This window comes from Epinephelus fuscoguttatus, linkage group LG13 (assembly GCF_011397635.1).
Source record: "Epinephelus fuscoguttatus linkage group LG13, E.fuscoguttatus.final_Chr_v1".
Taxonomy (NCBI): domain Eukaryota; kingdom Metazoa; phylum Chordata; class Actinopteri; order Perciformes; family Serranidae; genus Epinephelus; species Epinephelus fuscoguttatus.
This window is the reverse complement of record NC_064764.1, coordinates 1,657,254-1,801,432: the sequence shown is the minus strand read 5'-3', so window position 1 is coordinate 1,801,432 and position 144,179 is coordinate 1,657,254. Positions and strand designations below refer to the sequence as shown.

At 40.8% G+C, this 144,179-nt stretch overlaps 2 protein-coding genes and 1 pseudogene across 4 annotated transcripts; 1 reads left to right on the top strand and 2 right to left on the bottom strand.

Moving 5' to 3' along the window:
* Positions 1-43,057: 43,057 nt before the first annotated feature.
* Positions 43,058-97,246, bottom strand: marco (macrophage receptor with collagenous structure). 2 transcript variants are annotated; one of them, XM_049594874.1, is made up of 11 exons: positions 97,024-97,239; positions 79,629-79,727; positions 79,255-79,421; positions 72,832-72,949; positions 71,575-71,637; positions 68,764-68,853; positions 67,012-67,098; positions 63,897-63,932; positions 59,273-59,332; positions 46,149-46,313; positions 43,058-44,014 (listed from the first exon to the last, which is right to left on the bottom strand). In XM_049594874.1, the coding sequence occupies exons 1-11, from the start codon at positions 97,118-97,120 to the stop codon at positions 43,884-43,886; spliced, it is 1,113 nt and encodes a 370-aa protein (XP_049450831.1). In that variant the 5' UTR covers positions 97,121-97,239; the 3' UTR covers positions 43,058-43,883. The 2 variants fall into 2 exon arrangements, with proteins under 2 accessions (XP_049450831.1, XP_049450832.1); XM_049594875.1 differs by lacking the exon at positions 79,629-79,727 and having other exon boundaries at positions 97,024-97,246.
* Positions 97,247-103,854: 6,608 nt separating this feature from the next.
* LOC125900267 (uncharacterized) lies at positions 103,855-111,513 on the bottom strand (annotated as a pseudogene).
* On the top strand, positions 110,989-119,805 carry LOC125900104 (homeobox protein engrailed-1-B-like). Of its 2 annotated transcripts, XM_049594889.1 has the most exons (3): positions 110,989-111,094; positions 114,386-114,993; positions 117,771-119,805. In XM_049594889.1, the coding sequence occupies exons 2-3, from the start codon at positions 114,444-114,446 to the stop codon at positions 118,088-118,090; spliced, it is 870 nt and encodes a 289-aa protein (XP_049450846.1). In that variant the 5' UTR covers positions 110,989-111,094; positions 114,386-114,443; the 3' UTR covers positions 118,091-119,805. The 2 variants fall into 2 exon arrangements, with proteins under 2 accessions (XP_049450846.1, XP_049450845.1); XM_049594888.1 differs by lacking the exon at positions 110,989-111,094 and having other exon boundaries at positions 114,143-114,993.
* The last annotated feature ends 24,374 nt before the right edge of the window (positions 119,806-144,179 follow it).

Here is a 144,179-nt window from a genome sequence, read left to right as displayed (position 1 = left end):
TGACACTAATCTTAATTCAGTCCAATTGGTGCAGACTGTTTGGGAGGCCTATAAGGCAACTTGCAGGGGCTGGATCATAGACCGCAGAACCGGGGGGGCCAGGGGGGCCATGGCCCGGGTAACTTTTGTATTCTGACATAGAGGGCTGCATTGGGATTGGGTCCCGCCGGGTCCCGCGGGTCCCCATTAAACAGTAGAAGAAGAAGAAAAAGAAGGAGAAGAAGAAGATGTAGCCTAGCGACAGGATGTCAACACAGGAACTTGGTGCACATGCATAAGCGTTTCCACTCCATATTTATTCATAAATGAACGAATATGCCATGAACCAGCTTTCATACCAATTTGCTGCTTGCTCCACCTGTCTGTCTGCTCCATCTGTCTTGAGACAAACATGAAAGAAGATGTGCAGTTTATTGTGTTTCACCGGCGACACGCTGTCATTATGCGCGACTACTACGCACGTCTGCGTGCTCTTTATAACTCACTGTGTGAACCTATGTTGCATAATAAAGATTTGCCCCCTTGTCATTTTTAACCGCCCCTTCAGTAACTTCATCCTGGCGCCGGGCTTGCCTTAACCTCAATCACTGCGTGATTATGTAAAGGTAGAAAAATAAATAAATACAGAGGAGGAGAATAGAATATGAAACAGCCTTTATTTCATTAAAAACTAAATGAAAACAATGAAATAGGAGCGCTATTCCTGACCAGTGTGTCAAAAGACATGCAGACCAGGGAAACGAAACAAACCCCATGAATCTATTTATTAATAGCCTATAAAATAACGTGTTTCCTGCGGGACGGGAGAAGACACAAAATCAATGCATCTCTATTATTGTGCGGGCATAAATTCTCGGAGTTTTGCGGGAGCGGGCGGTAATGGTCAGAAATTCAGCGTTCTGGTTACTTTTCAGTAACTGTGCAGCTGCGCTTGTTTTGTTGTTGGGTGTGTGTGTGTGTGTGTGTGTGTGTGTGTGTGTGTGTGCGTGTGCGCTGCTCTGCACATCACTCTGATATGAGTGCTAACTTGTGATGATAATGAATATGATGTTGATTTAGATTCAAGGCAGCAAGATGAGTTTTGGTTGTGGTTGTGGACTGGATGTACTTTGTTGTTTGCTATAGTTTCATCTGTGTGTTTATGTGTAAATAGGCTTGGCCTGTTGTGTGTGAATGTTAGAGTGGGATCAGAGGGGTTAATCTGAGCAAGCATGTGTTCGTGTTCATGCATGTACTGTAGATGTGACTCTGTGGCGTCGGAATAAAAAAAGTGCTATGCAACGTTATTTAATACATCAGTAATATTGTCTGTTTCAATGCATATGCCCCCCACCCCCTCCACGTGACTTGAAAATATGCCCCCGCCCCCACCCCCTCCTTGTTCAGATGCATTCTGCGGTCCATGGGCTGGATCATAAGATACTCAACAGCCAAGAAAAAAAGAAAAAATGGCAAGGAAACAAAGACTGACTACTGAACTTAAGAATCTTTAATCAAAGCATATGTTGGACCCTGATAATTTACAGCTAAAAAATTTGATGTTGATCACAAAAACAGAATTACAAACATTTTTACATGACGAAAATGCATTTGCACTTTTTCGACTACGCAGGAAATATTTTGAATCCGGTGACAAGGCCGGTAAAATGCTTAAGATTGAAGCAACAAGAAAACTGCCAATCAATTGCTTGCATTAATGATGAAAAGGGACATTTGATTAGTGATCAAACTCAAATTAATCAAGGATTTGCTAAATTTTATAGCACATTGTATAAATCACAATGCAATGGGAGTGAAGAGGAACTGGAAAACTTTCTTAGAAATATATCTCTGCCAACCCTTAGTGAAAATGATAGGGAATCTCTGGAGACACCTGTCCTGGAAAATGAAATTAAAGCAGCTATCAAATCTTTTTCAATTGGTAAAGCACCAGGTGACGATGGTTACACAGTTAAGTTTTATAAATGTTTCCAGGACATTCTTACTCCACTACTGATGTTGCTGTTCAATGATATAATAATCAATCAATCTATGCCAACAACCATGCGTCAAGCCACTATTTCCTTGATTCCAAAACCAGGTAAGGACCACTTACAAATGAGTAACTTTAGACCTTTGAGCATTTTAAATAATGATTATAAAATATCTGCAAAGATTCTTGCAAGAAGAACGGAAAATGTTATATCCTCTCTAATACATGTTGATCAAGTAGGCTTTATAAAAGGCCACTTAGCTTCAAACAATATGAGAAGGCTGCTGCAGGTTATGCTGAGGGCGGAGGCTTCTCAGCATCCGGCGATAGCAGTATCGCCGGATGCTGAGAAAGCGTTTGATAGAATTGAGTGGGAATATTTACTGTACGCACTTTACAAATTTGGATTTGGGCCAGCATTTAAGAACTGGTTAAAGACATCAAAAGGTGGACAGTGTTACCTTTGTCCTTGTGGGGTAAATCTGAAGTTATTAAGATGAATATACTACCAAGACTGGCTTACCTCATGTCATCCATACCACTTAAGTTTCCCCCTAGCTGGTTTAAGGAAGTAAATAAACTATTCTCTTGCTTCCTATGGAGAGACAAAAAACCTAGGATTAGCCATAAAAAACTAACAAACTTGTGAGATAAATGAGGAATAGGGCTTCCGGAAATCCACCAATACAATGTAGCTTACAATTCAAGATATCCCCTGCATTGGGCTTAGAATACAGTAATGTGAGAGAAGTTGGTAGTTGGGATTGGCTCGAAGAACAAATTTTAAAAGAATATAATGCAGATCTATCTTTACCAGTTTTATGGTACAATCCGAAAGCCATTCCCAAAATGAACAATCCACTGCTGCAATTTCCATGTGAAATAATAAAACTGCTACACAAATGCCTGACCTTTAGTGGAACATCTTTACCATTATGTCCATTATGAAGCAACTCTTTGTTTACCGCAGGGGGGGGAAACTCTTAAAAATAGTCTGTGGCAGCAGTGCAATATAAAAAGTGTGGGGCAAGTGTTTAGAAATGGAATTGTGGTTCCTTTTAATGAACTAAAATCACAGTTTGGTCTAAAAGACTAGGATTTTCTATCCTATTTGCAAATAAAATCTATCATGAAATCAATGTTTTCTAAGGGCATAGAAATAGGAAGTAAGAAAGACCTAGAAGACAAACTAATGGGAATTGCTGCCAAGAGAGGTGCAGTCTCAGCAATATATAAGATCATGTCTTCTGCTGTCCCTGACAGCAACTTCCAAACTAAATTACAATGGGAAGGTGATGTGGGTATACCTTTAACAAATGGGATGCTGCCCTTAAAAATAGCACTAAAATATCAAAATGCATCAGATATAAAATTTTGCAAGTAAAAATCATACATAGAGCATATATTACACCGTGCACATTACAGAAAATAGACCATAACTTATCTAAATTGTGCTGGCATGGTTGTGGAGCAGAGGGTACGCTGATGCACTTGTTATGGTACTGTCCTCTTGTTAAACAGTTCTGGTCAGATGTTACTAAAAACTTACCATGTCTTCTTAAAATAGATGTTAAACCTTGTCCCACGTCCTGTATTCTGGGTGTGAGAACTCCTACTGTGCAACCAAAAATTGCACATATCATTAAAACGCTGGCCTTTCTGTCAGCCAAACATATAATTTTGATGAACTGGAAACAACATAAACCAAACTGTTTCAGCATGGAGAACTGGTATAAGGACTTTACAGACTTGCTATCGATGGAACAAGCTGCTCTATTTCTCCAACATGATGTAATTCCTGATGAGCTTGATGGTCCCTGGGACTTTATTAGATCTTGTCTTGAGAAAGCTTAAACAGATTCTGAATTTTTAAATTTTTTGTTGTAATATTTTGTACCAACCCCCTACCCCTTTATTGTTTCTGGTTTTGTCTTGCCTTGTTTTTGCTCTTCTGTCTTTGTCTATGTTGTTTTGTTTTGTACTATTGTGGTCCATGTCTTTGTTGTTATAATCATAAAATGTTAATTAAAAAAAATAAATAAATAAAAATAATTAGGGCTCCAGTTGAAAGTGGCTTTGCTAAATACATTCTACAATAATAAATTAGATTAATTTTTGGTCTTTAATACTGTTGGCTATATTACGCATTTTAATTAAAAAAAACTTAAGAATAAAAGGAATAAACACTGAAATAATTAGTGGAAACTTTTTTTATTGATGCTCCTCCTCTCTGACACACACACACTCATACACACACACACACACATTGAACTCGCGATTGAATGAATGAATGAACACTGGAAGCAGTTCAGCCGCAGTCCCGCCGGCTGGCGAGGTCACTGTTGAGATTACATTCGTCTATTATTAATAACAAAATGGTTTTTAATTGACCGTATGAATGGTTTTGTTTTCAAATAAATATTTAGAAATGAAAATGTATGCTTTGGTGTGCTTTTACAAAGTTTTGCAATATGTATATAGCCTACCTGTATGTATCAAAATGTATAATTTTTGGCAGCGGTCAGAGGTATAAATGCTCAGAAGTCTAGTGTGTTTCATTTATGTAACTTAAAGGCTTCAGAAAACATACACGACGCATTTTTAGGAAAAGACATAGGAAGAGAAGCTTGTAGGTTTTATCTAAACATAGTTATTTGCATTATAAAAACCCAAACGGTCTGTCAGACAGTCGTGGCGGTTGATTGTTTCATCATTGCAACAATAACCGCAGCCATGTGTGCGCAATTACGCATACAAACCGTTTGCACCTCCCTTTGGCACATGTTAAATATAGACGCAGTTTCTATGAGCAAATTTGCTTTCAGGTTTGATAAATCACGTTGCGTGTGCTAAATTAATATATTTACATTTTCTCCTCCCAGCACACACACAATTGCATGTACACGCCCCATATTGCATATTCATTGCAGCAAACGTACTAACTGGATGCAGACACGCTATTTTGCACCTTTGAAAGACGCAACCCTTAGTGTACACTGTTAGTAAATCAGTTTGTACATTTTTTTGCGCGTGCAATGAGTTTGAACAGGTTTCTATACACGCAAACCTTTAGTAGATCTGGCCCTAGGTGTAGGTTTTTGCAAAAGTCGGGCACCCTTCAAGGATAGGGCAAATAGACACACAGGAATAAAAAGCATGACTTTCCCAGCTTACTCAGCGTAGAAGTCCATGTTGTGAGCTGGCAGTCAGTCTAAAAAGGCATCCGAGGCACTCTGATTATAGTTAAAAGTTCTTTATTCGCATGGATGGACCAACGTGTTTTAACTTTAGACAGTCCTCCCCAGGGTATATAATGCACTGGATGTCAAAGATGTGGTTTGAACCCAATTACAGCACCAAAGGCAGACAGAACAGTTCGTAATGAGCTTTAATAAACCACTTACAACAAACAGAATAAACAGGCAAGTGAAACAATGAGCAAGATCAACTCCTAGGCTTGAGCCTTCCTGGGGCACAGGTTTAGTCCAGAAGCTTCAGTGAGCCATGCCAAAGCAGAAAGCAGGACAGTCTCTAGTGTCCGCTGGAGGCATACAAACAGTTCAACAGTGTGCAGCGGTACCCTGAGGGAGCAGACAGGAGGCAGCGTCAGATGAACAAAGGATCCAATACCAGTTGTACACACAAGGAAAACCAGCAGATCTTTGAGGAGCTGACTGTAGGTTGGTTGCAACCAGCAAGCAGCTGAGGAACCAGCGGTGACGATGAGTGGATGCCAACATGTCATGTGACAAGAATCACATGAAATGTTGCTAGTGCCCACTCAAAAAAAAAAACAAAAAAAAACATGACAATGACAAGGGAGTCACATGAAGTAGCAGAAACGGGTTCAGTCAGAAATAATAAGATAAAGATGGGAAGATGAAAAATAACAGTGAAATGGAATAAGAATTGTTGTATACTGTGACATACCAAAAACAAAATGACATAAAATAAGGAAAATGTATAGAGATCAAAGGAAAGGAAGGACACTAAAAAAGACTTTTTCTTAAGTATTATGAAATACTGTATATTCTGTTCCCGCTTAGGTACACATGGTCATGTAACTGTATTTGTTATACCATTTATGCTGTAAAATTTTGCTCACAAAAGACGTGCAAAACAAGACAATTAACATGAAGAGCAATTAGAAAAAGTGTCCTGTCCATCATTCCTCTACACAGTAATACTGAGTCAAGACTGAGCCAGTCACCTAGAGAAAGAGAGAGAGAGAGAGAGAGAGAGAGAGAGAGAGAGAGAGCGTCTCTGTGGTGACCGGAGGACTCTGAGGACACAGTACCGTGCGCTAATGGCTGATGAATATCTTCCTAAATGTCTCGGCTGCTCAGAGAGTCTACAGCTGTACTGAGGTGGTTCACACAGGTGAGGAGGACAGCGAGGGCACTCTCAATACCGATTACCCATTCCGTCACCCACTTCTTCTCCTCTCGACCCCCTCCCTCACTCCTATCATTTATTTATCTGCGTCAGCCCTCAATTACAGGCAGTGGTCTGGGGGCCAAGGAGCCGTCTTGGGTGACCTGGGGTTGGTTTGGCTAATGAACAGTGGAGTGAGACCCCCCTCATGTTTATTTCCAGCTTTTACCCAGAGCAGGGCCCCGGGAGGAACGGAGGGACAGGGCTGCTGAATTATAATCAGCACTTTGTAGTTTTAGTACGCCTCACCTGCTCCCATTTTCCAGCCGTCCCTCTGCATAAGGATAGAAGGAGGAAGAAAGGGAGGTGCACCACTTGCAGGGAGACATGATGGCAGTGGGACTGCCATCCCCCGAAGGGAAAAGCAAGCAGATAGGCTATGAATCAAGTCCTTTCACGCCTGGCTGTGAAGTGAGCTTTCCAGTGGTGCTGTAATGATGCCTCACTTTCTCATGGTGGCCAATCCATTTGCAGCAGCCCTGTCCTGAAATTAAATGTCTCACTCCACATTTCAATTTGTACTTGCTCATCAGTCAGCTCAACTGCTGATGATTAAAACCACCTTTTCATTTTTTTTGTAAGGATTTCTTATTAATCTCAGATCTCATTTGCCTCCTTTGGAAATGAGATGGAAGTGCAACAACTTGGAAAGGAAGTACTGTATAAAAATGGTCACCTTTTTTCAGACGCTACTATGAAATGTGTAATAAAGAGGTAATGCATTAGCATGTAAATACAGTAAAAAGATTACTATACTTATTCATAGAGAGTTACTATTATCAAGGCTTTGACAGGAATTTGTTTCTTGATTTGGTTATGTGAAAACAGAAATTCCCTGACGAGACTGTAGAGATACAGTTTATGAATTTAACGCTGTTTTACCGACAGACATGATAACCAGAGGTTCTTATTTATCTGCTAATCCCTTGTTGGTTCATTACAATCCTTGAGGCTCTGGTACTCTGCTAGACTTTACCAGACTAACTCTCGTGAGTAGTTGATGCTCCACGAGTCTCGAACCACAACCGATCAAGGAGAAACTACCTTTGTTGTTGGTGCAGTGGTCTCATGGAATAATCTGCAATGTCACGTTAAAATAAAAACACCTCTCTGTAATGTTAATACCATTCTTTTGTTGTTGTTGTTGTTGTTTTAATTGTGTAATGCTGTGATAACAGAGCAAGTGAAAACAGGTGCAGAGACATATAGACATAAAGACAGTTAAGAAAGAAGATTACATGAAGTAGGAAAAGAGACATACAATAGAAATAAACAAAACACATCAGAACAATGTAAGAACAATCCATGGAAACCAAAATCATTAACTCATTTAGGACTGGATTCAGAATCATACCCAAAATCAAAGTGGAAAAATCAGATCACAGGCTGAAATTCCTCAGGACAACTCACAATGTGGCTCAGTAGTGTGTATGACCTCCACGTGCCTGTATACATTCCCTACAACGTCTGGGCATGCTCCTGATGAGATGATGGATGGTCCCCTGGGGATCTCCTCCCAGACCTGGATCAGGGCATCAGTCAGCTCCTGGACAGTCTGTGGTGCGATGTGGCGGCGGTGGATGCTACGATACATGATGTCCCAAAGGTGCTTGATTGGATTCAGGTCTGGGGAACGGGCGGGCCAGTCAATAGCATCAGTGTCTTTGTCATCCAGGAATTGCTGACACACTCCAGCCACATGAGACCGGGCATTGTCGTGCATCAGAAGGAACCCAGGGCCCACTGCACCAGCATATGGTCTGACAATGGGTCTGAGGATCTCATCCCGGAACCTAACAGCAGTCAGGGTACCTCTGGCCAGCACATGGAGGTCTGTGCGGCCCTCCAAGGATATGCCTCCCCAGGCCATCAGTGACCCACCACCAAACCGGTCATGCTGGAGGATGTTGCAGGCAGCAGAATGTTCACCATGGCGTCTCCAGACTCATGTCACATCTGTCATATGTGCTCAGTGTGAACCTGCTCTCATCTGTGAAGAGAACAGGCGCCAGTGGCGAATCTGCCAATTTTCTGTGTGTTCTCTTGCAAATGTCAATCGGGCTCCACGGTGCCAGGGTGTGTGCACAGGCCCCACTTGTGGACGTCGGGCCCTCATGCCACCCTCATGGAGTCTGCTTCTGACAGTTAGGGCAGAAACACGTGCACGAAAGGCCTGCTGGAGGTCATTTTGGAGGGCTCTGGCAGTGCTCCTCCTGTTCTACCTTGTACAAAGAAGCAGATAGTGATACTGCTGCCGGGTTGCTGCCCTCCTACGACCCCCTTCACCTCTCTTGGTGTACTAACCTGTCTCCTGGTATCTCCTCCATGCTCTTGGCACTGTGCTGGGAGACACAGCAAACCTTCTGGTCACTGCACGTATGGATCTGCCATCCTGGAGTAGCTGCACTACCTGAGCAACTTCTGTGGGCTGCAGATACCGCCTCATGATACCACTAGTGGTGAGGGCACTGGAAAAATGCAAAACTTGCCAAGAATCAACCAGAAAGGATGCAGAGAGGGAAATGGTCTGTAGCCACCACCTGCAAAACCATTCCTAAATAGGGGTTGTCTTGGTAATTGCCCCTCCTTTCCACCTGTTGTCTGTCCAATTTGCACAACAGCAGGTGAAATTGATTCACAATCAGTATTGCTTCCTAACTGGATAGGTTGATATCCCAGACGTTTGACTGACTTTGAGTTACACTGTGATGATTATGTTCATTCATCTTCTAACCGCTTCATCCTCTTGAGGGTCGCGGGGGGGCTGGAGCCTATCCCAGCTGACATCGGGCGAGAGGCAGGGTACACCCTGGACAGGTCGCCAGACTATCGCAGGGCTGACACATAGAGACAAACAACCATTCACGCTCACATTCACACCTATGGACAATTTAGAGTTACCAATTAACCTAGTCCCCAATCTGCATGTCTTTGGACTGTGGGAGGAAGCCGGAGTGCCCGGAGAGAACCCACGCTGACACGGGGAGAACATGCAAACTCCACACAGAAGGGCTCCCACGCCCGGGATCGAACTGGCAACCCTCTTGCTGTGAGGTAAGAGTGCTAACTACCACACCACCGTGCCGCCCGTGATGATTATGTGTTCCCTTTATTTTTTTGAGCAGTGTATATATCTTTCATCCATTACTTCTCCCTTGTAATGTGTGAAGGTGGACAATCCCATAGGAGGGAAATAAGATATACAAAGAGAGACAAAAGAAAAAAATTGTGAGTAAGTCATGTCATAGATCTGTGTGTGTGGGTGTGTGTGTGTGCTTGCGTGCGTGCGTGCATGCATGCATGTGCGTGTGCTTACGTGTAAGAGAGAGAGAGAGAGAGAGAGAGAGAGGGGAAGAGATTAGGTCAGGGGCTGGGGGTTAGGGATGGGGGTTGCATAGCTGGCAGGCCGACACGGGAGCTGGCCATTGGAGAGAGCAACCTGGGAATACACCATTCTGAACAATCTAGCTGTCAGTGATTGCTTTGGCTGTCAGTTTCACAGTTTCCCTCTGTTTCTGTTATTTTGTTTCTATCAACCATCAGCAGGGTGTTGCTGTAAAATTGCATTTATGATCAGACGATTTACTGTACAAAAAAATTAGATAAATTGATAAACTGAGTTAGCTGTGTTTTACGGAGAAAGAAAGGAAGGTGAGAAGAGGCTTAGTGACTTTCTCCATTTCAGTATTGCACATCTAACAAAGACATCTCCACTGCAAACCATCTGCTCACTACTCTCACTGTTCTATTATGGTAAATAATGTGCAGACGCTTCCTCTCTGTTAGCTCTGCAAATTTTGTTCAAAATATATGCCCTTATGTCTGTTTTGCAAGTGTTGGTGGTATTTTTTGTGTTTGGCTTTGGATGGTGGTGGTGTGTGGCTGCGAGTCACTCATCGGGATATAGAAATCAAGTCACAAGTCTGTAAACTCTCTTGCTTGCTAGCCAGGTAGAGGTTTTCAAATGTAACCATCAGTAAACATCAAAGAACGATGGAGAAGAAAGAACACCAGCTGAACTAACATGGTGCTGGCCATTGTACAGGCATTGAAAATAAACAACACAACTTCCATGTCACATCAGTTTCCAACAGGATATCAGCAACTGTAATATGCTTTGATTCACTGAAACTTGGCGAAATCTTGGACAGTGCCATTCAACCAGGAGGACTAGTGTGACAGTGGGAATGTGAGGTGTTGTCCTGTTCTGCTGTGGATCACTGATATACGCCATTCAGAGGCAACTGCAGAGTGGTGTCATGTTTGGCAGAGGCGACTATACAGCCATTTTGACGGGGTCAGGATGAGTGGACAGTTTAATCATTCTACAACCAAAAAACAGATTACCAGAACCATCTGGAAACATGGCCAATTATAAAGCAGCAGCCAACAGTTACAGTAAACAAGTCGAAAGAGATGATGGGATCACATTTCACTGTTGTACCTTGTGTAATTCCATGTGATAAATGATTGATTGATTAAATTAAACAACAGAAATACTACTTCTTGGTAGTCTATGTTCAGTAATAAGAGATGTGCATAGTCCACCTTACTCATATCAAATAAATGAATAAACACAGTTACTGTAGGGAATATAGTTAAAGCACAATGATACAGTACATCTGTCTAGTGTTGTTGTGGTGATATTAATATGTAAAATCTGTCACTGAACTATAGATAAAAACTTACATTGGAGGCAAGAGTGCCGTTAACCCTTGCATCAAGTACAAACCCACTTAAATCTTGTACATATTAACTTTTAGCAATAATTTCTTTTTGTATTGTGATTTCCTTCTTTGACATGATGTATAATGTTTTATTGGACACTTGAGGTCAGCATAATAAATGTTTACAAAACACTGACATATTCTCACCTACTGTATAAAGTTGTTTATAGGAGAGAGTTGCAAACTAAGTAGCAATCTCCAGAGAAAACTGCTGCTAGCCACTTGAGGCTGACCCCCATGTTAAAATGCCCAACTTTACAGCAGAAATAAGAATGTTTACAGCCTGGAACAAAAAAGACTGTTTTGGTCTTAGCTCATTTCAACAATTATGACAAGTGTACGGGGGTGAATTCACATTTACATTTTATTAAGGCTTAAAGTTAAGCATAATTAAAAGCAGGGCTGCTTAGAGTGACAGGCTGTCCGTGAAGTGCATAGATTTTAATAATGACTAGATACCAAATGGCAAGATGGTGCCTATTGCCAGGTGCATATGCAAAAAAAAGTTCAAGCTTCCGGGTTTACTTCCGTGGTATGCAGCCCACTGAATATGTGCAGTAGTGTCTCTCCCACTGGCCCCGCTGTGAGTTTCTGCTCAGGTCACACACTTCACATTGTAATGATGTTACAGATTTTTTGAATCTTTTTTTTCCCCCAAAACAAAAAAATAGAAAGAATCATAAATTACCTTGGTTGCAATTTGAGGCTTCAAAATGGGAGTCCACAATCCAATAGGTGACATTACAGTAGCTCTGTCCATTATTTCATACAGTCTTTGGGCATTCAATGTAAATATATTCTGTCTCAACACAGAGTTCATTGCCACACAAATAGTCCAGGGACCACACAATTTTGGTATTTTTGACTTCCTCTATGTCTCTAGTTTACATTTTGGTATGATAGACCTGCCTATCTAGTAGCTTAATAAAAAAATTTGGATGATCTTTGGGTCCTCCCCAAAACTGAAAATAGTCAAAACTGAGGCTTCTCCAAAAGGGACGGTGTCTGCCTTATCACATGAATCTTGGGAAATAATCATCAGAATGTCACCAAATTTGGACTGAATGTTCACAGACAGTTGCTGCACACAATGCAGCAAAGATTTCATCAGTACCTTGCTCCTTTTAAAAAATGTATACACCTAAACACACATGAATTATAGGTGGACATGGAATAAGGAATAAAAAATCCAAAAGGCATGTATATATGTATTTGCCATTATTAATGTAAATAAGCCAATCACCCCAAAATTGCATTCATATGTGCCAAAGAACATCATCTTATCATAAAAGTAGGTTATTAGATTATTCACCTCACCATCTGATGTCACCAGCCCCTGACAGGTAACTAGTGCAGCCAAAACTTCAAACAGACAAATAGAATGGGGCCCTATTAGTACAGAGGCTAAAGGGATCATTTTCACAACTTGGTACGCCCCTCTCACCCACGGGGACCAAACAATTTTGGCATTTTTATCTCTCTACAGGTCTCTAGTTTATATTTTAGTATGATAGCCCTGCTTATCTAGTAGCTTAATTATAGTTATCACTCTGTAAACAAATGTACACCTGTGTAGGCAAAACACTACAAATAGGGTGAAAAATTAACTAATAGATATACCCATGTAACCAGTTGATCACTCATATTAAGACAAGTATTTTTTGTATTACAAATTTTCTGAAATATTGTATTTAAATATGCACCAGTTTTGTTACTGAAGACAATCACAAGGAGGGAAAGCTGATTACCCAGTTACTGTGCTAACACTCAATGTTACTGTAGCCTGATGATGTATTCATCAGCGGGCCGCTCTCTCCTCTCGGCTGCGGAGTGGAAATCTTCAGCAGAATCCTTTCCCTCCACACCTGGCTCCTATCTGTCTGCAGGACATGCAATGTGGGCTTCATTGATCATTTTAATTTATTCTGGGGCCGACAGTCCTTTTTAAAAAGCAACGGTTTTCATCCCAATAGGGCAGCCAAATGTTAGCTGCCAATTTACAGCACGCTGTGCAAAGCTACCCACGTGACTGACTGATAGTGTTTACCCACACACCGTCTTGCTCTCTGGTGTCATCTCTGGGTACCTCCTCCTGCCACAGCTCCTCCTACAGGCCCCAGCTGTCACTGTCCCCTCCTGCTGCTGCTCTGTCACTGTCCCCACCTGCTGCTGCTCTCCCCATTCAGTCTATCATCTCAGTCAGACCCCTCCGTCCCTATAACAGGTTCAACTCTGTGAACAAATGTAACCTCTCAATAAAACACGTCAAACGGTCCAATCCCAACCTCCGCCAACTCCCCCATTCCTCACAGCCAATCACACAGCAGCATTTCCTCAAACTGGCACAGCTAAACACCCGTTCACTCAGCAACAAAGCACTCATCTCAAATGAATTCATTACTGACAACAACCTAGACTTCCTCTGCATCACGGAAACCTGGCACAAACATCCGGACTATTTTTCACTCAACCAAGCCACCCCCTTGGGATACACTTACATTGACCAGCCCCGTCTCACTGGAAGAGGCGGCGGCGTGGCCTCAGTCCATAAGAGAGACCTAAGAATCACCATCATATCCACTCCCTCCTTTCAGTCATTTGAACACATTGCTTTTAAACTCCCCGGCCCTGCTCCCCTGGTCACTGCTGTCATTTACCGCCCTCCCAAGCCCAATCCATCTTTTCTCTCTGACTTCTCTGATTTTGTTACACAGCTCTCAGACATCTCACCTTCTGTTCTTCTCCTGGGCGATTTCAACTACCACACTGACAACTTTAACTGCAAACATGCCTCTGAATTTCTTGATCTACTGGACTGCCTCAATCTCACTCAACATGTCAACTTCCCACTCACAATCATGGCCACACTTTGGACTTAGTCTGCTCCACCAGTCTCACCATCCAACAGCTCTCCAGCATCAATCTCCACATCTCCGACCACTTGGCTATCATCATGGACATCCATCTCCCCACCCCCCTCCCCAAGGACAAACGCATAATATCATTCAGAAACCTCAAATCCATTTCCCCTCAAGATTTCTCTTTCCAACACTCTGTCTACCTTCCCTCCCCCGCTGTCTGATGACCCCAATGAGCTTGTCAACTACTACAACAACACTCTCTCCTCCTGTCTTGATCAACTGGCCCCCATCAAAACCAAATCTGTCTCATTCACACACTCAGTCCCATGGTACACCCCCGAACTCCGCCAGATGAAATCCCACAAGCGTCAGCTCGAAAGACTACACAAAAAGACCAGTTTAACAGTTCATCGCCAAGCCTACACAGACCACCTCTGACAGTACAAAGCCGCCCTCAATACTGCCCGCCCTACCTACTACTCCAACATCATTCACACCGGCTCCAATAACCAAAAGGCTATTTTTTCCACCGTAAACAAACTCCTTAATCCCAGTGACAATATTTCAAACTCATTCACCGTTGAAAAATGCAATTCCCTCCTCTCATTTTTCCAATCCAAAATTGACACCATCTACAGTTCTCTAACCACTCCCCACACCCCCTCCTCACCCCCCTCCACCCATCTTATCACCCTGCCCCTCTCCAAATTCGCACCTGTCTCCCCAGCTGAGCTGTCTAAAATCATTTCAACCATGAAAACTTCCACCTGCATGCTAAATCCCATCTCATCCGCCATTGTTAAGCACTGCTTCCCCACCATCTCCCCGGTTGTCAACTCCTCCCTCAGCTCTGCCTCTGCCCCTCCTTCACTCAGACTGGCTGCAGTCACCCCCATCATTAAAAAAACCTGGTCTCAACCCTGACATCATGAGCAATTTCCGGCCCATTTCCAACCTCCCATTCCTCTCAAAAATCCTTGAACGTGTCATCGCCTCATAAATCAGTCAATCAATTTCAATTTTATTTATAAAGCCCAATATCACAAATCACAATTTGCCTCACAGGGCTTTACAGCATACGACATCCCTCTGTCCTTATGACCCTCGCAGCGGATAAGGAAAAACTCCCCCAAAAAAACCCTTTAACAGGGAAAAAAAAACCGGTAGAAACCTCAGGAAGAGCAACTGAGGAAGGATCCCTCTTCCAGGACGGACAGACGTGCAATAGATGTCGCACAGAACAGATCAGCATAATAAATTAACAGTAATCCGTATGACACAATGAGACAGAGAGAGAGAGAGAGAGAGAGAGAGAGAGAGAGATGCAGGTAATGACAGTAGCTTACAACAACATTATTGAAAGTAATAATAATAAAATTATAGTTATAGTTCTGGCTACTGTGGTACAATATGTTGAAAGTATGTATTAATATCTGGCAGTATACATGTGTGACAATAGTCATATGTGTATAATAACAGTAGAAGTATGACTAATGACTAATGATGGCAGCAGCAGCAGGAGGCATCTGGCAGGACCACGGCAGCAACACAACCACACACGTCACGCTGTCCAGGCACCGCTGCGATATGAGTTAATCTGAGAGACAGTGGAGCACAAAGGCTCCGGAGAAGAAGCCGAGTTAGTGACATCCAGAATGGCCGAGTTAGCAAGATGCAGTAATAGAATACGAGAGAGAGAGAGAGAGAGAGAGAGAGAGAGAGAGAGAAAGAGAAGGTGCCCGGTGTATTATAGGGGGTCCTCCGGCAGGCTAGGCCTAAGTCAGCCTAACTAGGGGCTGGTACAGGGCAAGCCTGAGCCAGCCCTAACTATAAGCTTTATCGAAGAGGAAAGTCTTAAGTCTAGTCTTAAATGTGGAGACGGTGTCTGCCTCCCGGACCGTAACAGGAAGATGATTCCACAGGAGAGGAGCCTGATAGCTGAAGGCTCTGGCTCCTGATCTACTTTTGGAGACTTTAGGGACCACGAGTAACCCTGCGTTCTCAGAGCGCAGTGTTCTGGTGGGATAATATGGCACTATGAGCTCTCTAAGATATGACGGAGCTTGACCATTTAGAGCTTTATAAGTTAACAGTAGGATTTTAAATTCAATTCTGGATTTTACAGGGAGCCAGTGCCTGCCTGTTTGTCTTTCTGTCACAGAAGAGGTTTTAATTTTTATGAGGTTGTTATGCACAACTCCTCTTTGTTTAATTTTAGATTTAAATAATTTAGGTGGTCGGGGGACAGACAACATTTGTATAAAACTATGAAAACTATGGCTGGGTAACTGAACTAGAAGCCCAGAGAGGTGTATAGTACTGCGACTCTGAGTCCTGATCTCAACTCTGGGTTGTCAGGGATTTAAATTACTAATAAAGTTTGCCAGGTTCCTAGAAATGAGAGCAGCTCCATCCAAAGTGGGATGAATGCCGTCTCTCCTAATAAGACCAGGTTTTCCCCAGAAAGTTTGCCAATTATTAACGAAACCCACATTGTTTGCTGGACACCACCTGGACAGCCAGCAATTAAATGATGACATGCGGCTAAAAATGTCATCACTGGTCAGATTTGGGAGGGGTCCAGAGAAAACTACAGAGTCCAACATCGTTTTTGTATATTCACACACCGAGGCAATATTAATTTTAGTGACCTCCGATTGGCGTAACCAGGTGTCATTGCCGCCGACGTGAATAACAATCTTACTGAATCTACGTTTAGCTTTAGCCAGCAGTTTTAAACTTGATTCAATGTCGCCCGCTCTGGCCCCAGGGATACATTTGACTATGGCCGCTGGTGTTGCTAACTTCACGTTTCTCAGAATAGAGCTGCCAATAACCAAATAATCAAATCCCACCTCAACAATAATGACCTCTTCGAACAATTTCAATCTGGATTCCGTACACAACACAGCACCGACACTGCCCTCCTTAAAGTCACAAACGACCTCCTCCTCTCCTCAGACTCCGGCCTACTCTCCATCCTCATCCTCCTTGATCTCACTGCCGCCTTTGACACCATCAACCACTCCATCCTACCCTCCTACCTGCAAACCCTCCTCAACATCACTGACAATGTCCTCACCTGGCTACATTCCTATCTCACTGACAGAAAACAATTTATCTTCATCAACAACTGCTCCTCCTCAACTGCCCCGGTGTCCCAAGGCGTCCCCCAAGGTTCGGTGCTTGGTCCTCTCCTCTTCATCCTCTACCTCCTCCCCCTTGGTCAAATCATCCGTCGTCATGGTCTCTGTTTTCACTGCTACGCTGATGATGTCCAGCTATACATCTCCACTAAATCCATCACCCATTTAACCCACTCCACCCTGTCAAACTGTTTCTCCAAAATTAAATCCTGGATGCAAGCAAACTTTCTTAAACTCAACTGTGACAAATCAGACATGATCTTAATTGGTCCAAATTCCCTCACCCAAACAGCCAATGACTTCCACCTCACCATCGACAACTCCACCCTGTCCCCCTCCCCTCACTGCCGCAACCTTGGTATCATCTTCAACAGCAAACTCTCCTTCGACCAACACATCAAACAAATCACTAAAACAGCCTTCTTTCACCTTAAAAACATTTCTCGCCTCCGCCCCCCACTCTCTTGCAATGCTGCCGAAGCCCTGATCCACACCTTCATTACATCCCGCCTTGACTATTGCAATAGCATCCTTTATGGCACAACCTCCAAACTCCTCAATAAACTCCAATATATCCAAAACTCTGCCGCCCGCCTCCTGACTCACACCCGCGACCACATCACCCCTGTCCTTCAGAACCTCCACTGGCTCCCTGTTCCACAACGTATCCACTTCAGACTCCTCCAACTCACCCATAAAGCCCTCCACAACTAGGCCCCCTCTTACCTCACAGACCTGCTCCACCCTTACATCCCTTCCTGCAGCCTCCGCTCTTCCAATGCCAAGCTTCTCACCGTCCCTAAGACCAAGCACAGAACCTGGGGGGACAGAGCCTTCTCCGTTGCTGCCCCCACCCTCTGGAACTCCCTCCCAAAACACATCCGTGACTGCACTGACCTCCCATCATTCAAATCACTACTCAAAACTCACCTGTTCCGTTCTGCTTTTAATGTTTAGCTACTTTCATTAATTTATTTGTTTTTTCACTCCCACTGCTATTCCCCTTTGTCTTCGATGTCTTTTGCTGAAAATTGTTTTTTGATGTGTTTTAACCGTTTCTATAAAGTGACTTGAAAAGCGCTTTATAAATAAAATGTATTATTATTATTATTATTATTATTATTATTATTATTGTTACAGTAGGCCTACTAGCACTCAGAGCTGCCCAGTTGCTATTTGACCCATAACTAGGAGGCAAAGGGAGTGCTACCACTTGACTAAGGCGGACTCCCAGGCTAGCAGAGGGAAGGAGGTGCCTTATTTCTTCATTGTAGGCCGTCTTAACATAGGGGGGCCCACCTGCTGCCCTCATCCTTGATCAGTACTTCCTAAGAAGTCAGCTGGATGAAGTCCAGAGGCTAGAAATAGGCATCATGGCAGGGTGTACAATTTCAGAGTACAAGGTCCACACGCACATCCAAACCACAAAAAAGGGCAGGTGCTGAGCCAAAAAAACATAGAATGTGAAGAAGAAACAGCTCGCACACCGCAGGGCTCCAATGTTCAGTCCATTTATTCGCACCGTGTGCAGTGAATAGAAGTAACGTTTTGAGCAAGATGCTCTTCGCCAGACTTGAAATACACAGGGTGACGCCATCTTAAGTACATGTGATGTGGGTCACGTGATCCAATGGGTTACAGGGAAAAGAACATAAAGCAAGCAAACAAAATATATATATATATATATAATAAATCAGTAGTCAAAAACATAATTTCTAAGCAGATAACATATGCACGTCCACAAGGGCACACACCCACACAAACACACTAACTGTGGTGTGTGTGTGTACCAGCAGCAGTATATAACAACCAAATGGTGAAATCTCATATCAAGGCAAGAATACCAAAGATTACGTGTAAGTACACAATACTGTTGACACCAACAACATCTGTATCAACACAATAAATAAATACAAAGGGGAGCGGCACTTAGTGGAACGTGCAGGCAGCCAACGGGCAAAAGTGCCATCATGAAGCCCTAAAAAAACACTAAGGCTGCACCCCAATAGATACAAAATGGGACACTAAAGTCCCAGAAAGTAAGAGGTACCAGTACATAGTGGAGACACGCAGATATCAAGGCAACAACTGACAGAGAATATAGAACAAGTTACAGGAAAGGACGGATGTCCATTTCTTCATTCATACCCTTGGGTGACATAGTCTCTAAAGTGTAAATCCTGTTCGAGGAGGAGGTGGTGCTTAATCCCTCCAGGAATCTGTTTCTTCAACATATCTCCACTTACAGAAGGTACATAGAGAACGTCTTCTTCATCTGGACCTTGACAGAAGATCAACTCAAAGACTTTTATAACTTCATCAACACACAGAACACACACTTAAAGTTCATTATGGCACATGACCTCCTGAAAATGAACTTTTTGGACATTCTTATTATCAAGAGTAGTGACGGCCTCAATGCCTCGTTGTACAGGAAGCCTACCGACAGGAACTCGCTGCTACATGGACAGTCTTATCACCCCACTCCTCTGAAAAGAAGCCTGCCTGTTGCTCAGCTGAACCGTGTATGTCACATATGCAGTTCAGACACTGATTTCAACACACAAAAGATAGACCTTGAACACAGATTTCTACAAAGAGGATACAAAAAAGAGTGGTTGACACGAGCCTCTGAATGCTTCCCTAACCTGACACAAACTGAGTGCCTGTACGCTACCAGAACCAAAACTGTTGATAACAGAATTACCTGTGCCTTCCAATACTCTCCTAAAAACATGTCATCTATTGTGCATAAACACTGGCACGTTGTTTCCACTGACCCTGATCTGAAAGGATGCCTGGAAGACCCTCTCGTGTTGTTTTTAAAAGTTCCCCCAACCTCAGAAATATGTGGGTGAGGGCGGGCAATCCCAGTCCCCCACCCACTTCTGTTTCTTTTCTGAGTCCTGTGGAACCAGGCAACTACAAATGTGGCAACTGTCAACAGTGTAACTTTACACATAAAACTAAAACTTTTCATCATCCACACATTGGTAAAGTCTTCTCTGTCAAAAGTGTGATTTCTTGTAAAACTAACAATGTTATATACATGCTGAAGTGCCCCTGTGGTCTCGCTTATATTGGTAAAACATCCAGACCTCTTAAGAACAGAATTTCTGAACATAGGTGTGCTATCAGAAATCATGACCAAAAGAGCCCCGTGGCCAATCACTTCAACCTCATGAAACACACTGTTGCCTGGGGGGGGGGGGGGGATGCAAATAACTTACTCCTCAAATGTGAACTGTTCTGGATTTACACTTTAGAGACTATGTCACCCAAGGGTATGAATGAAGAAATGGACATCCGTCCTTTCCTGTAACTTGTTCTATATTCTCTGTCAGTTGTTGCCTTGATATCTGCGTGTCTCCACTATGTACTGGTACCTCTTACTTTCTGGGACTTTAGTGTCCCATTTTGTATCTATTGGGGTACAGCCTTAGTGTTATTTTAGGGCTTCATGGCGGCACTTTTGCCCGATGGCTGCCTGCACGTTCCACTGAGTGCCGCTCCCCTTTGTATTTATTTATTGTGTTGATACAGATGTTGCTGGTGTCAACAGTATTGTGTACTCACTTAATCTTTGGTATTCTTGCCTTGATATGAGATTCCACCATTTGGTTGTTATATACTGCTGCTGGTATTGTGACTTTAATCATGTGTATGTGTTCCTGTGTACACACGCATCACAGTTAGTGTGTTTGTGTGGGTGTGTGCCCTTGTGCACGTGCATATGTTATCTGCTTAGAAATTCTGTTTTTGACTACTGTCGCAGTATGGGTGTTAGGGCACTTTATTCATTATTTATTTATTTAACACTTTAGAGTCTTGTATTGTGCTTTTTGTGGTTTATTATATACAGTGCCCTCCAAAAGTATTGGAACAGTGAGGCCAATTCCTTTATTTTTGTTGTAGACTGAAAATATTTGGGTTTGACATCAAAAGATGAATATGGGACAAGAGAACAACATTTCAGCTTTTATTTCCAGGTATTTACATCTGGATCTGATACACAACTTAGAAGATAGTACCTTTTGTTTGAACCCACCCATTTTTCATGAGAGCAAAAGTATTGGAACATGTCACTGACAGGTGTGTTTTGTTGCCCAGGTGTCTCCCAATTACATTGATTATTCAAACAATAAATAGCACTGAATGTCTGAGCTCAGTTTCAGATTGGGTACGATAGATTTTGCCTGTGCAGACTGCATTTAGAGGTGGAACCAACATGAAAACCAGAGAGCTGTCTATGGGTGAAAAAGAAGCAATTGTGAATCTGAGAGAAGATGGACAATCAATCAGAGCCATTGCACAAACATTGGCCATAGCCAGGTTGGAATTTGCCAAAAGGTTCAGAGATGAGCCTCAAAAATTCTGGGAAAAACTTTTATGGACTGATGAGACAAAGATTAACTTTTTCCAAAGTGACGGAAAGGCGAAAGTTTGGAGAAAGAAAGGATCTGCTCATGATCCCAAACATACAAGCTCATCTGTGAAACACAGTGGAGGTAATGTCATGGCTTGGGCTTGCATGGCTTCTTCTGGGACGGGCTCTTTCATCTTCATTGATGATGTAACACATGATGGCAGCAGCAAAATGAACTCAGAAGTCTACAGAAACATTTTGTCTGCTAATTTAAAGAAAGATGCAACCAAACTGATTGGGAGATCCTTCATCATGCAGCAAGATAACGACCCAAAACACACTGCCAAAACAACAAAGGAGTTCATCAGGGGCAAGAAGTGGAAGGTTTTAGACTGGCCAAGTCAGTCTCCAGACTTAAACCCAATAGAGCATGCATTTTACCTGCTGAAGAGGAGACTGAAGGGAGTAACCCCCCAAAACAAACAACAACTGAAAGAGGCTGCCGTGAAACCCTGGAAAAGCATCACAAAAGAAGAATGCAAAAGTTTGGTGATGACAATGGGTCACAGGCTTGATGCAGTTATTGAAAGCAAAGGATTTGCAACTAAATATTAAGTCTCATTCACTTTAATCTATTTTAAGTTTATATGTTCCAATACTTTTGCTCACCTAAAAATTTTGTGTTCCATTACAAATAATGCTATCTTCTAAGTTGTGTATCAGATGCAGATGTAAATACCTGGAAATAAAAGCTGAAATGTTGATCTCTTGTCCCATATTCACCTTTTAATGTCAAACCCAAATGTTTTCAGTCTACAACAAAAGTAAATGAATTGGACTCACTGTTCCAATACTTTTGGAGGGCACTGTATATATATATTTGCTTGCTTTATGTTCTTTTCCCTGTAACCCATTGGATCACGTGACCCACATCACATGTACTTAAGATGGCGTCACCCTGTGTATTTCAAGTCTGACGAAGAGCGTCTTGCTTGAAACGTTACTTCTATTCACTGCACACGGTGCGAATAAATGGACTGAACATTGGAGCCCTGCGGTGTGCGAGCTGTTTCTTCTTTACATTCTAGGGTACACAATTTCACCATTAGCATTTACTATGGAAATGGAAGTAATCATCGACGGGACGGCAGAATGGGTTGCATCTTCCACCAGTTAGAGCTTACATGGATGACATGACACTGGTGACCACAACAAAGAGGCTACTAGAGAAGGTAAATAAGAACCTCAAGTGGGCCAGCATGAAGATCAAGTCTAGTAAGTCTAGACGCATCTCGATACGTAGAGGGAAGTTAAGTGACGGGAAGTTTGTCATAGATGATGAGGAAATCCCAACAATTAGGGAAAAGTCAGTAAAGAGCTTAGGTAGGTGGTACAATGTGGAGTTCAATGATGAGGAACAGATGGTGAAATTTAGAAAAGATGTGGCGGAAGGATTGGATAGAATAGATAAATCAGAACTTCCAGGAAAGTTGAAGTTGTGGTGTCTGCAATTTGGGCTATATCCTAGGTTAATGTGGCCATTGTCAGTTTATGAACTTCCAATATCCCTTGTGGAGAGAATTGAAAGGTCGGTTAGCTCCTATATTAGAAGTGGTTGGGCGCTCCTAGGTGCCTAAGTAGTGTTGCATTGTATGGAAAAGGGATATTTCAGCTGCCAGTATCTAGTTCAACAGAGGAATTTAAATGTACCAAGGTCAGGACAGAGCTCTTGTTATCTGGGAGTAAGGACGTGGTAGTTAGGAGTGTGGTTCCAAATCCAACCAAGGGGAGGAAGTGGAACCCAAGATCGGCAGTTCAGGAGACAGAGGCAGCTCTTAGGCATGCAGAGATTGTAGGTAATGTTCAGTTTCAGCCGAACCGCATTAGCGAGGCGCCAACTTTTAAAAATGTTTTAACTTTGGGAGACCTACAACTCACCATCTGAAGCGGACTGCCCCCTTAAAATTGGGGAAGGTCCCCTTGGACATTTCGGCCCTACGACCAAGGGTAAATTTTAACTCACCTCCGTGTGTTTATACTGTGTCCCGGGGGACGGATCTCCAGCACAGGCCACAGGTATGTTGGCGGTGTGTGAGTCCTGCCTCCCAACCCTGTCAAAACTGAGGGAGAGCATTTCCACTAAAGTCAAGCCAGCCCTCACTTTGAAACATTTGGTCAAGCCAGCCCTCACGTTGTTTTACGGTGCGCGCATATACTACACATTACGGCAAGAGCGAGAAAGGGCTGATTTCAAAGTACATTGAGAATAATATTCTTAAAAAAAACTACCTGTTATTATTCAACCGTTCCACTTCAGACTGATAGTACACGACCTCAGGGTGTCACCCAGAAAATATCAGGTCAATCTGATGTAGCATTTCAGAATAAAAGCCCCGTGAACTGTCATATTTTACTGTACTCCTTGTACATTGAGAATAATATTTTAAAAAAAACTACCTGTTATTACTCAACCGTTCCACTTCAGACTGATAGTACACGACCTCAGGGTGTCACCCAGAAAATATCAGGTCAATCTGATGTAGCATTTCAGAATAAAAGCCCTCTGAATTGTCATATTTTACTGTACTCCTTGTACATTGAGAATAATATTTAAAAAAAAAAACCTACCTGTTATTACTCAACCGTTCCACTTCAGACAGATAGTACACAACCTCAGGGTGTCACCCAGAATATATCAGGTCAATCTGATGTAGCATTTCAGAATAAAAGCCCCGTGAACTGTCAAATTTTACTGTACTCCTTGTACATTGAGAATAATTTTTTTAAAAAAAAAAACTACCTGTTATTACGCAACCGTTCCACTTCAGACTGATAGTACACGACCTCAGGGTGTCACCCAGAAAATATCAGGTCAATCTGATGTAGCATTTCAGAATAAAAGCCCTCTAAACTGTCATATTTTACTGTACTCCTTGTACATTGAGAATAATATTCTTAAAAAAATTACCTGTTATTACTCAACCGTTCCACTTCAGACTGATAGTACACGACCTCAGGGTGTCACCCAGAAAATATCAGGTCAATCTGATGTAGCATTTCAGAATAAAAGCCCTCTGAATTGTCATATTATACTGTATTCCTTGTACATTGAGAATAATATTTTTTTAAAAAAACTACCTGTTATTACTCAACCGTTCCACTTCAGACTGATAGTACACGACCTCAGGGTGTCACCCAGAAAATATCAGGTCAATCTGATGTAGCATTTCAGAATAAAAGCCCTCTGAACTGTCATATTTTACTGTACTCCTTGTACATTGAGAATAATATTTTTTAAAAAAACTACCTGTTATTACTCAACCATTCCACTTCAGACTGATAGTACACGACCTCAGGGTGTCACCCAGAAAATGTCAGGTCAATCTGATGTAGCATTTCAGAATAAAAGCCCTCTGAATTGTAATATTTTACTGTACTCCTTGTACATTGAGAATAATATTTTAAAAAAAACTACCTGTTATTACTCAACCGTTCCACTTCACACTGATAGTACACGACCTCAGGGTGTCACCCAGAAAATATCAGGTCAATCTGATGTAGCATTTCAGAATAAAAGCCCCGTGAACTGTCATATTTTACTGTACTCCTTGTACATTGAGAATAATATTTTTTTTTTTAAAAAACTACCTGTTATTACTCAACCGTTCCACTTCAGACTGATCTTACACAACCTCAGGGTGTCACCCAGAAAATATCAGGTCAATCTGATGTAGCATTTCAGAATAAAAGCCCCGTGAACTGTCATATTTTACTGTACTCCTTGTACATTAAGATTAATATTTTTTTTTAAAAAAAACTACCTGTTATTATTCAACCGTTCCACTTCAGACTGATAGTACACGACCTCAGGGTGTCACCCAGAAAATATCAGGTCAATCTGATGTAGCATTTCAGAATAAAAGCCCTCTAAACTGTCATATTTTACTGTACTCCTTGTACATTGAGAATAATATTCTTAAACAAACTACCTGTTATTACTCAACAGTTCCACTTCAGACTGATAGTACACGACCTCAGGGTGTCACCCAGAAAATATCAGGTCAATCTGATGTAGCATTTCAGAATAAAAGCCCTCTGAATTGTCATATTTTACTGTACTCCTTGTACATTAAGATTAATATTTTTTTTTAAAAAACTACCTGTTATTACTCAATCGTTCCACTTCAGACTGATAGTACACGACCTCAGGGTGTCACCCAGAAAATATCAGGTCAATCTGATGTAGCATTTCAGAATAAAAGCCCCGTGAACTGTCATATTTTACTGTACTCCTTGTACATTGAGAATGATATTTTTTAAAAAAACTACCTGTTATTACTCAACCGTTCCACTTCACACTGATAGTACACGACCTCAGGGTGTCACCCAGAAAATATCAGGTCAATCTGATGTAGCATTTCAGAATAAAAGCCCTGTGAACTGTCATATTTTACTTTACTCCTTGTACATTGAGAATAATATATTTTTTTTTTTTTAAAAACTACCTGTTATTACTCAACCGTTCCACTTCAGACTGATAGTACACGACCTCAGGGTGTCACCCAGAAAATGTCATGTCAATCTGATGTAGTATTTCAGAATAAAAGCCCTGTGAACTGTCATATTTTACTGTACTCCTTGTACATTGAGAATAATGTTTTTTTTTAAAAAACTACCTGTTATTACTCAACCGTTCCACTTCAGACTGATAGTACACGACCTCAGGGTGTCACCCAGAAAATATCAGGTCAATCTGATGTAGCATTTCAGAATAAAAGCCCCGTGAACTGTCATATTTTACTGTACTCCTTGTACATTAAGATTAATATTTTTTTTTTAAAAACTACCTGTTATTACTCAACCGTTCACTTCAGACTGATAGTACACGACCTCAGGGTGTCACCCAGAAAATATCAGGTCAATCTGATGTAGCATTTCAGAATAAAAGCCCCGTGAACTGTCATATTTTACTGTACTCCTTGTACATTGAGAATAATTTTTTTTTTTTAAAAAAACTACCTGTTATTACTCAACCGTTCCACTTCAGACTGATAGTACACGACCTCAGGGTGTCACCCAGAAAATATCAGGTCAATCTGATGTAGCATTTCAGAATAAAAGCCCTCTGAATTGTCATATTTTACTGTACTCCTTGTACATTGAGAATTAATATTTAAAAACTACCTGTTATTACTCAATCGTTCCACTTCAGACTGATAGTACACGACCTCAGGGTTTCACCCAGAAAATATCAGGTCAATCTGATGGAGCATTTCAGAATAAAAGCCCGTGAACTGGTCATATTTTACTTAATTCCTGGATTGAGAATAATTTTTTTTTAAAAACTACCTGTTATGTAGGACTGCAGACGATTTCCAAATTTTGGGTGACAGGCTAGATACAGTAGTTGTCACAGAAAATATCAGGTCAATTGAAAAGCTGATGTAGCATTTCAGAATAAAAGCCCGTGAACTGTCATATTTTACTGTACTTGTACATTTGCATTAATATTTTTGTCCTGGCTCATGAGTTATTGTCCTTCAACTTCCTTTCCCTTTCCTGATAGTCCTGATATATCCTTAACTGACTGATTAGCTATCCGGTCAATCTGATGTAGCATTTCAGAATGAAAGCACTTGCTGAACTGTCATAATTTAGTTCAAGAGTTTACATTGACAGAATATTTAAAAAAATTGCATTTTTATTCCTCAACCGTCACTTCAAAATTGATAGTACGTCTCAACACAGTTGTCACCATATCAGGTCAATCTGATGTAGCATTTCAGAATAAAAGCCCTCTGAACTGTCACATTTTACTGTACTCCTTGTACATTGAGAATAATATTTTAAAAAAAAACTACCTGTTATTACTCAACCGTTCCACTTCAGACAGATAGTACACAACCTCAGGGTTTCACCCAGAATATATCAGGTCAATCTGATGGAGCATTTCCAAATCTAGTGTCTCATGCACTGGCAGTGAGGGCTTAATTCCCTGGATTGGTCATAAAAATGGCCTCAGGTGTTATCAGTGTTTGTAGGACTGCAGACAGAAAAGATTTCCAAATTTTGGGTGACAGGCTAGATACAGTAGTTGTCTCAAGAAACTTTAAATTGAAAAGCTAGATTAAACACAAAGTTAAAATCTAAGCTCTGCTGCTGATATCATGTTCACACAACTATTGAAGTCACACATTTGCATATTTCTTCTCCTGGCTCATGAGTTTGTGTCCTTCCTTCCTTTCCCTTTCCTGTAAAAACACTGAATATCCTTAACTGACTGATTCTTTTCTGACATTGTAGCGCAGGTCAACCAGCAAGCACTCTGCTGTACTAACAACATCAGTTCAAGAGTTTACAGCTGACAGAAAGAATTGCATTTTCAGTAGTTCCTCATCTGCTGCTCAAATTCAAAATTGAGGGTTAGCTGGGTCTCCACAGTTTCATCCGCATTATAACCCTGTGCATGCTCAGGGGTGAAAATCAGGTCTCCCCTGACCAAACTGGGAGCCCTGCGAAATTTTATTTGGAGGCTCCCATCCCAAATGTATCATAGGTACAAAATGACCGTACAACAACTTCACCTGCTGCAGCTCTGCAATAATAAATACCTAGATACATTGTTCAGATGTATGAGTCAAGTAAAATAAAAATTCAACCTGAAATAAATAAATAAATATTAAATAAAAATAACTTCCTGAAATAAATAAATAAATAAACAAATTTGAGTCACAAATAGCCATCAATTACTCATCAAATGAAAGTAACTTCCACCACCTCAATCCCACTCTTGATTAAACACTGGAAAATAAAAGAGGAGACAGGCCCTATTTAATCTTATTTTGTGTTCTCCTCTCCCCTCTCTGGAGGCGTCTGATCTCCCTCAGCACTCCGCCTCTAACTTTTAAACACTGAAAACAGAAATAAAATACAGAGACATTCTTTTCATAATTTTCATCTTATGTTTTCTCCCTCCCTTTCAGCCTCTCTCCAAATTTGTGTACAGCAGGCAGCAGGCTCGGGTCTCCCCTCTGCATTGTAGCCTGCCCGTTCCCGTTTTCACATACTCCTGAGGCTCATTCTCATCTTTGTGATTTTAACTTCCTTTATAGATCCAATGTGATTCCTGTGGAGATGGTTCCCGCCCTCCTGGGCATGACAACCAAAGACCTGGACGAGGCCATGTCGACAAATGAGAGCTGGGATTGCAATTGTGCCAGCGCACCCCTCTTAATTCTGTTTGTTACCTCAATCAGTGCAAATGTAATGTAATAACGGGTAGTTTTGTCTGTTTTTTTACTGTTTTAATGTTAATCTTATTGTACAAGGAGTACAGTAACATTGACAGTTCAAAGGGCTAAATGCTACATCAGATTGACCTGATATTTTCTGGGTGACACCCTGAGGTCGTGCAAAATCCATAATTGGTGACAAAAAATACATTATGTTTTCACCATACCCTTTCAGTGTTTTCAAATTTGTGTACAGCAGGCAGCAGTCTGAAACTAATGTCTTGCATTGTACGTTTAAGTTGTGGTTTTCAAAAAAAGCTGCAAGAGTATATTAAAAAGTATCTTTGTGATTTTAACTTCCTTTTATAGATCCAATGTGATTCCTGTGGAGATGGTTCCACGAGCAGTGCCTGGGCATGACAACCAAAGACCTGGAAAAGGCCAAAAATGAGAGCTGGGATTGCCAATTGTGCCACTAAACTGAACCAAAGATTAATTCTGTTTGTTACCTCAAAGTAGTGAAATGTAATGTAATAACGGGTAGTTTTGTTGTTTTTTTTTACTGTTTTAATGTTAATCTTATTGTACAAGGAGTACAGTAACATGTGACAGTTCCAAGGGCTTTTATTCGGAAATGCTACATCAGATTGACCTGATATTTTCTGGGTGACACCCTGAGGTCGTGTACTATCAGTCTGAAGTGGAACGGTTGAGTAATAACAGGTAGTTTTTCTAAAAAATATTATTCTCAATGTACAAGGAGTACAGTAAAATATGACAGTTCACGGGGCTTTTATTCTGAAATGCTACATCAAATTCACCTGATATTTTCTGGGTGACACCCTGAGGTCGTGTACTATCAGTCTGAAGTGGAACGGTTGAGTAATAACAGGTAGTTTTTTTTTAAAAAAATATTAATCTTAATGTACAAGGAGTACAGTAAAATATGACAGTTCAGAGGGCTTTTATTCTGAAATACTACATCAGATTGACCTGATATTTTCTGGGTGACACCCTGAGGTCGTGTACTATCAGTGTGAAGTGGAACGGTTGAGTAATAACTGGTAGTTTTTTAAAAAATATTATTCTCAATGTACAAGGAGTACAGTAAAATATGACAATTCAGAGGGCTTTTATTCTGAAATGCTACATCAGATTGACCTGACATTTTCTGCGTGACACCCTGAGGTCATGTACTATCAGTCTGAAGTGGAACGGTTGAGTAATAACAGGTAGGTTTTTTTTAAATATTATTCTCAATGTACAAGGAGTACAGTAAAATATGACAGTTCACGGGGCTTTTATTCTGAAATGCTACATCAGATTGACCTGATATTTTCTGGGTGACACCCTGAGGTCGTGTACTATCAGTCTGAAGTGGAACGGTTGAGTAATAACAGGTAGTTTTTTTAAAAATATTAATCTTAATGTACAAGGAGTACAGTAAAATATGACAATTCAGAGGGCTTTTATTCTGAAATACTACATCAGATTGACCTGATATTTTCTGGGTGACACCCTGAGGTCGTGTACTATCAGTCTGAAGTGGAACGGTTGAGTAATAACAGGTAGTTTTTTAAAAAAAAAAATATTAATCTTAATGTACAAGGAGTACAGTAAAATATGACAGTTCACGGGGCTTTTATTCTGAAATGCTACATCAGATTGACCTGATATTTTCTGGGTGACACCCTGAGGTCGTGTACTATCAGTCTGAAGTGGAACGGTTGAGTAATAACAGGTAGTTTTTTAAAAAAAAATATTATTCTCAATGTACAAGGAGTACAGTAAAATATTACAATTCAGAGGGCTTTTATTCTGAAATGCTACATCAGATTGACCTGATATTTTCTGGGTGACACCCTGAGGTCGTGTACTATCAGTCTGAAGTGGAACGGTTGAGTAATAACAGGTAGTTTTTTTTTAAATATTATTCTCAATGTACAAGGAGTACAGTAAAATATGACAATTCAGAGGGCTTTTATTCTGAAATGCTACATCAGATTGACCTGACATTTTCTGGGTGACACCCTGAGGTCATGTACTATCAGTCTGAAGTGGAATGGTTGAGTAATAACAGGTAGTTTTTTTAAAAATATTATTCTCAATGTACAAGGAGTACAGTAAAATATGACAGTTCACGGGGCTTTTATTCTGAAATGCTACATCAGATTGACCTGATATTTTCTGGGTGACACCCTGAGGTCGTGTACTATCAGTCTGAAGTGGAACGGTTGAGTAATAACAGGTAGTTTTTTTAAAAATATTAATCTTAATGTACAAGGAGTACAGTAAAATATGACAATTCAGAGGGCTTTTATTCTGAAATGCTACATCAGATTGACCTGATATTTTCTGGGTGACACCCTGAGGTCGTGTACTATCAGTCTGAAGTGGAACGGTTGAGTAATAACAGGTAGTTTTTTTAAAAATATTAATCTTAATGTACAAGGAGTACAGTAAAATATGACAATTCAGAGGGCTTTTATTCTGAAATGCTACATCAGATTGACCTGATATTTTCTGGGTGACACCCTGAGGTCGTGTACTATCAGTCTGAAGTGGAACGGTTGAGTAATAACGGGTAGTTTTTTACAAAAAATGTTAATCTTAATATACAAGGAGTACAGTAAAATATGACAGTTCAGAGGGCTTTTATTCTGAAATGCTACATCAGATTGACCTGATATTTTCTGGGTGACACCCTGAGGTCGTGTACTATCAGTCTGAAGTGGAACGGTTGAGTAATAACAGGTAGTTTTTTAATAAAAAATATTAATCTTAATGTACAAGGAGTACAGTAAAATATTACAATTCAGAGGGCTTTTATTCTGAAATGCTACATCAGATTGACCTGATATTTTCTGGGTGACACCCTGAGGTCGTGTACTATCAGTCTGAAGTGGAACGGTTGAGTAATAACAGGTAGTTTTTTTTTAAATATTATTCTTAATGTACAAGGAGTACAGTAAAATATGACAGTTCAGAGGGCTTTTATTCTGAAATGCTACATCAGATTGACCTGATATTTTCTGGGTGACACCCTGAGGTCGTGTACTATCAGTCTGAAGTGGAACGGTTGAGTAATAACAGGTAGTTTTTAAAAAAAAAATATTAATCTTAATGTACAAGGAGTACAGTAAAATATTACAATTCAGAGGGCTTTTATTCTGAAATGCTACATCAGATTGACCTGATATTTTCTGGGTGACACCCTGAGGTCGTGTACTATCAGTCTGAAGTGGAACGGTTGAGTAATAACAGGTAGTTTTTTTAAAAATATTATTCTCAATGTACAAGGAGTACAGTAAAATATGACAATTCAGAGGGCTTTTATTCTGAAATGCTACATCAGATTGACCTGATATTTTCTGGGTGACACCCTGAGGTCGTGTACTATCAGTCTGAAGTGGAACGGTTGAGTAATAACAGGTAGTTTTTCTAAAAAATATTATTCTCAATGTACAAGGAGTACAGTAAAATATGACAGTTCACGGGGCTTTTATTCTGAAATGCTACATCAGATTGACCTGATATTTTCTGGGTGACACCCTGAGGTCGTGTACTATCAGTCTGAAGTGGAACGGTTGAGTAATAACAGGTAGTTTTTAAAAATATTAATCTTAATGTACAAGGAGTACAGTAAAATATGACAGTTCAGAGGGCTTTTATTCTGAAATGCTACATCAGATTGACCTGATATTTTCTGGGTGACACCCTGAGGTCGTGTACTATCAGTCTGAAGTGGAACGGTTGAGTAATAACAGGTAGTTTTTTTAAAAATATTAATCTTAATGTACAAGGAGTACAGTAAAATATGACAGTTCACGGGGCTTTTATTCTGAAATGCTACATCAGATTGACCTGATATTTTCTGGGTGACACCCTGAGGTCGTGTACTATCAGTCTGAAGTGGAACGGTTGAGTAATAACAGGTAGTTTTTTTAAAAATATTAATCTTAATGTACAAGGAGTACAGTAAAATATGACAGTTCAGAGGGCTTTTATTCTGAAATGCTACATCAGATTGACCTGATATTTTCTGGGTGACACCCTGAGGTCGTGTACTATCAGTCTGAAGTGGAACGGTTGAGTAATAACAGGTAGTTTTTTTTTTAAATATTATTCTCAATGTACAAGGAGTACAGTAAAATATGACAGTTCAGAGGGCTTTTATTCTGAAATGCTACATCAGATTGACCTGATATTTTCTGGGTGACACCCTGAGGTCGTGCACTATCAGTCTGAAGTAGAACGGTTGAGTAATAACAGGTAGTTTTTTTTAAGAATATTATTCTCAATGTACTTTGAAATCAGCCCTTTCTCGCTCTTGCCGTAATGTGTAGTATATGCGCGCACCGCAAAACAACGTGAGGGCTGGCTTGACCAAATGTTTCAAAGTGAGGGCTGGCTTGACTTTAGTGCATCTCCGGACTGCAGGCCGGCCTCAAGGAGATGGACAAGATCCTCCTGGATTTTACCACCGTCGTCATGACCCAGGCAAAACATATTGTTCATCTGACGGCATCCGGCGCTGGTGACCGGAGCATGACGGCCACGAACAACACCACCCTGCCATGGACCGGCTCCATCACCACCGGAACTCCGACACCAGCACTAGCCGAGTCCCGCTGGCACCGCCAGGGAGCCAAGCCCAAAACATCAGCACCCTCCACCTCCTGCCTTCGCCCGGCAGCGCTTCATCGCGGAGGATGGAGCGGGAGCACCGGTGAGCTCAACTCCGCTCAAGCTGAGGGATCCCTGGTCGGGGGTGGCCAGGGGCTCTGGGGCTCATCCATCTCCTCCTCCTCCGCCTCCGGAGCTGCCGCTGGACAACAGGTATGACATCCTAAGCCTGCAGGACTTCCCTCCTGTGGATGCTTCGTCCAGCTCGCCTGTGGAACCTGTAGGCCTACATCCAGCTGGCCATGGCTCTCACCAGTCCAGAAATCGGCGTCTGCTCGTCCAGCCTGACCCCTCCCCTCTATCCCAGTCAGGAGGAACCGCGGCTCGGTGCCACAAACCTCGGGCTCCATCCCGTCACCGTTACCTCCAGGCAGTCGGAGGCACGCACTTGGGAGCAGTGCACCCCCTCTGTGTTGGTGATCAGGACCTCCATGGTCAGGCACGTGGAAGTGCACAACGGCCGCACCTTCTGCCACCCTGGTGCCCGTGTCAGTGAGGTTGCATCCTCCGCCCTCCAGCTGACTGCACGGCACAGCTCGGCCTCCACGCTGGTCCTGGAGACCGGTATCAACGACCTCAGGAACCAGCAGTCAGAGGTCCTCAAGCTTCATCTCCCTGGTGGACAGCCTGCTGCCTTCCGGCCCACTTTCCCCACCTCGTTATGGTGACGTCGTCAGCTGCACCTGTGGCTGAAGGGATACTGCTTGGCCAAAAGTATCCCTTTTGTGGAATATTTTATAGTTTTTTTTAAACGGACCCCACCTTTTTAAAGGGGACGGCCTCCACCCAAACCAGGAGGGATCACGGCTTTTATCAGTCAACACTGACCTGACCGTCCGATCCTGCACCACAGCCATGTCCTGACTCGCTGCTCACCCACCTCCACCCTCCTCCACTACACATTGCACCACACATACTTCTCCCTCAGTAGCATCTTCTCTGCAACCAGAAACACAGGACATTCACACCATAAAAATCATCATTACACTTAGAAAGTTGAAACCCAGGATTGTTTTTAGATCTAACCGTGTTTTTAACATCCCTTTGAAATGTAATGATGAGTGCCAGTTCAGCAAAAACATTAAAATGGCAGTGCTGAACGTGCGCTCCCTTTTAAACAAATCTTTTATCATAAATGATTTAATTTTAGACAATAACCTAGACAGTATTCTCCTTACAGAGACATGGCTTGGCACCGACGCACCTGTTGTTCTCACCGAGGCTTCCCCACCAAATTTTAACTTTTTATATTCTATTAGGGGAAGTAAAAGAGGAGGCGGAACTGCATCAGTAATAAAAACCACAATGTCCTCAAATGAAGTTTCTTTCAGCAGTTACGCATCATTTGAGTATCATGCCTTTGTTTTTAGCAGCCCTCTTATCCTTTGCGTAACGGTTTACAGACCACCCCAGTACTCCACTTCTTTTATCAGTGATTACTCCGAATTATTATCAATCATTCACTCCACCTACAACAGGATTTTAATAACTGGTGATTTTAATCTACACATTGACAACACCTCGGACCCAGTATCCAGAGGATTTTTAAACCTCTTAAACTGTTTGGATTTTAAACAACATATCACGCAGCTGACCCACAGCAGAGGGCGCACCCTGGACCTGGTCATAACCTATGGCTTGTCCGTGGGTGTGTCCTCTGTTGTGGATCTGGCTATGTCCAACCACTTTTGTGTGTTTTTTAACATCACCAGTTTTAACCAACAGGAGGCCCCGGTGAGAACAGTGAGGAAACACTACCTAACTTCTGAAGTGGCTGCAAATTGTATCCAGATTTTACAGAGCACTCCTGCAGAGATTTTACCAGCACCCTGTGATTTTATTGTGGACAATTTTAACAACAAACTCAAGTCAACGCTGGACTCAGTGGCTCCACTTTTAATCAAAACAATTGTAACAAAACCTACACCCCCGTGGAGAAACCAGGAAATCAAACAACTGAAAAGATACTGGAGGAGTGCTGAGAAAATCAAACCTAACAGTCCACTACGAAATATTACGTCAACATCTCAAAACCTACAATAATGTAGTCAAACAGGCAAGAATTTCCCACTTCAAAAAACTAATCTCTGACAATAAAAACAATCCCAAATTCCTCTTCTCCATAATTGATATTTTAACAAACAGTAATTTTAACAGATCGCCTAAGACAACAACCAGTGCCCTTTGTGAGGACTTTGCAGACCACTTCAGAAGTAAAATCAGTGACATCAGATCCAGTCTTTTATCTCAACAGATTTTAACTGTCGACACACCTGGATCATTGCCTTTACCTGAGGAAACACTGGAGAGTTTTGCCCTGGTTGATGCGAGGACACTTGGTCAAGTTTTCTCCCAAGTAAAGCCAACAACCTGCCTTTTAGACCCAATTCCCACAGCGTTTTTTAAAACATTTTATGGATTCTTTGAGGAACAACTACTGTACATGGTGAATTGCTCTCTTCAGACGGGTGTCTTCCCGGTCTCCTTGAAAACGGCGGTGGTGAAGCCCCTTCTGAAGAAGAACAATTTAGACCCCAACATTTTTAGTAATTATTGGCCTGTATCCAACTTACCATTTTTAAGCAAAATTTTAGAAAAACTGTTTTTTACCCAAGTAAATTTAAATGCAAATAACACTTTAGAGAAGTATCAGTCTGGTTTTAGGATGAACATGACATGAAGGGGGATGTCATCAGGAGGCACGACATCAGCTTTCATAGTTATGCTGATGATACGCAACTGTACATCGCCATGTCTCCTGATGACACAGGGCCAATTGATGCCATTTTTAACTGCATTTTAGACGTAAAGTCATCGATGGCAGCAAATTTCCTGCAGCTCAACCATGACAAAACAGAGGTTTTAGTCATTGGTCCTGAAGGCCAGAGAGAGAAACTTTTACCAAAACTACAGGATTTTAAACCAACACAATCTGTAAAAAATCTTGGTGTGATTGTTGACTCTGAGCTCTGTTTTATTCCACATATTAAAAACATAATAAAGGTAGGTTTCTACCACCTTAAGAATATAGCCAGAGTCCGCCCGTTTCTCTCTCAGGCCAGCACGGAGGTGCTGATGCATGCTTTTATCTCCTGTAGGTTAGATTATTGTAATGCCCTGCTCTCTGGTCTTCCCAAAAAGAGAATCTCAAATCTACAATTATTACAAAATTCAGCTGCACGAGTGCTGACGAGGACCAGAGGGTGGGAGCACATTACACCAGTTTTAAAATTGCTGCATTGGCTCCCCGTGCGCTTCAGGATAGATTTTAAGGTTCTTTTATTAGTTTTTAAATGTCTTAATGGTCTTGGGCCTTCTTATTTATCTGACCTGCTTTTACCATATCAACCTTCGCGGACCCTGAGGTCCTCCGGCACCGGGCTTTTAACCATACCACAAGTTAGGACTAAAACACACGGGGAGGCGGCATTTAGTTATTATGGCCCCTGATTGTGGAACAGCCTGCCGGAGAACCGCAGGGCTGTAGAGACTGTTTATGTTTATCTATCACCTCTATCTTTTGTTATTTTAGTTATAGGTTTTAGTTTGACGCATTTTATGTCTCTGTTTTAGATCATTCTTACCTAGCCATTAACTCAATTTTATGAGCTAAATAGCTTTTTGTTTATTTGGTTCTTTTTATACCTTTTATCCTATCTTACTGTTTTAGTCCCTCAATTTTTAGCTCCAGTGTTTCCTCATGGGGGCCTACCACACTGAGAGTCGTTCCTGGTCTCCTGATGGGGGTGCCATCAGGAGACCGCTCTGACCTGGGTGGCTGAAGGGCACTGCACCTCGGTGTGGAGCCTCCTGTCTGCCCGGGTCGGGGTGGTCTTCTACGGCGGCGCTCTCTGTGGCCGTGGACCGTGGGCCGTCTCAGTGTGGACGGCCCCCAGAGGTGGCTTTGTCCTTGCCTCGGGTCTCAGTGCTCGGCCATGTCTCTTTAGTGACAGCTAGTGTGTGCGTGTGTGTGTGTGTGTGTGTGTGTGTGTGTGTGCGTATGTGTATATTTATGTATCTCTATGTGGGGTGGGAGGGTTGGGTTTTCTCTTTTCTTTTTGTTTTCTGTTTTGGATCTTTGTTGTTTTTAACCTCTGTGAGGCACTTTGTGTTACTGTAGTATGAAAAGTACAATATAAATAAAGTTGATTTGATTTGATTTGATTTGATGAGCAACCCATCAGGCTGCTATCTGGCGGAGGAGCCTGGAGTGCAGTCCAAGTGTACCAAATCCAAAGGATCATGGATGGAAGATCCATGATGGGGATCTGGCCATTGAGTGGATGCGAGGTATGCCTGCACCAGAGGCTGTATTGGACCTACTATCATGCTCCTGCTCACGAACATGTAAACTTTCAGAATGCCCATGCCTGCAAAATGGTCTGCATTGCACAGATATGTGTGAACTACAAACCTGCAACAACTAGGCAAATGAGCTGGAATGTTTTCCGGAGCTGAATGATAGTGATGTGGACGATGAATGATGTGACAGAGTAAATACTATACTATATAACGGCTCTAGATGGTCTAAATTCTAATTCACGTTCCTAGCGTTGACATTATCTCTGTGCTCTGCCTTATGCCATCTCTCCCTCTGTTTTAAGGACTCACCAGCCACAGCTCCTGTCTCTTCTCCACCTGATTCGAAGTCTGCCATTGCTGTCTCTCCATGCTCTCCGCTGACATTCAATTTCAGTATAGTAGCTCTATAATAGTGTTAGTCAGCACTGCCTTTGCCTCCTAGTTATGGATCAAATAGCAACTGGGCAGCTCTGAGTGCTAGGCCTACTGTAGGCTACAGTAACACTAAGTGTTAGCACAGTAACTGCGTAATCAATTTCCCCTCCTTGTGATTGTCTTCATTAACAAAATTGATGCATATTTAAATAAAATATTTCAGAAAATTTGTAATACAAAAAATACTTGTCTTAATATGAGTGATCAACTGGGCAAGTTACATGGGTATATCTATTAGTTAATTTTTCACCCTATTTGTAGTGTTTTGCCTACACGGGTGTACATTTGTTTACAGAGTGATAACTATAATTAAGCTACTAGATAGGCAGGGCTATCATACCAAAATATAAACTAGAGACCTGTAGAGAGATAAAAATGCCAAAATTGTTTGGTCCCTTTAAGTGATACCAATTTGTGAAAATTAGCCCCTTGGTCCCTCGACTAAAAAAGGAAGACACTTAATCAAGTTACACAAGGATCAACATCAGATGCAAAATAACACTCAAAACTGTAAGGTAATACTTTTCTTCTACAGCAGCTTGGGTGGTCATTCAGAAATTACATGATGACTTCCTGTAAATAATGCCTGTCACACACGTGCAGGATTGGTAGTTTCCACCAGGAGGAACGTCTTTTGCCAGAAATATTAGTCTGAGCTGTTACAGTTTTTTTTTTCAATTGCTAAATGACATTGATCACTACTGAAACTACTTTTTCAAAACTCTTCACACAGTCTGCATTACAAACATGCATCTCAGCTAAACAGTTCATCTCACCTCCAAAACTCTTTCTCACCATCAAAACACATCACAACTGTCTCAAAATAAGCCCATTCATCCACAACACTGACAGCAAGTCTCATTCAGGAAGTAAACACTGTCACTGTGAGCACACTGAAATACTACGTAACAACAGAGAGCATTACATAAAAGACATTTAATCTTTAAAGTTTGAATGATTCTTTTCGTAGATAAATCAGTATTTTATCATAGAATAAGAGCTTTGCACTTTGAGTCTACTGAATTGTTGTATTGTATATTGTAACAAGAATGAGTCAGCATCAGCAATGCAGCAATTTGCTCCAGTTACATTTATTTATGTTTCAGTATCTTGGCAGAGTGATTTACAGTAACTCAAATATACGACCAAGTTCACACTGGCAAAAGTAACATTGTCTGCCAGCACTCTGTCCCGAATTTCTCTCAGTTTTATGGCATTGTTTGCAATGACCATATCAATGAGAGCAGTTTCCTGAGCATCTGAAAACATTCGGCCTCTCCTCCTGTAGGAGGCAACCTTTGAATCCTGCATACAGTAATATAAAACACAAAAGATGTCAGTAGATATAAACATAGTGTACTGTACTGTACTGTAAAATGTAGTTCAGTAGTTGAGGGATGAATCTCTCACGTATTGAGCATTGCAAGTTTGGCTGCACCCTTGACCTGGCCTCTCTCAAAGAGAGTCCATGATTTACCACATGGTCAGTACAGTTTTTCTCATTCGCTTTGGTGCATTTCTCACATCACTATTACAGTAACATTTGCACAAGAGTTGTGAACTGTGTCACTTGTTCAAAATGAATAGTTCATTCCTCAAAAGCAAGTATTCATGTCAATGACAGTGTCAGTGTCATCAAAATAAAAAGTCCTGACGTCAAACGGCTTTGTCATTTTTTTATTATGACAGTTTACTCTGTAAGTGTTTTCCAATGCAAAAAAGTCAGATCTTGGTGACACTACCTGAAAATACTCAAAACAGCACTGTACACTATTTGCACAGCCATTTGAAAACTACAGTAAAGTTACACATTACTGTATTTAGTGAGGTAAAGAGTACAAGACACTGAATACGTATGTTTCATATTTTTACTGCAATTCTCATTTGTTCACAGCATTGTGCAAAAGAAAAATACACACTTACTTATTGACAACAAACATAAGAAACACCCTTTGAGTAGATCTGTGCACAACTGCACAAATGCACAACTGTAAACAATATTGGAGTACATATTGGAACATACAACATACACAGTATTATTTACGCACATCCAGACATCCCTGTCTGTCTGGCCACATATTCTCAGCTACATCACACCGAATATCATCTCTTGCAATGCAGCGAGGAAAGTATCTCCTGGAGTGGCGAATCCACCCTCTGCAGGACTCTGCTGTGATGTCTTCACATGCTGCATCCATGGGCGCTAGCAGGGCCATTTGGGCATGTGGATGCCGGTCATATACCTTCCACCTCCAGGCAGAGAAAAACTGGATTCAGGAATGGGGACTAGGGAGGGAGATATTCCACCAGCATCCTGTCGTGTACCGCGAACCACTGTCTGACAAGATCTGAGTGGTGAAAACGCACATTATCACAAACAACAACATACTTATTCAGATGCTCTCCAATTAGACCCCTCTCATTCTCAGGGATTATGTCCCTGTAAAGAGTGTCTAAAAAGGTCAGCAGATGTTGTGTGTTGTATGGACCAGGAAGGGGGATATGGGTGAGGACGCCGTTTTCTGAGATGGCTGCACACATTGTAATATTCCCTCCTCGTTGGCCTGGGACATCAATGGTTGCTCTCTGTCCATTGCAGTTTCTTCCACGCCTTCTACCTTTTGCCAGATTGAAATCCGCCTCATCAAGGTATATGAATGTGTGCAGCGGTTCCCTGGTCTCCAGCTCCAGTACACGCTTTATCCCAGAAGAGAGAGAGAGAAAAAAACTATAACAACTTTTCCTGTGTAACATAATGCATTTTGGACAACATATTGAACAGTATGTACTGTGAATACACAGAACTGTCATGTAAGTGTACTGCATGGCACTACACAAAGTAAACCGTTTACAGCACTGAACATTAGAGCATGCATAGAACACATACATGTTTTATCTGTACATACTGGTGACGGATCTCCTTCACTCTGTCACTGTTCCGTTCAAATGGAACATTGTACAATTGTTTCATGTGCATTTCATTTCTCCTGAGCACTCGGTCAATTGTAGCGATTGAAACAGATTCAATATTCCCAAAGACATTGTCATCCTCTATATCAGTGCTTTGTATCTCTCTCAACCTTATGGCATTGTTAGCAATCACCATTGCACAAATGGCTTCCTCTTGTTCCGGAGTAAAAAGGGGCCTTCTTCCACCTCCGCGAGGTTGTCTTGCAATCCTATGTGGTGCAGAGTAAAATTACAGTAATGTACAGTAAACATGAGATACACTGTATTAACCTATATTACTGTAGTGTACAATAACAGTGCTTCCAAATATGGCAAATCTTTACTGTAACACTACTGTACACTACAAAACAGTAAATCTGTGCTGCAGTAAAGCTCTAAGTCTAAATGTAAAATGTAAAAAGTGACAAGTTCTTGTCCCACTGTAAGTTTCATGTATGACACAATGACAGTAGTGCAGTGCAGATTGTTTAGTGCTGAATTACTGTGCAATATACACACCTGTTCTCCCGACGAAATGTTTGAATAGTTGAATTTACAGTGGTTCACCCAACATTTGGCTGCACCCTTCGACTAGCCTCAGCCATTGTGAGGCTGTGATTGGCAACATTGTCCACAACTGTAGCCCTAATTTCATTAGGGATCTGCCTATATACTTGGCCTCTTCTTCCTCTTCCCCTGTTTTGTCTCCTTCCCCCTCCTCCCCGCATCCTCACCGCTCTTCCACGACGTTGACCTTCCATTTCTGTGTCACAGTATAATAGAAATGGTACACACTATGTCCTGCTTGGTTCATATATGTTTGCCAAGTGAAGGTTCATGGGATTTAGCTTTGAGTGACTGTGGAGAAGTGGCTTATGATTGGTTACAACTAATGCTTCACACACTCCTCCTCATCAGTGAAAGCTGAGGTTCACCTGAGATAAACTGTTCAGTTTAGGAGACATTTACAGGAAAAAATGATAAAGAAATGTATAAAATTTGCTTGACAGATTTTGACAATTAGTTCAATATTTTTATATGTAATGACTCAAGCAATGAAATGAGGACTATTAGTTTTATAGGGAATGACTATTCAGCATTCATAAGTATAGTTCATTTTGATTGACATGACATAAGCAAATGATAATGTTATAAAACAGCAGAGAATTGTATGAAAGCAATTGATGCATGTCCAAAAGCATTTGCAATTTGTTGGAAGGAATGAGAAACTGCTATTATGATGTGCACAAATGACTAAATGTTGTGGAGGTTGAACTAACAGTTATGAGAATTTCAGTTCTGATCAGAGAAATGCACTAAAGCAACTGAGAAAAACTGTAACTGTGGCTCTTATCTCATCAGAGACCACAGCTCTTGGTCTTCCTCTCCTTCTTCTCCCTCTCACTGCCACTCTTCTCTCTTCACCAATCTCTCCTCTTTGATCCACATTTCCAAAAACAAAATTCAGAAGCCATCCCCTTTTTCTGCTTGCTATAGTGACAAGACAGGTCACCTGGGTGGGTTTTCAGCTGCAAACTGGACTCAGATGCATTTGGAATTATTATTATTTCATTTTATTGTAAATATTTTTATATTATTTTCTATAGATTTCAAGGTGGCTGCAGCAGAAATGCACATTATTTTTTTCCATCATTCTGTTTTGATTGTGTTTTTAACTGTTTTGAACAAAGTGTGTAAGCATTTGAAAAAATGTGCTTTAAAAGTATAGTGTTTTGCAGGTGGTGAACTCTGACTGAGAAAAGAGTTCATGAATTTTGGTAACTGTGGTCACTGAATGCATTTTGTGTGAAAGCAATGACAAGTGATTCACAGTTTGCTCCACATACACTTCTGTTTTGCTGACTGTGTGGAGAGTTTTGATAATGTGACTTTGGTTCTGACCAATGCTTGTTAGCAATTGAAAAAAACTAATATCTTTCACATGTCTCTCATAAAAAAATTTATTGTCATTATATCAACTTAAGATTTACAGAGAGCAGATATATTGATTATGATACATAGATGCAATATGAAAAAGGTGTTATTGGACATAAAAGGTACCTTACACAATGTATTTTATTACTCATTTAGGTGTATCAACTGTGATAGCACTTGATGTGAGCCTTGACATGTGTATCTACAGGAAGTTCCCTGAGGTGTCTGGGAAAACGTGACAGAGCCAGCTGTGTCAGAAACCATTCCTTAGCACGGCTCCTGTCCTGGAATGTGACCTCTTAAGCTTTGCTGACCTCTGCAAAGTCATCTGAGACTGTGGTGATGTGCAGTGGACGGATGGTGATGGCAAGCATGTCACTGAAGGCAAGGGAGGCCGAGTGGAGGACAGGGGTTGATGAGGACAGCGCTGCTCTGCCTCATTTGAGAAATATTATTAATCAAAAGAGTAAAAAGTGGAGAAATGATGCCTGAGATTTTTATTCCAGGAAAGTTTTATTAGCATGTTGACAGTGCACTGTCATTTTGGCTAATGTGTTTAGTAATAAATTGAAACTTTGAACTGAATGTTATTCTATATGCTGTGTTTTATGAAAATGTAATGAGTTCCAGCTGTGAACATCATTAACAGCACTGCTCTCTGCTTATACTGTATCTCCAGCAAGATGTGTGCATGTAATGTTTGTGTGTGTGTGTGTGTGTGTGTGTGTGTGTGTGTGTGTGTGCAATGCCTGCTAGCCAACTTGTCACTGCATGTTTATCAAACTGTGTAGAACAGTTTAAACACCATTTTTCTTGTTGGCTTCAATGTGGTGTCATTCTAGAGACAGTGCACTCCGGCGTCCTCACTGTGTTGACAGTTGGTAACTCCAATTCCTCCATGTCGGCAGCTAAAGATGTCAGACTCTGTTCCTAAACATCTCAGCTCATCCAGCCAGATCCTACCAGACCCTACAGAAGCATAGCAGGGTGAGAATGAGACATGCGTTCATCAGGTGCTTTTTTTTTTTTAAAGTTATCATTCTGAATGATGAATTGTTGAGTGTTGGAGATATCGGAGATGTCTGCCTTCTCTCCACTGTAATGGAACTAGATGGCAGCTTGTGGTACTCAAAGCACCAAAAAATTATATTTGGAAAACTCAGCAGTGATGTCTCTTTCAGAAATCATGACCCGCTTACTCAAGAGAATCCACACAGTTTGTGAACAGTTTCATTGGAACTATTTTATTTCTACCAAACTACACCTGCCAATCATATCACTGCGCAAAAGACCAACATCCTTATTCACCTAGGTCCACATTACTTCCTGAGGCTGAGTGCATAATCTGTTTTTCTGTGCAATGAGTTTTTATTAGCAACAGAGCTACTTTCTTAGGCCCCGATCACACAGAAAGCATTTTGCTGGTTACAAAACGTGAGGCGCACCACACTGCTTTTTGTTTATTTAATCGAATGTGACTAGTAAAAAAATGCTTGCTGTGCCTTTTTATTGTTGTCAGACGACAACCGCATTACCTCCATACCATAACCTTCCTGTGGAATCAATCTACCCTCTATTTATTTATTTATCTTTTAAATTTTATTTATATTCACTGTAATCAGTATCTAGCTCCTAAAATGGACAGGCAGACGGTACTTGCTGTAGCTCTGGTTGAGGGTGAGAGGCTGTCAACAGGAGGAGGAGTCTCTGATTAAGAATAGCAGTGCGTGTAAAGACTGTGTAAAGACTGGGCACAGCGAAACAGAGATTTGTGTAGGTACAGGAGACCCTAAAAAAGAGGACGGACCACGGAGAGTACCACCAGTTGGTCCTGGAGATTCGTCTCCATGATGGGTGTTTCAAATACTGCACCTATATGCTTCTACACCTGCTGTTTTGTATTAAGATCATGATAACTGTGGTTTGTAAAGTCATATACATGTAGCTCTGGGTATCCAACAACCGCTATCAGTTTCTCCTCCATTGTTTGTCAACTGAAAATTTGTCGTCATGACCACTGCAGAAGGCCTGCCTCTGAAATCATCTAATTGGACAAAGGGAAAAAACGGAGAAGACATGGGGTGCTTTTCCAGTGTGAGAGCGCTCTGGCATAAACACTAGATGCCTAGAGCACAGAAAAGGGACGTGCATAGCAATACAAAAACAGCAAGCAAAAAGTTCAATTCCCATTACAAACAATTAGAAAAAGACACCTCCAGCTGCTAAAATGCTTTCTGTGTGATCTAGGCCTTAACTTGTTGGTAGTTTTATTCAATACCATGAAAGAAATTCAGAACTCAGAAGCTCAACAATGGAAAAGATGTAATGGGAGAAAATAAAATTAAGAGTTCAAGAAATACCTGTAAAATGACCATTTGAATATCAATTACTCACACCACGTTAGCTTGAATTTGCGATTTAATTTTTTATTTTTTTGTATGCTTCCAAGGTTAACGAAGAATCCCAAAAAAGCAAACAATCTTAATGAATTCAAGTAAACAGGGACCACATTTAACAACAGCGAAACTAACTCTTACCCAACTTGTGCAGCACAGTCCAAATCTCATTTATCCAGTTAAATGTTCAGCACTTTATGAACACATGCATTTTTGCTTAAATGTTATGATTTAAAACATGTCAGCCTATACAGTCTTATGTACGGCTGAGTAGCGTGCCTGGGCACATGCATTAATTTGAGCTCAAGTAAAGCTTATACGCATGTTGTTTTATAATATAACATTTTAGTGAAAATGTATGTGTTTGGGAAGTAGTGAACATTCAATTGGATGAAGAAGATTTGGATTATACAACGCTAGTTGGGTTAGAGTTTTTAAACAGATTTTTTTTTTTAATGTACTTTGTTGTTAAACATAATCCCTGTTTACTTTAGTTCATGAAGAATGTTCACTTTTTTGATTCTCTATTAATGAGGAGGCATGCAAGAAAAACTTACTTTACTTCATGATTTCATGATAACATTTGATGAGTTATCAATATACAAATTGTCATTTTTCAGATTCAGTATTCTGTTAAAAGCTTTCTTAAGCATAAGAGGATATATGGTACAGAGAACATGATGTGATTGTGGCAGTGGACTTCTCACCAGGACTGGCAGTGAAGGTGGAAATGGCGGTTTTGAAGCCCAACATCTTACAGATCACCTTGCCATCCACTGTGTCAAAGCTGTCATCACACACGGTGCCCCAGGCCCCATTGTACTTCACTTCCACACGCCCACGGTATTTCCCCGGCACCAGACGCACATTTACTGCGATCACACAAAGTTCTGGCTATTAAAATTATAAGTTCATGTATATATACAAACAGAAGCATAACAAATGTAGATGCTTCCACACAGATGCCCTGCATAGTACAATTAAGCAATTAATATCAAATTATAATATAATATGTTGTGTATAAAAATGCTGAGCAGGCCTAGCTGGTTCTGATTTTTCATTCTTTTAATTGAGACTTTGGACTGACATGTAAGACAGTGCTCTCTGCTGTATGGCTGTTATTATGGGTTGATCGTATTAAAAAAGATGAAACTAATGTTTTCTACCAATTCTTTCTTGAGTTCATTTGCAGTGGCAGTTCTAGGGCACATACAAGTAGGGTCAAATAGCTAAGTCTGAGCAATAAGATATTCACCAGATTGATGCCTTTAAATCAAATATATAGGCTGCAAAAATTTTCTCCCGGGGAAGCATGCCCCCGGACCCCCCTACAGGGTTGGATGTAGTCTCCAAAAATCTTGTGGGAAACATTGATATACATATATATTAGACTTGCACCGATTTATCGGCAGTGCTCGGAACTGGGCCGGTTTTCAAGTGATCGGCCATGACCCGCAACCAGCTGGTCAGTCTAAAATATGCCGATTTAAAATACGCCAGTCAACTTCCCGGCGCGCATATGATTGTCATCGTGTAACATCAGCACCATATGGTGCGCCGCGTATGGTGCGCCGCGACCGGCTTGAGGCGGAGCAGGCTCACGGCTTATGTGTTTTCACTTTCTCTTTCATTTTAACCCACACCATGATCTTTTCCTGACCCTAACCAAGTGGTTTTTGTGCCTAAACCTAACCAGATCTTAACCACAGGGCATCATGATGATTTTGGAACGGACTTCGGAACAATGAGTTTAATATGGTCGGAACAATGGGCTGTCGAACCAATGCGCAGTTCCCACACACACGCACATGTGCAACTCACGGTTTTGGCGATGTGAGAAAGTGAAAAATGGGTGGCTTCTCACCTTAATCATTCACACACACACCAAGACAGAGAAGGAGAAAGTTGTTAATTGTCCGTGTTTAACTTAACTGCGGAGCTCTCACTGCTGCACTGTGCCGCTTGAAACTGACGAGACGCGTGTCCACGTGCCGAAGATGCACGTGTCCGCGTGCTTACTGGCAGTTGCGTCCTGAAGACCTGTGTGAATTTTCCACAGGAGATATTTTTACTTTTTTGTCTTTTAGAGAAATTACCCACAAATGCTATACACCAAGAATTATTATTTTATTTATCAATGTTTTTGTTTATTTTTTAATATATATATATGTCACAGGGTGTGTGTGTGTGTGTGTGTGTGTGTGTGTGTGTGTGTGTGACGGAACCTTTTCCTTATTTCATCTTTTGTTTCTGCACAAGTCTATCCTCTTCCCCTTTCTCCTGGGTGCACAACCTTAATTTTTGATTTGGAACACCTGTCGGCACTGGGAGAGCGCACCTGCTGCGCGCACTTAAGGGGTGTGGGTTTTCTCTCTGGGTGCGGGGAGGCAGTCGGACACAGGTGTGCAAGAGAAACAGAGGGGGAAGATGCTACAGGAGAAAGCACGAGGAGCGAGCCGGAGACGGACGAAGAGTACCGGAGCGAGAGGGTGAAGCAGCAGCAGCAGTGGCAACAGAGGGGCCGACGACGTGTAGCCCCGTGAGGAGAATCAGGAGGCGCACCAGCGAGAGAGGCCGACCGGGAGAACGGCGGAAGCGGTGCCCCGGCAGCGGATCGGCTCCAGCGAGGGAGCGGAAGAAAGAGAGCGACGCGGAGAGGAGGCGCACTGAGACACGTGGAGAGGTGAAGCAGGCTTCGCCTCTCCTGTCAGCTAAGTACCTCTCCTTAATTTTTCCTGATTCTAAAGCCATCTGTCACGAAGAAAAGACTACGTCCTAAAACTGTTTTTATTCACCAGAATTACTAGCCTGGTCATTCATTTGTTGTGTTTTTTTTAAATCCAAATTTTGCTTGTTTTACTTTGCTGTGTTTTTATAACTAACGACCCAGTGCATGGACTTCTAGTTTTATTTATTTGAGTAGTCTATAACATCTCGAAGCTGCCGAACAAACGAACCCAATTCTTAACAAAACTCTCTGTACTCAGGCTCTGTACCGACCGTCTCCTGGACTCTGCCTCTTCTGGGACCTCAAGGAAGAAGACTTGGAAACTGGTTTTATTATAGGAAAAGGACTTTTAGCTGGGGCCCTTTCTTTTTAAGTTGGGTTTTAATCAAGTGGCTTGCTTTTAATAAATTTGATCTTGTTGCACACCTTGAACTTGTCTGTCTGCTGTTTTGAACAGAGTGCTCCCCATCAGAACAGTCAATTTAAAACTTGGGTTTTACTATCTAGATAGATCAGGCCAAAAGTTTGGACACACCTTCTCATTCAATTCGTTTTCTTTATTTTCATGACTATTTACATTGTAGATTCTCACTGAAGGCATCAAAACTATGAATGAACACGTGGAGTTATGTACTTAACAAAAAAAGGTGAAATAACTGAAAACATGTTTTATATTCTAGTTTCTTCAAAATAGCCACCCTTTGCTCTGATTACTGCTTTGCACACTCTTGGCATTCTCTCGATGAGCTTCAAGAGGTAGTAATCAGAGCAAAGATTATTGCCCAAATAGATGTAGTGGGTCCTATGATAAAAGCCCTACTGCTGAACTGGACAAGTGTCACTAAGAGGATTAGAGATTGCATGGGCATTTTCGAGTGTATGCTGACCGGCTACATCTCCCCTACAGGCAGTCGACAAATGATGCTCTGGATCGCTGCTAAATATGAACAGAGCGACATGGCACAATGATGCCATGTGCATGAGGGGGCGATCACGCAGCTACTTGCTGAGCTCAAATAAGTTGACAACTACTATACATGTCCTTAAAAACAGGAAAAGATCGGGCTGATTAGAGGCTGCCCTGCATACTGCTCTGCATGACGGGATTGAGGCATGTTCCGGGCCCAATTCATGGATGAAATCGTGAATGGTGAATCTGAGATGGATATAATTGTGAAGGGCTGCTCGAATTAAGTTAGACCATTTACGACTGGGAACTGTGATTACCAGAACTGATCAGTGTGCATACCACTGAACTGCAGACAGACTGGAAACATGACAATTAAAAATAGCAAGGGTTGAGAAAACGCCTGGAGCGCCGCCAGGAAGGAGCTGCTTGCGAGGACCTCTTAATAGAATAGAATAGAGCGGACCAGATGATTGAGCCCTAGCCGTCATGACCACAGTGTGTGTCAGAATGGTGGTTCAAAACATCGTCGCTACTAGGTGAAATAAATTTCACTAAATAAAAGCCCTGCAGGTGCAAACTTACTGAGCCTTTCTTAATGTACATGTTAATCAACCATGGTGGAGGGAGCCCAAGACGTGACAATGGCTGCTTCTATATTACTGTCCATATAATGATGATAATAATGATAATAATAATACATTGTATTTGGAGGCGCCTTTCAAGACGCCCAAGGTTGCCTACAGAGCATGGAAGAAAAGATCAGTAAGACATCATTAAAACAAAACAACAACATAGGAACAAATATACTGTAGGCTAGTGCACAGTGTCCAGATAGAGTGAATATGCCAATTTTATTTATTTTTTTATTTTTTTTTTTTTTGAGGATGCGGTATTGTACAGGAAGGCAATAAAGTTGGATGAGAACAGGGGTGATGAGGTCAGATAAGTAGATACAGGTGATGATCCGGGCAGCCGAGTTCTAAATATGATAAATGACAAGAATCAGGCAGATGGATGTAATGGTACTGCAATAGAGCCATTTATCCTTTGAGTATTTTAAATTTTTTATTTATTTTATTGTCACCTGATGAAACAGCTGTTGTGAGAGCACGTGCATACTATGGACACACATGAGAACTCTGCTGTGTTTCCTGAAAGAAAGGGAATGCGAATAAATATGAGTGCTGCAATAAGGCGTTTTTAATTGATTGTGCTAGAAGTATATTCTTGGTCACCTGAAAAACCCGCACAACCCCACTGGAGAATCGCTGAAGGGCTTATGATTGAAATGATACAGGAAGTGTGGTAAGATAGCGGCATGATGCGCACGTGAGTTTATTTTATGAATGAAGATGAAGAGGAAAACTCGCTTAGCTTAAAGCGAATACCATAGAGAAGAGAACGGAGGGCATAGTGTGCTTGCTTAATATGCTCACTTTGATGAAACCCAGTGAGCCAAAAATTGAGGTCCGGCTGATCATATGAGACACACTTAACTTAACAGTGAGGGAGGCTGATGATCGGATGGCTTAAACCGCCAGCTCTCTTGCCGTGAGGGATTCGGGAGCTCTGGAGCTGGAGAGGCTGGAGACAGAATGAAGCGCTGGTTCGGGGTGGACGCCAGCTGAGTGGACTGGTTGGCTGAGAGTGGTGGCCGCTGCATGTGGAGGCCTGCGGTGATGATGACGATGACGAGGCGGAGGTGAAGCATGTCCAAGGACTGAAGCAAGGTGTGCGTGGAAGCTTGACCGGAGTAACAGAGGACGGCGCGTGGCAATCCGGGTGTACGTATGCAACGTGTCCCGGGGAAACAAATCATGTTACGTGTAGGATGGGCCCACATCTTGAATTCGTACACGACACTGAGCTCGAGACTGAAGAAGAAAACGGAGGCAGAAGACGCGCGTTGACAATATGACTTAAAAACAGGTGAAATTGCCTGAACTGGAGGACGTGATGAATGAGAGATGAATCCGCTGCTGCTGAGGAATCGCACTGTGCTGTACAATCAGCAATAGACTGCAGGGAAAAAAGGCACTGTTGCCAACTCCTCAGTAAGAAAAGTAGCTATTGGCTGTCCTAAAAGTCGCTAGAAGTCGCCAAATGACGTCATCGCCTAATTTGCATAATTGTCCATATGCATGTAATTGTAATGGCTGCTGTAGGAGAGAGGAATAACGTCGTGGGAGAGACATAAACTGAGTAAAATAACACCGTGTTTAGAACTACAAATGAACCTTCTTTCAGTGATTTATGTACGTACGTACGACGTGCTGACATATTGCGGTAAGCGAGTTGTGTCATTTCCGGTGTTTCTGTGACAGCGTCTCTGTACTGCTCTGGTGGATTCTACTAGCCTGCTTTCTCACTTCAGTTGCTTTAACATTGCTTTAACGTCTACGTCAAGTCTTAACCCACACTAGTTCTGTTTAAGCACTTATAGCTTACCTATAGACTTTCTCGCTAATCTCTTAGCTGTTGTTTGCACGTTACTAGCCTTGGTAGCTACATTAGCTTTACAGTTAGCAATGGCTTCTCCCTCTGTTCTTTCTTGCTCAGTGTGCCAAATGTTCAGTTATGCCTCTGCCTCCTTTAACGACAGTGGTAATTGTAATAAGTGTAGCTTATTTGCTGCGTTGGAGGCGAGGCTTAGTGAATTAGAAGCGCGGCTCCGCACCATGGAAAACCATTCAGTAGCTGCGGTAGTTAGCCAGCCCCCTGTAGCCGGTGCGGCGCCACATAGCCTCTGCTAACTGTCCTCCGGTAACTCCCATTCAGCTGGGAGGTTGGGTTACAGTTCACCAGAAGCACAGCTCCAAGCCAAAGCCTACAGCTCACCACCAGCCTGTTCACGTTTCCAACCGCTTTTCCCCACTCAGCGACACACCCGCTGAGGATAAAACTCTGGTTATTGGCAGCTCTATTCTGAGAAACGTGAAGTTAGCAACACCAGCGGCCATAGTCAAATGTATCCCTGGGGCCAGAGCGGGCGATATTGAATCAAATTTAAAACTGCTGGCTAAAGCTAAACGTAGATTCAGTAAGATTGTTATTCACGTCGGCGGCAATGACACCCGGTTACGCCAATCGGAGGTCACTAAAATTAATATTGCCCCGGTGTGTGAATATGCAAAAACGATGTTGGACTCCGTAGTTTTCTCTGGACCCCTCCCAAATCTGACCAGTGATGACATGTTTAGCCGCATGTCAACATTTAATCGCTGGCTGTCCAGGTGGTGTCCAGCAAACAATGTGGGTTTCGTTAATAATTGGCAAACTTTCTGGGGAAAACCTGGTCGTATTAGGGGAGACGGCATTCATCCCACTTTGGATAGAGCTGCTCTCATTTCTAGGAACCTGGCAAACTTTATTAGTAATTTAAATCCCTGACAACCCAGAGTTGAGATCAGGACTCAGAATCGCAGTACTATACGCCTCTCTGAGCTTCTAGTTCAGTTACCCAGCCATAGTTTTCATAGGTTTATACAAAAGGTGTCTGTCCCCCGACCACCTAAATTATGTCGTATGCTGTAAAGCCCTGTGAGGCAAATTGTGATTTGTGATATTGGGCTTTATAAATAAAATTGATGATGATGATGATTTATATTAGACAAAGAAAATTTTACATTTACATCCTGCCCTGACTGTAAACCAGGTTGGGATCAGCCAGCGGCGGTTCCACGCATGCGTGATTAAATTGCAGTCTGGACGTGGAGGGGTTAACATCCCCTGCTCTGACTGCTGCTGGGAGGGAAGACTGGGCCATCTGTGAGTGCTTTGGTGCTAGGGAAGGGCCCACGGCAGCATCCGCTGCTCGTTGAGAAGAATAAGAATGATACGTGCTCTCACGACAGAGTCTCCAGAAGTCTCCAATAACATCAGAAAAAGTCGCTAGATTTGTCGCTAGTCGCTTTTTTGAAAAAGAGTCGCTAGAGGGATCTGAAAAGTCGCTAAATATAGCGACAAAGTCACTAAGTTGGCAACACTGAAAAAAGGTAAGATGAGCAACTGTCGGCGGCGATTCTGCCTAGAATGACAACTGAAAGCGGCAGAGGAGAGAACAGATTTAAAATCTTGTAGTGACAACCTGATTGGCTGATGGAGGCCGTGGGTAATTACGATAGGACAGCAAGAAGAGTGCACGCCTGGTGGCAGCTGATTGGAGGAAGCAGTGGGAGTGAGAGAGGGAGAATTGTGAATGAATGAGCTTACGCTGATCTTCACATATATAGGCCTATATATTCATTCATCTTCTAACCGCTTCATCCTCTTGAGGGTCGCGGGGGGGCTGGAGCCTATCCCAGCTGACATCGGGCGAGAGGCAGGGTACACCCTGGACAGGTCGCCAGACTATCGCAGGGCTGACACACAGAGACAAACAACCATTCACGCTCACATTCACACCTACGGACAATTTAGAGTTACCAATTAACCTAGTCCCCAATCTGCATGTCTTTGGACTGTGGGAGGAAGCCGGAGTGCCCGGAGAGAACTCACGCTGACACGGGGAGAACATGCAAACTCCGCACGGAAGGGCTCCCACGGAAGGGCTCCCACGCCTGGGATCGAACCGGCAACCCTCTTGCTGTGAGGCGAGAGTGCTAACCACCACACCACCGTGCCGCCCTCTAGGCCTATATTTACTGTATATATATACTGTATATATATATATATATATACATATATATATATATATATATATACATATATATATATATATATGTATAGTATATCAGTGTTTCCCACAGGATTTTTGGAGACTACATCAAACCCTGTAGGGGGGTCCGGGGGAGAAAATTTTGTATAAAAGCATCAGTCTGGTGAATTCTGAGAGCCAAGTTATGATGGCAGAATATGCTTAGATTTCAACATCTTCATGCTTTTTATGTGTGAAAAATGTTCTATTTTTACTAATAAACACACTAGTGGTATGCTATGGTGAAGGGTTACACTTAAAATACAGCTAAGGATGAGTGGTTTAACATTTCAGTAATCAAAAGAAAAATGACTGACCTACTGATCTGCCTCTGGAGGGCTATTTTATTATTTTAAATCATGTGCAGACAAAATATTCTTTTAAAACTCTGTCACTCACAAACACAGTTGCAGATATGCAAACAATACAAAATACGCAATACGAAAAGAAAACAAAAGGTAAGACTCAAATTAATTACACACAAACAGACACAAATTACTGGACCTTATTACAGGACCTTATAGCGGCCATTCAAGTCAATGTAAGCTGCTTCACCAGCCGCGGCCTACAAGCGGCTCGGTGCTCCGCTCCGCTAAAAACGTGCGCCAGGTCTATTTCTGATGGACGCTGTGCGACGGCACATCAATTTGCACAGACCAGATGAGTCAAACAGGAAGTCAGGTGCGGAAAAGACGAGAGTATCCAGTCAATTTTCACAATAAAAAACCCATGAAAACTCTGGATCGTATTTCACATGGCTACATCAACATGATGTGACATGTAACTACCATGAGCCAAATGAGAAAGAAAAGGGTAACATTTATATTAAGGTACTGTAATAAGCATTAATTAATGCTTAATAAGCACCAATTAACCAGTTAATGAGCACTTATAAGACAGAATAAGATGTTTATTGCCATTAATAAGGTTATATAAGTGTTAATAATAGCATAATTAACACAGTTATTATTGCATATAGGAGCATTATAAGCACTTAATAGAAACTTGATAACAGCTTATAAAGCTATCCTAAATATTAATTAATAAGATGTCTATTTACATTAATTATGATTTATAAGGGTTAATTATAGAACAATAACCACAATTATTACTGGTTTATAAGACACTATAAGACCCTATAAGATGAAATTAATAAGGTGTTATTAATAGTTAATAATAAAACCGACGTCCCGGGGACTATAAAAATTGCTACTGGGACACAAAGATAATGTGTCTGGGACAATTCCGGGACAGCAAAAAAAAAAAAAAAAAAGCAAAGCAATATGGAAATGGGTGTTATTTCCAACGTCATTATGTATGGGTATCTGAACGTCGCTTTTGTCACTTGAATAATTTCAATAAAAACTTATGAACAACAAAAATATAGTGGCTTTTGCTGCACCTGATCTGACGCGTACATGCACACACACGCTGCATGACGGTCACGCTGGGTGCCACTCGACAGCTATGCTCGCCACTCCTCATCAGAACACAGAACCTAGCAATGCTGAGATGGTTGAAAAAACTGATGCAAGCCCCTCCAGTGCCGCTCCAGTTGATGTAGGATGTGACACTTGGCTTCAGGACTCTGAAGAAGATTTTCCATCTGTTTCTGCCATCTGTGTTTGTGTGTGTGTGTGTGTGTGTGTGTGTGTGTGTGTGTGCATGTGTGTGTGTGCGTGTGTGTGTGAGCAAGATGAGCAGAGTGAATGTGTTAGGAGCATCGATGAGCTGTGTGTTATGTTGAGCAGGCTAATGGATATAGGCTGCGTCATGTTCATGCTAACTCCTGCTGATTTGCTAACGCCATTTCCTGACTTCATTCCTCTCCGTCAGTAAAATTAAAGGAGGATTTCATACATTTTGGCAATTGAAGTTTGTATCAGGCCCAGTGTGTGAGTGTTTTATTATCACTCTTGTGAATCCATTGTGAGAGTAATTCAGTACTAGTTTGTGGATTAAAAACAGGGGAAGTTAGATTAAATGTTTTTATGGGTTTAATTCTGAGCCTTCTCTTTCAGAGGGAAGGGCTGACATTGCAGATGGTGTCAGATGGATTGCAGAAGACAACACTGGCCCTTGTAGCCATGCAGGTAAACAAAATAAACTCCCTAGAGAGGAATTAATATGCTACGGTGTATGTTTAGCAATCGTGACAATAAAAGTTTTTTTCTTCTGTATTTCAGACAGTCCCAGGTCAGCATCTGAAGCAGTTCCTGGATGAAGTGGGACCTTTTCCCGGAAACACCTTCTCTGGTGTAAAACTCAACAGGAAACAAGTGTATGATGATGACTTCCACAACAACCTCACTACGCAGTTTGGCAATCTTGATATGGATGTCTTGAAGGCCGCTGCCACCATGTTTGATCTAAGCAACTGGCCTGAATACATCACTGACCTGGCCATCTTTGGCCTGGCCGATGTTGAGACTTTTGTCACTCACTTTCAGAAAACTCTTGGGTTACAGGGAGCTTTGTGGAACACTGTATTCCCGAAAAGTCAATCTAAGTAACAAAACTTTTGAAAAAGCCAAATGAACTCAGATCTGTCATTTTTTTAGACGTCAACTTTTAGGGTTTCCACTCCTTTTCCCTGTTTTTGACAATAGTGATTGCATTAAAAATCTATATGAAAAGGAAACATGTCCTTATGTTTATTTTCACCACCACTGGTAGACTGAATTCTCATCACGAGTGAATAAAGCAGCTAACTCTGAATCAATCTGCTCAAATGTTTAAGTTCAAATAACTCAAGTTTGTCTTAGTATGCCATTTTGAGGAAATGAGATTCCCATGATCCTTTGCTAAATAAAATAATAACATACTAGAGTGAAAAGAATGTATCAGAATTCTGTAATGTTGAAATAATGATTGATATCTGGATGTTGCAATAGGTGCATAATTAATAGAATTATTAACTTCAGTGAGTGCATAATAAAGAGTTTATGAATGTCAACATGACACTGTTCCCACTTTAGATCCAGTAGCTGCAAAGATGCATTATGAGCTGTTAATAAGTGAATATTAATAATTTATTAACCTTCATATGACACTGTTCCCACTTTAGATCCGGTAGCTGCAAAGGATCATTATTTGTTATTAATAAGTGCATAATTAAGCATTTATTAACCGTAATATGGCATTTATATTAACTCCGTATAGTCTCATTAATGTTAATAAACACCTTAATAATTTCATCTTATAGGGTCTTATAGTGTCTTATAAACCAGTAATAAATGTGGTTATTATTCTATAATTAACCCTTATAAATTATAATTAATGTAAATAGACATCTTATTAATATTTAGTATAGGTTTATAAACTGTTACCAAAGTTTCTATTAAGTGCTTATAATGCTCCTATATGCAATAATAACTCAGTCAACTATGATGTAATTAACACTTAGTCTAGTCTTATTAATGTTAATAAGCATCTTATACCGTCTTATAAGTGCTCATTAACTGGTTAATTGGTGCTTATTAAGCATTAATTAACGCTTATTACTAGGGGTGTCCCCGACTAAGAATTTTCATAGTCGAATCTGATTTGACAGATTTTTCCTTTAGCCGACTAATTGTCGAATCATGTTGTTTTCCCCCTCATTGATTAATGAGCTCATTTGCGTCAGTTTCCGCTCCAGAGAAAAGAGCTAAAGCACCCAAAATAAACAAATTTAATTCTTCAGTTGGCATAATAAGATAATAATAATAAAAGTAAAAGGGTTATCATTTTATCTTCATCTTTATTCCTTTCACTTCCTCAAGGTATGATGCTCTAGATGAGCGCAGACGCGCTGCAGCCTCATCCATGTCTTTAACAGGAGTCGTTTCTGACTCGTCAGAACTTGCCATTTCATTCACAAATAAACATCCAAAAACATCATCAAAAGGTTTAGAAACAGTTTTCCTTCTTTCTGACTTCAAATTAGTTCATTAATCAACTTAGGTTCATACAAGTTCATCCACACGGACTGTGCGTCACCGCTCTCAATTGTTTGGCCACATCGGAAAAAAAAGTAGGCTAGCCAAATAAAAAATCTGAGTCTATCAAGAAAACAATTAGCGGTGAAATTCGTTTCAAGACACTTCAGGTAAACGAATAATCCTTCAAAAAAGTTTGATTTGAGAGCACATACCTCCTCCAGAGTGTTTGTTTGTGTGCTCTGCCACCGTAAATCATCACCACATGATTCCTGAGCGCGGCACCGCTCCTGCTCACCACTCCCTCAGGGGATAGGCCAAATGCAGAAAACAAATTTTACATACTCAGGTGTGTGACAATCAGTGGGATTTTAACTTTAACTTTAAATCACCGTAGGCCTCGATGCTGCTCTGATGGTCCTGCAGCGCACTCACTCACCTCCGCTTATTTGGATCGAGCAACTGGGTGATTTATTCATGTGTAGTAATGGTTATGCCTACTGATTAAACGCACGCGTGATGTTTGTATCAAAATAGGCTATATATCATGAATTACTAGAAAACAAATACATTCTATGTCAAATCAAGATGTTCAGCAGCAGTGAGCACCTCCATATCACCCCAGTTTTAGCTAGCTTCACTGGCTTTCATTATCTTTTAGGATTGATTTTAAAGTGCTTTTACTTGTTTTTAAGGCTCTTAATGGGTTGGGACCAGCCTACATTACTAATTCTTTGTTGTTTTATAATCCTTCACGGCCTCTTAGATCCTCTGCTGCTGGCTTTTTAAATACAAACTACTCTAATAAGAAAATTGGCAGCTCAGCCTTTTTTAATGCACCAAAATTATGGAACTCACTACCCAAGGATATAAGAGATACAAGTTCTGTGAACATTTTCAAACAGTTGAAAACTTATTTATTCAACATTGCTTGCTACACCTCCCTGTATGAAAGGTGCTATATAAATAAAGTTTACTCTTATTATTATTATTAATATATAGTCAGAATGGTACAGTCTTGTTTCATAACCACATTTTGCGACGATTCGCCGGTGAGACTGGCAGTCGAATCTGACTTCTCCGAATCGAATCACCGAATCATCGACTGTCTGGGGTCACCCCTACTTATTACAGTACCTTAATATAAAGTGTTACCAGAAAAAGTTTTCAGAGCTTACTTCAATGGTGCTGTGTGTTGCCGTGCAGGCTCAGAGTTGTCTTAAATACAGCCACACAATTCTCTACTGATGTTTTCGGTGGGTGTGCTGCTTTAAGTGGTCCGACTGGCAACCTGTTGAGACGATTTAGTTCCGCGTTCCCCCTCCGACTCTTTGGCAGGGGGGCCACAGGGGGGGCGGACTCAGAGTTACGGGGGCACTAGCCCCTGCTGGCTCCTGCTGGCTCCTGCTGGCCCCTGCTGGCCCCCCTAAAACCACCATTGTTCATTTGCATACTGCTGTTACAGTTAACTGTGCATTTGAAAGTGGCATTTTAGTTTTAGTTAGTAGTTTCTCAAAATCCCTATGCTCTATACTTCTGTTCTCTGCTGCTCTCAGGTCAGTCATGTGCAGACTTACACTCTGGTGCATTTACTTGATCTCCCTTGTCTCCTTTGGCACCTGGTGGTCCGGAAGGACCTGTAAAGGAAAAATAATACAAATACATCTTCCAACCAAAGTGACAGTTTACATGAACATATTTCATTAACTGAGTACGTCAAACTGATAGCATCAATGTCCTAGGTCATTTTAAGCAGGACACAGCAGGCAGTGAGATGGCTCATCGCCTTCATTTTGTGTAGCTCAGCAACAGTTAAGTGAACTGGACACTCTTACACATGTAAAAGTTTATTCTAAATAGTACTGTAGACACTGTATTTGTTACCTTTTACCCTTAACAGTTTTAGCTGTGTCTGATGTTGTAATGTAAAACGGTCTGTGTTATACACACACAGATTAAAATACCTGGGGCCAGATGTAGAAAACTCTACACAAAAAAACGAACAAAGACAGAAGTATGTGCACACATTCTAGCCGTAACATAGGATATATAAAACCTCATTTACGATTAGGCTGTTTTATAAATCTCAATCATTGTGGAACTGGGTGCATACGCATGAGCCATGTAAGCATGTTAGTCGGATTGAAATCATACTAAATTGAATTTCTCAAAGTCGGACTAACACATCCAGATAACATAATTGGGAGTTGAAATACTGCTGCATGTATACAGTCAATTTGGATCCAAACTGGCCTAGGCGCTCTGCACATGCTCCATAATTTCCACCCCAAGCTCTGACCCAGAAGTTGAATAGCGTTGAATGTGTAATAGAATAGAATAGAATAGAATAGAATAGAATAGAATAGAATAGTCCTTTATTGTCATTGTGTATGTCAGTGTATTGTCAGTGCATCACCATTAAAAAAAGCTAACACTACAGTAATAAATACAAAAACAACCACAAACACTACAGTAATAAATACAAAAACAAACACAAACACATACAACCATTCATTCTGTCATTGCACGATCCCGTCATTATAGATATGTGTTGTGTTAGAGATTGTTTTTTATGGCATTGAGGGTGGTTATTGCTGTTGGATGTTTGTTGAGTCTGTTTGTTCTTGATTTGATTGTCCTGTATCGTCTGCCTGATGGCAGCAGTTCGAACATGGAGTGTCCAGGGTGAGAAGTGTCCTTTACAATGTTCTGCACTCTTTTGACACAGCGAGCACTGTGAAGGTCGTCCAGTGAGGGGAGGGGGCAACCGACGATTTTCTGGGCCGTGTTAATGACCCTCTGGAGCGCTTTCCTGTGGGCTGCTGTGCAGCTGGTGAACCACATGCATACACAGTATGTTAGTATGCTCTCTATGGAGCACCGGTAGAAGGACACCAGCAGTCTCTGTGTGATGTTATTCTTCCTGAGCACCCTCAGGAAGTGTAGTCTCTGCCGGGCCTTTTTCAGCACCTCTGAGCTGTTCACACTCCAGGTCAGGCCCTTCTCGATGTGGACACCCAGGAAGCGGAAGTCCGACACCCTCTCCACACAGTCCCCGCTGATGATGAGTAGTGGGATGTCAGTTTTTTTCCTCCTGTAGTCGATCACCAGCTCCTTGGTCTTTGATGTGTTGAGGAGCAGGTTGTTCTCTCTGCACCACGCTGCTAGATGTTCAACCTCGTCTCTGTAGGCAGACTCACCCCCCCCCCCAAGGAAGCTGTTGATCCACATGCAGGTGGGGTGTGGAATGCCCAGATCCTCCAGTTTGTTCACCAGTTTGTGAGGAAGGATGGTATTGAATACAGAGCTATAGTCCACAAAGAGCATCCGTACGTAGCTCCCCTGCTGCTCCAGGTGGGACAGTGCAGCATGGAGGGCTGTAGCTACGGCGTCCTCTGTGGATCTATTAGCCCTGTATGCAAACTTGTGTGAGTCCAAACTTTTTGGCAGGAGTGATGTGATGTGACCCCAGACCAGCTTTTCAAAGCATTTCATCACCACCGGGGTGAGAGCGACTGGCCGGTAGTCATTGAGGCTGGAGATGTGAGGTTTCTTGGGCAGGGGGATGATGGTGGAGGACTTCAGGCAGGGTGGAACAGTTGAAAAAGGTTGAAAATCCTCATGAAGACTCCAGCCAGCTGATCTGCGCAGTCCTTCAGTACACGTCCAGAGACGCCATCGGGTCCAGCAGCCTTCCTCGGGTCCACGGCCCACAGTGTGCGCCTCACCTCATGCTCTGTGAGGGTGAAGCTGCTGTGGACTGTGGGGTGCGGTGTGGTTGCCTTGGGTGGTTCCACCTCGAAGCGGGCAAAGAAAATGTTCAGCTCCTCTGCCAATGAGGCATCACCCTCAGCAGCTCCCAAGGTGGACCTGTAGTTGGTAAGATGTTGGACTCCCTGCCACACCTGCCTGCTGTTGTTACTTTCCAGATGTTCCTCAATCCTCCTCCTTTAGTCTGACTTGGCCCCTTTGATGCCTCTCTTCAGGTCAGCCCGGGCTGCACAGTAGAGGGCCTGGTCTCCAGACCTGAAGGCGGTGTTCCTCTCTTTCAGCAGCCACTGGACCTCCTGGGTCATCCAGGGCTTCTGGTTGGGGTATACCCGGATTCGTTTGTCCACGGTAACAGTGTCTATGCAGTATTTAATGTAACACAGTACACTGTCCGTGAACACCTCCAGGTCTTGATGATTTTGTGATTTTGTGATGGTGGGTGCAGTTTTCCTAAGGGGGGGCATATGCAGGAATTAACAGCAGAGACATATGGTCAGACTGGCCCAGGTGAGGTAGTGGTTTAGCCCTGTAGCCCAGCTTGATGTTGGAGTAGACCTTGTCCAGTGTGTTATTTCCTCTAGTAGCACACTCAACATGTTGGTGGCACTGCTTTCAAGTCCGCATGATTGAAGTCCCCTGCTATAATGTGTACAGCGTAAGGATGTGTGCTCTGCTGGCTGCTAATGCTGCTATACAAATAACTGCAAGCCGCTTTAGCATTAGCATCCGGTGGGATGTAAACAGCTGTTACCATGACGACAGTAAACTCTCTAGGGAGGTAAATAGGCCTGCATTTCACAGTCACATACTCCAAGTCCGGGGAGCAGTGGTAACAGAAGAAGAAGCCAGTAACAACATGGCGAAATCTACATCGAGATCTGTGCATTTTTGGACAGATGAAATGTACAGAGCTGTAAAGTTGTACACCATGGTATCAGTTTTGCTGCTAGCTACCAGTATCCAACATATTTGCCGATTGTTTGGTCTGTGATGTAATAAGTCAACTGGAAAAGGTCCAATATCAACAAGCTGAAAGGGAGCATATTGCCACCTACTGTAGTAGAGTAGGACATAATGGATTCCCCTCCTGTGCTTGTGTACTGGGTCAAGGACAGTGGTCCAATCAAATGGCCTAGTCCAGCTATAACTGGAGCTCCACTTAAAGTGACACTTACCTTTCTGGAAATTTTACGCTTTTCTTTGTTTAGGTTAAAATGCTATTAATAAGTTGATGGCACACTAAAATGCAAGTGAATTCCACCAGAGATCAAAACTCATAATTATACCATTCTCATATGGTTCTAAGAAAACTCCGACCAATCATTGCATGCAATGATTGGCCGAGTGTCCTTTCTGTCTTCCTCACGTGGAGGCCTCCGACTGACGTAACCACTCGCGTAAAATCGAGCGATGGTGAAGGCTGATGCAGCTTCGTCCTGAGCTAAAAAAGGATCGAGATGGTTGCAGAGTTTCTGCTGGACAGGTATTTTTAGTTTGCCTCTAATGTAACATAGGCTATAACGTTATATATGACAACACAGCATCCAATTGCTAATGGCTAACGTTAGCCTACTGTAGCGTAGCCTCTGAAACATTAACGTTATCTTCCTTGTGCGTTTCCACTTGCTAGTAAGGTTAACGCTACTATCTAACATTAGGACTGTAACCTTATTCTAAAACTCATCATGTCTATCTATCTATCTATCTATCTACAGTATCTAACATTACCTTTGCAATGCCTACGTCTATCATAGACATAATGAAGATGTAATGGAGGAGGGGGGAGTAGGCCTTTGGAGGGAGGTGGAGTTGCAAGAGGAGGGGGATGGGACTTTGGAGGGAGGCGGGAGCTGTGGGTGTTCAAATTTTTTCTAGGTGCTGTGTGAAATGCAAGAAAGGTAAGAGTAGCTTTAAATGTCCATGTAAACATACTGACTGAGAAATACAGCAAAGAAAGTGCAATGTCACCAACTGTGTTGCACCGGCTAGCTTTGCAGCAGAATGATAAAATTGTAAATAAAACACTGTGTAGCCTGCAAAAATAATAACACTATCAGTGAAATTGGCTGACAACCTAAAAACAATGTTTTACCATGAAGTCACATCTCTCACCTTACATGTAATCTCCTCTTATCATTTCATCTGCAGCTATCTCAGCTAACACAGTATGGGCACTGGTCTAAGGTCTGTGTGAGGAGCTCAAATTCTAACCACACGTATTTCTCTCTAAAAAACACCAGGTTATGTGTAAGAAATGACATCTGCATACATACTTATACATCTGGCCCCTGGTGTTTGGATTTTTGTGACAAAAGTTAGAATGTTTTGCTATTATCTGATGTTTTCTGTAACTTTCTGTAATGCTTTGCACAGTACATCACATACGGAAGAAGCATGACTATAAATCCTGTAATTTTAAGACACACTCACCCTCAGTTCCATTGAAACCAGGAGGTCCACTTACACCTGATGACAAGACAACAAAATAACATCTTATGAAAGACATCCATGATGTGGGCTGCTAGACCTTGTTTAACCACTAAATGAACATGAGTGGATTAAATCTACAGTTTAATGTTCTGGTTATCTTTAGAGGCCAGATCAGCAACCAAAAATTCTTCTGATTCACTGGACCGTGATGTCTGTGTTGAATAAGCTGGCAAGTGAGAGACAGTGCAAACTGAAGCACACTATGTTAAAAACACAACAGGTATGGATTCACAACTCTTGACACTCAACATATGTAGCTTACTGAAGTTCCTGTAGTTTTGCACAAGAAAAAAACTCCTTACAATGCGGACACAGTCTCCCTCTGAAGCACCTGGAGTATAGGATTTAAATCATAACAAAAACACTAATGACTCACTCACCAGAGAATGAAACCAAACACTGCATATTTTCTCTCAACCCAGAGCTCTTCCATGTGTCAAACATGAATTAGGACTGCTGCCAAGCACCATTATGAATACGGATCTGATATTTGTCAGTCAATCAAAAATGTATCACCTGCCTACCAAAGTGTTACACAACTGTAACAGCCTTTTACACAAATACTTGTCACAGTTATAGTTTTCATTTGTTTTCTTGGATCTGTTAACAACTAAAAAAATGAATATTAGCATACACATTCTGTTAAATTCACCTAAAATGTCTATCCAAGGTAAGGTATCCAAAGTAAACTGAAAGCTGTTCTTGTTCCATTTTTAGTATATGTCCATGCATGGTCTCAGTTGAAAGGTAACACTGAATACTTTTTCCTAACATTCAGCATCACTGTAAGTGCTTCTGTCATTGAGTTATATAGGTTTCAACATACTGAAATCAAAGGGGTTTTTTTATGGGTTTTTTTTTTTTGTTTTTTTTTTTTATCTTCACCTGAATATTTTTTTTGGAAAAGATGCTGCAGATGACTGGAACTGGGAGATATTAGCTGGAAAACACAATAGGGCCATATCATGAAGTCATGCGACATCTGTTTATTAGTTCTGTACATTTATAAACAGTCTATGGTGACAGTAAGGGCTTAAAAACTGCTGTGGAGTGTCATTGACTACAAGACCAATATACCTCAGGCGAGGTTGGCCTATCCCTGGCCTTTTAAATACCTCTAAACTATAAGAAATGTGTTCCCTTAGCTCAGGCCCTCGTTTTCTTTTAAGGCAATAGCAGCAACATTGGAAGTTCCAATTGGCTCAAATGAGGTGTCAGTGGAAAAGCCAGGAGCCCACCTTCATTATGAGGTCCCGACCAGCTGTTTTGTTTACACACAGGACAAAGCAATTATGGATAATATGTGGAGAAATTTGAAACAATGAAACAGAACTCCAGGGATATCTAAGGATGTAATAATTTGTTTGGATTAAATATTTTTGCTGGATTTATTTCATTTGGAGTACTGTCAGTGTGTGAGAAATGAAATTGCAGTAGTGTAAACTGTGATTTGGTCTGGATAATATAAATCTGTGGAACATTTTTTTTTTTTCTGAACTGTTCATTGAGCCTGCTATGGTGGTTGTATCTTGAGATGGTCAGCATTAATGGCACTGCAAACACAGTTTTCTAATGATATATTGTATGTATAAATTGCTTAAACAACAACTAAGACAGCAGTCATTTTTCATATCATAATCATCAAAAATCACCTTAGGAGGGCCCGCAGATGGGCCATTGGATTTCTGATAGTTTTAAAACAAGTAGGTATGCATGAATCTGGTGTGTAATTTACACACGCAGGCCAGCGTAATGAGAGTTTACTCAATTCACCATGGCAGAAGAAAGCAGCAGCATCAGACGGCCAAACTTCTCCCAGGAGGAAACTGATGTTTTGGTCCGGGAGGTCCAAGCTCGCATTGTCCGAATATACGGAACTGCGAGCAGACCTCCACGGGCTGATGATGCAAAGGTAGCCTGGGAGGATTGTCACCACAATTGTAAATCAATGTTGCGGTTCTCTTGTGTGCGCGCTCTCTCTTTCTCTCTCGCAGTCTCACTCTGTTTCTTTTCTTTTGACTTTTCTAAGATGACAGATGCTGAATATATACTCCCTATCTGATGCTGTGGCTGTTTGTGGTTGGCTGAGAGGGATGTGAACTCATTAGTTTGCAGCTGTGTTAATCAAATCAGGTTGGGTTTCCATTACATGTGCCAAACGTGCCAAACGTGCCAAACAGTGCCAATCCCCTTTGATCTGACATCAGATATGATGGGGCAGTCGATATAGAGATACATTTATGTGCTGATTGCAGATAGTTGTGGCTATTTATTGCATTGTTAATGTGCCTGACATTCTGGAAACCTGCCTGTGAGGTTTTGGTGACGTGTGCGCACTGTCCACCGGTCAGCCAAACTTCCACTTACACTGGCTGCGCTGCACAGTAGACCTGGTTTCAGCTGGCGAGCTTTTAGCGCACCTTCGGCGAAGCCTTTTGGCACGAAACTGTCACTGCGCCAAGCTGGATCTGTCGACACCTTCCCCTGCTGCACCGCCACACCCATCTCAGCGCACCTCGGTCTGCCAAACTACCAAACTGAGTGTGCCTCGGGTGGCGCTGCTCGAAAATAGCTCTGCGTGGGGTTCGCAACCCTGCGCCACCCTGCGCCGCGCCAGGAAACTAGAGCCCGATGACTCAATACACTGCATGATATCGAATACACAGGAATTACTGGCTCTTTATCTTGGAATGATATGTCAGTCCAACCATATAAATGATACGCAGAATGCAGCTAATCTGGAGGGAGGGCAATTAGAAGGTCACTTGTGTATTCCAGCTAAAGACAGATTCCTTCTGTCCAGGGTAGAAAGGTCTCTAAAATAGCATGTAGAATGAAAAGAATCCTCAAACACTAAAAGGCTCAGTTTTAGTTTTGTGTTAGTAGCTTTTTATGGAGGAAGACCCACCATGCCTATTTAATAGCAAGGAAACTATTTAAAGTGAGGAAGGAAAAATGGATTTCAGGATGGTTTTATTTCCATGTATTCAGGTCAGGTTGGGCAGAGATTCCACAGTGATGCTATGAACTCTTCAACCAATATTCACATCCTTACCTGGAAGCCCGGGTTCTCCTTTCTCTCCCTTTGCACCTGGTCCTTGATCCCCTGGAGCTCCTGGAGGCCCAGGTGGACCCCTAGGACCTGTATTCACACACACACACACACACACACACACACGAGTGAAGATTGTGTACAGCCTTTTATGTTTTTGGGTGCACATTCACAAATGCAAGCTGTGCAAATTTAATTATTCATCACGTGAAACAGCGCCATGTCAGCAATATTACAGATAATGACAGAAGTTGAAGGAGGAAGAGAAACTGAACTATTTCATCATTTCAATCTGCTGTTACATTTTTCCATCCAGTGACTGAGTTTCAGTAAAGTCATTTGGTATTACTGTGAGTCAGTATGTGAATGATTCAGTACACACAGTATGAAGAAAATATTCTGAGGATTTTTTTCCTTGAACACACATTCTCCCCTTCAGCACTGCCTGATTTATTTGGAAAGAGCACTGTAACAAGTGTTACACCCGCAAACGTAATAACAGCCCACAAACGTAATAAACCACAAACGTAATACAAATCTGCAGCTTTGAATGTAATAATCCCGCAAATGTAATAAATTTCCCATTAAATCTGTATTAACAAGAGGCAGAATAAAATAAAATAAATCCAATTAAAAAACATATTTGCTGCCACAGAGTAATTCGAGTAATTCTGTGAACTGACAAGGAATGACCAGTGTGTGTGTGTGTGTGTGTGTGTGTATGTGTGTGTTTCTCTAAGTTATTTCTACCTTACTCAGAACGCTGCTCTGTCACTTTCTGACCCGCCCCACCCGACCTGCGGGTTGCTTGTCAACACACGCATCACTATTGGCAGGTGTATAAGTAAACAAACAACAACAACCACAAAGATCATTATTCAGTCTCATATTACATTTGTGGGAAGTTATTACAGTTTAGATTTTCACCTTCCGACATATGTAATAATTTCCTGCAAATGTAATAGTTATTACATTTGCAGAAAATTGTGTGTTTCGTTTGTAGTAGGCAGCTGCTATTACGTTTGTGAGAAATTTATTACATTTGAGGGATTTTTACATTCAAAACTGCAGATTTGTATTACATTTGTGGTTTATTACATTTGTGGGCTGTTATTACGTTTGTGGGTGTAACAAGCACTCTTCAAAAAGCAGTATTCTAATGTATTTATGCATCAAATATATGCTAATTAAAAATGAAACTAATGGGCAATATACACAGTGTCCAGCTACACTACCTGGGCCTGCTTTTACTTGAGCAACTTGCATCTAATCTAATAATGATATTAATATTAATAATAATAATGATAATAATAATACATTTTTTTGTATCATATAAAACATATCAAAAATATAGCCTCAAGACAACACAGACCATTAGAAATTCAAAACTGCAAAAAAATCCAGACCTTTTACAGTTTTCAACCCCTGTATCAGAGATAACTAACAGGTTTTGTGACAGTCCCACAGATGCTCATTCATTTACAACAAATAAGAGAAAAAATTAAAAAGCCAAATCTACTTCAGGCCTTGCTCTCCACTGGCAATGCCGTCCCATTGTTGTAAGGCCAAATTTTAAATCAGGCAAGTGCCCCCTATATAGCAATTTCAGAATAATTTTATAGATGTTGTTCAACATTACTATGAAACATATCCTGCAAGTTTATTATAATTGGACAACCAATTTCTGATTTATTTTCTATTTGTGTTATGCCACAACCTTTTTTTTGCATTTCTAATAATCAGAATGAAACTCACCACTTTGGCCATCAACTCCTGGCTCTCCAGTTTGTCCCTTGAGTCCCATGTCACCCTTTGGTCCTGGAGGGCCAGCAACACCAGGGTCACCTGGAAAAAAGTATACAGATATAAGATTTTCTGATGGACTGCATTTTCTGAAGAATACTAAGTACAGTGACTGTAGGCTGTATACCAGTCAGGAATCACTAACCAAGTCCTTAGTTGAAGTTGAAGTTGTTTAGGCCAAACCATAGACTGTGAAAATAATGGACGCTACTGTGACCTCACCCATCAGTTTGTGGAGTCCTGTTTTAAAGCCTCAAGTTTGGCATGTCAGCTGTCCCTATCTTGGTTGTTTTTGGAGCCAAAAGTGACCATATTTGGGTGAGAGGCTGGAGCTGTGAAGGACTGAGGGGTGGATCTGACCAAGAAGCTGAGGACAAAATCAGCAGACAGCCTGTCGTTCAAAGTGGCCCGCCCTTAGTACGTGTTGCATAAAGCCTTAATAAAATGGAAATGTGTGAGTTATACAAAAAAAAATCCATCCCCATACAGTTGTCATGAATGTTGAAATTAGCTATGGAGTCCAAAACTGTTTTTTGTACCTGGCTGTAAACATGCTTATTTCTGCTGGTTGGGCATTTTAGCATGGTGGTCTATGGGGACTGATGGGCTGCTGGAGCCAGTCTCAAGTGACCATTAGAGGATCTGCAGTTTTTGGCATGTTTGTGTTGGCTTTATTTTTCAGCCCTAGAGGATGCCACTTGGACCAAACACAGGACAAGTGTCACTAATTAATATATTTGTAGAAAAGGCCCCAAAGTTAATGTATATTTGCTGCTGTTAGATATGTTAGAAATGGTGTTAGTTGATTAATGTGGGAGCAGAGCCCTCTGCTGGGTTTATATCGTAACTGACTGCACTCGGTCGGGCAGGGGGGGGTGTGGCCGCTGTGAATGACGGTAGTGAGAAGTTACCGTCGGGTCATCGGTTCGTGTTATGGCGACTGGTCTATGCGTGAATGAAGCATGTAAGTACGTGTGTGTATTGTGAGTGTGTTGGATTGTGTTGCTGCAGTGGTGGATGTATGAGCCGGATGATGTGTGGCTTTAGTATTCGCCATGCTAGTTATAGCCGCTAGCTTACGTCTCCGACGAGTGTATTGAGTGTCATGTGATATGCCCGTGTTTATACCAATCGTTATCATGCCAGTTATTCAGCGCTATGTTACGTGGAGTGTTGTGTTGGTGCTGAGAGTGTTCATACAGTATGTGTTGATCTATGGGTGGGCTGGTTAGCTGGGATGTGTTTCAGAGCTGTAATTGTGTCAGTGCTCATGTTGTTCATTCAATCTGAGCTAAGTGGTTTCTTTATGATTTATTCATTATGTATTTGTCATTCTTATGTTCAGAACCAAACAGTCTGTAAGAGGTAAATAAACAGGATCTGACACAGTCACTGGCCTCCTCTTTATTGAGTCTCTGGAGATTTGGCTGAAAGTGGTGTCCTGGCCGACACCCCGAAGTGGACTCGGTGATACCCCTGAACCAACTACCCACACCTAGGGTTCTCCACTACAATATTTCAACGTAATTACTGTATAGTGTATTATAAGCCATTTATTTTGTTGTATAGTTTGTATACTGCTTATAAATAGGGGAACAAAGTCAAGATTTACAAAGATACCTGTTTCACAAGCCAAGAATTTATAAATACATGGTCATGACTCCAAGTGCCCCTACAGCAGTTAACTGTGAAGTTAATTCCCTTCATGACAGTTTAACTAAATGTTGAAAATTGTTTGCTACACTACAGACAATGGTATGAATATATTCCAAATCGTTATACATCTATAATTAATTATTAACTTATTATTATTATTGGCCCTACACATGGTCAAAAGTCATACTGGATCCTAAAATACTATGAATATACCCACTACAGTATGTATAAGTAGGTCTGTGTGTGTTAAAGTACAGAGCATATGATCTCAGTGTCCTCTGTGTTACTGTAGAAACATCCCTGTCTGGAGCAAAGTGTTGGACAGACCGAAGTTTGTTTGGATTTAATCTGCCATTTGTTCCTGATTACATACATACGTGCACACAAACACAAGCAAAGGTTACTTAAGGTCATTATCACAAAATGTAAGTTTGATGTTATTCAAGGACTCATATTTGGTTTTTTTTTTTTTGTTTGTTTGTTTTCTTGTTGCAGTAGTGGTGTGGTCGGGTAGGGGCGGGCCTATTGGAAAACATCTGCCGCAGACTCTGGTAATTTGTTGGCTTGAGTAAAAGTCCAGCCCTGATAGAGATTTCATACAGGAAATGTCAGACTAAGTTGTGAGGGTATGTGAAATAATGGCTAAAGCCCATCCATCAGCCGGTTTTCATCAGCCGTCTGACAAGAGATGACAGGTCATCAACGCTGAGATCATCGGCAGACCTGCAGCTGAAAGCTAATGCCTCCTGCTGCACACATATGCACCTTTGCTGAATCAGTTGTAACCAGATGAACTTTTTACTCTGAGAAACTTTATTCTGGTGTCGTTTTTAGTTCAGAGGTTGGAGTGAGGATCTAATGCTGCCAGCGTTGCACAGTTCATTCTCTTTCTGAACTACTCTGATATCAGACCCTAAAATGTGATTATTGTTTTGATGCTTTTGAGAGAAATGTAGATTTGTCTGTTCTTTCTTTTTTTTGTGTTGACCAAGTAATTTTGTGATTACTGCACCAGGAAATCTTTGGTCGCTAAACACAAACCACTCATATTTCACTGTTTAACTTCAGCTTCTAACATTTTTTCTTAATTGGTTAAGGTTGACTCACCTTTGAGGCCCCTCTCTCCTGGCGCACCTGGGCGACCATCTGTACCTGGAGTACCAGGAGGTCCTGAGGACACACACACAATTTTTTTTAAAGGGACATTGTGTAGCATTTTCAGTTGTGAATTGGCAAAAATCGATATCTGCATTCATAAATTTGTCATCATTGGTGTATTATTACCTCCACCAATAATCTGACTTAGTCTCGTAGAAGGAGAATTTCCGATTTGTTTGGACGGGTAAGTCGCTTGGGGGGTTCCATAACGTTTCGCCATCTTGAAATTACATCCGCCAACAAGGGACCTAGCACTACCAGGGAATAGCTGCGCCTTCTGCATTTTTGTTGAGAGCCAGGCGCTGCGTGACTGAGAAGTCGAAGGAGAGGTGCTTTGCTACTAACCCGGCAAATTTGAAAACCTGCACTACTGCCCCATAACATAGTCCCACTCTTTGAGCATAATGCAGGATCATGCATATGCAGCATCACGGGAAACGGAATCCTTATCGCCAAGAAAGTGCAAAAGGGAATCAAAAATGCAACGTGACCGGCGAATTCAAAAAACGAGGGTCAACATCGGAGCAGCCTTTCCCAGGCGGAAAGAGCTGCTGAAGGAGAAAAGTAACGCAATCACAGGCCAACGCCGCTGTCAGCGGCGCAGTGACACAAGGAGAGGGATGAGGTGTGTGAGGTTGAGCCACTTGTCAGTTGTCAAAAGACAAGATGTGATTGGTTTGTTTCGATTTACACCCACCCCAACAATCACAAATAAAACAACAGCCAGCATGGTGAGGAGGGGGTTTGTCAACTCGCGTCATGTGTGTCTGTGTAGGAGCCTGAATGAATACTCCATGAAGTATCGGATGACATAGTTTCATCAATGTCATCATAGCTTTTTGGTACACAGCGGCTACCGTTGTTGCAATACGCGTTTGAAACAGTGAGGCGCTAGAGTGCGCTATCATCGCTAGTTTGAATGCAATATATGATTTCAATGTTAGATGTGGAGAAATTCCTAGACACTGTGGCTTTAAGGGTTAATGAACTCTGCCCATAAGATACTATTAAAGTTGTTACAGTTTTATGCTTTGCAGTTCAACCCCAACAGTCAGACCTAAAATATATCCCAAGATGAACTGCCAGAAGAAGAAGCTCTTTGTGATACATACTAATTGTCCACATTGTCACTTAATGACAAGTACACACACGCGCGCACACACACACACACACACACACACACACACACACAAATGTGTGTCCTACCTGATTTGAGGCTGATGTTTGTCAGTCTACCCTCCAGGTTGTGAGTGCTGGTGTTGAGCTGCTTCAGGTCAGACCTCAGCTGGTCCAACTGACCCTCCTCTCCACACATACTGTTGACCTGTTGTCATGGCAACCAACAGAAACATGACTGGGATGTCAAGAGCAACACTGTAAATCATGACCACATCAAATTAATCAAAACTAGTTTGACAGCGAGACAGTGCAATTTCTAAAAAGATCATTCCATTTTAATCCTACAAATTGAAACCTTGCAGTTTTTAAGTAATACATCCCATCCCTCAGTATACGCTCAGGGGTTATATTAGTACAGCCTTATTTGGTCTGGTATGACCAGTAGTTTACTGTTGCTAATGTTATTAACAGACTGTACATAGATATTGCTGTGTCATTGATATTTCTGAGTCCATTCACTGTAGCTATGTTTTAGCTACTGGTGCAACACATTCTCACTTCCAACTCATCACACATCACTGTTTGGTCAGTGTACTTTCACGTATACATATGACACACTAGGTATCCTGGGTGCATCTGTTGTTGACGTTCTTATACACAGTGTCAATTTACGCCTGTTACATCCTGTTCGTTAGATGCATACAGTCAGGCCCCCAGGAAGTGTGCTGGGCTTTGAAGCCAGTAGTGGCCATAAAGTAGACTTACATTGTTACATCATCAACAACCCCTGCAGATTGACTCATTCCACTGCCAAGATTTGATCCATTCAGTCCAATAACATTTGGAAAGTCTAGAGGAGCCACAAGATTACATTACATCATCTCCATTCAAGTTTGAGAAGCGCTAAACCGAAATTCAGCCATACGACCACTGGAAAGTGAAACACTCAGCTGCCCATGGTCACCGCTATAAGTCTCCAGTGCACCTGCTTTATGAGCCGCACAGTGCAGAAGCAATGCCTGTGATCTGGGTAATTGTATACACATCAGTTGAACCATTTTGGCTTCATGTGCCACTGAGCAACTTTCATGGGAATGAGTGGGGCCCTCGCTCCCAATATGTCCATCAGTAAAACACCTTATATTAATGTTCATTTCTTTGTGTCACAAAAACATGTAGTAGGTTTGGAGAAAAAAACATCACCGTCTGGCTCAACATTCATGAGCGAAGTGAACACCAGCCTGGTGTTTATTGGACCTACCCATCCTCCCTCCTGCCCACCTTATAGGGACTTTCCATCTCCTTGAATTATGTTGATGTCTGGTGGTGTTATTAACCGACACCCACCAATGGCATAACATACCATCGCAAAAAGAATGCCTGCTTTTCATCCTTGACTGATGCAGAAATCAGTGTCCAAGTGACATATTTGATGACTTCATAATGAGAATGGATCATTTCGGTTTAACATTGCACAACGTCCTTATTTCCATTAATGTATGAGCAGATTCTCACCCTCTGCCAAGTTTTGTAACAAATGTATTAAGTGAATTTTCAACCCAACACTTAAATGAACAACATTCAGAGAAATAAACAAATATGGTGTACATAAAAACATTGCCATCAAGGCATTATCTTCTGTAATTATAATCCACTTTGATCTGGCATTGCAACATAACAAATCTAATTGCAAAAGAGATAAACAGTGTATACAACTAAGCAAATGAATACAAATAATGTTCATAGAATATTCATGAAAGACAGGTTTCTGCAGATTTCTACCCCTAACTTCTTAAAAATTTGTAGGCTTGGTCTGTTAACTGTTTGGCTGTAGCATGCTTTGCTTATAATGAAGAAAATATGGCACATACATGGGAGACATACAATCACATTATCCATTTATATTGCTGTAATTTAAAATAAATATTAATAGATGGTGTTTGAGCTTTTTAAGCAGATCTTGTTAGTCCTTAGCCTTGAGTTTGTTGTTTATGTTCTCACACCACACAACTTCTGCATTTCATATTGTGAGTCATGGTCAAATGTAAAATAATAACTGAATTTGTCAGCCCAAGCCATGAAGTGGTTTCTGATCTTTGAGAAATAGAGTTTTTTTAGTCTTTATCTGTTTTTATTCTGCTTTATTTGCCCTCTTTATTACCTCCATCAAGGAGGTTATGTTTTCGCCAGCATTGGTCTGTTTGTCTGTTGTCTGCAAAATAATTCAGAAAGTTATGAACGGATTTTGATTAAATTTTCAGGAAAGGTGGATAATGGGACAAGGAAAAGATGATAACATTTTGGTGGTGATCAGTTGAAGCAAAGTGGATAAAATAATAAAAAATAAAGTCTATCGTCTGACAGCCTCAGCAGCTATTCCAATTTCTAAAGATGGTGAAAATAGCGCCATCTGGTGGCCAGAAAGCACGTCTCATTCTACTTGCTAAATATTGTTGTAATTCTAAAGTTGAAATTAATATTCTGTGTTGGAAAAAAAGAAAGTGAAAAATACAAAAAACGTGTTGGTACAAAATAAAAACCAAATAAATACAGCACAGTATCTCCATGGTGATGGCATATATAACCCATTCTCGGAACCCATCGGCTGTATTCGGTGTCTGACTTCCGGCAGACAGCCTCTGGGGGCAGACCCCCGATTTTTTGGCATTCCGGTTTGATTTGGGCGGAGGAGGCGAATTTCCGTTTCCGACTTCCGTTTATATATAAGTAAATATGCTGAACCATTGCGATGGATTCAGAGATTGCAGTGACACCAATTATGTTCCGCCTCGTTAGTTCATCGCACGGACCGTTTAACCTGGCAACAACTGCAGCCGCACCTCAAACGTGATTGGTCAATATCACGTGGACTACAAACAGCCTACAACCGGAAACCAGGGCTCTTCCGCTCTTCTTCCGGAGGCAAGATCTCCGAGGTTTGCCTACAGACTCTACATTCACTGAATGTAGAGTCTGTATATAGAGACTACATATAACCTAATAATGATAGTGATCAAATAACCTAATTGTGATGCAGGCTGCAAAATCTGATGCAGAGGGGGAGGAAATATCGCCTACTTGGCGGAGGTCTGCACTCTCTGAGTGCTTTTCTAGTCTTTCATATGAGGAGATCAATATAAATTTTAAGACTCTGTGTTGGCACTGGTCAGGAGGTGCTTGGCCTAGCTTAGCATACAGGGTAAATTTGTTATGTTCGGATGAGTGAACAATCTGCTCTAAAGTGTCTGTTACCTCATGTATTGTTTTTGTCTCCTCTGTTTCATATTGTCATGGTCAGCCTTTTGTGTTTTTTGTGCACCTAGCATTGTGCACCTGGAACACTTTTGGAGGTCGGAAGGTTTGAAAATTTGGGAAATTCTTACCTCTGACATTGATTTGTGTACAGATTAAGTAAGGGATAATGTATAGTGAGCCGGTGACTGTTGAAAGATAACTCCATTACAAGCAAAACACGCTACAGCTTAAAACATGGCTTACTACTAAAACATTCAGTGATGTGACACAAAATAATGATTAAAGCATGTTTTATTAATTCAAAATTTTGCCATGCCAGTGCTGCATTCTGCCACTCCGATCCTATTTGGCCTGTGTGGACTAATGTTAATTGATTCTGATGCTCCTCAGTCTAAGGCCATTGCTATGGCATCCCTAGCAACGGAGCAGCAGAGAAGCAGTGATACCTCAAGAAATAAACACCGCGAATTTTTTTGATTGACCAATCAGAATCAAGTATTTAAGAGTGCCATGTTCTAAACAAAGGAAGCATGTTCTTTAGTAAGTGTCAGAGGTGTAGGAAGACATTGGCCAGAACGGGGCTAGCTGGTTTCCTCTGGTTCCAGTCTTTCTGTTAAAGTCCTGGTAAAGCAAAAATTAATATGTGTAATGATTTGTCACACCACAGAAAAATGTGTCATTGACCACGCAGCCAAAATTTATATAGTATATGATATTAGGTTTCAAAATCATAAAAAAATGAGCAGTATTCTCTGCTCTGAGATGAAGCTGAAATAAAGACCCCTGCTGCAAAGCCAAAGACTCTTGTTAGCAGCTAATCCTGTTGCACATTCATATCTCATTCATCAGCTAACAGAAGCTAATGAGAGCACAAAGCACATACCCACCGCAGTGAGGAGTAACTGCCAGAAGGCCAGTAAGCTGGTTCAGCCTGAAAGATTATAAGGTTCATTGGTGACAGCTGTTTAGCTTGTGTTTATATGACTGTGGTATTTAAAGCAACACAATGGAGGATTGCACTTTTTAACTCACGAGTCCCCATAAAGATGAAAAACGGTATTGTCTGTTACAACTGTCAATCTTTCTGCGCTTGCATTTATTGACAAGCCAACGATACAGGTACAGTAGCCTTATAGCATTTTGTACATACATGATTAGGCCGATTGCTTTATTTATTTATTCATTTTCGAAACTTAGAAATGAGTTGCTCTCTGCATGTCAGGGCTGACCTCCTACTCACAGCACGCGCGCACACACACACACACACACACACACACACACACACACACACACACAAACAACAAACTCAACAGAGTGAAGTCAGACAACAGCAGAGAGGCCGAGGTGCAGATGAAGGGAATATAACTTCAAGATTACTCTAGTTGACAACTACGCTTGTTACTGTAAGTAATAACTAAAATAAAATAAAACCTCTGCCAGCCAAGCCAGTACTTTATCAATCCATGTGATCAGCATGTAGAAAGCCATATTTTAATTTTTCTGTCTGCAGTCTCTCATTCACCGCTATTATGACTTATGATTGCGGTCGACACAAGCACATCGTGTTCGCGGCGCTAACAGCAAACTGTTAAAGACAAACTAAAATGAAAGCTGTCTCTATGTAGGTAGACTCATAAGTCAGTCTTTAGACGCTTTGCTTAACTAAAGACTGATGTCTTTCTCCCTGATTTTGTGTTTAGATGGGCGGATACAATTTCAGAGTTTCAAAAACTCCCTACATTGCAGAACCAATAGTAAATCTGCAGGGCAGTCCTTCGGTGGCTCGCTGAACTCTTGTGCTCGTAAACATAGTCCGACTGTGTTAAAAGTTTTAAACAAAGTCACTGTAAGTCCTTCATTTCCACAATATTGTGGACTGAGCACACGTTTGATGAAACGGAGTTAAATCTCTCGGCATCCATTTTCAAGCTCTCTGTGTGTTTGTTTCCTTGCAGACGAGAAAAGGGGAGGGCGTTTCCTTTTCAAAAATGCAAGAGGTGTTGCTTTGTTGCCGGCCGTTTTCTCCAGTGTGTTAAACACACTTTAGAAAGGAGTGTCCTCAGACTATCAGAAGGTGGAGATCTGTGATTGTCTGGTGGCGAGACTAGTATGTAGGCTAACACTTTATCTTAAAATGTACCTGAGGCAGCCGACCTGCAGACAGTGAGTCTCCTAAGTAGAGGGTAACAGCAGTAATGCCAGGTCACAATTGGTCTGGCATCTCTCCTCTTCTTTCAGCTCTCGCCAGCGTTTGAAAGTCGGGCCAATATTAGTCCTTGTTTGAGCTCTTATTTTATCGCTCTCTCGTTTTGCTTTCTTTGTCTCCTCAGACAACACCTTCACCTTCTTCCTTTTCTTTGTCGCTTCAGCCATTACAACCACGTCTAACTTTGTTCTCCTCGGTTCGGCTACGCTACTAAAGAGAGGAGGGGGATATGACGTATGCTGTAAAGCAGCCAAATTTTGTAGTCCTTTTTGTGTCCGGGTTCCTACCCGAACTCTGAAACTGCATAGTGCCAGTGCAAGCAAAACAGACACTCTCAAGCAATGACAGATGTGTCATCCAACCTATTGTGAGTTAATGTACCATCACAAGGATCTTGGATATATATTTTGAGGGCTCAAAAACTCCATTGTGTTGCTTTAACAGAGATGTTTTTTGAAATATTTATTACCCTGGAAGAGCTCAGGGAGCTTGTGGAACATAGCAAACGCACCACTCACACACAGGGGCTGAATGAAATGACACTGATGTATGTGGTGCGTTCAGAGTTAACATTTGTAGTGATGTAATATTTATATAGTAGGGGATGGGTTATGATAAGGGTTGCTCCATAGTGTTGTCGAGCAGGCTTTTAGGCCTGACTCCACAGTTCAATACTACACAGTTTTCAATCCGCACATTTTCAACAAGTATCTTCTAATATGTATAATGTGTTCACTGATCGATGATTTTGCTTTATCTGCACTTTAAGCTAGGCTAACCACATCCAGACTCAAACTCTGTAGTTACCACACAGACATGAGACTGATTCTTCTCATCTCACTCTCAGAAAAAAAGTATTTGTAATGACCTAATTAATTGATGGTAATTATTGCAGGGCCTTACATATGCTTTTTCTCACTGATAAATTGAATAAACAGAGCCTAAGTAAATTAAAACCTAAACTGAATCTGAATTAAACAAAAACTAAAAAGCACTGAAGCTATGCACATTGTGTTCAGAGAAATGTTCCATATAAACAGGAGGAGGACCTGGCTCTTCAGGGCCCATAGATGACTCCTCAGGGTCTTGGTTTCTTGACTGTTGTTATAGAGCAGAGTCTGGATGTTGTCGTCTCCCTGCTCTCTACTCAGAGGGATGTAACTGGACTTCAGCTTCTCCAGCCTGGGATTAGACAGTGAAGACTCCAACGTGAAAACTGGAAAAGAGAGGAAAAAATAGCAAAGCACATTTTATCAGTAACTGCAATCACTTCACATTCACAGTACATAATGACATCGGTTTGATGTCTAATTTGAAAAAAAAAAATCCAATCTGGTATAGGAATATTCTTGATTCTCTTCAATATATTGCATTTAAAAATTAATATGTGAAAACAAATAATACTATCTGCATGCAGGTGTACCTTTATAAATGAGAAAGGCATTAAGGGCAGTCTGGAATATGAGGTAAACAATAATCACATTAAAACACCACTGTCTTCTGGGCCTCTGCGGCTTCAGATCTGCAACACAAACAGGAAAGTGCATTGAAACAGCAGAATGGGATCAATCTCCTGCAGCAAACTAACATTTTTTAAAGTCATCTCTGGGGACCAAAAGAAGTCTGATTCAGAGCATGAGGCCGTAACGGTACATGTATTTGTGTCGAACCGTTCGATACGCGACTTTCGGTTCGGCACGACCCTGCACCGAATTATTGGGCGCAGGATATTAGGCCTATTTTATTTTGTTTTATTTTAATTCTGTTTTTGCGAGCCGAACCATTTAAAATATCTAGTTCCCCGACGGACATAATTGAGTGACGCACCGAGTCCCTTAAATCTCCGCTTTCACTTTGTGCATGGTGTGGGTTAAAATGAAAAAGAAAGTGACAAACACATAAGCCGTGAGCCTGCTCCGCCTCAAGCCGGTCGCGGCGCACCATACGCCCGCCGCGAGCCGTTCAGCACCGCGGACAGTCAGACTAATGGGATGTCGAACCAATGACATGGACCCCATGGCAAGTGAGCCTGACGAACCTGAAGACCCACCCACAAACCTAAGCCCTCCGTTCGGGAACACTTTGGTTTCAGGGTAAAATACGAAGATGGAAATAAACAAGTGGACAAGACAAAAGCAGTGTGCCGACACTGCAGAACAGCGGTTGGGTATGTACTTGGAAACACGTCTAACATGCTAACGCATCTAAAGCGACACCACCCGAGTTTGAACGTTAACCGGCACGACTAGAAAAAGCAATATGGTGCAAACTACGATATCGTTTAAAAAGAAAGAGCGTTTCCCTGACCATCGCGCTAAAGAAATAACCAACGCCATTGGAGTTAAGTAAAACTGTTTAAGCTGCACTTTAGATATAAGCATGTTTTGTTTACTGCACTTTAACAAAGTGGGAAAGCTAAGTTCCTTGTAAAACTGAATCTGAGCAGGCTTTAAAGCTGACCAGCTGCACTATACTTTTTATTTTAATTGAGTAAAACTGTTAAAGCAGAAATGTATATTTATATTTTTCATTCAAAAAATGTGTTAAAAAAACAGCAGGATTTTATTTTTCACTTTTATATTTCTATTTTCATTCAAACAATGTGAAAAAGCAGGATTTTATATATATTTGTTTCATTAAAAAATTGTGTAAAAAGAGTTAACTGCTGTGGTGGTATGTTTTAATAAGGTTACCAATAAGTAAAAGATATTTAATAGTTGTCTTTTTTTTCATTACTGTACCGAAAAAAAACGAACCGTGACTTGTGTACCGAGGTACGTACTGAACCAAGATTTTTGTGTACCGTTACACCCCTAGTTATGACAGAGGTAAATGACTGTCCCCTCTGAAGGTGTCAGAGGTGCATGGATGGATGTGTATCTAAAATGCAATAGAGTGGTCAGGGATGGATTTATCTCAGAATGCATTTCATCTTAAATCAGCAATTGGAATAGATGTTTCCATATTTTAAGCTGCTGCAACCTTGTGTCACAGACATCATGTTGATATCCATTTTTACAATAGCAAATATGTTTTGTGAAATGGCGTAAACCGCAGTGCTTAGTTATCATATTATATATATTAGTTAATATTATTAACTATCAGCATAGTTGTCATGAGGCTGAGACACTTGTCATGCCTGAGAAATTATAACCAGATTGGACAATGTATGCTCATGTTACAACAATTTTCATTACAAATTTGTTAAGGTATTTGTACCTTAAGATACACTGATTTAAACAAAACAAAATATCCCCAAATATCAGTTTTTCAGTGAAGCACTGTGGCTGTGCACTGACACCTCATCAACACAATTGCCAGAAAAAATGTTGGCATTAGCCCCTTTTCCAACATTTCCAACTTTTATTACCAGGAATTTATTTACCCAGGTAAAAGAATTCCTGGTAATCTGTGTGGTTTGCGTTTCCATCGCACTTCAAAGTTCTGGAAAATTTATTCAAATTAGCGTGATGACCTAGATGATTCGGCGTGTGCCCTGTATTTGGCTCCGCCAGCTTGGCTGGTTACATGCTGGTGTAGAGAGTAAGGGCTGTTTGTCTCAGCCAGCAGCTAAGTTTAAAAGTATTTTAAGATAAGTGTCAAACTAAGTTAGTCTACATACAGACAGCTGTCATTTGAGCTTATTAGTATCAATTCGCTATCAGCTGAACTAGCGTGCTGTCCTTGTGTAAGACATAACGTTAGTGTCGGTGGATGTGAGACTGTGGATGGAGCATACTGAATATCGCTGTCTACATGTTTACACGTTAAGGCTGAACATATGTATTGATAAAGTATTGGCTTTGTGTAGCTGCGGTCAACTTGAGTCACTACGGTCTTTGATAATTCAGCTCCGGGGCTAATTTAGTACTGGGTTTCAGTACCCATCCTTAATCAAAATACGAACAAAGTGAAGCTTGTAGAAATGAAATAAAGTTTGCAGACACACTGACACGGAAGTGCGGAACGCTGCGTGAGTGTGTTCCACCGATCAGTGTTTTTCGGCAAACAGCCCCGCCCCTCAAGAATTCCGGGTAATCTGAGAAATCCTACCCCCCTACTAGGTACTTTTTACAGAGTAAATTTGGGGATGAGGGAACGTTTTTTACCCGGGTAATTTTGGTGGAAGCGCGCAGGTTTTTTTTTTTAATTCTGGGTAATTGATAAAAGTTATTACGGCACAGATACGCAGGGTTGGGGAGTAACGGAATACAAGTAACGAAGTTATGCATTTAGAATATGAAGTATGAGTAACCGTATTCTGCTGAATACAATTACTGTCTTTAAAAATTGATTACTTGAAAGGATTACTTTGTTTTGTTTTATTAGTTCTAACACTGTGTCCTTACTGAATGCGATGCAAGGAGCATCAGTTTGATTGTACTGTTTTCTATTAGAATGTTCTGACTGGCTGTGAACAACGCAGTGCTGCTAATCTGAGCTGAACTTGTGTCAGACATTCTCTTTCTATTTATTCCTGTCGCTCACTTTGAAAGCTTCATGGTGGACAAGGAACTGGTGATTCATGAATCTGAAATGAGGAGTTATTGGCACAACACCTCCTCATTTAACTGCAAAAACCTAAATAAGGTATCAGTTGTCTGGAGGGAGATCACGAGGAAGCAGAAAGTTTCTGCAAAATTACCTTTGCTAATAACAACCTACTTGCTGTTGGCTAGTTTGTGTGTAATTTCCAGTAAATGCCAGCTCACAGCTGATAGGTAGCTTGCGTGGTTTGTTTACATGACATAATAGAAGTGTGTATTTAATGGATTTAGTGTGGACAGAATTTGATTCTTGCTTGCTGTTAAACACACTGTAAAATCATATCAGGCACAGACTTCCCATTAGGCTGAGAAATTAAGCCAGTGTGGAAGTGCCCAAAACTGCAGTTCATTGAACAGCCACTTGAGGTTGGCTGCAAAACAGAGTCAGTCCTCACAGACCCTCATTTTTAAAATGCCCAACTTCACAACTGAAATAAACATGTTTACAGCCTGGTGCAATAAAGGGTTTTGGTCTCTATAGCTAATTTCAACATTCATGATAATTAAACAGGAATAAACTAACCCGTTTATGTTTTATTTACGGCTCAAAGTTGCACATATTTAAGGGCAGGGCTGCTTTGATTGACAGGCTGTCTGTGAGGCATCACCACAGTCTGTGAGTCAGATCCAGTCCTCACTTTTCCACAGCTACAGCCTCTCCTCCAGATATGGTCACTTCTGGGTATTAAGATTCATGATGGCGACAGCTGAAATGTCACACTTGAAGCTTCAAAACGGCAGTCCACAAACCAATGGGTGACGTCACCTTGGCTAAATTAGTTATACATCTACGCACCTGCCACATGACAGTGTCAGAGGAGACACATGGCCAGGACACTGTTGTGTGTTTTTGTATGACAATATAAGACCCAGACAAATGAGCTCAGCAGGACAAATAAAAGACAGTACATTACTTAGTTTGAGTAATCTAATGAAATATGTTCCAAATTACAGTTTAGGGCATGTATTAATACACCCTCCAACACTGTGGATGGGTTACATTTATTATTATTATTATTGTTATATAGTGGATATCTTTAAACTTTGTTCAGCTGTAGTTAATGTGTGATAAGGTTGAGGCACAAAAACACTATGTTTGGGAAAAGTTTATGTTTTGACTTGAAATTTCTGGTCCTGGTTGCACAGTCCCTGCTGGAAATACAGCGATGTCTTGGTAAAAAACAATTTGTGGCACTATCCCAGCAGGAAAAACACATCTGGGGGGTATTTCATCAAGCAGGCTAAAGGCAAATCCAGGCTTAAATGGCTATGTCTGGCTAATGTGAGCCAGAGTTCTGTTCCATCAAAGTGGCTAAGATTAGCCTCACATCGGTAACCATGGAAACCATGGTTCTAGCTAAGCCTGATACATCGAGCTAAACTCCGGTTTCTGTTCTATCAAACTGAGCCACAACTCCGTTCCATCAAGGTGGTTAACCTGAATCCCAGCCTAGTAGCCATGGTAACTTATGCTGCCGGGCAGTCCTGGTCTGTAGCAGGATTAAGGTGAGGATTAGCTCCATCTATGATTAAAAAATGTTCAATAGACAAGAACAGACACCTAAAAGACAGTTCTGCCAGTGCTTTTACACACTCACAACTGTCATGTAATGATAAAATAATATGTAGATCATAAAATATATAACATAATTAATAAAAAAATGAACTATTAAAAAACTAATTAAAATGTAATAAAAATAAGATAATTAAAAAAAACACAACAGTAAAGCCAAAATCAATTTAATAAAAACAAACTATAATAAAATGAAACTGAGGCATTAAAAAAAAAAGATTGTACATGAATATGTGATTGCCCTCCCATCCCCACCCCACTGTGTTTCCAGTTGGCTAGCAAATTCACAGCCAATTAAGGTCAACTGACAATGGCCAGAGAAGGAGAGGGACACACCCAGAGAGACACAGAGACAGAGCAAGAGAGAGTAAATTAGGAAATAACAGCATGCCCCTTCATCGAGGATCCTGTTGATGAGGAGGCCCACATTGTTCAGAGGGCCTTCCAACCACCAGCAGCCCCAAGGGTCTTCCAGGACAGGACCAACCCATTGATACAGACAGACTCCTATCTGTGGGAGAGGTACTGGTTCAGCAGGCAAAGCATAGTGTATACAGTTTGCTGGAACCACACGTTATAAACGTCATACGCCACAGCCAGTCTCTGACCACTGTGCAGTCAGTCTATATTGCACTGAGGTTCTTTGCTAGCGGTACATTCCTGTATAGTGTTGGTGATGCTGAGAGGCTAAGTAAGGCAACTGTTTGCAGAGAGGTAAAAAAGGTGTATTTTTTATTCATTTTGATTATTCCTAGCATCACCATACATCATGCATAGAGCTTGATTTGTTCACATCAACATGGTTAACTTTTATATTTATGAATTAACCATGACTCAAAGCAACAACATTAAAGTGGAACACACACCATTGTGGTTTGTCTGTTCCTCATCCTATAGCACATGCCATACATTTAAGGGGATTTTCCTTATTTTGATATAATAAGGGATAGAGCTTACAATTGACTCCCAAATGATGAGAAATAGATAATTGATTCACTATCACCTGCATTCACTTAATAGTTTTCCTCATCTCCACTGAATTGATGGATTTGCTAAATGGAATTTTCTACAATCAATAGATAAATGTAATGTGATTATTTCCTATAAACTGATCATTTCGGAAATGCCATAATCTACAATCAATTATGTGATAAATACGATGATTGACATAAAATAGTTTGATTAAATGCATCATCTGAAATGTACATAGGAATCAGTAGATAAATGTGATAAATAGTCTATCACTAATATTAATTTACATGTGGTGAATTTCATTAGGCATACTTGAATTGTTAGATTTAATAGGTGTTCTTATCTACATATATTTTGTCCCTTTGATGCAGGATTTATAGAACATGATATTATGCTGAAATGCTGAATTTTCTTTGTCACTTACACATTTAGCCTGTCGGCAATATTCCGTCACGCCACCTCCCTTGCTTTATTAATTGCTGCAGTATTGCCTTCTTCTTAATTATGTCCTTATAGTCCTCATACACTTCCATAAGGAAGTGTATGAGGACTATAAGGACATACACTTCCATAAGGAGCGATTGCTCTGCCATAGAAAAAGCCTCCACTCACTCCTTTCCTTTGCTTTTTGACATTTTGCAACATTTTTGGCACTCGACTAGTTTGGGCTTTTTATTTTCCCTGGGCGCGTGCATGAGTTGAGGCTTAACAGGTGAGGCTTGAATTAGCATTAATTGGAGCCAGCTGATTTCACTTGATGGAACGGGTCGGAGCTAGACTGGGAGTTGGCGTTTAGTCAAACTTCAAGATTACACCTTAGTCTGGATATTCTTTGCTACGTTGATGGAATACCCCCCTGGTGCCTTAAAAGCCACTGGAAACGCAACAATGACTGGCTTACAACAACTAGTTTTGTTGTTTGTTGGTCTCAAAAAGTGGTCTACAGTTTAGCAGGCATATCTCGCCTAGGTGACACACCGTCCACCATCCGCTCCACCTCCTGATGACAATGTCAGCACAGATACTATGTCACATGAGAAACATTGATATGGTTTATAAACATGCAAATATAAGATGTTGTGGTTTGTAAAAATGAACAATGTCAAAATTTACTTTGAACGACAGGACTGGCTCCATATTTTCTGTTGTCATTGTAATCTAATGATCTCATAGACATCTAGGCCCATTAATTCATTCATATCTGACCTCTGACACACATTTATGTTGGAAAGAATAATTAATATGTCAGCTTTGGTATTGCTCAGCAGTAAAACACCCTGAGCTGAGTCTACAAGATTTTTAAGTAATATGTGTAATTATTTTGTTAGACCCTAGTTACAGGATCAGTTATTGTGCACTTAACTTCACTGTTTCTTTCCACATCCACCCACACACCTTAACAAGGTGTTAAGGACATTTAAGACATTTGCTTTTTAATTTATTGTTTTCTTGTAGTGTGTCTATGAGTGTATTTGTATGATGTATTATGATTTTGAATTTTCTCACTTCTATGTAGTTGTGTTGTTTGTGCTCCTGCTTGTTGAGAACTCCACTAAAATGATCTTTTGTCACTTTAATTTCAGGAGCCATTTAAAGCATGTACTTCAGAGAGCCTGCTGTGTCTAACAGGAAAGATGAAACAGTGCTACCATCTACTGGTCACAGCAAACACTCGTTCACTCTCAGGTTTAATGGTTACAGCTGATGTGTCTTAAAAGCAAAGGAGATTTTGTACAAATGACCAGACAAAGCTAAAGGCAGCTTTGTCTGGTCATCTGGCCAACTAAACAGATAGTAGTACACATAGACTACACAATACACACAATAACACACTCCTACAATGGTTACTTTAAAATGACACTAATTGCTTGTTTGTTCACAATACAAATTATTTCCATCAGGGACGTTTCTAGAATATGAGGACATAGGGGGCTTATCAGAGATCTCTATAGGAGGTCAGTGGGGGATCCTCCCCAGGGAAAGCTCTATTTTGAAGCTTTTTTATGCATTCAGGCATTTTATTTACCCTTTTGAATAATTACAAATTGTGATTTTAATATATAAGTAGTTGTTTGTAATTAGTAACAGAATACTTTGCAACTGCTATCATCATTAATGTTTAGAGAATTTTACAGTTGTGCTTGAGTATTTCGATTTTATGCTACTTTATACTGCTACTTCCCACATGTCAGAGGGAAATATTGTCTTTTTACTCCACTACATTAATTGTCTGCTTTAGTTACTTTGAAAAATATAATCAGAATATAGTCAATTTATAAATGATGATGTATAATTATTGATTAAACTACCCAGCAGTATATCTATAAAGCCTTCAGCATTAAAGTGATTGCAGATGCATTCTCTCTCTCTCTCTTGCACGAGATCACACAAAATCTGCTGCTTAAATGACACAGAGGACCCAAAACTTGTATTTTTGATCAAAGATATCAAATTGTTTGTTTCGGGGGCTTTAATGCATGAACAGAAAAACAGATTATCAGATTGGGGGCTTTTTATCATTATCATTAGGCCTATTCTAAGTTTTAATATAGTCTATATATTTACATCTGGGGCTAATTATAAAACTTTAGGTGTTACCAAACTTTCAGGACTGAAGCCTTGGATGCCAAGGCCTAACCACACCACTGATTTCCATAAAATACTTGTTGCAGTTGGGTGCTGTGTGAGAACACTTCCTAAATAACATGCTTCCACAGCAGATTCTGTGCTACTTTCAGTATTAGGTCGATAGATGAGCTCTTTGTTTTGTGTTCTTTGACCTGAAAATAACGTTTGACCTGGTGCTGTCTCCTCCTCGTTTTTAATACCCAACACTGAAGAAAGACTTGTGTCTACAACAAACCTCTTCTGTGGCACACACATTGACTTATCAAAGAAGTAATAACACAGGGGTAATTGATAATAATTGTTATTATTATCATTGTTATTATTGTTATTATTATTATGCTCTAATAAACCGACTGTGCACTGCCTGCCCTGCAGCACCACAGAGCATACAAAGCTCTCGCTGTTTCACAGGAGTCTGTAGAGCTAATGGGAGAGTGAATATTGGACTTAACATTCATCAGGGCCCGTATTCACAAAGAATCCTAAGACTGAAAGTAGCTCTTAGTGACGTCATTCTAAGAAAAAAAGATTTTTCTTAGAATTTTCTCTTGGTAAGATAAAAGTTATTCACAAAGCATCTTAGGCCTTAAGAGAGCTCTTAAGGTGAAAAACTGTTAAGAGGAGGGAGGAGGACTTTTAAGAAGCCTAAGAGTGTCTTAAACAGAGAAGATGGCGGAAAGACAGAGAGGAAGGAGAGATATTCTCCGTATATTGACAGTGTTTTAATGAGATGCTACCAGCTTGATCGTGTAGGGATAATGTTTGTGGTTGACCTCATCAGGGATGAGCTTACTTTTCCCACCCAGCGTAGTAAGGCAATAACGCCCGCTTTGGATTGCAGCACGTACCAGCACTTCTCACACTCATTGCTTGTGTGTAAAAGGAGAGGGAACGACGCATTGATTTATCGGGCAATGCGCTCCCAAGTCTGCCTCTTCCCTTGTGCCGTGATCCCGGGACCGAATTTCCCTCTTAAAATTCATTTGTTCTCCTCCACGAGCTGTGCCAACAGCAGGCACTGCTCTTCTGTCCAGTTCGGCTTTCTCGTTCTTTTTTTCTCCATTTCATTCGTTGTTTTGGTCATTCACAGCAATCACAGTAATTGCTGACATCTAAGTCTGCATCCACCATTAATATCAAATAGATTAAGTAGTAAAATTACCAGCATGGCGAGTAAACATAACAATAAGCAAATCAATATAATAATCGGCATGTGAATGAGGTGCGTTCAAACATTCTGAAGCTGTGTAACAATTAATTTCATTTTGCTGAGTTTAATCATCATGACATAAAATTATTTTCACGATTACACATTTCTTTATACACTAAGTTCTATGATTGGTTGATTTCACTGTCCATTCATTACTAGTAGCGCATTTGTTTCCCTTTTTTTTTTTTTTTTTTTCCTTTTTGTAACAACCAATCACAGCTTTTAGAAGACTCCGTCATACCTAGCAACGGGGTCAACCAGACCTCCTCACTAAGATAAAAGTTTCTGTCCCCTCCTTGCTCAGAGTTGCTCTCAGAAACTTCCTGAATCACTCTTAAGCTAAGATTCCTTGCTAGGAATTTTTAGGCTAAGTTAGGGGCTCTCTGCAACTCCAAATGTTTGTCTGTGTCTACCAGATAGGTAACTGTTTGCTGACACATTATCCACAAAAACTTCATGAGCTGATATGTCAGTGTTATGCAAAGGTGTCATTCACACTGGGGACACTGGGGACATGTCCTAAAATGACCCCAACCCATGTAAGCTACCAAAGACCAGGGACCGTATTTACAAACATTCTGAGAGTACTCTCAGAGAGCTCCTAACTTAGCCTAAAAACTTTTAGTAAGGAGTCTTAGCTTAGGAGTGATTTAGGAAAGCTCTCAGAGCAACTCTGAGCAAGGAAGGGACAGAAAATTTTATCTTAGTGAGGAGGTGTGGTTGACCCTGTTGCTAGGTGTGATGCATTCTTTTAACATATGTGATTGGTTGTCAAAGACACGCCCTTTTGTGAGCATGAAAGGTGTGGACACCCAGTGGAAATGAAATGAACTGCATCACAATATGAGATTGACAGTGTTGTCATTGTTAGTGTGATGGTTGAGACAGACAAAAGTCATCATTGCTGCACTCTAGCATTTTTCCAGTTTTTGAAATATCTTGTTTTGTGATAATTTTATTTCTGGCATTATAGCGTTATTTTGTTAGGTGGGAAATGTGTCCATATCACTTAATGAGATCAACCACATGTTATCCCTGCACACTCTCATCTGTAGCATTTCATTTACTCACTTTCATTTACTCTTAAGCCTCTTAAAAGTCCTTCTCCCTGCTCCTAACAGTTTTTCACCTTAGGAGCTATTTTAAGGGCTAAGATGCTTTGTGAATAACTTTTATCTTTACAAGGACCTAGTCTTTACAGCAAGGGGTAATTCTAAGAAAACATCACAATTCTAAGAATTTTCTTAGAATTTCTCATGTAGAGGAACAGCCTCTCTAGACTTCCCTTGAACCAGTATTATCAATGAATGGACCCACGAGGCCACTGGAGGGTCAAATGTTTATTACTCAACCCCGGTATCACCTCAAACTGGACAAACACTTCTTTCAGCCATCCTTAGGCCAAAAGGAGGTAAAAAGTCACTTGGGATCCCCTCAAGTTGCCATCTTAAAGTATCCAGCCTTGCAAAATGGGGCAAAACGCGGTGATGAACAACCCACTAGTTGTCGTGAGTCAATGCTTCTTTTCTCAACCACATCCTGTCCATTCGCATTGCCCCGGGGAAACCACGCCCTCCCCTCTCTTGCCAAATGTTTCTGTGTGACAAAATTGAAATGTCTGTTGGATACTATTATACATTTTATCCATGTTATAATGTTGTAAATGTGCATAATCCTTGTTTGTTAGTTGAATGATGTTTTGCTTATTTCCGTAAGGCAAAAATTAAGGGAATTACGAAAATAAGATTTTAATCCCTCATTTAACATGGAGCTATACTGCCATCTTGTGGTGGAGTTAAAGTGGGTTCCTATAAGGAGCCCCATCTTACAATATAATGACGAAAACTCTGTGTGTCTGTGGGTGTGTCTGTGGGTGTGTGACTGTTCCATGTTTTTCTCCTCACTGACTTGGCCAATCCATGTGAAATTTGGCACAGTGGTAGAGGGTAATGGGAGGATGTGAATGAAGCAATATTACATCAATTGGCCAAAGGGGGGCGCTATAGTAACCGATTGAAATTGCAAACTTTGAATGGGCATATCTCATGCCCTGTATGTCATAGAGATGTGAAACTTTGCACAGAGATGCCTCTCCTCATGAGGAACAAATCTGCCTCGACAACCTATAACTTCCAGTTATATAGATTTTCCGCCATTTTGAATTTTTTGAAAAACACTTAAAATCGATCTCTTCCTAGGATGTTTGACCAATCTGCATGAAACTCCATACACATAATCTAGGGACCAATATCTAAAGTTACCTCTTGGCAAAAGTTGGAAAACTTACTAAAACTGAGCTTCTATAAGGCAGTGAATATTGCAGAGGGCGTGGCTCATCACATAAAGGTGTATAACATCTTAAGGGTTTCACCGATCACCACGCAACTTTGTAGGCATATGACCACACATAATCTGAGGGGACCCCTCCATAATTGACCCCATCAAACAAAATGGGGGTGCTAGAGAGCTAATTTCTTATCTAGGCCTAACCACCATATCGATTTTTACTACATTTGGTAAGATTTGAGAATGCCTCAAGGTGACTGGAGAAATCTAACTCTAATTGGCAACTAGGTGGTGCTATAACGACAGAAAAATGCTTAAAAGTGGCTAAAATGCGACCGATTGCTGTGGCACTCCCTGTGGCTGAATGTTACTGTTTTTTTCTAATTTGACTAAGTCATGGTATGATATGCTGTACATAATCACGGAAACTGTCAGTGTGTCATTGTGTCAGTCAGTCATTCTGTCAGTCTCACGTTTTTCTACTCACTGACGTGGTCAATCTATGTGAAACTACACATAGGCATTGAGGATTGGCATAGGTAGACAAAGCTACTTTTTCCAAAAATTGCACTATTAGTATATACTTTTACAAAGTCGCTTTTAATTGAATTGTATGCATTCACCCCATGAGTTACTGTGCATGCACGTTAATATATGCATCCACCTCAAACAGACATCATCTCAGCTGCAGCCGATAAAGGTAGGCTTATTAACAACTCAGAGACTCTTTATCTGATGACATAGTTTCTCTAGATGGCATTGCTCTGGCCTCTACCACTACCGTAAGAAACCTCGGAGTAATATTTGATCAAGATCTGTCTTTTAATTCTCATTTAAAACAAACCTCACGGACTGCATTTTTTCATCTGCGTAATATTGCGAAAATTAGGCCTATACGGACCCGAAAAGATGCAGAAAAATTGGTTCACGCTTTTGTTACCTCAAGGCTGGATTACTGTAACTCTCTATTATCAGGTAGCTCTAGTAAGTCCTTAAAAACTCTCCAGCTAATTCAGAATGCAGCAGCACGTGTACTAACAGGAACTAAGAAACGACGTCATATTTCTCCTGTTTTAGCTTCTCTGCACTGGCTCCCTGTAAAATCCAGAATTGAATTTAAAATCCTACTGTTAACTTATAAAGCTCTAAATGGTCAAGCTCCATCATATCTTAGAGAGCTCATAGTGCCTTATTATCCCACTAGAACACTGCGCTCTGAGAACGCAGGGTTACTCGTGGTCCCTAAAGTCTCCAAAAATAGATCAGGAGCCAGAGCCTTCAGCTATCAGGCTCCTCTCCTGTGGAATCATCTTCCTGTTACCGTCCGGGAGGCAGACACCGTCTCCACATTTAAGACTAGACTTAAGACTTTCCTCTTTGATAAAGCTTATAGTTAGGGCTGGCTCAGGCTTGCCCTGTACCAGCCCCTAGTTAGGCTGACTTAGGCCTATCCTGCCGGAGGACCCCCCTATAATACACCGGACACCTTCTCTCCTTCTCTCTCTCTCGTATTCTATTACTGCATCTTGCTAACTCGGCCATTCTGGATGTCACTAACTCGGCTTCTTCTCCGGAGCCTTTGTGCTCCACTGTCTCTCAGATTAACTCATATCGCAGCGGTGCCTGGACAGCGTGACGTGTATGGTTGTGTTGCTGCCGTGGTCCTGCCAGATGCCTCCTGCTGCTGCTGCCATCATTAGTCATTAGTCATACTTCTACTGTTATTATACACATATGACTATTGTCACATATGTATACTGCCAGATATTAATACATACCTTCAACATATTGTACCACAGTAGCCAGTACTTTCAATAATGTTGTTGTAAGCTACTGTCATTACCTGCATCTCTCTCTCTCTCTCTCTCTCTCTCTCTCTTTCTCATTGTGTCATGCGGATTACTGTTAATTTATTATGCTGATCTGTTCTGTACGACATCTATTGCACGTCTGTCCGTCCTGGAAGAGGGATCCCTCCTCAGCTGCTCTTCCTGAGGTTTCTACCGGTTTTTTTTTCCCCGTTAAAGGGGACTGAACTGACTTAATTACGAGTGCAAACATTCTCAAAAAGGTATTTCCCCTACAGTCACCACTAGGAGGCTTTCTGAATACGGCCCCAGGGATTTATAAATGAATGTGTCACTGATGTGAGTTGGTGCCACATCCACATATAAAGAAGTCTGAAGACTAAATGATGTCTACATGTGTGCTAACTCAGCAGAGATAACATGACATAAGAAAAGTTGATCTGTAAGAGAATAAATATTTGAAAGCAACACAGAATGTCTCAGAGCCTTACCGCATTATATTCCAGTATACTTTGGTAGTCTGAATTTTGTCTTCCTTCACATAACAAAATTTCCACCATAATTAAGTGCATAAAAATTCATCAGAATGCAGGAAAATTAAGTGTTTGATGCTCAATATTTTCAGGGAGGGGACCCCCAGACCCCCCACTTCGTGTCTCGTGAGTTTATCCCATGACAACATAGCTACTTTTACATTCTTGAGCTTTCTGCTTTAAACATGTAAGTTGCTGCCATTACTACCACACACTAAAGTTAGGCCACAGCCCTGGCAACATCAGAGCCCCAGTTACTGTGCAGTAGGTTTGATTTTAATTACATTTAAGATGACAACATCCATACATAAAAAAAATTGACATCCTAAGTCTAAACTTTAAGAGTTAGAGCCAGTGGCATTGTTAGGCCTGGGCGTCTAAGGCTTCAGCCTCGTATGTTTTATGAACAGCCTCCTAGGCTGTGTATATATATATATATATAGATATAGATATAGATATAGATAAAGATATATATATATGTATATGTATATATACATATATATGTATATGTATGAATACGCAGATTTTGTGTGATCACGTGCAACAGAGAGAGAGAGCGCACTGGTAATAACAGCAGTGTTGCAGCTGGTAAAGGTGACGCTCATTTATGAATTATTAGGTGATTATATTTTGTATTATTAATCGAATAATTAATATTAATAATTAGTAGTTTTCAAAGCACACAAAGACAAATGTTGTGGAGTATAAAGTACAATTTTTCCCTCTGAGATGTAGAGGAGTAAAAGTGTAAAGCAGAATAAAGTAGAAATACTAACAGCACCTCTAAATTACAGTATACAGTTGCAAAATAGTACAGGTACCACATTTTTAACATCACAATTCATCAATAATGTGCAAAAACAAAATAAAAATAAACAATTTTAAGGGTAAATAAGATGGCAGAGTGCATGAAAAGCTGGTTACTTACTTACTACTACTTACTACATACTTCTACTGTTATTATACACATATGATTATTGTCACACATGTATACTATCAGATATTAATATATTATTATTAATTATAATATTATTACTTTCATTAATGTTGTTGTCAGCTACTGTCATTACAGTCTGTCCTGCATCTCTCTCTCTGTCTCTGTCTCTCTCTCTGTCTCATTGTGTCATACGGATTACTGTTAATCTATTATGTTGATCTGTTCTGTATGACATCTATTGCACGTCTGTCCGTCCTGGAAGAGGGATCCCTCCTCAGTTGCTCTTCCTGAGGTTTGTACCGTTTTTTTTCCCGTTAAAGGGTTTATTTTGGGGAGTTTTTCCGTATCCACTGTGAGGGTCCAAAGGACAGAGGGGTGTCGTATGCTGTAAAGCCCTGTGAGGCAAATTGTGATTTGTGATATTGGGCTTTATAAATAAAATTGATTGACTGATTGATTGATATAGCAGGAAACAAATTAATTTGTTTAAATTCACAGAAAGACAAGTTGTTTTATATATGTTAATACAATTGTTTACATATGTTAATAATAGATATTTGCCACCACAAACTACAGTGTGCCTGGAGGATCTGTTCTCTCTCTCCCTCTCTTATTTTCTATGTTTATACTTCCTTTGGGGTCTTTTACTTCTTTATGTTAATATCCCTTTCCATTTTTATTTAGATGACACTATTTTTTGGATGACCTCGGCAGCATAACTGGCCTTACTGACTGGACATTATGATGGGCTGGATGTCCAAAAGTTTTCAAAAGGTGGGGCGTTCTGGTGGCCAGGTAGTTAAGGTGCTTACCAGATAACTTTAAATATATAAATTCAAATAGAATAAGACAGAGAGACTATTAGCCCCCAAAAGTGTTCAAAAAACATTAAGAAATATTTCTAGAATCAGACGGACTTGATCCTTTGAAAATTATGACAAATTAATCCAAGGTAAGGGGCGGCACGGTGGTGTGGTGGTTAGCACTCTCGCCTCACAGCAAGAGGGTTGCCGGTTCGATCCCTCTAAATTGTCCGTAGGTGTGAATGTGAGCGTGAATGGTTGTTTGTCTCTATGTGTCAGCCCTGCGATAGTCTGGCGACCTGTCCAGGGTGTACCCTGCCTCTCGCCCGATGTCAGCTGGGATAGGCTCCAGCCCCCCCGCGACCCTCAAGAGGATGAAGCGGTTAGAAGATGAATGAATGAATAATCCAAGGTAAGGTATAGTTATGATGCCATAACTGTATGCCATTATGACAGGCCCCATAGGCAGGCCCCTAGTTAGTGTGGAAACGCACGCACGCACGCACGCACGCACGCACACACAGTTTTAGACATATATACAGTATGTTTTGCAACTGTATGCTGTTTGAGCTGAGTCTCTGTTAGCATGCATGTGCATGTATGAATTTTTGCATTGTTCTCTGTATTTTAATCTTTATTCAGATTTAGTCTTCTTATTCTTTAATGTATTATTTGTATGCTTATAACTAAATCTTTTATATTCTTGTAGGGTGACTATTCAACATCAGTCCAGGGACAGCAGATGTAAAATAGCCTTTTAGCTAATTCTGGCATGTTTACATTTAAAAAAAAATATTTTATTAATGTCCCTGATCACTAAATCTTAAAATAAATAAATAAATAAATAAATATTTTACCAACAGTGTGTCTAACTGCCACTTTCATGTTATATCCACTTGCAGAGGTGTCCAGCTTGTCCATCTTGAGAGATTTTGCACCTAAACTAGTAACTGTAAATCATTTTGTCCCGTTACATGATTAAACAGAGACATAATATAGGACAACATCATTTATCGTGCATTTATCGTTACATATCAGTGTATGACAAAAACTACAAAAGAAAATAGGAGATTATTAGTATATTTTATGTTACAAAAACAGAAAACCATGATGGAGACTGGTTTTCCTTTTTGAGGGCACAAATAGAAATTCTCTCCATTTTTGATTTTTAACATGAGTTCTTTGAACACCGGCCAGGTGGCGATTGGGCCCCTCCACCCCCTGGGCCCCAGCACAGTCGCACTGCCTGCAATGTCTATATTTACACTCCTGAATGAATCCTTGCTTTTGTGTCATCACGACTACTTTACTGTCATTTATTACACTGCTTCTGAGGAGCTAGAGCTCCTCTGCAAAGGGGTTCAAAAGCTGCAGCTTATCAGCTCACAGGTTAACCTGTATTAAGTGGATATGCATAGAATTAAAAACCTGTAGGTTTGGTTACCATGTCATCTCTCAAAATTCAGGGTTAAGACTCCTATTCGCTTTGAAAGGCTCGATACTTTCTGTCTAAATACTCACCATCAGGCTGGAAACTGTAGAGATCAGTCCTGCTGAGTGACATGTCAAACAGTGGGTTACTCTGGGTGTATGAGATCCGGTCCACTGATGTCTCCATACTGTCTCGGGTCCAGAATCACCTTCACCCCCTACTTCAGGAACTCTTATAACACACAGTGCATGATGTTGGGAAAACACAGTTCACCCCAGATTGCAACAGAGCCTCCCCATGAAACAACTCACATGGCCACGGATTGAAGTAGAGGAAGGAACTTCATCTGTTGCTGAGGTGGCCAAAATTCAGCAGCACAACACCCAACAGTACAGCTGCTCAGTCGAATGAGGAAGTTGTTGCTCTAACCACACATGCAACAAGGCCTTGCAAAACAGTAACAGAAATCAAGTTCAGTATTTTTAACACTGTTAGAATGACTGGGAGAATGATTATCGACAGCCTGTTCTTATTGCTTTACTATTATGTCCACTGGTTGAACTGGTGCCAGAGCAGCAGGATCACATAACAATCTACAATAGAAGAGAAAAGGGCAGGTTAAGTCAGTCACTTAGTCACATGCAAAATGAATTGTTTAAATGAGCACGTTCATCCCCAATATAGAACTAAATATCAAACTACTAAGTGTGGGCCAGATGATACAGGAATGGCTCCCGATCTTTAGGTTTTCAGCAAGCCATATTTTCTCCAAAAAGCCCCATGTGATCATTAAGGTTTTGATCTCTGGATTAACGTAGGGAACACAAACTACTTAGTTATGATTGGGGAAAGATGGGGATCATGGTGAAAAGAAACCGACTGTTGCAAGGTGACAGTATCCAGCATGAATATCTGAAACTTTGAACCTGCTCCCTCTGTGGGTCTGCTTGACACAATAGCTTTGCATAGACAAAGGGCTTCACTACATGCCCATGGTGCATCAGTGGCCCTTCGATTCTATGATTGATTTAGGTTTGATTTGAATTTTTTACTGATATATGGCCACTACACCTTTCTGTATTTTTCAGTCTTATAATTAACTGCTGTTGTCTGTGCCATTAATTTTGCTCTGTGGGTGTTTGTTTGTTTTTTTTCTTCTTTTGTAACTGTGACACTTTGTATGTATACATTTAAAAAGCACACTGTGTTTGCTTGCAATGTAATGCTTTGTAAATGATTCCTTGCCTTGTCTGTGCAGTCCTCAGTGCCTGAGAAGATACCATAGATAGCTGCACAGATCAGGTGTTGGTTCCTGCTCTGGCTTTCCGGCCTGCTGCACCTCCTCCGGTGCCTGTGTGGGCAGCTGCAGGGTCGTCAGCTGGATACCGTCGTTCACCGATGTTTCGCCCCTTGCACCAATAAATCTCCTGGCGGGGGGGCCAGTGGCGTATAGGGACGTCTCCCCGCCACCCCCTGCAGCTGCCCTTAAAGGGGTGTTTGCCCCCAGCCATTTTCCTTCCTCCGAAGCCACAGCCAGTAGCTTGCCTTCTCAGCCTCCTCTCCCAGCTCCTTCACAGCTTTCCACAGACTTGTTCCCGACATACCAGCACTACAGAGCAGCTGGACTACCGTCTTGCCGGCAAAGCCCCTGGTACCGACCTCCACAGGGTATACCCTGGCTTTCCAGCCCACCTCTCGGCACTCAGCTCAGTGTACAGTGTACTTGAGGCGTTTCCTCTCGTGGGCTGCTGTCATGCCTTCTTCCCAGGGGATGGTGAGCTCTATCAGGAGGACGGATCTCTCAACCGCTGACCACATGACGACGTCTGGTCAGAGAGTGGTTGTCACGATCTCTCTCGGGAACACCAGCCGTTTTCTGAGGTCTGTCAGCATTTGCCATTCCTTGCCTGGTCTGAGAATGGAGGTCTCCTGTGTGGGTGTGTTGCACATTTCGCCTGGCTTGATGAACGCAGCTAGCGCGGGCCTTGCCGTTTCCTGGATGTGGTTCACTGCCACCCTGCATCTTTCCAGAAGCTCTGCCAGCTTGGACAGTACTTGGTCATGGCGCCACCTGAAACGCCCCTGGGCCAGTGCCACCTTGCATCCTGATAGAACGTGCTGGAGGCTCGCCTTGGTGGTACCGCACAGCAGACAGTCAACGTCAATCCTAAACCACTGGGTGAGGTTCCGGGAGCATGGGAGCGTGTCGTAGACTGCCCTGATTAGGAAGCTCAGTCTCTTCAGTGGCGTACTCCAGATGTCTGCCCAGCTGATGCGCCTCTGCACAGTAACCTCCCATCGCGTCCAGGCTCCTTGGCTACCCTGGGATACCGCCTTTATGTGGAAGCGTTCCTGCTTAACCCTGGTGACTTCGTCCACCACCGTGGTCTTCCGCTGCCTCTTGGTGGCTTTGGACCAGAACTGTTGTGGAGCGCCCCAGCCTAGGCCAGCGCGACCTGTCTGGGTTAACCCCATCACCTCCTTGTGTTGCAGGCTGGCGGTGGCATTCTCCACTTCAGCCGGCGCTTTCCACATGTGGGCAGGTGCCCGCTGAAGTGGAGAATGTGGAGAATCCCCTGTGCGGATGGGGACTTTCGCATTTCATATCAGATGGTCAGCGGAGTCCTTCAGCTCCAGCACAAGACTTGCCTTCTCCTGCTTGTACCCAAAGCTGGTGGATTTCAAAGGGAGCTCCAGCATATTTCATCCGAAGAGGCCTGCATCTGAGAAGCAGTGGGGCAAGCCCATCCACTTCCTGATGTAGCTGTTGGCTAGGCTGTCCATCCTGCTGACCTCTGACATGGGGACCTCACTCACCTTTAGTGGCCACGTCACACATTGGAATAGTGTATGCTGGTAGCACCACACCTTGTGTTTCCCTGGTAGCTGGCTTCGACTGACCTTTTCTAGACCCTCTGCAAGTTGTTGTCGGGCTTGCTTCCCCATCTGTTTATCGGACAAGTCTGCAGTGTACTGCCTCCCCAGGCTTTTCAGTGGTCCTTCAGCGAGCCATGGAATTGACTCATCTCCAGCGACAAAGATGGTCTTGTCTTAGGGCACTCCTTTCCTTAACAAGAGACTTCTTGATTTTGCTGCCTTTACTTTCATTCTTGCCCATGAGATCAGCTCGTCGAAACACTTGAGGAGCCTTGTTGTACATGGCGCAGTCTGCAGGATGCTCGTTATGTCATCCATGTAGCTCCTCAGCGCTGGGAGCCTCTTGCCTGATGGTAGCTTGATACACTTTTATAATGAAGTCAGCTCAGGGTTGTCTGACACAGAGAGTAATGATCAGACCATCGAGGTAAACACGATGAATTTCTTTTGTTTGTTGTTGTTGTAACTTTTCATTTCCTGTCTTTTTCCAACAGTTAATGTTGGTTTCTTGTCAAAATGACTGCAATCCTTCTTTGTTTACCCTAGTTGTCACACACATGGGGATGCATGGATGGGTTGTGGGTGGATGAATTCCCAGCTTGCCACCAACATCATTAGATGCTGATATTTGGTTGAATTTAGGTTGTGAGTCTAGTGACCAAAAGTCAATTTTAAGACAACGTATAATGCCAACATCAATTTGATGTAAAACACAGATGGCAGTTGACGTTGGTTAGTTGGTTTTCAGGTGTGTTGATAAGCAACCAAAATCCAACATCTTCCAGACGTCTCATGTCAGCATCATCTTGACATGAAATAATGACATTTGTAGGGTATGGAGAACAAAACCCAAAATCTAGAAAACATCATAATTTTAATGTCCACACAATGTGGATTTCTAACATCGTTAGACACTTAAAATATTGCAATCCCTATTTTTATTCCAACCAAAATTTAACATCTGTCCAACGTAAGAGTCCAATATCTTTCTGACATCATGTTGACCACCAGTGCCAGCTGGGTTCACATTCTGCAAAATGTGAACATAGCAGAGATCACAGCAGAACTGCAGAGCTGCTGTCTGACTCCATATTAAGAGAGGCACGGTGCACATTTACACACAAGGAGCAGGGTAACTTCATCAATTATTTCAGAGGCTAAAAGTCCAATTCTGTTTCGTCTGTCAAGTTTATAACTACAGTTTTTATGTTTGCATCTTAAATGTCCCAAAATATTTGCTGCAGTAACATTATTAGAGGGTTGCCGGGTCGATCCTGGGGTGGGAGCCCTTCTGTGCGGAGTTTGCATGTTCTCCCCGTGTCAGCGTGGGTTCTCTCCGGGCACTCCAGCTTCCTCCCACAGTCCAAAGACATGCAGATTGGGGACTAGGTTAACTGATAACTCTAAATTGTCCATAGGTGTGAATGTGAGCGTGAATGGTTGTCTGTCTCTATGTGTCAGCCCTGCGATAGTCTGGCGACCTGTCCAGGGTGTACCCTGCCTCTCGCCCGATGTCAGCTGGAATAGACTCCTGCCCCCTCACGACCCTCAAGAGGATGGAGCGGTTAGAAGATGAATGAATGAATGAACGTTACTGCTCTCACTGCATTACTGTATTACAGAATTTGCCATGTAAATAGCAGTGTACCACCTACAGGTGCAACTGAATTTTCAATTCAATCAATCAATCAATTTTATTTATAAAGCCCAATATCACAAATCACAATTTGCCTCACAGGGCTTTACAGCATACGACATCCCTCTGTCCTTAAGGCCCTCACAGCAGATAAGGAAAAACTCCCCAAAAAAACCCCTTTAACGGGGAAAAAAAACGGTAGAAACCTCAGGAAGAGCAACTGAGGAGGGATCCCTCTTCCAGGACGGACAGACGTGCAATAGATGTCGTACAGAACAGATCAACATGATAAATTAACAGTAATCCATATGACACAGAGAGAGAGAGAGAGAGAGAGAGAGAGAGAGAGAGATGCAGGTAATGACAGTATCTTACAACAACATTAATGAAAGTAATAATATTATAGTTATAGTTCTGGTTACTGCGGTACAATATGTTGAAAGTATGTATTAATATCTGGCAGTATACATGTGTGACAATAGTCATATGTGTATAATAACAGAAGAAGTATGACTAATGACTAATGATGGCAGCAGCAGCAGGAGGCATCTGGCAGGACCACGGCAGCAGCACAACCACACACGTCACGCTGTCCAGGCACCGCTGTGATATGAGTTAATCTGAGAGACAGTGGAGCACAAAGGCTCCGGAGAAGAAGCCGAGTTAGTGACATCCAGAATGGCCGGGTTAGCTAGATGCAGTAATAGGATACGAGAGAGAGAGAAGGAGAGAAGGGGCCCGGTGTATTATAGAGGGTCCTCCGGCAGACTAGGCCTAAGTCAGTTTAACTAAGGGCTGGTACAGGACAAGCCTGAGCCAGCCCTAACTATAAGCTTTATCAAAGAGGAAAGTCTTAAGTCTAGTCTTAAATGTGGAGATGGTGTCTGCCTCCCGGACCGTAACAGGAAGATGATTCCACAGGAGAGGAGCCTGATAGCTAAAGGCTCTGGCTCCTGATCTACTTTGGAGACTTTAGGGACCACGAGTAACCCTGCGTTCTCAGAGCGCAGTGTTCTGGTGGGATAATATGGTACTATGAGCTCTCTAAGATATGACGGAGCTTGACCATTTAGAGCTTTATAAGTTAACAGTAGGATTTTAAATTCAATTCTGGATTTTACAGGGAGAGAAGCTAAAACAGGAGAGATATGATCGCGTTTCTTAGTTCCTGTTAGTACACGTGCTGCTGCATTCTGAATTAGCTGGAGAGTTTTTAAGGACTTACTAGAGCTACCTGATAATAGAGAGTTACAATAATCCAGCCTTGAGGTAACAAAAGCGTGGACCAATTTTTCTGCATCTGATCGGGTCAGGATAGGCCTAATTTTCGCAATATTACGCAGATGAAAAAATGCAGTCCGTGAGGTTTGCTTTAAATGAGAATTAAAAGACAAATCTTGATCAAATGTTACTCTGAGGTTTCTTACGGTAGTGGCAGGGGCCAGAGCAATGCCATCTAGAGAAACTATGTCATCAGACAAAGAGTCTCTGAGTTGTTTGGGGCCAAGAACAATAATTTCAGTTTTGTCTGAATTTAACATCAGGAAATTGGTGCTCATCCAAGTTTTTATGTCTTTAAGGCAATTATGGAGTTTAGTTAATTGATTGCTTTCTTCTGGCTTCATTGATAAATACAACTGAGTATCATCCGCATAACAATGGAAATTTATAGAGTGATTTCTAATGATGTTACCTAAAGGAAGCATATATAGAGTAAACAGGATTGGTCCGAGCACAGAACCTTGCGGAACTCCAAAACAAACTTTAGTACGTAAGGATGGTTCATTGCGAACGTCAACAAATTGAAAACGATCAGATAAATAAGATTTAAACCGGCTCAGTGCTGAACCTTTTAAGCCAATTAAGTGATCCAGTCTCTGCAGCAGAATTTGATGGTCAATTGTGTCAAACGCCGCACTAAGATCTAATAAAACAAGTACAGAGACGAGTCCTTTGTCTGAAGCAATCAGAAGGTCATTTGTAATTTTAACTAGAGCTGTCTCAGTGCTATGATGCACTCTAAATCCTGACTGAAATTCCTCAAATAAATTATTATCCTGGAGAAAATCACACAGCTGGTCTGCGACTACTTTCTCAAGGATCTTTGACATAAAGGGAAGGGCGGCTGTGGCTCAGAGGTAGAGCGGGTCGTCCACCAATCGAAAGATCAGTGGTGCGATCCCAGGCTCCTCCAGGCTGCATGTCGAAGTGTCCTTGAGCAAGATACTGAACCCCAAATTGCTCCCGATGACTGTTCCATCGGTGTGTGAGTGTGTTAAAACTGAGTAGCAGGTGGCACCTTGTATGGTAGCCTCGGCCACCAGTGTATGAATGTGTGTGTGAATGGGTGAACGTGACTCGTAGTGTAAAAAGCGCTTTGAGTGGTCACTAGATGACTAGAAAGGCGCTATACAAATGCAGGTCCATTTACCATTTACCATTAGATATTGGTCTATAATTGGCTAACACCTCTGGATCCAGGGTGGGCTTTTTTAGTAGAGGTTTAATTACAGCTATCTTAAAAGACTGTGGTACATAGCCTGTTAATAAGGATATATTGATCATATCTAATATATGAGTGTTAACTAAAGGAAAGACCTCCTTAAGTAGCCTAGTTGGGATGGGGTCTAAGAGACACGTTGATGATTTGGATGAAGAAATCACTGCAGTCAATTCTTGAAGAGAAATTGGGGAGAAGCAATCTAAATATATATTAGATTTTACAGCTGTGTTTGAGGTTAGATAGGTACTATCTGAGGGCAGGAGGTCATGAATTTTGCCTCTAATAGTTAGAATTTTGTCATTAAAAAAGCTCATAAAATCATTACTGCTAAGGGCTAAGGGAATACAAGGCTCAACAGAGCTCTGACTCTCAGTCAGCCTGGCTACAGTGCTGAAAAGAAACCTGGGGTTGTTCTTATTGTCTTCTATTAGAGCTGAGTAATAGTTTGCTCTGGCATTGCGGAGGCCCCTCTTATAAGTTTTGAGACTGTCTGTCCAGATTAAACGAGATTCTTCCAGTTTGGTTAATCGCCAATTCCTTTCAAATTTTCGCGATATTTGTTTTAACTTACGGGTTTGACAGTTATACCAAGGAGCGAACTTTCTTTGCTTTTTTAACTTCTTTTTAAGAGGAGCTACAGAGTCGAGCGTTGTTCGTAGCGAGCCTACGGTGCTATCAACAAAATGATCAATTCGGGAGAGGTTAAAGTCGGCACGGGAAACCTCTGTTACTGAAGGTATTGGTATTGAATTTAACGACGAAGGAATCTTTTCCTTAAGTTTTGCGACAGCACTATCTGATAAACATCTAGTATAGTAACTGTTGCTGAGTGGCGGTAATCGAGTAAAAGAAATCAAAAGTAATCAGATAATGATCCGATAGCGAGGGATTCTGTGGAAAGACTTTTAGATTATCAATTTCAATTCCATACGTCAGAACTAGATCGAGGGTATGGTTAAAACAATGAGTAGGTTCATGTACACCCTGACTGAAGCCAATGGAGTCTAATAATGAGATAAACGCGGTAGCCAGGGAGTCATTATCAACGTCAACATGAATGTTAAAATCGCCTACAATAATAACTTTATCTAATTTAAGAACTAAACTGGATAAAAACTCTGAGAATTCAGATAAAAATTCAGAATACGGGCCAGGAGCACGGTACACTATAACAAATAAAAGTGGCTGCGAGGTTTTCCAGGTCGGATGTAAAAGACTAAGAACGAGGCTTTCAAATGAATTATAATCTAGTTTAGGTTTAGGACTGATTAACAGGCTAGAGTTAAAAATGGCTGCAACTCCCCCTCCTCGGCCGCTGCCTCGAGGAATGTGGGTATTATTATGACTGGGAGGAGTGGACTCATTTAGACTGACATATTCATCTTGACACAGCCAGGTTTCAGTAAGACTGAGTAAATCAATATGATTATCTGATATTAATTCGTTTACTAACACTGCTTTAGACGATAGAGACCTGATATTTAACAGTCCGCATTTAATTCTCCTGTTTTGTCTTTCTGTCACAGAAGAGGTTTTAATTTTTATGAGGTTGTTATGCACAACTCCTCTTTGTTTAATTTTAGATTTAGATAATTTAGGCGGTCGGGGGACAGACACCGTTTGTATAAAACTATTAAAACTATGGCTGGGTAACTGAACTAGAAGCTCAGAGAGGCGTTTAGGACTGCGCCTCCGAGTCCTGGTCTCAACTCTGGGTTGTCAGGGATTTAAATTACTAATAAAGTTTGCCAGGTTCCTAGAAATGAGAGCAGCTCCATCCAAAGTGGGATGAATGCCGTCTCTCCTAATAAGACCAGGTTTTCCCCAGAAAGTTTGCCAATTATTAACGAAACCCACATCGGTTGCTGGACACCACCTGGACAGCCAGCGGTTAAATGATGACATGCGGCTAAACATGTCATCACTGGTCAGATTTGGGAGGGGTCCAGAGAAAACTACGGAGTCCGACATCGTTTTTGCATATTCACACACCGAGGCAATATTAATTTTAGTGACCTCCGATTGGCGTAACCGGGTGTCATTGCCGCCGATGTGAATAACAATCTTACTGAATCTACGTTTAGCTTTAGCCAGCAGCTTTAAATTTGATTCAATGTCGCCTGGCCCCAGGGATACATTTGACTATGGCCGCTGGTGTTGCTAACTTCACGTTTCTCAGAATAGAGCTGCCAATAACCAGAGTTTTATCCTCAGCGGGTGTGTCGCTGAGTGGGGAAAAGCGGTTGGAAACGTGAACAGGCTGGTGGTGAGCCGTGGGCTTCGGCTTGGAGCTATGCTTCTGGCGAACCGTAACCCAACCTCCCGGCTGAACGGGAGTTACCGGAGGACAGTTAGCAGAGGCTAATGCTATGCTATGTGGCTCCGCACTGGCTACACGGGACTGGCTAACTACCGCAGCTACTGAATGGTTTTCCATGGTGCGGAGCCGCGCTTCTAATTCACTAAGCCTCGCCTCCAACGCAGCAAATAAGCTACATTTATTACAATTACCACTGTCGCTAAAGGAGGCAGAGGCATAACTGAACATTTGACACACCGAGCAGGAAAGAGCAGGAGAAGGAGAAGTCATGGCTAAGCTAATGTAGCTAACAAGGCTAAGAGCGTGCAAACAACAGCTAAGAGATTAGCGAGAAAGTCGTAGAAAGGAGGAGAGCTATAGGTGCTTAAACAGAACCAGTGTGGGTTATGACTTGAAGTAGACGTAAAAGCAGCGTTAAAGCAACTGAGGTGAGAAAGCAGGCAAGTGGAATTCACCAGAGCAGTACAGAGACGCTGTCACAGAAACACCGGAAATGACACAACTCGCTTACCGCAATACGTCAGCACGTCAGCACGTCTGCTTTAAGGAGATTGGGAAATAATACTCTGATTTGTTGAATTTATGTTACGTCCAAAACACTCCTGCGATTTATTGAGAGTACAAATGCAACATCTCTGCTCCTTGCGCCTTACTTTGCACCCACATTATGCATTGTTAAACTAAAAGCTGGAGTTGAACTTACCCTGAATGAACCTGTGCACTTGCACTACAGATCCTTAAAATAGGGCCCACAATCTTTACTCATACAGTCCAGCTGATCAAATGTTCTGTGCCAGTGATACAGTATGAGTTCATAAGCAGCTGAAAAATGTCTTGTTTAAAGAAGAGGAGGAAAATGAAAAGAAGTAAAGTCACATCACTTCTTGCTTCTCTTTCCACTTGTAAGCTTTTATTATTATAGATTTCTGCATTTTTAAGCTTTCATTTCTCAATTAATTTCTTCTTTGGTTTTCTCGTCATGCTCTTACCTTTGACCTTTGCAAAGGAGGAACTGAAAGTCATTCCACTGCATTATCTTCAAGTTACTGTTGTGCATAGCCTAAGTGTGTTTGGATTGAAACTTGGATGGAAAAAGTAAAACAAGTATAGAAATATCTTTAAATGAAAGTTTAAGATGATGCAGTGAGATCCAGAAACACCTCTCAGTCACCAAGAAACCCTCCTGCCCCAAGTGGCCAGAAAAAATCAATAAATTAAGCTTTAGATAGGCCAGTTCTCTATGACACTGAATAGATGCAGACTAATAGGTCTCTACACTCCTTCACAGACTGACTTTGCAATATGCTGCATCATTTCATGGACTGAACTGTCTTAGGAAGTCATGACAATAGCCATGTTTATGTTCAAATATATCCAAAGTTACTAACAGCTGCTTCACCAAGCTAAACAGTTGGAGAAAATTCTCCAGACGGGTGCCATTAACCACAACAGAAGACAGAAAGCATTCAGTGTGTTCTCTGTGTTCTGTGACTGATAACCCGGAGACCAGTGGGAGTGGAGCCCTTGAAAAGCCTGGCATGAAAAGTTTGGCTCTGTTTGCAATGTTTTATTTCTAAGTAATCAGTGTCATAACAAAATTAAAATTGGCTGAATAAAGTGGTACAAAGACACTGCATTACAAGCTGCAGCAATGGTACAAAATGGAATACATCGTCTCCCCCCCACATACCCCCACCTTGTTTGGAAGTGAAGCAAATGTTGTTTGGATGGATGAAATCAGATTCAAAACAATACGATACTATATACAGTACAAATTTAATGTTTGTTTCTATTTATGCTGCTTGTTTTTAACTGCTAGCTTAATAGATATCAACTGAGTGAAAGATCACATCAGTTGTTGCCAGATTTTGAAAGGCTGTGTTGCTAAAACAGAGACATGCCTCCAACAAAGTTCATTTTCCTCATGATTTTCTGTCTGAAAAAATGTCATTTCAGTATCATAATGTTTACTAGGGTTGGGGCTTGTGAAAATGGGTGCAATATTTATTTAGTGAGGGTGAAAGAAGCAGTCATAATCTGTATTCACGTTCACTTCTCTCACTGGAATGTATAGACTGCCGCTGATCTCCTTAAGGGGTGGGGCAGTGGCAAAACCCTCAAGACATTTAACCATTTAACAGTCTCTGATTCAGCTTAAACTGTGTGATTGATGGCTTATACCGCTGGAGCACAAATACACACTGTCATGACTTTCCCCAAGAACAGGAAATCAGGATTTTGAAAAAATGAGAAAAAGGAAGGAAGGAAAAGGAAGGCCAACTGCCTTTGTATAAAAGCAAAAATTCTAAATGTACTTGAGGGAGACATGGATCAAGAAAGGAGGGGCAGGGGGCCCAGAATTTCATGCTACGCCTCTGTGCATCATAGTCTAGTTTGGATCAACCTCCAAACAGGACAAGAACAGCTTGTAATGGACCATCAGGTCATCAGAAAAGATCATTTGGTGCCAACCTGCCCTCCCTCCAGGACTTGTTGTAGGCCTCCAGAGACAGAAGGCTGAAGAAAATCACTGCAGACCCCTCAAAGTGGAAAACAGTTTAATTCAAACAGGCTTTTATTGACATGAATGTTTAAGTTACATTATTGCCAAAGCTAAATTGCATATTACTGAATAATGACTTTTTACACAAGAAAACAAAAGAATTACAAGACAGCAAATATACTTTAAATCCACACATTGTTTTACAGATGTAACCCCTCATAAACATGTACTATGACTTATTAGTGATATTGGTGCATGACTGATGGGGTTTCCTAATGTACATGCTCTTAAATCATGATCATAAGCCTACAATGAAAAGCAAACCTTATTAAAATCTCTTTCAAAATCAGCTTAAATTGCATAAACATTTTCCACCAAAGTGAGTTATACAGGTCATAATTCAATACATTTTAGTTTCCTATAAAAAAAATCCCACTTTAATGACAAATTCAATGGCTTGATTTCTGGATCCATCGGTCTTTTAGTTGAATTTATTTCTTTTTGCTTACTATCTCAGTTTTGCTGTATGTTTTATCAGAGTGGAATAATTACATCAATTGATCATTATACTTTCCTAATGACCTGCATGTTCTGTTCTAAAATCATAATTATATCAACTTTTTCACTCTACATGTAAGAAGGTGGTCCATTTGTATCTGAAATGAGTGTGAGCACTCTGTTTTCAAACTGTAGCTTAACTAACGCAGGCCAATATGTTAAACTCATCCTGCTTGTTCTTATGCAGCTAATTTGGTTCTTGAAATGCAGTTTAAGGATTGATATGTTCCTGGATGAAGTCATCTTGAATCAACATTGTATCGTGATCTGTTGGTGAAATTATCACAATTAAGAGAGTTATACATATACATGCTTATATTCTTATACACGATTAAACATACAACAAAATATAGTTTGAGATACTGAGCAAAAATAGAGGGATTCACCCTGAAGCCTGGGTCATAATCCGGTTATCAATATGATGCACATTTACAAGTTTGGGTTTAAGGATTGCACAGTTCCAGGTAGATTTTAAGACAGTTTTGAAGAACCTAAAAGTCCAGACTCATGTTAAAGCGATCACCATTCTTATCTGGAGAAATTATCCATGAATGTGGCCAAGCTCCTATCTGTCTATAACAACGGTGTCAAACTACTTTTGGTTCATGGGCCACATACAGCCCAATTTAAACTCAAGTGGGCCAGACCAGTAATGGTAATAATAATAATAATAATAATAACTTTATAGCGCCTTTCAAGAAACCCAAGGTCACTTTACAATACATAGTAATAACACAATAACACCAACAGAACAGTACAATACAACACAAGCAGTACGGAAAAGCAACAAAACTAGCTTATAACAAACAAGAGAAGAAGTACAGTACATCTCCAGAGAGATGTATTCTGGTCAGGGTGAAAAGACTCTGAAGCAGCATTTTACATAGAGTAGGTTACTCACTGTTTAACTTGCTTCTGAAACCTGATACCTCTTAGACTTCACATATGCATCAATATTAGGTGTGCAAAATCATCCAGGCAGTGGCACGTGCCACTTAGATGACTGGTGTTGCTGGTTCAAACCCAGGGTGGGGGGTTCAAACCATGGGATAGGGGAGCCCTTCTATGTGGAGTTTGCTTGTTCTTCCCGTGTAAGCGTAGGTTTTCTCCAAGTAGTCGGGCTTCCTCCCACAGTCCAAACACTCTGAATTGGTCGTAGGTGTGAATGAGAGTGTGACTGGTTGTTTGTCTCTATATGTCAGCCCTGTAATGGTTTGGACCTGTCCAGGGTGCACCCTGCCTCTTGCCCAATGTCAGCTGGGATGTCCAGCACAGCAGTGACTCCTAACAGGATAAGTGGTCATGGAAAATAAATGAATGAATGAAAGTCATCCAGTGGGCCGGATAGGACCCTTTTGACCGACGAACCATATGTTTGACACCCCTGATTTATAACGTTATGTCCGTTAGTTTGTCATGTTTATCTCTGTATCATCCTGTAAATGTGTTCTTAGCATTGCCTGTAGAGCCACCGAGTCGTCGAGTCAAATTTCTTTCATGTGTCAACATACTTGGTCATGTAGGTTGATTCTGATACAGTATTTGTGGGTTATTTAGCCTATTTTGCACACGGTACTCCATCGACCACTAGATGTCGCTCTGATACAATTTTCTCTCACTGTGTGCTCACCGAAGTATTTGCATTGTGAGGCACTGTGTGATGATAAAATTGATGAGGAGTGAACAGTAGATGCAGCGTCGCCAGGTCCTTCAGAGGATCCTCAATATCACAATTTCCAGTTGCAGTCACAGGAGGCCTACAGGTGTTTATTTGCCACCAGGTTATCGCCTAAATATTTTACAGCTTGGATTTCGTAATTATGAGTCAGTCATCTCTGGCAAGGTTGCTAAATGTTTCGGAAATATATTTCAATTTTCATTATTTCGTGTTTCTTTTTCCATTTCACTTTCCGCCGTTTTCATCGTTATACTGGTAAAGTAAATCAAACAGAGCAGACTTGCTGTAAGAACAGACTCCACCAAAGTTATACTACTGGATGTATCTTTAAACAGAGACCTCCTCTACAAACCGCATGTATGGTCGGCTCTACTGTACTTCTAGTGTCAGTTTCCGAACTAAAGCATGTTAAATCAGGCTGAAACATCTTAAAATCGAGGCAACTCCCTTTACAAACTGCCAGTTACCTGCAGCGTTCAGACTGGTGCTGTGATCTTTGTTCATACCGGACTGCTCCTTTAAAGCTGTCTTCAGGGAGGGTTCAGACTGTCCGACCAGCAGCTTCAGGAGGCAGGCCTGTTAAACTGAGTCACTGTGTGACAAACTCCAGCATCTCACAGCAAAGCGCTCCCCTTTGGCGTTTTAAAGGTGAGCACAGAAGAACGGTTCATTTCGGAGTTTGGTGCGTTTAATAATAATTTCGTGTTTTAAAAAAAAAGATTTAGGCCTACTAAAAGTTTCCCCCAGTGCCGGAAAAGCTGCGCTTATCTATACAATTATTATTATTATTATTATTATTATTATTATTATTATTATTATTATTAAGCTCTTATTATTATCATACCATTATTGTTGTTGTCACTGTAGTCATTAAAAGAATAGAAATAGGCGTATTTATTTATGCAGACTTTATTCATTTCAAATGCGTTACAGCTGTAACATTTCTGTCATAATGATCAAACGATTTTACGTGTAAAACGTGTAAAGTGTGGATTTTTTAAAATTATTTTCTTTCTTGCGACTATATCCCTGTCCTAATATCTCTAATAACCAAGTTATAAATTACACCATTCAACGAAAAAGCCTTATCTCGAGTGTCTGTGTATTGCATTTATTTTAACGGAATAATTGATATTATTTCCAGGCTACATTTTAATCCATTGATTTGTATGCTTGCTGCCGCATCCTCCCTGTAGTGACACCAAAGATAATTTTAGAAAAAATCGTAATCTTTGCGGAAATGGCGAACTGAGCTGATCAGAAACACTCTGTAAATCTCAACCCTTCCATTAGAGGAGCTGATCGACAAAATCAGAATCAACTAATGTTCATCCAGAAACAGCTCATATTAGCCTCACCTCACACTGTGTGTGTGTGTGTGTGTGTGTGTGTGTGTGTGTGTGTGTGTGTGTGTGTGTGTGTGTGTGTGTGGCCTGCGAGGTGGGTTAATCCAAAAGCAGCGAGGAAATGCACCTCTTTAACAGACCTGATAGTGTGTTGATATGTGTTGTTTCGGCAGCTTGTGGTCCTTTAGGCTTCGCATTAACTATAATGATAATTATATATATATATATATAAACAATAGAATTTTCAATATCATTCATAAAACAGAGTGTAGTTCATTGTGTCTGGTGCACATAAAAAACAAACAAACAAACAAACAAACAAAAAGCCTGCTAAGACAAACTAACATAGAAACAATAAGAAAAAACACTAAGATAAATGAAATAAAATAGAATGAATCACAGACACATTGATTCTCTGGAGAAATATTGTAGAATTATTGTGAGTGTAATATTGTTATGTACTAACACTTAAGGTCATTTAAAAGTCTCAATCGATGAATGCCCGATAAAAATCGATTGTTATTAAAAATGATAGTGAATTTCTCAGTATAGACAACAGAGGTAGGCTACTTTTCAGTCCTTGGTGTAAGAGGCGCACTCACTCAGGCCTCCATCCTCACATAAAAAATAAAGAAAAATAAAGAACAAAAGCCTTAATATGAATTACACCAATTAAGTTGTTCTTCCCTGCAGTCTCCTCTGTATTCCAAGCGCACAGCGACTTTTCTATTAACACCTTGAAAAGGCTCTTCTGCAGCGCGCCTGTCCATTATGTTGCATTTATTATTCTATCGGCCCACTTAGCGTGCACTTTGATGAAGTGTTTGGCGCGGTGATGGTGACAGAGGCTTTGAGCCGCTCTCCTCCCGCAGCCAGGTGATGAAGGTCCGGCTGATCAGGCGGAATACAGAGTAATTAAAACCTATAAATTATCCACCGCTGCTTCTCTCTCTCACTGAGAGATAAGAGCGCGCTTTTCCGGAGCTCGGCCTAGAAGACAATACCGGCTGACAATGGAGGCTGTACCTCAGAAAGGAGGAGAAACCAGGGGAGAGTGGGGTGTGTATCAAACGTGGAGATGTATGGATGTTAAATGGACATATATGAGAAAATAGGTGGTATACAGTTTCGTTTGGCTAAAAGAAAGCATATGGTGATGCTTTGGTCCTGGTTCTTGAAGGCCTGTACTTCATGGTGACTGTGTGTTGTGTTGCGTTGTCTGTGCGCGTGCTTGTGTGTGAGCGATAAGCTAAAATGCCCTGTACATCAAAGCAAAATCTTGTTTCGCATGCAAGTGTCCCACAGTGTCTCTCCAGTTAACGGTCAAATGCCTGGAGGTGAGCAGTTGGATTTCATCAAACAACAACAAAAAAACAGTTAACGAGTACGGGGGTGTTTTGTGGTGTGTGTGTGTGTGTGTGTGTGTGTGTGTGTGTGTGTGTGTGTGTGTGTGTGTGTGTGTGTGATTCTTCTCCTGCTCTCCCTCAGCTGTATAAGATGTAGCAGATACAGTGTAACAAGGCTGAGGGCGCGGAGCAGTGATAATCTCTTGTTTGGTTTCTGTGTGAAGTCTGCTCGCTGCTCCACGGCTCCCCTCTTGGCTCAGAGACGCCTGACATTATTGGACGTCGCCACCCCTTGTCCAAAAGTGTCCCGGTCGGTGATTGGCCCGCTGCGCTTTGGATATTATTCGTGTATCTCTGGTGTGTGTGTGTGTGTGTGTGTGTGTGTGTGTGTGTGTGTGTGTGTGTGTGTGTGTGTGTGTGTGAGAGAGAGAGAGAGAGAGAGAGAGATGTGAGGACTTTGTGAAGATCCGACTGTCATGCAGCGGTGAAAAGCTCTGGGTGTGTGAGAGCAGTGCGCAATAGCAACCATAGCCAGTCTTAAGTCACCGACCATGACGCGCAGGAGCGCCTTTACGCAAGCAGGATGTCCACAGTTTGCGAATAATTACAGCAGCCAGCAATATTTCGGTGAGAAAATAACTATGTTTTAGTGCTTCCTGTTTTCATATTTTGGATACAACACAGGCCCACAAAGTGGAAGTGGATTGAGAGAACACGAGCTACGTTCTTCCGAGAAGCAGCGATGGAGGAGCAGCGGGATCTGAACAGCACGGACAGCAGCGAGGGAGAGAGCGTCTCCCCGTCTCACAGCCTGCCTTCGCCGCCCATACTGCCGCTGCAGGTCGCCCAGCAGGCCCACAGAACCACCAACTTTTTCATCGACAACATTTTGCGCCCGGACTTCGGCTGCAAGAAGGAGCACGGCCTGGGCCCGCGGGAGAGGGCGCAGACCTCCGGCCGGGAACGCGTCCACCCGGTGGTCAGCAGGCCGAGCCTTCCCGGGACGCCGTGCCAGGATTCCAATTGCAGCAGTGACAGCACTTCGTCTTCCGCCTCCTCCACCTCTTTGGTGAGTCCTAAAAAGAGTAACAGCAGCGGCGGAGGAACTGAAGCCGCCTCCACCGGGAGCAGCGGCTTGAAAGCCGAGGACAGAACTGGCGGCGGGGCGGGGGAGAACACATCCTCCTCGCTGGTGGTGCTGAACGGCACAGGGGCGCCCACACCGGAGAGCCAGCCACTTCTTTGGCCTGCCTGGGTCTACTGTACCCGGTACTCGGACAGGCCCTCATCTGGTAAGACAATAGTTTCATGAAGTAAAACAACTCTGATCGTTTTAGAATGGAGGAATATCACAGATGTTTGAATCTGACACAAAACAAGATACACTTCTACATGGAGCCATTTTAATCCGACAAATCAAGATACTTCTTACAAAAGTAAAGCGCGAGAAAATGTTTTAAAATTTCTTAATACCACAAACTGACCCAATCTTATTTTTATCACTATTATATATCTTTATAACCTTTTTTATTTATTTATTTACTTCATCTTAATATCCAACTTGTAGGCCAGCATACGGCGTTTCCTGGAAAGTGTTTAAAAACATTTGGTTATGTTGTCAGAGTTAATCTTTATTTTCATTTAGTAGAATGGTTTCTTTCCAAATCATTTCATTATTTAAATCCCCAAAGAGGTCTGTCGTTTAGCACAATAGTACATTTATTAGATATTAAATATATCGCACGCTCCATCATTCTTATCAACGAGAATTTCATGCAAACTAAAATTTATATAGTTCATAATTTCCATTTTGATTTGACCTTGAGTTTATTGAAGCACGTTGACGCCAACGCGTTTCAGTGAAAATTCAACACAATATTTCGAAAATGATTCCTAATTAACCATTAAGAAAACAACAACAACGATACAGCAGCATGTGTTGTGCAGAAATATGCAGAGTGAAAACAATATAAACGTCTGTTGTTTTCCGCCCTCCATAAATTTCTGTTCTTTTCTAACGTGTCTCTGTAGCTGCATCCGTGTATTTACAACACATTATGAATGTAAAAGGAAAAACTAACAACTAGATGATCCGTAGGCCTAGATATTGTTTGTGTGTCACACATTTCAAATAGAGAAGATAAACACGTGCAATTGAGATTTAGAACAGTATCCTGCAGGCTGAGTCAAACACGTGTTCATCTGATTTATTTAACTATTTTACTCTCTTTTAGACACATTGTGTCTTGTTACATTTCCATAAATTGGCCAGCATCGATCCTTTAGGATTATGATTGTACAGATAATAGAGGTACCAGCCCCGCAGCTTTTGGCTGTGTGTGACACGTGTTTTGGTTCAAGGACTTGATGTACATATCTACAGCAGACACTTTGTATCGATATAAAGTAATTTCCTCTGTGATGGCTGGGTGATACTGTGTGTAACCTGTTGTCCAATTCCGAGCCGGCTGAGGTGAAGATATGAGCTGCTGGCGGAATAAAACACAATGGAATTAGATGTAGCTAAATAATGGCTATCAGCCCTCCTTGCCGCAGGAGACATTTTGAATTCATTAACCGCCTGTTTGATTTTAGTCTGACTTCAGCAAATCACCAAAACACAAAGACAGCTGGTAGGCTGTGTGTAAAATACACAGAGGCTTTCTTCTTAAAAAAAAAAAAGAAAGAAAGAAAGAAAGAAAACAATTTATATAGGCCTACCCTATAGCTGGCTTTTCTAGCTGCTATTGTTGTGCTAGAATACACGTGCCTGCTAATTAGTCGGATGTATTTCATTTTGGCGCATTTTTAATTTGCATGAGAAATAGAAGCCGAAAATTTTGAATTAATTAATATAGATTTTGTTGATAGCCTAAAAATAAATATAATAAACAACACACTCAGTATTCAACTGTAAACAGGTAGTCAACATATTTTATTCTAATATTCAGATATGATCTTACATTAAAGGAAACTAGTTCGGATGGTTTCTGGGGGGCCGGTGTGCACTACTGCGCATTATTTGACTATACCATCAGTCTGTGTGGTGTAGCCTATTTATTAATTTATCCCCGTTCAGCCTGGCTGATCTCTAAATTTCAGTTTTTATAATTCGCATTATTTTTTGTGTTTTTCTAACTTTAAATAAGTCTGTAAGACAATGCAGTGACGTGTGTGTGGAGGGTTTGCGCCTTAAATTCTGTCCGTTTTTTCCACTTTACGGCTCCTTTGTGTGTTCAATATTAAAACACACACAATTTTGACTTACGTGATTACACTCCTCAAATATAATGCAATATTCGCGTAGCGGTATCAATAAATGCTGAACACTGTGTGCTGTAGTCATCCATGCAGTGATAATAAGGTAGTAATAACGCGTGTGTTAACGGGCTGGAGTTCACAGCCTGCAGCATCACTGACTGCTGCTGCCGCTGCTGCTGCACTGTCGCACATGGAACACAAATGACATGGCCTACTTTACTCTGTCAGTAAATAATATGAATAATATTAATGGCGCTTATATCCATGTTGGTAATATTATAGGCCAAATACACTGTTACTACTGAGTACTATCGGGATGATATACTTAATGTCGACTATTATTATTATTATCATTATTATTATTATTATTATTATTACTACAAGTAACAATAATAATGATATTAATATTGTGGTAATATTATAAATACACCGGTTCTACTCAGTACTATGTTCTTGTGAATGTCAACGAATAACAACAATAGGTCTGTTGTTGTTGGTGTTGTCTTTTTCTTCTTCTTCTTCTTCTTCTTCTTCTTCTTCTTCTTCTTATTATTATTATTATTATTATTATGTCCACCATATCAGTTAGAAAAATTAGGCCTATATATAGGCTAACAATTCCCGTGTGTGTGTGTGTGTGTGTGTGTGTGTGTGTGTGTGTGTGTGTGTGTATAGACTGATACGAATGACTGTTGATTTAAAAATTAGTTCTAGTTTTTTTCGACCTCTTTGTTTCATTGTCAGTTATTTTTTAATATGCGCTGAATATTTATATTTCCGCTGTGCCGTCCTTTCGCCCTTACTGCAGGCCCAAGGACACGGAAACTTAAAAAGTCGAAAAGCGGCAAAGAGGACAAGCGGCCGCGCACGGCCTTCACGGCCGAGCAGCTGCAGAGACTGAAGACGGAGTTCCAGGTGAACCGCTACATTACGGAGCAACGGCGGCAGTCTCTGGCCCAGGAGCTCAGCCTCAATGAGTCCCAGATCAAAATCTGGTTTCAGAACAAGCGAGCCAAGATCAAAAAGGCCAGCGGCTTCAAGAACGGGCTGGCGCTGCAGCTGATGGCGCAGGGACTGTATAATCATTCCACCACCACCATCCAGGAGGACAAGGAGGACAGCGACTGAGGAGCCCGGCCGGCCGCACCAGGACGCAAGACTGTGCGCTGTCCACCGCTCTCCTCCACACACACACACACTGTACATTGTAAATAAATAATATCTAATTTAATGATGAGGATGGAGAGCGAGAGCTGAGCAGATCTCCCTCATACGGTTTGTCAACAGCTCTCCTCTTCTTCATGTCTGTCTCCTCCTCTTCAAACGTGACAACACAGCAGAACAGACTGCACATTCTTGGACTGACCTGCCACCGCAAAACCAAAGATTTTATTGGAAAACAGAGCCTTTGAACCTCTTCAAAGACAATAACGAAAATAGCAACATACCCCATTGCGCTTATTTCTGTGTCCCCTGAGCTGAGAACTAAATGGACCCCTCCTCCACCACCACCCGCTTCAGCCGTAATAAACCCACACCGGCTGATGTTTCTGGGCTGTTTCTCCTCCCTTCAGCTCATGTTGATCTGGTTCCATACGGCGCTGCTGCTGTTGCACGCACCCGTCCTCCAACAGCCACAAACACTACCACGCCAATCCACCCAAACACCGCGAGAACAGCCAGTGGCTCCATCAGACTTTAGTTTTTTTTGTTGTTGTTTGTTTTTGTTTTTTGGTTCTTTTTCTTTCACCCCTGGACCAACTGACTTCTACGACCTGTAATAATAAGAACTGTATTAAGAACTGTAATAATCCTACAGTGCATTTACAGAGATTTAAAGTGCCACAAACAAACAACATAGTGATGATACAGCGGATACTTAAACATCACTTCTGAGCACGAAACACACAGTAAGTCCCCATCGGGAATGATACAGGAATATTATAGAAAAAATATAATGGGCTTTAGAACTGTGAACACTGAGGTCATTATTATTATTATTATTATTATTATTATTATTATTATCATTATAGAAATTGTAGATTTTAAGAATTTAAAGGGACTTTGTGTTTTTAATTGATAATGCATTTGCAATCAGAATTGTTTCTGTTGATTCAGTATTTTTCAATGCCAAATATTTCAATTTGACAATTTCTGGCCAATCAGCACAATTTAAAAAAAGCTGTAATTTCCCACTATAATCTTTGAAACAAAATTAAGACCGTACAGAAATTCTAAATTCATAATTAACAGAGCAAATAAATTGTATATTTTGTTTTGTTTGTTTTGTTTGAGGAACCTGGAATCATGACCTCGGTGTCTCTAAAATCCTGCAGCCTCAGTCTATATGGCCTATAATAATGCTACAAGACACATTAATACATGAAGGTACAGCCGAAATTCAAAAGAAGACTGCAGCGTTAAAGTTATTCATATTAATAAGAACAATGGATCACATTTTTATAGATTCCTGTTTGTGTGATAGGGAAAGCTCGTTGTTTTACAGTAGCTACGTCTTTATCTAACGCTTATGGCATCTTTATCATTTTATTGTGATGATGTTTGGAGCCAAAGTGTGTTCGTACTGTTTCCGTGAGAGAATCTTCTATCATATTCCGACATTTTCACTGTGGTGTTTGTATAATATCCCTCTGAAAGTGACCATAGGATTGCTACAGTTCTTACAGAGGGGGTGCAGCCTGTACAGAGGGCATATACTGTGTTGTACACCAAATCACAAATGGAGTATTTTGGGCCGTCTGTGCTTCATTTCCTCTGGTATTGCCTTTATTTATACACAAACACAGCAAACAGCTATATGTTAGCTTCTCCCCGGAAGAAGAGCGGGGGAATATATTATGTAAACCATGTTTCCAAATAAACACTTTTATATTGGAAAAAGAAAAAAATCCTCTAGTGGGTGACAACGAATATTTTGGGGGGTGGGGGGGGGGCAACTGAATCCATATTCATAGGTCTTTTAGAAAGGAGGTGAATTTACACTGCGAGACGCGCCGCTATCAGCGCTGTTCAAAGCGTTGCAGAGCATGAAATTGCCTCACGGTCTCTGTGTTCACTCATTTCATCAGCCAGCCCTCTGCAGGTCTGAAACAAAAATATAGAAGTGTTGGAGCTAGGAGAGAACCCTTCCTTTGTGTGTGCGGCTCAGCGGGGTCAAGGCCATGTCCGCAGCCTGCATCTCATCCCAAAAATGACTCTTAAAAAACAAAGTAATGATGGACAAAAATAAATGAGGCAGCCTAAAACCAGGTCTGTATTCTGAAAATGATTTTATTTTCGAAGTTAAAACCACAACAAATGTTAACGCAAAATCTTTGATCCCTTTTTAAAATGTATTTCCACAATCTTGACTTGACTTTCAATCTTGGCAGCTATTATTTGGCGTGACTTGTCGGATGACAAGATTGTTTTAACAAAAAAAACCATAGCCTATTTTTTAATATACTAAACACTCCACATGAATAATGTTTTAAATGCATTACAGTAAATGGTTGAATGCCCTTTTAAATACAGCTTCAGATCCCAGATCATTCATTCATTTTTTTAACTTGGTCCACAAGACAAAAGTCTTATTTTGCATTTTAAATGGTCAATATTTTCAGGATCTGATGTTTATAAAGACATACCAAAGAAAAAAAATTAAACATATAAAATATTCATTTAAAATTGTAGTTAATGTGAGCCTCTGTCAATGCCACTCTTCTTAAATAGGTGTGTGTGTGTGTGTGTGTGTGTGTGTGTGTGTGTGTGTGTGTGTGTGTTTCTGTGTGTGTGTGTGTGTGTGTGTGTTAGAAAAAAATTCAAAAGCGAAAGAAAAACAGGCAGCTTCTCGCCAAAATAATCCCTTTTTTATCAAATGAATTTATTGCTCTCGTCCTCTTACCCAGCTAAATTACAGGAGGAGGCTTCAGTACATGTCTTTACTTTGGGGCAGATCATTATTTACTGAGGGTGAGGTGAACTCATGTGATTTTAAACTGCCAATAAGGAAAAGATATGTGGAATAGAGAAATGCCCTCTGGTTACTTTGAGAGGTAAATGAATCATCACTGATAGATAGATCATCACACATAGATAGATAGATAGATAGATAGATAGATAGATAGATAGATAGATAGATAGATAGATAGAACATTATAGTTCCCCATGTGAAGCTGTTCAGATGGTAAACTGAGAGCTGTGTTGCTGACAACAGTCCACTGTACAATTATTTTGGACCAAATTACTTATCGAGTGAGCATCTTCCTGATGAAACCTAGCTATTTCCTCCAGCGTGGAGGTCATCTGTCATTCGGAGTTTCATAGTTCCTGTATAGGAAGAGTTTGTCTCTTCTGTAATCACTCTTGAGCCAGTCCAAACAAAGTATAACCTCCTCTCTTAAAAAGGGAAAGAAAAAAGAGAGTAACAGTGGGCTGAGATCAATTTGTCAAATTCAAAGGTAATTGCTGTGACAGGCTGACTGGATCTTTGCCTCTACCTGTTTTCTCTCACTCTGCTGTTGGCCTCAGATCTGCAGGGAAGAGAAGGCAGAGTTTGCTTTGCAGGGCCTCTGTAATTATCCAGTAGAAACAGAGAGATGGGATTATATAATTTATTCACATGCTTCAGTCCTACATTTCATTCCATGCATGCATAATTGCATAATAAAAGCACAGTGTGTGCATGTGTGTGAAATCACAGAGTGTGTTGCAAATTTCAACACAATTAGACAAATTAACATTTCCCTACCAATTACACAGGAGTGTGTGTGTGTGTGTGTGTGTGTGTGTGTGTGTGTGTGTGTGTGTGTGTGTGTGTGTGTGTGTTTGCATCTGTGTGTGTGTGTGTGTGTGTGTGTGTGTGTGTGTAGCAGTGGACTGAGTTTGTACGTGTGAAGCAGAGGGACTGCAGACAGTGGCCACGCAGCCAGCCCTGCGGCTACAAAGCAGCTTTAATTTACATGCAAATGAAGGTAATAAACAGAGTCACTGCTGCTGTCTTCCCTGCTGATGAGGAACTGTGTGAATGTACAGTACAGTATCAAAATCCACACTCATTTGTTCAAGAGAAATAAAAGAAAAAGCGCTGATCTGACTGGTCTCTGCCTGTGTGGGTCAGTGACTTTTAGGTTTACAGAGTACGAGGGCTGACCCAGGATCAGAGCAGGAGCTGTATGTTTTTGCTGTATCTGTGACGTTTTTCCAGTTCTAACAAAAGAGAATATTTAAGAACATCTGCTCTTTATCGTTTCTCACCTAATGACAAAAAAAGCCATTTTTTTGGGAGCGAGCAAACAATATAATTTAAAGTTGATCTGAGGTGCGACCAATAGGATTCAAACTGAATAAAAAATTAAATCAGGTTTAAGATTTCAAATCAACAGATAAACACTTAGATCATTCTACTCCTGCTCTCATCACTAGTTTTAGGTCATAGATTTAAATAGTTTGTTGTCATGCTGACAACATAATTACATATTCAAACATACAATAATGCACCAAATACATATATTTTCAGTGTCTTCAAGTACTGGGATGAAGTCAGGTAATTTGAGCCATCAGGTAAAATTAAAAAAATAAGCTTTTACATCTTGGGCTCTTTAAATATCAGCAGCAAATCACCATCACAGCATTATTTCTAAAAATAGCCTTTATATGAAACAGCCATTTTGATTGGTTGATATAATTAGGAGGTGTAGAGCAAAGAGTCAAAAATCCACAGGTCCCAGAGTACTGCAACTAAAACAATGTGTATAATAACACAAATGGTTGTAGGATGCTGCATTTTATAAAATGTTTGACTTATGATCAAAATATTTTTATATACAGTTTACTTTTTTATTGGAAAGGGTTTTGAATGAGTACTCTATGCATTCAGGTAAAATGGGACAAAAAATTTAGCTAGCTGAAATAGGACATTTATCTGAAATGAAACCAACATGTTTTTTGGGCAACCAGATGCCATTAAATCACGAGTTATGCTATTGTGTGCCACCCTGTAATATTACAGACATTTTTAGCATTTTTATCACTTGAAAAATATTTAAGAAGTTGCAGTGAGTCCATGTCAACCACAATTAGCTATTGGTGTTACATGCATGCATGTCTATTGTAGACAACATGGCACCAAGGAAACAGGCAGTCAGAGAACAGGGAAAGAATGGCAGAAAAGTCAGAAAATGTTTTTTCATGAATAGCCACAGTTTACATTAAAGATTTAATGAATTCATGACTGAACTAATAAATGGATTTAACCATTTAATAACAACAAACGTGTCCCATTTTACCTTACTACGTGTCCCATTTTAACTGAACATGTCATCAGAGTAAAGTCCGGGTTTTTGAAGTGCCTGAATGTCCAAAGTTTCTAAATTATTTTAAGTGGCAATATATTTTCCTCATAGACAGACATATAAACACTTAAAAATAATCCACTGGTTTAACTGGTTTATAAAAAAATTAAGATAACTCGAAGGTAGTAAGGTAGTTTGAACTCTGGCATTATTAAGTCAATCTGCTAAGTGTCATTTTATAATCTGGCAAACCCAATTGGTTTAGTACAATCAAAATGATTTGCTTTGACCTTTAAAAACTCAAGTTGAACCAACTAAATATTTATCTGAAAGTTGTGTTGATATCTAGTGGTCAAACTGTTTTATGAAAGATACCCTAACTCATTTGTTTTAATTCCATGCTACTCAAAAATGGAACATATATGAGAATAGGTTCAGGCTGTGGGACACCTGCAGACAAACTGCAAAGCACTGATATCTCCAGCATACAGTGTACCACATCATAAGGAGACACTGTCTGATTTCTGTTGATCGACTCCGGGTTTGACCTGAGTTCAGTCTGATGTCACGTTGAGGACACCCAGAAAACCTCTCTGTTCACCCTACTAACTCATCCGTACCTGCTCTTTGATCCTCAGCAGCACACATGCATGGACACACAGGCAGGAAGGTGATCAGATACATAAACATACAAGCAAAAGCTCTACATGTACAAAGACTTGTATGCATGTGTTCCCCCACATACACAAACACGCACGCACACGCACACACACACGCACACACACACACACACACACAGTGTGGCTGGCAGTGGCGGGTGGTGCAGGAGGAGGCAGACTAAAATTTCACGTCTCTCTCTGTCTACCAGCCTGTCAACAAGTAAGCTGTGAGGGCCAGCAGAGCAGTTGTGGCACAAATGGCCGGCGTTGTTTTATCATGGGTAAGTAACAAAAGTGGCTTTGAGATGTACAATCCTCCTACACTGCTGGTAAACACAGACTGTTTGTGTGTGTCCCTAAGCTGTGTAAATCATACATGGAATATCTGGTAGATGTTTTTACATAAACGTGTGTGGGTGAGTGTCTATCTGTCTGACTGCTAGACTGTGTGCATTTAAGTTGGATTACAATGATATATCATTTTCCAGCTAAATATTACAGTTTGACCAGTAGTCCACCTGTTGTCTTTAATGAAACAGGCAGAAAATGCTTATATAATTTGTTATGTTCTCTGCTTTCTGTCACTGCTTTTTGCTCAGGACTGTTTATGTGTCAGTAATGTCTCCCCCAGTTTCTTCTGTTGCTGAGACATGGGACAGTCTGCATTTTAACACCCGACAACAGTAAAATTATTTTAATTGGTCTGTTTTTCATTGAGAGTTTTAGCACCCAATGATTGTGTAAAAGCCTCTCTAGAGGTTTTGATACAGGAGGAAAAGGAGAAAATAAGCCAATTTAAGGATACACATGATTTAGGATAGAAGCTGCTTCAGCCTACAGATATTACAGATTGTATCAGCCTTCACAAAGACACACTGGTTGGACCCCGATGCAAAGACACACTGCTGTTTTGGGGTAGTAACACTCTCCAGCGGCCCACCTCCTCTCAGCCCTCATTTCCTCCCAGACGAACCATGCAAACAGGATTAGCTCATCCTCAGATGAGAGCGTTTCAAGAAGTCTGGTGTTACATGGTTTGATTGCACCATTCTTTAACCGAACCGCCATTCAAAGGGCTGAGCCGGACATCCCCTGCTGAGGCAATGCCATTTTGATTCAAGCCAGCAGGTAGGTGAGCGTCACCCAAAACCCACTGTCTGCCTGATGTGTTTGATTCAGTTTTGGAATAAAGTCATATGTGAGAGTTGCTTTAGAGTCTTTGGTGGTACTGGTTGCAAACCATTTAACAAAACCGGATTTCTCATGTTTGTGATGGTAGATAAATGTCACAACAGAAATGTCCCTGCAGTGACAAGTTTTTCTTTCAATCTCTCAAAAAAATATAGTCTCTTGAATATGTTCTTAAGAGGTGCATCATTTTTAGTAAAACAGAGACATGTTGCACTACATCATGTCACTGATGTTTTTACAATTTCTAATTACTTGAGGTACCATCCCATCATCCAAAATACACTCCCACTTCAATCCACAAGATACGAAGCACACCAAAACACACCAGCATTTTATTTATTTTCCGAGCAGTGCAGTTAAACTGTCTCCTCCGCTCCTCTGGGTGTCCACTATAAAATGTTAAAGAAGTAATAAAAGTGACAGCATTGGCAAGATTGTCAAACAAAATGGCAGCAGTGTCTGTGTGTGTGGCTAAAGGACAACGGTTTCTGCACAAGCTTAAATATTAGAACGTACAGCAGGAATTCATATCTAAATATGATGAAAGAGATGAAAAAAACCCAATGTTATTTAATAAAAACCATATGAGGAAATCTGCTTCTTATCATATCAGAGCCATGAGACTTTTAATGAGACAACAGCCAAGGTCTTTTCATGACTCTGGTTTACCATAATATGCTCCTGAAATTAGGTTGTAAAAGCACCAAATTTACAACTTCTCTTAAGTTATTTATTTATCTATTTATTTGTGTTTGCCTGAAGATGTTTTATTGTATATTATTGAAGAATTGAACGGCAAATATAAGCCTTCATCTATGTATCTAAACACACACACAACGACATTGATACACTGAATTTAAATTCAATGCAGCATTTGAATAAATTCTAGAAGCAAGCTTGGATTTGAGTTCAAGTTGAGTCTGCTTTGCCTATTATGTATATGAACCTAAATAGTTGTATTTGTCTTCACACAGATCATTTTTTTGTTTGTGTGAAAACCCTCCTTTCTGTACCATATGCCCCATAAATATGTATGAGTGACTGGGGGGAGGTTTTTTCATTGCCACAGCAGTGCAGACATTTATAGAGGTGTCAGAGATAGATAATCGAGGCAAGGGCTTCTCTGCATGAAATGAAAATACTGTTGTAGGAGCCTGTGTGCACCTCCTCTGGGCAATAATAGACTCACACTGTGTTGTGATATTGAATCTTATCATATTCTTGCCTGATAAAAAGTTACATAGTGTTTGCAGTGGAGGAGAGATGGACAGTACTACCACTGCAGTTATTACTGAGCAACAGAAGGCAGGACACAGGATCGCTATCAGCAACGTCAATGACAATGTTTTACACGAGAACACACACACACAAACACATAATATTCAAATGACTATTATTCAGTGAAGCCCTGAGAGAGGACACATTAATACACAGTATGGACTACAGCATATAAAATATCTAATATTACAGCTCTACTGTGTCTCTACTGTATTTTAATATCATGAATATGCGAAATTAAACTCACATAAGAAAGGAAGTAAGCAATGTGTCATTACTGGAATCAGTTCTCATCTAATGAAAAAAATCTGTCTTTGAATTTAGTTCAGCCCTATGTTTTTACCAGAATTTGCAACACACATGGATATTTGTTCAATATTGTATCTATATCAATATTTATTACATCAAGTGTTTATAAGGACTTTGAGCACATGTCAAGAATTTGGAGGTGAATACATATCACATATCACATTTCAATAAATAATTGAATTTGACTTGCTTGAAAAATCTCACCCTACAGCCAGCAACAACCCAACTTCTGAATTAGAGCAGTCAGCTGCAAATCTAATGGTTTTCAAGCTTCATTAATCAATATGTTTATATTAGGGCTGTCAGTGTTAAGGTGTGGTCTTCACACAACACTTTTTTTTTTTAAACGTACTAATTGCTTGTTGCTATTTTGTCTTCTCCATGCACCCTTACTTATAATGAAGCTTCTGCAGCAGCTTCCTGCTTCCTGCTGCAGTGATGGAAAACACAACACCACTGCATCTTTGAATGGCTCCTTTCACTTTAAAAATCTCCCAGAAGGCTCAGTTGACAAGTAATATGTATGATAAAAGTAATATGAACCTTGTGTATAATGGAATTAAAATATTATTAAACTACTTGGAGTTTGAGCAACCACTTATAACCGAAGTATACAGGTGCAGCTAATCAGACTGATGTCAGCGGACAACCACATCACCATTGCTGGTAAAGCACTATTTTGGACCTGATGATGAAACTAAATCAAAGATGTTAACTAAAGCGTTGCGAAATGGGTTGAAAATGACCACAGACCTGCATTTTAATTCCTGTGTGTGATTTATCCTGGTTTCATGTGAATAAAGAAAGACTCTCCCAGCTGCTAGGCTAATTTATGCAATGTAAAATGGGGAACAATAGTGGTGATGTGCTGTCACATTAACTGGGGATCATTGGACATCAGTGAGTGATCACTGCACTTTCTCAACTGTCAGAGTGTAATCCTGTCAGAAAACAACAAAAACAAACAAACACTGTATTCCACAGAATAAACACTTTGAAGTTGTCTCCAACCTGTAAGTCATGGTTTCAGACCACATTGTTGCAGCAGTGCAGCACTGATTTAAAATAAATAAAAGGAAAAACCAAGATCATAAAGAATTGATTTGATTTAGAATAAAAGCAGTCTCGTTAGAATTGCCTCACCTTGTCAATAGGGATTTCAAAACTGTTTGGAAATGCAAAATAATGGGATTTTAAACATGCTATAAAAAGTGATTAAAATATCAAAATTCAGCTATTAACTGTGATTTCAAAAATGAATTGTTTGACAGCTGTATGTTATATTTCTTTAAAAAAGTAAACGGGGTCCCTAGACAAAACTTACAAAGGATTATCACCACTAATCTGCAGTTCCTCTCAGTTCAATAGAGCTTTTAAGCCTCCTCCTGCTCACTGTTTTGGTGTCAACTTTATTGTTTATACTGTCCTTTTAACAGGCCCTCAGGAACAATTAATCCCCTCCTCATAAAGACCTTGCAAGTTTGTCCAATCACTGCAACTTTTCCATAAAGTTGACCAGTCATAGTTTGTTGTGAGTTCGCCAGTCATAGCTTAATGTCACCAAACTCACTTCCTTGTTTCAGGTTGTGATGATGCAGACATGTAGGACACGAACAGACCAACAAAAAATAACTGCTTAAGGCCGTGCAAGGCAATTCCCTGATGTTCTGCACAGAAGCGGGAGTAAACTGTTTACCATGCAACATTGTGGTGGAACACAAACAAAAGTCATCAACACTTTACTACCACAAAACACACCCAGAGAATGACTGAAATGTGTGGACAGCAGATAAGAGAAATCACCATGACAGAGGCTGCTGCATCCAAGTGCTGAAAGAATCAAGGTGAGTTAAATTAAATATGCAGGTTAGTGTAATATAAATCACAAACTCAAAACTCTGGTTGTATTCTCCCTGGAGTAAGTAGCATTTGATTCTTTTAACATATACACACATACAAAATCACAACTTTTTTTTTTTCAATTTTCACTTGCTCATGTAATTTCCTTGCAAAACACTGCCTAAAAACATCACAACATGCATTGCAAGTATTATTATTTTCTCCAAAAAGCTGCCCTATTAGGCCATAACATCCTGTGAAATCGTGGAGGGACTGCTTCAATGTCAGGAAAGTCTGTGGTCATTATTCTGGGAGAGACATATCAAAATGGAAAGATATTGCAAAACTCAACATTATGTTCACTGCTGACATTTTATAACTTTCAGTGCCAACACTTAAACAACAATTTATTCCCACACTGCCTGTGCATGGCAGCTAAGTATTGTAAGGATTTCACAACATGAGCATTTGGTCTGAGAACTTGAACTCTGGTTTCTACTGTGAAAATCAGACAAATTACACGCCCATGCACACCCAAGTTTTTATTTGTCTATATGAAGAGCACAATACTTGCACTGAAAGCAAATAGTTCCAATGAACAGATCATGCGTCGCAGAATTGTTCGATACGAAGGTAAGAGGATACCGGACTGCTACAACCTGCCCTGGGCCAGAGGGGCCTGAGGCTACTGACAGTGGTTTGAGGAGGACTGTCACAGCACAGATCGAGCTTGACTAATAAGCAATTGATTGGGTAGGGTCTATGGTAAGGTAAGGTGTTGATGTCTTCAGTGAGTCTGATGGTGTATAAAGTACAGAGAGGCAGAGACTCAGACAGAGAGAGAGAGATGGAGACCTGCAGTGGCTGTGCTCATCCCATGTGTTCCTCAAAGAGTTCAAGTTACAACTGGGAGGCATTTTGGGAATGGTGCTCAGCACAGACCGTGCCTAACAGCTTTAACACCAGCAAGCGTCATGTGTGGTCCGTATGGAATTCTGTGTGTGTGTGTGTGTGTGTGTGTGTGTGTGTGTGTGTGTGTGTGTGTGTGTGTGTGTGTGTGTGTGTCTGTCTGTCTGTCTGTCTGTCTGTGTAAGTTAACAAGTGTGTCGTTGGTGTACAGTGAGTATTCACAGTTAAAATCATCATCGTTGCTGGTTGATACATCCACAACAGACATCCAACGTGTACAGCTATGGAGTTTGTGCAAACAGATGAAATGCAGTAAAAACCGGAGAGACACAGTTGCTGAGTTTTTTATGTCATACAGTGACTGCAGTTAAACGGTGCTGAATTGACAGGCACAGTGTAGATCATAGGTTTCATTGTTAGTCAGATGGATGTCATGATGTCATTGGCAATATTTCTGGATGCCAGTGTATTCTGGCAGGCGTGAAGAGTGTGTATATGTGTGTGTGTGTGTGTGTGTGTGTGTGTGTGTGTGTGTGTGTGTGCTCTTACATGTCTGTGTATGTGTAATAGAGAAAAGAGGATGAGTCGTCCAGCCCAGGGTTTTTTCTTTTTCATTAAAATGAGAAATGACAAGTAAAGCAACAGAATGATCTCTGTTTATTGATTATACCATATTATATAATCTGCATATTGGAATATCATATAAAATTAATTTCCAGAAATAAGTGTGGTTTTGTGATTGTTTTCCTCTTTTGCAAGGAGCTACTTGTTTTTGCCTGCATTTCTATATACCATTGGTGTTGTTAGGCCTGGGCATCTGAGGCTTCAGCCCTGAATGTTTTGTGAATAGCCCTGGATCTAAACAGGCTGTATATATATTTTTTCAAAAACGTAAGAATAAGCCTAATAATCTAAAAAAGCCCCAAGTCTATTAATGTGTTATTTCATTCATGTGTTAGAGCCCTCAAAAATATTTTGATATTGTTGATCAAAAACACAAGTTGTGGGTCGTCTGTGTCATTCAAGAAGCACATTTTTTGTGATCACATGCTTTATATAGTACTGGGTAGTTTAATCTCTAATTGTACATCATAATTTTTTGTTGATTATACTTTGCATTAATAATCTCAATCGTAAAAGTAGGAGAGATGTAGAGGAGTATAAAGTAGCATAAAAAGGAAATACTCGAGTACATATACACCAAAATTCTCTGAATTTTAATGATAGCAGTTGGAAAGTATTCCGTTTCTACTCAATATTAAGTACTAACAACTACTAATATTTTTTAACAACACAAGTCATCATTAATCTGGAAAAATCAAATAAAAAGAAACAGTTTTTAAGGGTAAATAAGATACCAGAGTGTATAAAAAGCATCAAAATAAAGCGTGTTCATTAAAAAAAAATAAAATAAAAATCCTGAGTGAGCATCCCCACAGACCACCTTACAGCGGTCCAGGCTAAGCCCCTGAAATCTTCAAATCGTAGAGAAGCCCCTGCTATTGCATGTTTACAAAGAGTTAAAATGCCCTGAAATTAGCATTTATTTGTCACAGTTGTGAGATACAGACAGTTTTCACAACCTCATCTATTCAAAAGGAAGACATTTTTTCCTGTTGGACACTTTTTAATGACAGACAGGGTTGCAAAGGACATATAAAAGAATATTTCAGTCTACAATCACTGTTAAGCTAACATGTTAAATGCTAAGAGTTCTAAAGCACAAAATGTTGACACGGCTGTTAATTCCTCACGTTTAATGAGATGGTTCTGCCTAAAGACATGAGCTGTAGTCCGTAGCGTGTATCTCTTCTGTTAGATCCAGCCTGGGCCAGGACTATGATTCAATAAAAAGTAAAGCACTGACTCTTTCTACTGCGTGCTGAGGGAAATTCCTCCACCAGAATGCAGTCCTACAGCATTCTATTCCAACTTTTTGCTGACTTGATAACTTACCACATGAAGGCTCACCTCCTTCACTGCGTATACATCTGTGCTGATGGCTTTATGCAGTCCTGTGAAAGTCAAGGGCCATGACACATAATTTAAGCAACCTTTATATATATGTATATATATATATATATGTATATATATATATATATATATATATATATGTTTGCATTTAACAATTGAAGTGAAACTTTTACAGTATGAAACTGATGTTAAAGAATGTAATATCAACTTATTAAAAATCAATGTACAGAAAAATGGGAATGAATAGCCAACAAAAGTCAAGGTCAAGGAGGTAAACTGTTTAGTTAAAACTATTTCTATTTTCTATTTTTAGCATTTTCTCAACACCATTTGTTTATCAGGCAATGGTTGTAAAAACAACACGCTGCTGTAGTGAATATTCATATCTTTATACATGGCTGACTTTGCACCTTGGTGAATAAAGCCTGCTTTGTCTTTATCTTGAATTTTGTTTTCTATTCAGTTTAGCTTCCGTTGGTTTCCTGAGTGGCTTTGCTAATTGAGTTAAGTTTTAATGTATAAAAATGTTTAGTTTTAGTTTGGTTTTATTAGTTTCAGTATTAGTTTTTTGTTTGTTTTTAACATTATAATATGGGGGTATTTATCAGGAGCAGCATTTAAGAAGTTCAGAATGTTATCACAATACAAACACAACTCTTGTGAAGGCAGTTCACTCAGAGTTATGTTGACATCCCAGTCTCAGTGAACATATGCACCAAATGTCTCCTCAAGCTTGCTGTGTCGACCAAATTGACAAAGACTAACATGAAAGACATGTCCTGTACATTTTTATTTTAGTCTACTTTTCTAAGTACATAACATCTTTTCGGTTAGTTTTTATCTTTTCTAAAGTCTAGTTTTTATTTTAATGTCAATTAACTTTTTACTTTGTTTTAGTACACTATAATAATCTTGCTATGACATCATCAGGGTTATTTTAACTGACTTGACAAAGGTCCTCCAAAACCACAGGAACCCATATACAACTCAGAAGTACTCCCCATGTGAAGTAATTGGACTAAATGGGAGGTATTGGCGGTGTATCCCTTTAACAGACAAGACCCACGTTTTTGAAATTGCTGTGAAATATCTTGCTGCACTCCTCACAGTGAAAGACCCTGTGTGTGGAATACATAGGCACTGTCCTTTTGGTAGATATTCGCTTGCTGTGATGTAATTGAGGTATGCCTTAATCAACTGGGCAGTGTGTGTAATCAGCTGAGGGCGGTGTTGAGAAATAAAAATAGCTAATTAATTACAGATAGCTACCGTTGCAACAACTCACAGAGGCACAAATGAGCTACAGGACACAACACAATTAATGAGGAGGATTAGATGGAATGACCTTGATGTATGAGTTGCAATCTGCTAAAACACCAAATTTATTAGAGAAGATGCTTTAAAATCCAGGTTCAGGCAAGCTTAAATTCAGGTCAGGTTCATTTTGAGCTGAGCAGCAGCAGCAAATCTGGCGTCTACGTGGGCAATTCTGCTGTAGGTGGAGAGTGAGGAATACATAAAATTGTGGGGCATAATTCTTGCTCATCGCTCATCCACAAGCAATTGGTTATATGCTTTTTAGCAAGGCTGAATGGCTGCCTTTGTTGGATCCCAATTTATCATCTCCCCGATTGCAGCATGAGGGGAAATGTGCTGCTTTTCCAGGGGACCCTCCAGAGTGCAGAGCTGCACAGCTGGTCTGTATAAGCTGCCTGAGACACTGACTGATTAACTTGCTGCAGGTGCATTTGCCAGCCTGCACGAGGTCCCATTCAGCAGCAGTTGCTCTTCATCACCAGCGTGTTTGAGAGCCTCTTAAAGGTGTTAACCACTGAGTTTACGTTGATATATGCAGAAACATATTGTCCGTAACACATACAGAATAGTTTTAAGTGGGAAGGTCAAAGCTGTTTGGTGTGAAGTTTTACAGTTATACATGTTTTTGTATCTTTAATACTGTGTGCACTTTCTTTGTGTGAGGAAGTTTGTTTTCAGTGTTCAAGTTAATATTTGACAACATTTCCCTATTCCAGCCACCCATCTTCTCTCCCTCACCTGCCAAATCATAATCTTTCAAGAAGCTGGATAGAACCAGTCCATAAAAGCTCTATCATTGTCCCACGATCCCCACTTGTTCCCATAGTTGAACTTTAGAAACCACTGCATGTGCACCTCAAAGGTTTACAGACTCTCTTAGTGGTAGACTTGGAGCCGAGGACTCCCATATGGAAACCATTACACAGTTGCAAGAAACAGATTTGCTTTCAGCTCCCCTTTTGGTGTGGAGGCGAGAGAGAATGGAGGGAGAGGTCAATCACAGGTTTTCGCGTAAACAGAGCAACCGTGTGGCAAGAGGTTTGTGGAGCACACCTATTCCTGGAGGCTTCATGGTGGTGTCGGCAAATGAGGAGGTGTGTAGCGTTAGTAAATGGAAGCAGTGACCCTGCAGAGGTCAAGATGAGCCTCTGTGTGGTCTCTTTCCAACACCTTACATCTGGAACGTATGAGACACTTCTCACACCCAAATATAAACTAAAAATACCACACGAGAACATACACTCGGTCCTTCTAACAGAAAAGATCACCTTCACCTGACATAAAAGTAATGATCAGCAGATCTGCCATAACAATAAAAAATTAATTTGCTGATTTATAGCACATACAAATAGCCCACTACACTAACCTGCTTACTTTGTGAGGTAATTAATACCAGATGTAGCACACCTGCATATATGCACCTCTGGGAAGGGGGATTTATAGGGAAAGGAAAAATTGCTGCTATAGAGAGATGAGAGACACAATAGCACACTCTTGGTCATTCCTTGAAGATGTTCGCAGTGTTACACTTGTTTGTATATAAAAAGGTGACAGAAGTAGTTGTGTGAAAGCTGCATGAAAGGCTTGAGAAAGAAGTTCCAATACTTCGACACAGCTGATCACTTGGTACATGTAGCAAACGTGATCTTCTGACAGCTCTTTCAGAAAGTTATGGAAATTGTCGAATGCAGCCCCCTAAACCTCTGGCTTATAAACCCAATGCGTGCCTCATGGATCAAGAAACATCACAGTTACCCCAGTTCCACCAAATTAGCTGTGGTTCTTGAGCCATTTCCTTTCAGCATTCTTAAAACATTGGTGCTATCTAATGAATCGGCCCAAATTTCCACCAGTTTTGCACAGGGCTATTGTAATATAAGATGTCTCACAAAGTAAGCCCATGATAAAGTTGTGATGAAACCACAAAAGGTATGCAAATTAGGCTTAGCTATAATGTTGGTTATAGGGTTGGTGTCACTTGGGTTTTTTCTGAAAGTGGTGCCAAAACGCAACATTAAAATGGTACAGGTTCCTAAACAGTGCCTAAACCAAAACGGCGGTCAACAACATGAAAGAATGGCTTTCTTTTAAATTGCAAAAGAAAATTTGAACTTAAATATATATTGATTGAATATATTACCATGACAGTTTAAAATACACTTCGATATATAAATATGTGTAATCCGGCATGTTAGTATAGATTGAGATTATTTCTAAAACGTTGCTAAAACAATCATGTGTATAGAGATTGTTTTTGTTTTAGAATGCAGTTTTAATATTAAAACATATTAATGTGGATGTGGCCTAAGGGTTCATTTATGCTCAACATTAGATATGGAGACAGAGATGGAGCCAGAGAGGGAGGAGCCTTCTGTTCATACTCTGCATTCATTTCATTAGAATTTGTGCCTATTTTCTGAAAGTTTACAGATACAGAAGAAATGGAGCAGTACAAGCAGAGATTGTGGAGGCAGCGTAGCAGAGACACGACCGTAGGAGACAACAAAGAAATTTAAATAATTGTGGAATGGAACAAATCATACAGTCATACAAGTGAGAACAATTCTCCATCCACATGTTGAAATGTATATAATTGGCACACATACCACCACTGTCTGCAGCGCTGCCTCCATGTAAATACATTATTAAGACCTCCTCAACCATCGCTTTGTTTGTTGTTGTGTGAGACTTTTGACTCCACCCTCTCGTGGCATATATTAGTTGTATCTATGCCAACATAAAGGACTCATGGAAGTATGAGGGCAGTGACATTTACAATGTTTGAAACAGACTTATGTATTTTTGTACATAAAGAGAGTTTAAGAGTATAAAGAGTACAAATGAGCCTTAAAATCGAAGATTCAGATTCAGATTCAGATTCAGAATGCAGAATACTGAATCAATTCATTTTTACAGATCATCAGAAGATTAGTAAATGGTAATCTCCTTCTCCTTAGATTTTCTTTTAAATTAACTGATTTGACTATTCAAGTTTAACCTTTTTTCAAACCACACTGAGTTTACATTAGTGAGCTTATTCCAGAGTCTGGATCCTCTCTATTCATGAAACTATAAAACAGTCGGCATAAAGGTCTAGAAATTACAGGGAGATTTAGATGCATATTGATGATGATGGTGGCAGCTTGAAAAATAAAAACAGCTAATGATAAAGCTACTTAGAGTCAGTTAAGTTTACCTTGACTTAATGTTTGAATCCAGCATGCAAAAGTTTTTTGTTTTTTTTTTTAAGTTTTTCAAAGGTGATGTTCTGTTAATTCTCTCAGGACTAATGTTTATTACCCTGCCAGTTTCTGTAAGATATATTAGCCGTATGGTATCTGCCAAAGTGCAGAGGGCCATATGTGCTGCCATGCTGTTAGCGACAGAGCTGCTGTTACAACCTGGTGGAAGCAAGCAGCGGAGAGCTCCGTATTCCCACAGGTAAACCTATGATACTTCTATGGGACTCTTGTGATCATTATTGTGCTTTTTCACACAAATGAAAGGGATGTTGTTGTCTTCAGAGAACGATTCATCCTGCCTTTTGCTACCCAACTGCACAGTAAGTGTCTGATTTATTGTGCGAATGCAGAAAGAAAGAAAGAAAGAAAGAAAGAAAGAAAGAAAGAAAGAAAGAAAGGTTTCACAGTGCTTAACAACTCAACCTTAAAAGTCGACCTTAACCTTCTGTTGCGCTGTGATAGTGCCAAAGGTCATGCAGAGATGGAATGAGTTTTAGACTTTAGAATCAGGGCACGTTGGACCATGTCTAATGTGGTTCAAGCCAGGAGTAATGGCCTTTACCTGTCTGCCCGGCTCGTGCTACAGCATCCAGGCACAAGATGAGACGCCGTCCTCCTCTTCCTCACCTTGAACACAAGCAGACACCACACACACTTATCACCCTTACAAACACACACACACACACACACACTCTACATTATTTTCTTACATTCTCTCACATATGTACTGTATAAACACACACATAGACTCTTAAATGCATATGTATGCAGAAAAACAAACACTATAACACTATATATCTGTTTATTCACATACACACACCTGCCACTCACTGTATACACACACACACAGACATGCACATACACATTCATGGACAATATGTACCATACATCAAATGACACACACAAACACTACAGCCTACACACATCTATGCTTGTGCCTGTAAATGCAGGGGTTAGATATCACTAGGCCTACACATTCAAGTGTAATATACAAAAATACACATACTTCCAATCACAGACAATATACAGACATGTCAACACACACACACACACACACACACACACACACAAGCATACACACATATTTACACACACGTACACAGAAAGCTGCCAGACCAACAAAACCAGGCACTAACAGTTACTGTAATAAAACTGTGGGCAGCTGCTCTGTCCACACACTCACATGTGTCATTTGTACACTATAAGCCCAGTTTTTAACGGTGAAGAAGCAGAATATGTCAGTGGCTAGAAAATAACCTAAAATACATAGCTAACCAAAAAACAAGGTATTTTTCAGCTTCAGGAGTATGAGGATGCAATAAAGGTGAAACTATCAGGTAATGCCATTTGCGTATTTTTGTTACCAATTTAGTGCAGGATCCTTTGATTTTGTTTTGGGTGCCTAGGTTGGATGGGTGGGGTGCTCTCTTTTTTGTTGTTGTTTTTAAGGTTTTTCTCTTTTTTTCCTTCTTTTGTTCTATTGTGAGAACGATGTCTATATTAGATTTGTAAATGCACTTTAATATTGTATTTCATTTACCAATACTGGCCGCGTTTCCCAGTTAAGAGCGATCTTAAGACTTAAGAGCACAGTTAAGAACGTCTTTGGTAAGAAGGGTCGCTAAGATATGAGTGTTTCCCAGATGCGTTCTTAATGCCCTTCTTAGGGTCGCTCTTAAGATCACTCTTTAAGAAGCTCTTAACAGGAGCTGGCCACTACCGCGGGGCTGAAACTAAATCAATCGATGTCAGGCAAATCGATAACCCACCACTTAATCAGCGCATAAGTCACACACAGCGCTGCTACCTAACGCACTAACTCCCTGCTGCTCATGTGTATGTGTGTTCTAATAATTCTTATGAAAAACTAAGACGATAAATATTTGTTAATGACCTATTTTCATGATGAAAACAAGACTACAACTAAATAAGAAGTAGTAGAATCATAAGGAAATGTATTATATTTAAACAAAAAAACACAGATGCCTTGCTGAGGCCGTCTCCCACCACCTCCAGGAAGTTCCCCACTGCGTAAAAACGCAGCACAGCCAGGCACTGCACTTCCGGGCTGAGGGCGAAATTGTACCGGGTTGCCCTCCGGATGTGTGGAGACACTAGTTGATGAGGCGTTGTATCTCAGCATGTTGCAGCTGGTACTTCATTTGGACAGCCCAGTCTGACAGCACGTCGAGTGGGCTGAAGTGCTAACGCACAAATGCATTTACATATACGGTTTGGCTTCACACACAGCAACGCTATTGGTTAGCAGCGAGAATATGCTGTAAAGCAGCCATGGTATCTCACACGTGTGTGATGTGGCAACGTCTTTATATAGAGTAGCGGGTGGAGCGTCCCTTGATGGGGTTCCAGCTGAGCTCAGTTACACCTGTCAGTTGCCTGATATCTGTGAAATGTCACAGGTTTGGAGGGTGGATGTGTTTCTGTTGTGCCCTGACACATTTTTTGGATGCGGTAAACTATCTCATATGTGCATGCAGATGTGGGATATGTGCGGACAAATTATGATAAATCATAGTCATGATGATTCATTTTATTTGTGTGCCTGATGTGCACAGCACTACAGGAACACACTTGTTATTCCTGATACTTATTTTTCTTATTATTTTTCTTCCACCAGATTTCGGTGCATAACTTGTGCCACAGCTTTGAGCACACATAGGGTCTTCATAAAACATATAGATTCAAGGTTCAATATGCACAGTAAGGACACATGTTTCCCTGCAGAATGAAATTTGTTCTTTTCTGTCACCAGTTAGATCAAAATATATACATATACATATGGTGCGCACTGTTTTAACATCTCCTTGCTTAGTGTAATATTAATTTGCCTGACGCGGCTGGATCTGTGAGCGTTTGGTCGCTAAGAAGACTGTTAAGAGTGGGTCAGCTCAATCTTACAACTCCTTCTTAGTGAAAGATCTTCTTAAGCTAAGAGCGATCTGGGAAACACGTTTTTCTTTCACGGGATGCTTAAGAGCGTTCTTAAGAAGCTCTTAGCGCTAAGAGTGATCTGGGAAATGCGGCCAGTTTCTATATTTGCTAATGATTTCTACATATTGACTCCACTCTTAGTAAATCTGCTTTAAAATCAAATTAGTAAATTGTATTTGCCACATGACAAGAGTAAGGACATAACTTCTGCCCATGTTGTTCTCATTGGACTATTTGTAATTTGGGAGTTTAGTGGTCAGACATTTCTCAGAGCAGCTTTAAACTTATACGTCCCCCTGCAGTCTATTTATAGCTTATTATTTTATACCGATGGGTGACCTTACATTAAAATTACTAAACCATCACCAACTAAACAAACTTCATGGGGTGATGAAAGCCACAACTGGCACTCATTGGTTCTTCTGTGCCGTTTCAAAGCACTGCTAGGGAAATGTTGTTTGTTATTATCTAGATGCCAGTGTCAAGGTATATTTAAGTTGTCTTTTAAATTGTTTGTGGTTGCCCTTGTTTTCTTGTTTTTATGGTTCACCTATAACATGAATTAACATAATTCTTAGTTTTTCTTTCATTTTTGTGTTCTTTTTGTGTTTTATATTGCTTGTTTTGGAGTTGCATATTTTGGATTTTGGATTTTTTGTTCTATGTTGTCTGTCTGTAACTTACAGTGTGCCGCTGCCTGTCTCTGCCAGGGCACTCTTGAAAAAGAGATTTTTCATCTCAAGAGGTTTTTACTGGTTATATAAATAAATAACTTGTGTCTTAAAGCTCAAACACATTTCCAGTTAGTAACCTTGTGCTAAAACATTTCGAAGGTCATTCATGAATAATGAGCCAATAGATAAACCATTTCTTTTTCTGTAGTCTTTATCTATTCATTATTATTATTATTATTATTATTATTAAGCTTAAAGGTCCGGTGTGTGGGATTTAGTGGACTATATTGGCAGAAATGGAATGTAATATAATACGTATGTTTTCTTTAATGTATAACCATCTGAAAATAAGAATGGTTGTGTTTTCATTACCTTAGAATGAGCTGTTTATATCTGCATAGGGAGCAGGAGATCGCCATATTGCACCACCATTCTTCTACAGTAGCCCAGAATGAACAAACCAAACACTGGCTCTATATAGGGTCATTCATGTTTTCACATCGGCCACCGTAGTAAGAAGCCCATCTGCAACGAGTAGTGTCGGAGTTTTGCTGGTTTGTAACAGGAAACTGCTTTATTCAGTGTTTCTACCATTTTTAATCATATAGTAATATAGACCTGCATTTGTATAGTGCCTTTCTAGTCATCCAACCACTCAAAGCACATTTTTACTCTACGAGTCACATTCACCCATTCACATACACATTCATACACTGGTGGCCGAGACTACCATATAAGGTGCCACCTGCTATTCAGTTTTTTTTAAGTCACTCACACACTGATGGAAGCATCATCGGGAGCAATTTGGGGTTCAGTATCTTGCTCAAGGATACTTCGACAGGCTCTGTGGATAATACACCTCTCATGCAGCTTTTTAACCACTTTCATTTTGTTCTGGAAAGGAAGAGACCTGTGCAGATAATTTGGCTCACAGTAAAAACCTCCTGAATGTCTGGATCAGAAAAAAGTGAGCACACATTAAGTTGTCAGAGAAAAAGGGTTAGCACACCTTAGTTTTGTGTGCTTGCCCTACACTTAGCATGTGTTGGGCAAGCCACCTGTTTGCGGAATGCCGAACAGCATCAGAGATCCATTGATTTGTAACAGCGTTTTTACTGATTTAAATCACCTGGACCGTTTGTTTTTGAGAGGAAATCTGTGGATAATTCAGCTCCTGATAAATACCTCCTGAACAATGAACACTGAAGGAATTTCAGCCGGGGAGAACTTTTAGCTTGTTGCAATCTGCAATTCACTGTTAGACGCCACCAAATCCCCTAAACCTTATACATTTTCACCTTTAAAGCATTTCATTTCTTGTTTCATTGTCCTTTGTACAATGAGTTGAGGAAATTTTTGTTTGAAAAAGTTCAGGGGAAGAATCCCGACTAATTTTGGATGTCTGAATATGATATGTTGAGTTGGTTCTTCAAGGAGGAGATATATGTCTTAGCTAGATTTATTGAAAAAGCATGGACATTAAAACAGAAAACACTGTATCCTACATAAGAATACAACACTTTGACTTTTTTGTTGTCGATGGATTACATAAGATTCTTGTTTTCTCCATCTTGAATTGTTTGTATATATATTGTGTAGTGTCTTGTAAGCCCATGTGGACTGGGTACTTTAATGTGCATGACACGTATATAAACAAATCAATCAATCAATCAATCAATCAATCAAATAAAGCATATAATCAGCAGCTCATTTGCATTTTTTCAGTATGTTTACTGTTTGTCAAAAGGAGCATCTTACTGTGAACTGCAGTGGAATTTTAAACCAGTCTAAATAAACCATACCCACATATCTATTCAGACATGATTATTCCTTTACCCACGCACATTCACAACATGCATCAACATGCAAACAACACACACAAAAACACACAAGTACTGTGGGTTGAACGACTTCACTACACACATCCACACACAGCAAGCAGCGACACGCTCACTAACAGTGCTGCAGCCGCTGATCTACAGCTGGTGAAGAGGATCCTGCCCAGGTTCAGCTCTAACTTCACCTGAAGGGGTTGAACATTCCTGTGCCATCAGTCACAGTGAGGCAGCTCCTCACCTACCTGTATGTCTCAATCCAGTTGTCCGACAAACTTTACCGTCTCATAATTGATCACACAGAGGAGGGTGCTTGAGGCAAAGACCAGGCAGTAACAGATGAATAAGAGCTGTTTACACAGATAATATCTGAAGACATATCTCTCTTTGTGTAGAATTTTCATAAACACCAACCTTTTCATATATTATTAATCAAAATTATCACTGGGCCTCTGATGATGTTACACCTTTGGCTCTGATATTTCCCTTCAGCATACTGTACACTGACACTCACATCAGCACCTTGGCATTTTAAGGAGATTGGTTCAATAAAAGTAGTAATTAACTCTTAAATATTAATGGAAAGCTTCCTCCATCCAAACACTTTAGCATACTGTTTGTAGAGAAACAGCACTGGTCCATTCGAAACACATTTACCTTATCTGCTGCGAGGGTCCTAAGGACAGAGGGATGTCATATACTGTAAAGCCCTGTGAGGCAAATTGTGATTTGTGATATTGGGCTTTATAAATAAAATTGACTGATTGATTGATTGATTGATTGATTGATTGATTGAGTGATTGTTTCTGTGTGTGCTGGGACAATATTACTCCATGCTGACAGTTAACTTACACTTGCTCTCCCTATCTTTAGCCCTTTTTACACAGAGATCAGGCTGTAGAGCTGCTATGAGGTCTCAACGGCGGCATTATTCTGCTCCAGTTTGTGATTTTACACAAACGCTTGAACGCAAAAGAGCCATGATGGACGTGACTTGTAACACAACTGTGTCAGCCTCTAGTGTGATATAACACACGTCAGCAATTTTTAAACAATAATATTGACATAACACGCCAATAACAATCATTTACTGTTACATGATAGTTGATCTCTTCCTCTGTTCAGAGGGTAAGGAGCTCACAGACCTCACTGTTTATCCAATTTTTGGACATTTTTGACCACTGTTCTTCCTCTTAGAGTTAGCTGCTAACTGCTTCTAGCTGCTTTTTAAATATCCTGCTGTGGGTTACATGCATAACACATCGTCAAAACATCACACCCGTCCTGCCCATGGTCTCATCCTGCTGATTGTCCCATTTATCATTACAGCACTGTTCCGAGCTTAGAGGCGAGGCAACTCAGCCCACCCCCCCATTCTGCAATTGTACCTTATATGCAGAATGGTGAGATGGCATAACGGTGCAGTACTCCTGCCTTGAACAGGCAGTGTAAAAGGGGCTTTTGACACTAAATTTAAGATAACCTACACATAGACGCCCAGTTGCATTCCATGACTTCATGTTCACTCACATCCTGACACACCGACTATTATAGCTGTTTTCAACTCTGCCAACAAACTGTACAGTATCATTACCAAGACTGTTATGGATGCTAGCAGTGAGACATTCCTCTGTAACTGATGTCTCTATTAAATTAAATAAAAACTAAATTTCTCTAAAAAGACTGCAATTGGAAGAGAATATAGTATTTTTCTTGATTAATAGTATAATGCTATGATGTCTATGAAAGGTTTTATTTACAGAGCCCTCCCCAGAGTTTAATACACTCAAAATGCCCATCCCATATATTGATTAAAAGAAAGAAAGAAAGAAAGAAAGAAAAAAAGAAAGAAAGAAAGAAAATGCTGTGCTACTAAAGGCAATCCTGCACCACCATCCAAAATAATAATTAGCATATGTAATCATAATCATGAAACAACTTCCACTATTTCCATTATTATTACGACTGGTTTCTGGTATGCTGTTCTGAAGTTGTGTGTGCGTGGTGATGCTGTACTTGCTGTGGGTATACGATCATTGTCAAACACTGTAGTCTCGATTTCAAATGTACTAAAAAGTGGAAAACTAGAATGTAATATGAGTGTTACATAAGCCATATCACTGTTGACTGTTATAGTTTTTGTAAAGTGTTAGTAGGTCATAAAAAATGTCATTATATTTTGTCATTTTGACCCCCTGTTGATAACCCATGCTTCAGAGGTGAGTGATCTCATCTTTGTTAAGTGATAAGATAAAAGCCCACCACAAAACCACCAAGTGATTCTTATTTAATGTGATTAGCTTTCTTGCAAGGAATGTTTCCAAAAGTAAGGCCCGTATCTTTGAAATGCTGGATATTTTATTTGAGAATGAATTCTCCTCTCTAACAGTAAAGCATCCTATGGATGGACAGTCTGTGTGTTCTGTGTGTCTTTATGCTCAGCTCACGCCTGACCCGTTGGAGGCTGTCGGAGGCTGAGGTTCAGCCAGAGTTCACCGGGCTACTGCCACCACAAACGCCCAGGGAGCCTTGTTTCCATGTGTCACTCTAATGTGGCGGAGAGATGAAGAGCTGCTCACATCCAACCTTCTGTCTGCTGGGGCCACACGCTGCCTCTGACAGGGACTGAAGGGGTTAGTGTGCGTGTGTGGGTCTGTATATGTGTGTGTAGTGTCTGTTTTAGGTGATGTTTACATCACATCTGAAGGTATACAAATTCAAATATGGGTCTGATGTTTTTTAATC

Coding starts and splice junctions, on each gene's coding strand:
- marco (XM_049594874.1), bottom strand. CDS start 97,120: ATGGAGACATCAGTGGACCGGATCTCATACACCCAGAGTAACCCACTG. Junction 79,728..97,023: donor CTACAGTTTCCAGCCTGATG/GTGAGTATTTAG, acceptor TTTGTGTTGCAG/ATCTGAAGCCGCAGAGGCCC. Junction 44,015..46,148: donor CACCTTCACTGCCAGTCCTG/GTGAGAAGTCCA, acceptor ATGCTTCTGTAG/GGTCTGGTAGGATCTGGCTG.
- LOC125900104 (XM_049594889.1), top strand. CDS start 114,444: ATGGAGGAGCAGCGGGATCTGAACAGCACGGACAGCAGCGAGGGAGAG. Junction 114,994..117,770: donor CTCGGACAGGCCCTCATCTG/GTAAGACAATAG, acceptor CCCTTACTGCAG/GCCCAAGGACACGGAAACTT.